General features: G+C 54.0%; 9 protein-coding genes across 10 annotated transcripts in view; 3 read left to right on the top strand and 6 right to left on the bottom strand.

The window, feature by feature from the left end:
* The window catches only part of LOC309577278 (phosphatidylinositol 3,4,5-trisphosphate 5-phosphatase 2-like), a gene marked incomplete at both ends in the record, with an annotated part of 8,043 nt that extends 5,925 nt beyond the window's left edge, over positions 1-2,118 (top strand). The window contains 8 exons of the mRNA XM_082289167.1: positions 33-114; positions 215-304; positions 387-503; positions 587-675; positions 844-931; positions 1,134-1,289; positions 1,405-1,486; positions 1,563-2,118. Of these exons, the coding sequence (XP_082145293.1) occupies positions 33-114; positions 215-304; positions 387-503; positions 587-675; positions 844-931; positions 1,134-1,289; positions 1,405-1,486; positions 1,563-2,118 (1,260 nt within the window). The remainder of the gene's footprint in view (positions 1-32; positions 115-214; positions 305-386; positions 504-586; positions 676-843; positions 932-1,133; positions 1,290-1,404; positions 1,487-1,562) is intronic.
* A 4,734-nt stretch (positions 2,119-6,852) lies between these two features.
* Positions 6,853-7,992, top strand: P2RY4 (pyrimidinergic receptor P2Y4; the record flags this gene model as incomplete). The annotated part of the gene is made up of 1 exon (XM_082289751.1): positions 6,853-7,992. Exon 1 carries the CDS (start codon positions 6,868-6,870, stop codon positions 7,990-7,992), a length of 1,125 nt encoding a protein of 374 aa, XP_082145877.1. The 5' UTR covers positions 6,853-6,867.
* On the bottom strand, positions 7,064-13,564 carry LOC309577611 (diacylglycerol O-acyltransferase 2-like; the record flags this gene model as incomplete). 2 transcript variants are annotated; one of them, XM_082289749.1, is made up of 9 exons in its annotated part: positions 7,064-7,082; positions 9,855-9,969; positions 10,110-10,312; positions 10,404-10,578; positions 11,136-11,340; positions 11,418-11,488; positions 11,735-11,842; positions 11,917-12,045; positions 13,525-13,564. In XM_082289749.1, 9 exons carry the CDS (start codon positions 13,562-13,564, stop codon positions 7,064-7,066), a joined length of 1,065 nt encoding a protein of 354 aa, XP_082145875.1. The 2 variants fall into 2 exon arrangements, with proteins under 2 accessions (XP_082145875.1, XP_082145874.1); XM_082289748.1 differs by lacking the exon at positions 7,064-7,082 and having other exon boundaries at positions 9,815-9,969.
* A 1,298-nt stretch (positions 13,565-14,862) lies between these two features.
* IGBP1 (immunoglobulin binding protein 1) lies at positions 14,863-19,809 on the bottom strand. Its single transcript, XM_082289673.1, has 6 exons — positions 19,616-19,809; positions 18,794-19,093; positions 17,431-17,626; positions 16,471-16,556; positions 15,725-15,828; positions 14,863-15,387 (listed from the first exon to the last, which is right to left on the bottom strand). The coding sequence occupies exons 1-6, from the start codon at positions 19,804-19,806 to the stop codon at positions 15,239-15,241; spliced, it is 1,026 nt and encodes a 341-aa protein (XP_082145799.1). The 5' UTR covers positions 19,807-19,809; the 3' UTR covers positions 14,863-15,238.
* A 4,832-nt stretch (positions 19,810-24,641) lies between these two features.
* On the bottom strand, positions 24,642-27,629 carry LOC309577332 (protein Wnt-11b-like; the record flags this gene model as incomplete). Its single annotated transcript, XM_082289271.1, has 5 exons — positions 24,642-24,816; positions 25,566-25,858; positions 26,566-26,843; positions 27,251-27,471; positions 27,559-27,629. 5 exons carry the CDS (start codon positions 27,627-27,629, stop codon positions 24,642-24,644), a joined length of 1,038 nt encoding a protein of 345 aa, XP_082145397.1.
* A 6,238-nt stretch (positions 27,630-33,867) lies between these two features.
* Positions 33,868-37,840, bottom strand: LOC309577279 (transforming growth factor beta activator LRRC32-like; the record flags this gene model as incomplete). Its single annotated transcript, XM_082289168.1, has 3 exons — positions 33,868-35,811; positions 36,359-36,407; positions 37,776-37,840. The coding sequence occupies 3 exons, from the start codon at positions 37,838-37,840 to the stop codon at positions 33,868-33,870; spliced, it is 2,058 nt and encodes a 685-aa protein (XP_082145294.1).
* A 2,484-nt stretch (positions 37,841-40,324) lies between these two features.
* EDA (ectodysplasin A) lies at positions 40,325-101,653 on the bottom strand (the record flags this gene model as incomplete). The annotated part of the gene is made up of 8 exons (XM_082289430.1): positions 40,325-41,499; positions 42,881-43,005; positions 45,307-45,358; positions 45,461-45,495; positions 46,295-46,474; positions 49,538-49,567; positions 65,760-65,865; positions 101,375-101,653. 8 exons carry the CDS (start codon positions 101,651-101,653, stop codon positions 41,248-41,250), a joined length of 1,059 nt encoding a protein of 352 aa, XP_082145556.1. The 3' UTR covers positions 40,325-41,247.
* A 13,203-nt stretch (positions 101,654-114,856) lies between these two features.
* LOC309577280 (SAP30-binding protein-like) lies at positions 114,857-115,735 on the top strand (the record flags this gene model as incomplete). The annotated part of the gene is made up of 1 exon (XM_082289169.1): positions 114,857-115,735. The coding sequence occupies one exon, from the start codon at positions 114,857-114,859 to the stop codon at positions 115,733-115,735; it is 879 nt and encodes a 292-aa protein (XP_082145295.1).
* A 5,108-nt stretch (positions 115,736-120,843) lies between these two features.
* The window catches only part of NALF2 (NALCN channel auxiliary factor 2), a gene marked incomplete at both ends in the record, with an annotated part of 19,583 nt that continues 414 nt past the window's right edge, over positions 120,844-140,012 (bottom strand). The window contains 3 exons of the mRNA XM_082289235.1: positions 120,844-121,253; positions 121,735-121,906; positions 139,653-140,012. The exon at positions 139,653-140,012 is cut by the window's right edge and continues 414 nt beyond it. Of these exons, the coding sequence (XP_082145361.1) occupies positions 120,844-121,253; positions 121,735-121,906; positions 139,653-140,012 (942 nt within the window). The remainder of the gene's footprint in view (positions 121,254-121,734; positions 121,907-139,652) is intronic.

Consider the following 140,012-nt stretch of genomic DNA (forward strand, 5'->3'; position numbering starts at 1 on the left):
GCCACTGAACCAGCTGCTTTCCCCATTTCCAGGTGCGGATCAATGTCCCCTCGTGGTGTGACCGCATCCTGTGGAAGTCACACCCGGAGACCCACGTGGTCTGCAACTCCTACGGTGAGTGAGACCCCGGGGACAGAGCAGCCAGGGGTAGCTAGTGCTACCCAGGGCCCCGGGGCTTGGGGACTGTCTCCCAGCTGCCCCTCCCACCATCCAGGCTGCACCGATGACATCGTGACCAGTGACCACTCACCTGTCTTTGCCACCTTTGAGGTGGGAGTGACGTCGCAGTTTGTGCCCAAGGAGGGTAAGGGCTGGGGTCTATCACCCCCTGGGCCAAGTCTGGGGTGAGCCCCGGCACGCTCTGACCTGCCAGGACCTGCCTGCAGCTCCCGGCTCCAGCCCCGAGGCGCTGGCCTGCATCGAGTGGGAGAGCATCGAGGTGATCCTGAAAACCACGAGCCGCAGCAAGTGCTACATCGAGTTCCACTCCTACTGCCTGGAGGGTGAGGGGGTGCCTGAGGTGCAGGGGGTGGCTGGGAGGGTGAGCTGGCCTGGCTGGAGCTGTGTCCTCCTCTGTCCCCCACAGAGGTGCAGCGGAGCGGGGAGAACACCTTCCAGAACTGTGACATCCCCGGATTCCTCAAGCTGGGCTGGTCCTCCAAGCATCTGCCTGTGGTGCGCAGCCCTGGAGCATCCTTATCCCTCCTCTTCCCCATCCCTCTCACTGGCTCTGTACCCTGAGCCCCCAGGGGCGCTGGAGCTGTCACCACACCCCAGAGCAGAGCCACCCTATGCCCCCTACCCTGCAGCAGCCTCCCCAGAGCACCCCCTCTCTGTGCACAGCTGAACCCCATCCTGCCCGACCTGGAGTACCTGGGGGACCAGCACCTGCTCCTCAGCATCAAGGGCGTGGAGAGCTGCGAGTCCTACGGTACGTGGGGATGGTGACACTGGGGCCACCATGGTGGCACAGTGGTGCCAAGCACAGCCCCCCAGGTTACAGCCGGCTGAGTGTGAAGTTGGCAGCTGGAGCTTGGCAGGAGGGACCGTGGCACCTACCCCGCTCCGGGTGCTGCTGCACACGGGGGGCTCCCGTGCTCCCCGAGCCCCGGGCGCTGACGCTGTGCCCGCAGGCGAGTGCTGCCTCGCCGTGAGGTCAGCGATCGGCACCACGGCCCAGCAGTTCGAGACGTTCCTGTTCCACCGGGGCGAGGAGACGGGCTCCGTGCGCGGCTGGATGCGGGTCCGGGTCCCCCGGGGCCGCTGCGGCACCCGCGAGAGGCTCTACGGTAACGGCGGCCGCACGCAGCCCCCTCCCGGTGCCCTGGGCTCGGGGACACCCTGGGCCACGTTGTCCTCTGGCCCCCGGCCGTGGGGTGAGGCCAGACCGCCCTGTCTTTGCAGAGTGGATCAGCTTTGAGGAGGAGGATGCTGAGCCGGCGGCAGAGGCCCCGGTGTGCCCCAAGCCACGCCCGCAGCGCCTCAGGTACCCCAGGTGGGCTCAGCCCTGCCGGAGCCCCACAGGGGGGATGCTGAGCCCTTTTCCTCCCCGTGCTTCGCAGGAGCCGCCCCCGCAGCCTCCCGGAGCCGGCCACCGGCTACACCAACCCCGCCTACTTCATCTTCGAGGGGGTCCCCAACGCGTGGCTCCCGGCCCCCGGAGCAGCCCCCAAGAAGCAGGCGGAGGGCTCGGCCGGGGGCCAGCAGAGCCGGAGCCCCACTGGACCGCGGGTCCCGTTGCCCTCAGAGGAGGAACCGTGGGGTGGCCGGCCCCGCTGTGGGCCACCGAGCCCATCCCGTGGGCACCCACTCAGCCCCCCCAGAGTGGGCCACCACAAGAGACCCAAGTCGGCCGTCCTGACAAGGGACACGGCGGGGCTGGGCGACTGCTCGCTGTATGTGGCCACTCACCTGAGCCAGCTGGACCAGGTGTCACCGCACTGCAGGGGGGACAGACACGAGGTCCCACTGCGCCAGACCCACCCCGCCCTGGAGCCGCCGCCGCGGCCCTGCCGGGAAGCGCCGAAGCCCCTGGGGAAGCGGGGAGGGCTGGGTGCTTCGGAGCTGGAGGCTCAGGCTCCTCCTCCCGCCGACCTGCAGCCTGCCAGGATGCAGTGACAGCTGTGCCAGCCCTGAGCACCCTCGTGCCCTCGGCAGCTGCTCCCTCCTGCTCAGCCCTGCTCAGACGGTGTTCCCGGAGGACTTTCCCTTCAGCACAATTCCCGAGGCTGCTGCGCTGGTTCCTTACAGGATTCCCTTTGCTATCACTGTCCAGAATAAAGCGTCAGGGACTTGGGTGCGTGTTTGCACACCTGGTTCTGCGCAAGGGCAAGGAGGGAAAGTGCCGAGGCACGTGAGGGAGCACCGGCTCCCGGTGTCCTGGGTGGTCCAAGGAATTGCCCCCCACCTCCTCCTGTTCCATGGGAACCCTGCACACGGACGCCTCGAGGTTGCCCTTGCCCGTCGCAAAGCTCTCGGTTGTCACCGCCCTTGTCCCCCCCGCTCTGCTCTGCCCGGCACAGGGAGCGGGGTGCTCCCCAAAAACACGGGGACACCCCGACCCGGCAGTGTCCCGGCTGTGAGATACCCGAGGTGGCCCCGATTCTGGGAACACGATGCCCGGGCTGGCCTCAAGGTGGCAGTGGCCACCTTGTCCTCAGGATTGCCCCGCAGGGCTGGGGGCCAGCGGGACAGCGCCGCGGGCTGAGGGACCCAGCGGGGCAGGGGGGCTGCCCTGGGGCGGCCGAGGGGCCACGGGACCCAGGGATGGGGGGCTATGACCCTCGTGGCTGAGGGACCCATGAGTGAGGGGCCGTAGTCCCCATGGGCTGAGGGACACAACCCATGGGTGAGGGACTATGGACCTCGTGGTTGAGTGACCACGGCCCCGTGGGTGGAGAGGAATGTGGTAGCCACGGGCGGGAGAACACGGTGCCCGAGGATGAGGGGCTATGCCCTCGTGGTTGAGGGGCCGTGGTCCTCCTGGGGAAAGGGCTGTGACCCCACGGGAGAGGCCACCATGCTCCATGTCCAGGGGCTGCAGGTGGCCCAAAGCCTGCGAGGGCAACAGAGGGATGGGAGCGCAGTGGGGCTGAGCCCTGCGGCAGCTCCTGCCTCCGCCTCCGCCCGCCTCCAGCCCTGCCTTCCCTGGGCACTTTGCTCCCGGCCGCGGGAAGCAGGCACACTCGGCACGGCAGGGCACGGCCAGGGCCGCCCGCAGCCCCCGCCATGGCCCCGTCCCGCGTGGGGAACAGGCTGTCCCCGTGGGGGCCCCACTCCTGAGAGCCGCCCAGGTCTGCAGGTGAGCCGGGACAGCCCCTGTTTGGTGACAGCCGGGACAGCCCTGCCATGGTCACGCAGTCCCAGCTGGGCTCCGGGGACGAGGGACAGAGGTGGGATCTGCAGGGCTGGATGGGTGCGGGGTGGGGTCAGCCAGTTCTCACCAGCCCTCCGCCACCCTCAAATCCCTCTGTACAGCCTCCTCTCTAACACGCCGCCTCCTTCCTCTGTCACCGAGGGCCTTCATCCTCCCCGGTGTGGCCCCCTCCTCTCCTTCATCCTCCTCTCCATCCCCCAAATCTCTGTTTCTTCATGGGCTGAAGCTGCCCTGGTGCTGCCATGGCTCAGCCTGACACCATGGGCTCCTGCCCATTCCCAGGGGGACAGGGACAGCCCAGCAAGGGTGGAAGGGACCCCTCAACCCCACCCTGCCCAGGGTCACCTCGGGGCAGGGGATGGGGTGGACAGCGAGGGAAATGCCCGACCCTACTGGTGTCCCCGGGGAGGTGTCCCGACAGAGCGTGCCTTGGCTGCTCTTCCAGGCGAAGGGAAGGATTGGAATTAGGTCACATCCCCTTGTGCCGGGGCTTTGGCTGCATCAACCACGTGGTGATTAGGGACAAGGGTCCTTTTGCAGGATGTTTTGCATAATTTCCCCTTGTTTTGCAATTTCCAAGGGCTTAGTCGAGGAGAAAAGCCCTGTTTTTCCCATGCTCCAGCAGCAGCCAGTCCCAGGCTCACCCATCCCTTGGCAGCTGCTCCAAAATCCACTCTCAACTCCCCTCTCCGATCTCCTGCCTGCTGCTCTATGATCCCCAACACCACGATTCCCATCCTGTCCTACCAGCAGGGCTTTGGCTCTGGGACAGAGTCTGCTCTGGTGTTGTTCCACTCATTCATTTTATTGGAGCCTTTCCAACATCTCCATGAATCTCCAGGGCTGGGGGAACCCTTGGATGTCACCAGGACTGGTGCTGCCGGTGGGGCCAAAGGACCGTTCTGGCTGGGCATGTCTGCAGGACCAGGAACTGGGGAAAAGCTGCCATTCCTGTGGCAAGGGCATCACGTGCCCTCAACGTGTGCCCCATGGCTGGCCCCTGCCCCTTCCCACTGGCCCATGGCTACTGCTGTGTTTTCCAGGACCCCTGGCTGCTTCCTGGGGAACACCAGGGGCCAGTCCATAGGCACCATGGGGGGATGTGTCTGTCATGGGCAAGGGATTCCCCAGCATTCCTTGTGGATCCACAAAACGGGCAGAACAGGAGCACCACCTCTTCCTGCAGCACCTTCCATCTCCCTGCTCCAAGTCCTCTTCCTGCAGGACATTCCATCTCTCCAGCTCCACGTCCTTCTCCTGCAGTGCCTTCCATCTCCTGCTCCAACTCTTGGCTCACACCTCGATCCCTCCTCAAAAACCCACGGCCAAGGATAGTTTTGCTTGGAATGTCTGCAAGGAATAGGAATGGGGCTGGTGGTGATGTGTCCTCAGGCTGGACTGATGTGAATCAGTAATTTCAATCACTGATTTTGGTTGTGACTAAGATGAGGAAGCAAGAAACCTGTTGAGATATAACTTGCCAAATGTCATCTTCTTCTGCATTTCTGTTTTTTCGGGGGTTATCCTCAAAGGACTGTGCTTGGGAATGGTTAAATCCCACTGCTGACTGCGCTCAGGCTGTATCAGCTGCCAGAAGCTGGGTGCCTGTGCTCTCCTCTGAGCAGTCCAACACTCCATAGCTGCTCAGGATTTTTCCCTATGCATTTCTCACACTCGATAGTTAATTTTTATTTACTGTCTTCTCCATATCTTACTTGTTTGGTGACCTGTGTCAGGGATACTGATTTTGGATACTGAACCTGCAGCAGCTCCACTCCGGTCAGGCTCAGGGCGTTGTGCTCCCTTGCACTCAGAGGTTGGAAGAGGAAATTGATTCTCCTGGTCCCTCATGTCCTCAGCAGCTTGGGGACATGTGGCTGCTGGGCCAGGACCACCACTGGCACCTCGCTTGCAATCTCAGGTTTTCCTACCGCTTGTTTTCCCTCCTGGCTCTGGGAAAACAAACCAAGTTGTTCCCCACTGTTAATATTTGATCAGGACCTGCCTGTTGCTCTCTGAACTCATCCCTGTGATAACGGCGGGAGCTGTGGTGGGCCAGCAGCCGCAGGGTGTTGGATGTGGGCCTGGAGCTCAGCCCGCAACTCAAACAGAGCCCCGGGAGCGCCGCTGGAGGGGCCCGGCCCCGCTGTCCCATCTGCCTGCTGAGTCATTTATGAGTACCTCTGTCAACCCCGGGTGTCTCTGCAGGCAGGGCGTGGCAGGGATGATCCCACAGATACACCCTGTGGGATGTTCCTGCTGGGAGAAGCCTGCTCATCCTCACGGCAAAGGGAAAGAGGAGGGGGATGATGAGGGAGCCAAGGGATGAAGGAGCCTGAGAGGACATGTCCTTCCACCTTGTAGCACCAGCTCCAGCCAATGTGCATCCCTGAGCCCCGAGTCCTCCTCTGTCCTGGTGCCTGTCACCTCCTGGGTGAGCTCTGAACAAAGGGAGCTAGAAGATGCTGCAGCATTCTCTCCATCAAATATGGTTTTGGCTACACCCTCATCTCCACCAGCAGCACAGCAGCTCCTGCTCTCCGGTTACTCATGCAAGCATCCATCCTCGGTTGGAGGAATCGTTTCACCAGGAATGGTGTAGGGTGTGGTCAAGGCACAGGCAGCCCTCACCAGTCCTTTGCTGGACACCATGGTGGTGGCAGAACCTCCCTTTTCCCTCGAGAGTTCTGAACTTTGACAGCTTGTCCTCATGCCGACTTCCCAGGAGTTCCCAGATCCCAGCCTTTGATCCTAATGCTTGCAGGAGGGAATGTCCTGCCGGCCTTCTGAACTTGCTCTGCCATGAGCTGCGACGTGGCTCCAGCAGCTCCTCTCCACAGGGCTCAGTTCATCCCTTCCCTATGGACAGCACCCGGCGGCCCCTCGCTGTCCAGGGACACTCTCCCAAAGGCTCCTTTAACAGCCCCTGCAGGACTTCTCTGGGTCACAGCATTCCCCCGGACAAGCCTTTCTTCTCCTCCCGCCTTTCTTCTCCCAAGGAGCCCTTCGGGAGCAGCGGCATTGTCAGGATGGTGCCAATTAGGCTGCGGCAGCTTCCAAGAGGCTGCGCTGGCCCCGGCCGGGGGCTGCTGGTGCTCGTCAAGGTCTCATTGTTCGGCAGCCGTGGGGCTGTGCCCGGCGGGGCCGGCGTGGTGCTCTGTCCCCGGCGCGGAGCTGCGTCCCCGGCCCGCTCCCGGCTCCGCGTGGCGCAGCCGCCCCTGCGCCGGCTCAAAGAGGTGATTAACGGGTGATTAATGGGTGTCAGTGCAGGGGCTGCGGAGGGGAGGCTTTGCCGAGAGCCCCCCCGGCTCCCAGCGAGGCCCGAACACGCGAGTTGAGAAAAACCAGAGAACCATCAAAGTGGCCGGAGCTCCTGGAGGGGGAGAAAATCTGGCAGCTTTGGCTCCCTTCCATGCTTCGTGCCTGACAATGGTCAGGATCAGTGACTAGTGTGCTTTTATGAACTGCTCCCTAGGTCTGGCTGGCAGAACATGGCTGCTCCAGTGAGGACGTTCCCAGTTGCCCTGTGGACACCGACGCCGGCTCCCTGGCTGGGAGGGAACACCACGGCGGAGCCTGAGGCAAAGTGTGTCTTCAACGAGGAGTTCAAGTTCATCCTGCTGCCCGTCTCCTACAGCTTCGTCTTCGTGGTGGGGCTGCCCCTCAACTCCTGGGCCCTGTGGATGTTCATCTCCAGGATGAGGCCCTGGAACGCCACCACCACCTACATGGTCAACCTGGCCCTCTCGGACACGCTCTACGTCCTATCCCTGCCCACCCTGGTCTATTATTACGCCGACCGCAACAATTGGCCTTTTGGGACGGGGCTTTGTAAGATCGTGCGATTCCTCTTCTACGCCAACCTCTACAGCAGCATCCTCTTCCTCACCTGCATCAGCGTGCACCGCTACATGGGCATCTGCCACCCCATCCGCTCCCTCAAATGGGTGAAGACCAAGCAGGCCCGCATCATCTGTGTGGCTGCCTGGCTTGTGGTCACCATTTGCCTCATCCCCAACCTCATCTTTGTCACCACCAGCTCCAAGGGCAACATCACCCTGTGCCACGACACCACCAAGCCCGAGGAGTTCGACCACTATGTGCACTACAGCTCCTCCGTCATGGCCCTGCTCTTTGGGGTGCCCTTCCTGATCATCGTCCTGTGCTACTGCCTGATGGCCAAGCGGCTCTGCAAGTCCAACTTCTCCAGCCCCGGCCTCCGGATGCCCTCCTACAAGAGGCGCTCCATCAAGATGATCATCGTGGTGCTCGTCGTCTTCGCCATCTGCTTCGTCCCCTTCCACATCACCCGCACCCTCTACTACACCTCCCGCTACTTCCAGGCCGACTGCCGGACCCTCAACATCATCAACTTCACCTACAAGGTCACGCGGCCCCTGGCCAGCATCAACAGCTGCCTCGACCCCATTCTGTACTTCATGGCCGGGGACAAGTACCGGGGGTGGCTGCGCCGCGGGGCTGCCCAGCGCCTCCGGCCCGTGCCCACCCTGGGCGTGGCCTTGGTGTCACCCTTCACAGACAACATCACGGATGGCAGCCACATCTCCAGTGGCACCCGAGGGACCGGGACCGCACGCAGCGGAGACGGGTGCTGAGGGGATCCTGTAACCTCAGCCCTGGGCTCCAGGAGTTGCAGCCCCTCAGGGCCCCGTGTGGGCACCCCCAGGGCCCCAGACCTGAGCTGCCCCTGCCCAGCCCCTCAGGGCTGAGGGCTGGAGGCCGTGGGCTGGTCCCAGCCCTGCCCCAGGATCCTGTGGGAGGAGGGTGCTGGTGCTGGGCAGGGCAGGAGAGCCACTGGGCACTCATGGGAATGGGAAGAACACTGAGGAGGCTCTTTTGGGGCAGCAGGCTGGTGTTCCATTCCAGGACACTCCTGGGGACACAAGGGGCTGACTAGTCACTAAAGAGAAGGGACACTGGTGCCTCGCTGTGCAGACACAGCTCTTCCAGATGACTCAGTGGTGACACGCAGGGACCAGACTGAACCTGGGGACAGAGCCCATGCTGGGCAGGTTGTCAGAGATGTCCCTGTCACACTGCTGGCCTTGGCAGAGGGGGAGGGACATGGCCTGGAGCACTTGCTGCCCATGACCCCAAATAAAGGCCCTTCCCCTCTCTACACTCAGGCCTGGTTCTCCCTTCAGCACAAGGAAGAGGGACAAGACACTCACCCTCACCCCAGAGAAAATCCACTGGGGCAGGCCCAGAGGGATGAGCCGGAGCTCCTGTGGTTACAGGAAGGTTCTTGGGAATTTCCCTTTATGGGTGTTTGCTCCTCAAATGTTTACCCAGGCCTTTTGTTTGACCAAGTGCCTGCGCAGAGAGGCGCTCTGAGATTGGTATCAGTGCTGTTGACTCTCCCACGCCAGCCTGGCAGGGATGGGACAGGGACAGAGCTGTCCCCACATGGGGAGCCCCAGGAGGGGCTGTCCCCATCACACTCTGCGAGTCCTGCCAGCCTGTGCCTAAGAAAGGGGCACCCAGAGTGTCACTGGGGTGTCACACCCCAGCCACTGCACCAGTCACACACAGCCACATCCCACAAGAGCTGTCCAGGGCAAGGAGAGGGCCCCAGGGATGGCACATCCCAGCCCCACATCCCTGTCCCACCCAGAGAGCCCCTCACTCACCGCTGAGCAGAGAGAGCAGGAGACCTCCCTCCTGAGCCCAGTTCAACCAGTAAGAGCTGCCCCTCACCTCCCATTATATCCAACGTGGCCCAGGTGCACCTGGGAGCTGCTTGGCTGCACCTGAGCGGTGCAAGGGCCCTGCCAAACACTGCCCCAGCTGGAGATAGGACTGCTAGGGAGGGGACACGCTGAGTGACAAGGGCACCCACATGGACAGTGCAGGTGTACGACCACAGCGCTGCCAATCCCAACCTCTGGAACACACACAGGCAGTAGTTGGGATGTTGGAAATCTGTATTGGGTATGGAGATGGCAGGAAAGGCTCATCTAGGGCCACGTGGTCCTGGCTCAAGCCACATCCACAGGTCCCCAAGCCCAGGAGTGTCCCCCTTCCACCCCAGGGTGGGCTGTCCCCCCAGGCTGGTCCCACTCATCATCAGGATGCCACCCCAAAGACCCCACATCAATCCCTGCTCCCATGAGAGCCCCTCCCTCAGCCTGTGGTGACCTGGTTATTCCAGGGGGACTGTGCCCATTGCTGGCCCCAGCCCCACACCAGCCCCTTGCAGGGGACAGCTGTGTCACCCACAGCCCCTCCAAACCCCTTGCAGCAGGGAGCCTTTCCCAATCTCCCCCTCGCTTCCCCTCTCCTCCCACCTCCTGCTCAGGTCGGAGGAGCAGAGGGCCAGAGTGGGGACTGTACCCCGCATGTCCCCCATGCCAGGCTGGCTGAAATTCCCCCTGCAAGAGCCCTCGTGAGCCAGGACGGGGCCGGCGCTGGTGGCACTCAGAGGATGTGCAGCTCGTCTGACTCGGACAGCCCATACTTGGTCTTGTTCTCCTTGAAGAGCTTGAGCAGGGCATGGATGTAGAGCTCGTGGTACCGGTCCACCAGCTCCCGGCTCGGGTTCTCCACCTTGGGCACGGCCACCGGCTCCCCCACTGCTGGCAGGAGACGGGTCAGGATGGTGGCAACACACCCGGGTTGTTGGGGACACAACCCAGGAGATGCCTTCCAGCACCACCCACTGTGGGGTGTCCCCTTACCCCCCACCCTGGGGACCCCCAGCCCCGCTGCTCACCCACTGTGGTGATGGGTCTGGAGAAGGGCAGGAAGCCGTGGGACCGGCTGGAGGTGAGGCCACGGCCGTAGAACAGGCAGGGAGCGAAGCCCATCATCTTCTGGAAGCGCCGCTGGATGCTCCTCATCCAGCTGCCCTCCTCAAAGACCACCTGGCGGAAGAGGTCGTTCTCCCCAAAGGAGAAGGAGGGGACGAGGAAGGCCCTGAGGAGGGGACACGGTGGGTGGTGACGGGGTGCTGGGGACTCCCGGGATCCGCGGGGGTGGCGGTGCCGGTGACCCAGCCGTGACCCACCCGTGCCGCAGGGCCATGCGGACGAAACCCTTGCGATTCTTGAGGATGAGCGTGGTGACGCCGGGCCGGCAGGACAGCGACTCGGCCGCGCCGCCGATGACGATGGCCACGGCGTTACCGGTGCCTTTCTGGGACAGCAGGTACCCGATGGCACGGCGGGTCACCGGGCACAGCCCTGCGGCGGGACGGAGCACTGGGGCTGTGGCACCGCAGTGCCCGGGCACCCGACAGGGACCGCCGAGGGTCCCCCCGAGCGATGGGAGCTGGTGGGAGCAGCGCAAGGACCGTGCAAGGGCTCCTCCTGCTGCGGGCAGGGAGCGGGCAGGGGAGCGCAGGGGGCGGGCGGAGCGGTGAGGGCAGGGTGGGCACAGCGGCGAGGGAGGGCACAGGCGGGGTGGAGGGAGAGGGCAGGGTTTAGGAGGGGTGCAGACAGGGTGTAGGCAAGGTGCAGGCAGGGTGCGAGGTGAAGGTGTCGCTCAGGCACGGTGCAGGCAGAGCACCATCCCTGCCCTGCCTGCTCCCGGGAGCACCATCCCTGCCCTGCCTGCTCCCGGGAGCACCATCCCTGCCCTGCCTGCTCCCAGGAGCACCATCCCTCCCGTATTTCCCTCAGAGGGATCAGCCCCCCGCACCCCCTTGCCCATGGGCACTGCGGGCAGAGCTGGGCAAGAGAGGGGCGGGCAGGGGCTCGAGGCAGCCCCACCCGAGCTGGGCAGGGCAGGCACCGCTCACCCCCACTCATCAGGTACTCCCGAAACACGGGCAGGCGGAAGTTCCCGGCCAGCGTAGTGAGGAAGGAGCGGATGCCCGGGAACAGCTCCTCGAAGCCCGTGGAGCCCGTGATGAAGTTGCAGAAGGCGCCGACGCAGAGGATGCCGTGGGGGTGCGAGCCGATGATGTAGTTGTGGCTGGGGGACAGGTCGTGTGTCTTCACCAGCTGCGGCGACAAAAAGGGTCACGGGGACGTGACGGTGGCACCGCCTTTTGGGTGGTCCCATCCCGTCCCGGCCGTACCTTCACCGGGAAATAATCCCGAAAGTGCTTCCACACGGTCCATCGCCGCAGGCACGGCAGCCTCCTGCCACCTGCGAAGCCGGGAGGGGCCACAGGAGATGACGGCCAGCCCAGCCCAGCCCAGCGGGCAGCAGGATCCCAGGGAAACGCTCCCCGCGGGCCGCTGCATCCCGCTTCCCACCGTGGTGCTGATGATGGGGGAGCGAGGGGAAGGAGCAGGGCGGTGCTCCCCGTTTTCTGGGAGAAACCCGGAGAAAGGGGGACCCCACCCCCATCATGCTGCAAAGCTGGAGGAAGGGGGGACACGGACACTCCACCTTTCTCCGGCGTGTCCCAGTCGAAGATGATCCACGCCAGGTAGAGCACGGGGACGAGCCAGAGGCTGGTGAACAGCAGGTAGATGAGGAGCAGGAGGCTGACGGTCCCTGCGGGAGCCGGGCAGGGGGTGAGCGGGTGTGTGGCCCCCCTGGGACCCCCCCGCAGCCCCCCACTCACTCACCCAGCAGAAGGAAGCTGAGCACCCACTGCAGCACGGCCAGGAGCTGGAGCGCAGAGCGGACGTCGCGCTGCGAGGGCCAGGGCACGGCCAGCAGCGTCCTCAGGGCAGTCTGGATGCTGGCCCGGCTGCCTGCGGAGAGGGGGACACGGCCGCCGCCCAAAACAGCACGGCTCGCACACGGGCGGGGCCACCGGGCTGCCGGCCAGCACCCAGGGGCGCCGGGGGGGAGGTGGGATGGGAAGGATGAGCAGCTAGGTGAGGAGGGATGGGATGTGGGGGGTGGAATGGAAGATGCTCATCCCCAGGGAGCTCTGGACCATTCCAGGAGGTGGCCCTGGGCAATAAAGGCTGTCCCCAGAGCAGGGGACACCTGGGCACCCCCAAACCCAACAGCTCCGTGCACCAGCGGGGCCGAGAGCAGCGGCACATCCCGCTCAATGCCCAGTTCCCCAAGGACAGGACCATTCCCGTGCCGTTCTTGGTGTGTTCAGGGTCCCAGGAGATTTGGGGATTTCTCAGATGGTGCAGCAGGGAGGCACCACCCCCAGCAAGTGCCAAGGCCAGCAGCAAGGCCGAGCCAGGGTGGCCGGGGGTGGCCATCCCACTGTGTCCCCACAGGGACACGCTGCTGGCAGCGCAGCCACTCCGCTCCCCCTGCCACCCCTTCCCTCCAGCCGACCTTGGTGAACCATTAACCTCCCTGGGCTGGGAGCCAGGATCCAAACTCCAGGTACGGCCCTGTCCCTGCTCCCTGAAACGGGCCCGAGGCACCGGCCCTGCCAGCACAGCGCACCTGGCCAAAGGTCCCCCACGCCGAGACCACCCCAGTGTCACAAGAACCTTGTTTTCTTGGGAAAGCAACCCCAAATCCGCATGTTGGCCAGAGAGGTGATCAGGGGGACATGGCAGCAGCCCTGTTCCTGTGGCTCCCCAAGCCAGGGACCCCCGGATCAGAGGAGAACCACCAGCCACTGAATGAGGAAGCTGGTGGAGTTTCAGTTCTTCCCAGCTCAATCCAAACCAGGAATGGGACAAGTGAAATAAATTAAACACTGGAGCCATCTCCGGCCCATGGGGGATTTTTCCAGTGAGGAATTTTTGTTCCTTTCTCCCATGCAGCATGCTGGGCTCTGAAAGATCCCTTCCACTCACCCCACATCCCCCAAATCCCAGCCACCTGCAGAATCCAGTCCCTTCTTTTTCCCAGGGAAGACACAGAGTTCTTCCAGGCAAACTTGTGCCCACCAAACAGTTGCTTTTTAACATCCTTCTCTCAGCTCCTATTCCAAAAGCTACATGGAAGTCCAGAGCACAGACACAGAACACCCCAGGGCTCTGCTGCCGGCCCCATCCACGGCAACAGGAGCCTCTGCAAACCCAACACTTGGAATTTGCAGGAGCATCTTGTGTGAAACGTTCCCAAATGTCATCCGAAATTTCATCCCTGTGGAGCAACTGTGAGTTTTCCTGTGGAGTTATCCCCAAATCGCTCCCAACACCCCCTTTCTCCTCAGCACTCCCAAGCAAGCTGACAGCAGTGACCACCACCAGCTCCCCGCATTGCTGGAGAATCAGGAACCATCCCAACCCGCTATGGGAATCTCTTACCGCTGAGATTCTGGGAGCAGGCTGCGATGATGGTTTTCATGGTGGCAGGAGCGCCGTGGTGCCGTGGCTGGAAAGGTGAGTTGGGCAATCAGAGGGTGCCGGGTTGTGTGTCCAGAGGCTTTAACCAGGTGACCAGAGGAACACCGGCCCTGCTGAGGGGAGGGGACCTGCTCCAGCTGGGATTAGCAGCACGGAGAGGAGCTGGAAGGGTCACACCGAGGGTGAGGCGCTGCTGCCGTGCTGGGTGGTTGCCGCTCCTTGGAAAATCCCGGCTGCCGGTGCTGGCAGGGGTTGAATTCCTCTGGGAACGGTACTGCTGCATTCCCCTGGGAATGGTACCGTCCACGCTGGGGTATGTCACAAACACTGCCGTGTGACAGCCCCAGAGCCACCCAAAAATATCATCCCGAAGCTGCACAGCCACCAGACCATTCCCGCTGCTCCCAGCCCCAGGATGGGCACTCTGCCTCCAGCCCAGGATTGAGGGGAAAATGATGAGAAAGGGAAATAGGAGCAGCAAAGAGTCAGCACTGAGGTGGGGCTTCAGGCCAACAGCCCAAGGAATGGTGAGAATCCACAGGGAGTAAGTCCCTGAAGCTGCTTCTCAAGATCCAGCTCTCCAGAGGTGCTCCCAGGAATTGCTGGCTAGCATCAGTGCAGGAAAGGGATAAACACACCCACAGGGCTGTGGTGGGAAAGTAAGAAACGTTTCCTGGGAGATTTGGAACCCACAAACCCCTCTTGTGAATTGTAGACACTCAGTACCTGGGACTAAAGGACCGTATTCCCTGCAGGCTTCCTGGGCGAGGATCAATTCCGAGGACAGGGATTGCAGCTCTCCTGCAGCCCAGCTGTGCCCAAATCCTGCTAATTGGAAGGAAAACCCCCAAACTGTCACAGAATCCCAGTGTCCCAGGGTAAGGAGGCGCCGTGCAGGTGACACTGCTCCAGGTGACACAAAGCACCAGCCAAGTTTCGTTTTCCATCCCAGTATTTTTACCAGGTTTGGAACAAGTCCGTCCACAGCTACCAGCCCATACTGGGCACTTCCAGAGCTTCCAGCTGTGATTCCTCACCGCCCTGCACACACCTGTCTTGTGCCAGCACCCAGTGACAGATGCATCCTGTACTCCCCCAGTCAGGAATGGTGCCAGAGGGATCCAGAGAGTTTTTCCCCCTTCAGGGGTTGTTCTAGAGGGTTTCAAAGCACATTGACTACTTTGTCTTGGAATATGGCACCATTTGTCCCAGTTCTGTCCCTTGTGGGCTCCATGAGAGAGTCCAGGGTTCACCCTCTGGAAAAGCTCGGGATGAAGAGCAAGGGAATTTCACAACAAGAACGAGGCAGCACAAAGAGAGTTTATTTTGCTTAAAATAGAGAGGAAAAAAAAAATAAATACATCCACCCACAATACAAAGAGCAGTTTCCAAATCCATGGAGCTCCCCTTGGAGGCTGCCTCCACCTGGGAGGGCAGAGGGAGCCTGACCCTTTTGGAGCTGCCCCTCAGAGCTCTGGGGCACCCCCCCAGCATGACCAGTGCCCCCAGTCTGACATGGAATGCGAACCAAAGCAAGGGGTCACATGTCCTCCTGCCATCCTGTCCCCTGCCCATCCAGGCAATTCCTGGATGCTCCACCTATGTACACTGTATTCCCTCCTCCCTCTCCAGGTTGCTCTCCCAGGATCTCCAGGCCCTGCTGGCAGCCAGAGCATCAGCCCATGTTGTGCCTGTTGCCGTAGCCCCGGGGGTGTGTGTCCTTCCAGTCGTCCCAGTCCCGAGCTTTCCGAAGAGCTTCTTCATCATCCTCCTCCTCCTGTGTCTCCTGCTGCTGCTTCTGCAGCTCCTCATCACTTGCACCTGCTGGAGTGGAGGGACAGGGAGGAGATTCAGGTTCCTCAAAGCCCTGCTGGAAGCTGGGCTTGCCAGGCAGCAGGAGTGGGAATCATGGAATGGGCTGGGTCACAGGGGATCTTAAAGCCCATCCAGTGCCACCAGGGACACCTTCCACTATCCCACGTTGTTCCAAGCCCCATCCACCCTGGTCTTGGACAGGCCAAGCACAGTCTAACCCAGTTGTTTTCCTAATAAAGCTTAAATTCTTCCACAGACAGGGGTGTTCCATACCCTGCACACATCCCTGTTTGCCCACCCCCTCAAGAGGCTTCCCAAATCCCCTGTTCCCATCTCTGTTCCATACCTGGAACCCTCTGAGGGGTGGACACAACTCCCTGCCTCTGGCGCTGCTCGTACCAGTCATTCACAGTCATGGAGGGCACCGCGGGATAGCCAGCTCCAAACACCCTGCAGTGGGACAGAACCAGGCAAAACCAGGCAATGGAATCCCCTGGAATGAGCAGGAGCACAGGCACAGGGCTATTCCACGATCCAATCTGTGCTAAGGATATAAGGATGGCACAAGGAGGGCTTGAGGAAGGCTTTGGAGTGACCCAACTGTGGCCTTCCCATGCCTGAGGTAAAGCCAGAGAGGGCCTGGAGTGGTACGACACAGGAATAGCTTCCCACTGACAGGGGGCAGGGTTAGGTGGGATTTTGGGAAGGAATTCTCCCCTCTGAGGGTGGGGAGGCCCTGGCACAGGGTGCCCAGAGAAGCTGTGGCTGCCCCTGGATCCCTGGAAGTGTCCAAGGCCAGGCTGGATGGGGCTTGGAGCTCCTGGAATAGGGGAAGGTGTCCCCAGGACACCCCTGGGAACTGAAGCAGATACATGGAAAGCTCAGGATAAATCATGTCCCAGCCATGACAGGAAACCTGGTTTCTATCCCATTCTGTGCTTCAGGTGCTGAAATTCCTGCATGGATTTCAGGGTGCCACAAACAGAAATGCAGACATGAAGGTACCACCTGGATTTCTGCACTTGATGGAATATTTCAGACTCGACATGAGAGTCCTGCCTCAAAGTGTGGTTGGATAATCCCAATCCATACCTGGCCTGAGCAGCATCCCGGGTGAGGATGAAGGGTTTCAATGGAGGTCTGGCTGGCCGGGAAGGGCCGCGGAAACCTGCTGGAGCCTGGGATGCAAACAACAGTCACCAAGGAATTGTGGGGATGAGAATTCCCCCTCTGCTTCCCACTCCCAAGTCATTAAAGCTCTGGTAGAGGAGAAACACCTCAGCTCTCAGAGCAACACCCCAGGATGGACAATCCAGGCCTGAATTCGGTTTAACTCAGGAATTCCAACTGTGCCTGTAAAGGAATCACTTCCTGTGTCTCTGTGCCACCTGCTGGGGTCAGAGCAGAGCTGCCAGGGCTGAGCTCAGAGCAGAGCACGAAATGTTGTTCATTGCTCCAGTGGAGCATTCCGAGCTCGTCATTCCACGGCATCTCCAGGACACCTCGGAGGAGCTGAGTCCCGCAGTGCCAAAAATGACCCCCCCAAGCAGCCCTGCCAGGGGGCTGTGCCAGCACATCAGGAGCCACTGTTCCCAGCAGACATCCCAGGTCACAGAAATCCTGGACACAACGTTCTGCACAGGGATTGCAGTTCTGTGGGAATGTCATTCCAAAAGGGCTGTAACACCCGGACACGCTGCAGACCAGGAGTGGAGGCTTGACAGAAACCACAAGGGTCTTATTTTAATTCCCCAGTTCAACTGGTCTTCAGAATTAGGGATCTGCAGAACCCAGGAAAAGCCTTTGCACAGCCCAGTTCAGCTCCGATATTCCAAGCTCCAGCATTCCAGAAGGCCAGGACTGTGAGAAACATGTGGCAGCAGAACCCAACCCAAAACTCTGAATTCTGAATGAAGGAAACCCCACCAGCTCATGTTGTGATCGAGCCCAATTCCAGCTGGGAAGTCGCTCCAACTCTGCCACTGAATTCCTCTGGGATTCATCCCATCATGCCCATCCCGCAGCACCCAGATTCCAGGAGAGCTCCCTCACCTGCCTGGCTGCATCCCTGCTCCTCAGGATCACCAGCTCCTGCTCGATGCTCTCAGTCTCCTCCAGGCTGGTGCCGATCCATTTCTGGATCTGCAGGATGTAAAACTTCCGGATCTGATCCTCATCCGCCGTGCCGCTCTCCACGGAGCTGCTCATGGAGGCCAATTTGTTCTCCAGCTCCTTCTTCTGTTTGTATCTGGCTCAAACACAGCAAAATCAGATCATGGAATCATTTTTCTCTGGCCCAGCCCAGCCTTGGAGTCTTTACCACCCTTTCTAAGAGGTTCAACAAAATTTCATGGGAGGTTGTGATGGTTCCTGTTGGAATTTCAGCCTCTCCCGTCTCTTAAAAGCAGCTGTAAAATAACATTAAATTCAGAGGGGCCTCGATGGTTTTATTCTTCTCCCAAACATTGAGGAATCCTTGGAAACTGAAACCTTCCTGGTAAAATTAGGCAAGACTGGAAACATCAGTCTCCTGGAGAAAGCAGGACTGAGAAAAATCAATAGAATGGCTGGTTTGAATTGATTCCATGTCACACAAAGAGAATAAAACACTTTTCCAACTTCTGTCTCAGGTGGTTTTGTGTGTGCAGGTGGTTTTTTTAATATAATTTTGGCTTTTTGACCTATTCAGGAATTAGTTATTAAAGGGGAGAACTCCCTATATAACAAACTTCTAAGCTAAATTTATTTTTACTTTTTCAGGAATTAGTTAGTAAAGGGGAAACTACTCCTGTAGAACACTTCCAAACTAAATCCTTGTGTCCTCCTGCCCTCAGTTATTGTCACCTGGAGAATGAACAATAAGAGCCAAGAACCTCTGGGAGATGAGAGGACAAGGAGCATAAAAGAGTAATTCTAAACAAGAAACCATTCCCAATTAGAATATAAATCGTGTTTTGCTATGTTTTTCTATCCAATTTAAGCAGGTCCAGCCCAGTTTGGACCTCCCAGTGTTGCCACTATGAGCAATTCAGTGGCCAAAATCCCAACCAAAGCACCAAAGGCACCAACCACCTCTTTTTCAAGCTCTAATGAACCCACTGGTAGGAAATTACCGGTTTGGAAGTCTTTATGCTGCCAGCAGTGATTAAATAACTAATGGTAAAATTAATTATTAAAGATTAAAGAGCTAATTATAGGTTTTTGAGCAGGTTTTCCTCAGAGACCAGAAACTGGAGACTCTGTCCCTCTCCAGCCCTACCTATTAAACAATGAGCTGCATCTCTTAAAATAAGCACTTGATGATCAAATTATTCCAATGCCCAGGGAAGCTCTTCCCTGTCCAACCCTGCACTGCCTCAGGCTCCCGCTCCTCCCAGACCCATTCCCAAAGCCCTTCCCACTGCACAGAACCCACCTTTCAATTTTGGCTGTCCTACTCATGGCCATGGCCACCAGGTTGGGCTGGGCAGGGTCCCGGGGGGCCGAGGGGCTCCCGGCTCCCTCCTCGCTGGAGGTGCCGGGGGCCAGCTGGAAAGATCCCAGCCCGTAGTTCCTGCAGAGCCTGAGGAAGCGCAGGAAGTGCTCCCGGGCAGTCTCCAGGTGCTCCCTTCTCCTGCTCAGGTCCACCTGCTTCAGCGTCAGGGCTCCCAGGAGCGCCGGCAGCAGCATAAATTTCAGGTCGGCCGAGGCGATTTCCTCCAGCTCCTCGTTCTCGCTGCGAGAGAGAGACCAGGGAGTCCAGGAAAAGGAATGGAGATGGGAAATAGGTTGGAGTCATCCTGTGAGGGGCGGCTGAGGGAGCTGGGGGAGCAAAGGGGGCTCAGGGGGGACCTTGTGGCTCTGCACAAGTCCCTGACAGGAGGGGGCAGCCGGGGGGATCGGGCTCTGCTCCCAGGGAACAGGGACAGGGGGAGAGGGAACGGCCTCAAGCTGCACCACAGGAGGGTCATGTTGTACAGCAGGAGGAATTTTTGCATGGAAAGGGCAGTCAGGCCTTGGCAGGGGCTGCCCAGGGAGGTTTGGAGTGCCCATCCCTGGGGGCGTCCAAGGAAGGTCTGGAGGTGGCACTCGGTGCTCTGGGCTGGTGAGAAGGTGGGGATCGGCCACAGGTTGGACTCGATGGTTTTGGAGATCTTTTCCAACCTCAGTGATTCTGGGATTCTGTCCCGCTCCCGCCCTACCTCTGCCCTGGCCGGGGACCCTCCCTGTCCCCCTCAGACGCGTCCCCTGCGCTCACCTGAACAGCTCCAGCTGCGCCACCATGGCCGCCGCCCGCTGCAGCGCGTCCAGCCCCTGTCGCACCTTCTCCTGCACGGCCGGGGCTCCCGAGGAGGGCTCGGTGCTGGCCTCCAGCTCGTCCCAGAGCCGCTGTCCCAGCGCCAGCAGCTCCGCCAGCCGGGGGCCGCCCGCGCCCGCCTCCGCCATCATGGGCCGGGAACGGCGCCGCCGCCACTTCCGGCGCGATCCGGAGCGACCGTACCAGCCCCGGCCGCCATCTTGGGGAGGTCACTGCCATAACAACCACATGAGGCGCCATCTTGGGGAGGTCAGTGCTAGAACAACGAGGGGCGCCCTCTTGGGGAGGGCACAGACACAGCCGGGACGCGGGTGCCGCCATGCTGGTGAGGGCAGGCTGAGGGGCAGCCGCCCCGTGGGCGCCGTGTTGGCCCCGCGCTCGCCCCGCGGCCGTGGAGCCCCCCGGGACCCCCGCGGCGGGCGGGCACCGCGGGCAGGCACGGCTCGGCGCGGCCGGGGCCGCTCACAGGCCTCGAGTGCCTCCACTCTTTTCCCTGCCAGGTCCTGCCTGGCGCACGGACTCGCACGGGTCCTGGCAGGGAGCACTGGGATGGAGTCTGGGAAAGTGGGAAAAAATGTGGATAATTAAGATAAATTGGCAGAAAATATTCGTTCTCCTGCTGTACAAAAGGTGTACACAGTGGAGATCCTTGATAGTGCAGTGCTGGATGTCAATAAATATACATTTATTTGTTTAAGCACAGCACCTTCCCATTCTTCTCTATTCTTTCTACAGAACAAGTGGGACATGCGACCTTTCTCCTTTCTTTTTCATCTATTTCGCTCCTAAAATCTCTAAAATTCAACCAGGCATCAGGCAGGTTAGGGTTAAATCTGTGTTTTTGGGAGCAGATTATTTCCCTTAGAAATGCAGGTGATTGACCTGTCTGTGAGCAAAGTATGGATGTAGGAACTACTACTACTGCTTGTTACTGCTGAGTAACTCTAACTCAGCCTCTGAGGATGACTCAGTTTATGATTTATTCTGTTTGTTTTCTTCATGCCTGTGTCAGATTGTGCAATAAATTGTTACTCACAGAGCCCAGGAGCGCTGTGGGTCCTCAAAACCTGTCTGGCCACAGGTCTGGGCTGATGGGAGGATCTCCTGGATATTCCCAGCGGGATGGCAGTCCCAGGGTGCCTCATGGCCACGTCAGTGTCTGCTCTGCAGAGCAGGGAGTCCCAAGGCTCCCTCCTCACCGGAATGGCTGCCCAGCCTGGGAGAAATCAAATCCTTCCCTGTGAGGGTGGGGAGGCCTTGGAATGGAATTCCCAGAGAAGCTGTGGCTGCCTCATCCCTGGGAGTGTCCAAGGCCAGGCTGGACGGGGCTTGGAGCAACCTGGGCTAGTGGAAGGTGTCTCTGCCCATGGCAGGGGGTGGGACAGGATGGGCTCTGAGGTCCCTTCTACCAAACCATCCCAGAATTCCATAATTCCAAGGGACGGAGAGCTGCTTCTCCTCCGCACCCCCTGCAGCCCCTTTCAGAACTGACCTTCCAGCTACACCCAAAATTCCTCAGGCTGCAGCTGGATCCCCCTCGGGTCTTATGGCTCTTACTCACCCCTGTTTGTCCCTGTCCCTCAGCTGAAGATCCCCACACGGACAATCCCTGTTTTTGTTTGTCATCCTTAGAGCACCACAGCACTGCTGAACAGCCCGGGAATAAAGGAGAACAGAGAGGGAAGGGTTTTTCCTTAAATACGGGCGTTTACTCATGTGTGTGTCTTGTGGTGTGATGGTGCACGGACCAACCATCCCAAAGGTCACAGCAACATCCCCCAAATATTCCCAGCAGTGCAGGTTGGATGGGGCTTGGAGCAACCTGGGCTAGTGAAAGGTTCCCTGCTCGTGCCAGGGGGTGGAACTGGATAAGCTTTAAGATCCCTTCAAACCAAACCATTCCAGGATTCCCGGATTCCGTGAGATGCTGATCCACAGCTGAGCCCCTTTCTGGGCTTTCTCCTCCTTCTGGCTCAGCTCTGTGAGCAGCACAAGGGAAAGCAGGTGCAGGTCCTGATCCACATTCCGGTGGGAGCTGCAATCCAGGGCTGTGTGGAAGAGGTATCCCGACATATCCTTGAACACAGAGTCATCCTTCCTCCAAAATATTTAATTACAATCAGTTTGTTGCCCTTGCTCAGGTTACCCTCCTGGAATGAGTTATGCAGTATGAATATTATAATATTCAATTATAATATTATAATAGTCAACGAATAAAGAATTAAAAGGAAAAATAAATAAATCAGTGTTTTAACAGCAAAATCAAAAGAATCCATGAAAAGCACTCGCCTTCCTCCAGACTTTGTTGTTTGCACAAGTTTGACCAGCAACAAATAACCACGTTCACACCAAGGTTACTCCCTTAAAACCCCTGGGACAAACGCAGGGATCATTCCCACCGCATCCACCCTCTGGCTGCCGGTTCCTGGTGGATGCTCCCAGCCCTGCAGATCTCACATCCCTGCTAATTCCAGGTGTGGGCCCGGATCCCAGCTGCTCCCACTGGGAGCGTTGTCACAGAGCTGTCACCCCCTGCCAGCCTGACCCTTTGCACTCTCCAACTAATTCCGGCGCCTTCCCATTTCCCGCAGGATTCCGGCTGCACAGTGACACCTCCAGTCTTTTCCCAGCTCTTCCCCGTCGGGCTTGGAGTCAAGGAGGGAGAGGAGGAGTGGATTCTGCATATTCAGCACTTGACCCTGCCTTTTTCCCAGGCAGAAATTCCAACGGGACCTCTCTAGGAGGGATCCCGACGGCTCCCCTGGGCATTCCTTGCTATTGTGGCTCCTCTCCTCTCCCCCAGGCGCTGCGTGTTTGTAGTTACCAAATGCAAATCACATTTCCCACCCTCCTGGCTGGAGTTCTGCACAAGATCCTTCCCGGTTTATTCTCCTCTCACCAGCTCGTTTTGCAATGCTCGGCGGAGTCCGCAACCCCTGCCGGTGTCACCTCCCTGTGATCTGGGATGCGCTGGGAGGTGGATGGAGGGAAGGCACCGAAGCAATCCTAATTTAGTACCCGCAGCCCTCCGGACACAGAAACTGCGGCTGTTTTGCAGCCTGGCCGCTGCAACTCCTTTTCCTGAGGAATGCCGGGCACTGACCCCTAATTGCATTTTAAAGGGAAAACTCGAGATAGCTTTCGGCCTTGGGCAGCTGCGGTTTTCCAGGCGCTCTGGGAAGGGAGATGGCAGCGGGCAGAGCCAGGCAATGGCACATTAACAACTGATAACGAGGGTTAACTCCCTCCTGGCGCTCCCTGAGCTCGGGCTCAACTTCCAGCCCCTGCATCCTCTCGAGCCACCTCCGACTCCTTCCCTGCTCGCACGGAAACCTGGAGCACATTAAGGGGAGGGGATGTTTTACAAGAAACGCTCATGAATTGATTCCATGACCCAGCAGAGACCATTAAAAATGATGGAATGGATATGGAAATGAGTAATCGCCCAGCTGGGCTCGGGCTGAGCGCGGCCAACTCCAGTCAATGGGAACCAAAAATAAAGCGGAGCTGCTGGAGCTCTCTGGGAGCTGCAGGAATCCACACAAAGATTCCCATCCCACTTACCTGTCCTCCTGGTGCTGTGGAGTCTCTCCAGCACTTGTTTGGCCTCACCCTTCCTCTCCAAAGGCTGCAAAAGCAGGAATCTCATCCCATCCAAGCTCTTGGCCAGATTCCGCCAAGGGAAATGTGGGAGCCCCCATCCCTGACTCCCAACCCCTTGCTGTTCACACACACCCTTGGCTAGTCCAGCCCGCATTCCCAAGGATCAGAAATTAACCCTGGACTGCTGCAGTTTCCAGCACCAGCCCTGAATCCCAGGCAGCCAGTTCCCAGGCAGCTGGAGACCTGAGGCAGCAGGGGATAAAACAGGAGCTGAGGCTGGCAGCGATCTGTAATTAAAGGCAAATCTAGGCCAGTGAGAAGCAGAAAGTTGAAAGTGAGCTGGTCCTCAGATATGTGTAAGGAAACGTATGGACACAGGGATACAGCCTCTCTTTCTCCAGGACCAGCTGGGAAGGAAAGATTGTCCTAGAAAACAAGGCACAGAGAGTTATAACATATTTATAACATATTTATTTAAAATCCCACACCAGAATCCCGCTTACAGGAAGTACAGAGACTAAAGGTTCTTTCTTGCTTCCCCAAGGCCCTGGAGTCGTGTCCCCTCTCCAGGCCAGAATTCCAACACACCTGGCCCTGAGGGGTGGAAGGAGTGGGCTGAAGACCTCAGTGGGCCAGAAGGAGGGGCAGGAAGGACAAGCCATGAGAATTTCACGTACTGAGTGAGTGGGCTCCCACCTCCGACGTGGGGACAGAAGCTACAGTGATGCCATGGCTGGGCTGTCAACACACGGTCAGGTGTGGGTTTGCCAGGCTGCCCAGTTTTGGCAGCCCCCAGGACCTCTCCTGTCCCTGGTGTCTCTGCCATCAACAGAGCAGCACCATCTCCATGCGAATGAGATGCTGCAAAAGGCACTGGAGCAGTGTTTTCCCCTGAGGAGGAACATCCTGGATGAGCCCACAGCAGAATCCTGTTCCCAAAGGAGCTGCCCATGACCCCCTCACCCGAAGCAGCATTCCATCCCTGCAGCCTTGTCCCAGTGGATAACTCCACCCCTCCCATCCATCACTCCTGCCTTTCAGGCCGCTGTCAGAATCCTCCTGCAAAGGGACAATGGCAGCCCAGGGTCCCCGTTCCCCCAGGAGAAAGGGGCCTGTGGAATGATCAATGGCTTCTCCCAGCTGGAGACAGAGGGCTGGCCACTGACCAGCTGCAGGAGGGCAGCTTTGTCCTGCCCTGAGGTCTGGGTTGGAGGGGACCAGAGGCTTCCTAAAATCTCTCAGTCTGAGGTTTTCCACGAGAGACAAGGCTTCCTGCAGAGCCTCCTCCTTGCAGGGGGCATCCCTTGGGATGGGCTCCTGGTGTTCAGCTGTGCCTGGTGGGTGCCAGCATGAGCTCTCCTCCTTATTTGCAGACGTGTCTCTGCAGGCTGCGCCGGCAGCGCCTGCACACCACGGAGCAGCACCAGCGGTAGCGGCAGTGGCAGCGCTCCGTCACCTCCTCCGTGTAGGTGTTGTAGCCACGGCCACAGCACAGCAGGTCACAGCTGTCACTGCCCACGGAGCTCCTGTTGCACGGCCTGGGGAAAGATGTGGCACCTGGGGACCTGCCCTCCCAGGCTCTGGCCTCTCCCAGAGCTGGCGTGCCCAGAGCAGGAGGCAGCAGGGTCATGGAATCATGGAACGGTTGGGTTGCAAGGGACCTTAAAGATCACCCAGTGCCACCCCTGCCATGGGCAGGGACAGTTTTCACTATCCCAGGGTGCTCCAAGACCTGTCCAGTCTGGCCTTGGACATTTCCAGGGATCCAGGGGCAGCCACAGCTTCTCTGGGCACCCTGTGCCAGGGCCTCACAATCCTTACAATTCCACAGGCAGGAATTCCTTCCCAATATCCCATCTAAACCTGTCAGTGGGAAGGCATTCCCTCTTGTCCTGTCCCTCCATCCCTTGTCCCAAGTCCCTCCCCAGCTCTCCTGGAGTCCTTTTAGGCTCTGGAAAGGTCTCTGAGCTCTCCCTGGATCCGTCTCTTCTCTAGGTGAGCACCCCCAGCTCTCCCAGCCTGGCTCCAGAGCAGAGAGGCTCCAGCCCTCGGAGCAGCTCCGTGGTGTCCTCTGGACTTGTTCCAACAAGTCCAGTTTCTGTCTTGTGTTGGGGTCCCCAGACCTGGACCCAGCAGTGCAGGTGGGGTCTCACAAGACAGGGATTCAGAGATTCGGAGATGCAGGGATCTGCTGCAGGCTCACCCCAGCCCATCCACGCCAGCTTCCCAGGCCACTCAAACCCAGCGGTACAGGCACTCCTGGAACAAGAGGCTGGGTTCTTCCTACCTGTCCTGTGTCCCCAGAGAGCCCAGCTGGGGGTTTGGGGTGCAGTAGTCGGGAGAGTTGATGAGATAAACAAGGTCCATCTCTGTCACTGGCCTGGCATCCCCTTCCTTGGGGATCAGCTGCTTCCTGGGCCCCACGAGCCGGTGGGTCACCTTGAGGGCTGCCAGGTACCTGGATTTGAGGTCAGAGGCGATTTCATCCAGATCTGGCAGCCCTTTCCAGCAGGTCTTCACTGAGCAGGAGCCTGAAACCCCGTGGCATTTACACCTGGTATCCAGGGAGTCCCTGAGCACCTGCAGAGCACAGGGAAACAGGTGAGTTTGCCTCTCAAACCCCAGGGACTGACTCCCAAGGACACCCATGGGAAGTTTCAAGGGGTGGAAGAGCTCAGAGCTGAATATAAGGAGGTGATCAGGGGCTCAACCCTGCTTCAATCCCTTCTGATAAGAACCTGATCCTTGGGGAACTTCCTATGGGAGCTGACAGCAGGGTTGGGGGCTTCCCAAGCCTCACCTGGGGAACAGGAGTGGATGGAAGCAAAAAGACTGGATGAACAGGGGAGCCCAGTGGAGAGGGGCAGGAAGAGCCGTGTTTCCAGTGAGAAGGGTGGAAAGAAGCACTGGGAGTACTGGTGTGAGGTGTCAGACAACTGTGAGTACTGGTGTGAAGTGTCAGATGTGCTGGCTGTGGAAAGGGTGTGGGACGTCTGGGGGTGAGCAGCAGTGGGGGGTGTCTGCTGACACACTTTTTAACCATTTAGTTGCCTCCCGATGTTCAGGACATCTCAAAAACCTGGCTGGCATCTGCTGCCTTAAATCAGGGACCTCTGCCCCTGCTGCGAGGGGTGCTGGGCTCCGTCTGTCCCAGGGGGCTCAGCCCCTCTGTGTGACCCACTGCAGAGTCCCGGGGGGCTCATGCACCCCATCCCAGACTACAGCAGCCCTGGTGGGCTCCATATCCCCCACCCCATCCTGCAGAGCCCCGGGGGCCCCGCACCCACCGCCCGTCCCACGGCTCCGTTGTGCCGGTTCACCGCCCTGAGCCCGGGCGTGCCGCCGGTGCCGGCTCCGGCGGAGCCCTCGGTGAAGGCGGCCCCGAGCTGGAGGCCGTGGCTCAGGTTGTCCCCGCAGCCGCCCCAGCGGGAGCCGGGCGCGGGGGGCTCGGAGGGGCCGGGGCCGCAGGAGCACAGCGGGAGCTCTCCGGAGGCGCAGGAGCGGGCGATGCCCTGGGCCACGGCCGCTGCTGCCAGGGCGTGCACGAAGGCGGCTTCCCGGGTTCCTGCGGAGAAAACAGGGGTATTTCCTTCCTCCCCGCCCAGCCAGACTCTTCTCTCACACATCTCACAGTGCGAGGAGTTTCTTTATTTCACCTTGCATCAGGATAAACCCGAAGCCTCCCCATTTTTATATTTTAACCTGTGGCCCCCCTATTGCACTGCCCGTGTCCAGCCTGTATCCCCACCTCTTCCCCCGCTTCTTTCGGAGCCCTGGCAGCTGTTTGAAATAGAAGCTCCCGTCTGTCACCTCCCCCAGATGGAAGTTACGCAGGATTAACACCGCGTAAAGGCAGGGTATTTACTCCAAAACAGAAATCCAAGGCAGAAGCCACCCGGGAACGCGCCGCCAGCCCGGGCTTCCCCCGGGGCAGAGCGGGAGCGGCGGCACGGCCGGAGGAGCATCCCTTACCTGTGAGCAGGTCGCGGCCGAAGCTGGGGGCACGCTGGATGGAGGAGCAGTTCCACCTCATGTCCGCAAAGCTCCGCTGGCACAGGGCCTGCGTCCGGCGGGCGGCCCGGACGATGCTGGGCATCACCTCCAGGTGCCGGCGGCACAGCTGCAGCTGCTCCGGCACCAGCAGCCGGCAGTGCTGGCTCTCGTTCCAGGCCACCCCGCTGCCCGCCAGCCCGCTGTGGGGAGAGCTGGGCGTCACCGAGGGGCCACAGCGCCCCGAGGGACCCGGGGGCAGCCCCAAGGAGGGGGAGATCCCTACTCACAGCCACTGGATGGCTGCGGAGAGGCCCAGCTGGCACAGCAGCGCGGTGGCAGCGGCGGCGGGGCGGCCCATGGCCGGGAATGGGGCTGGGATGGGGACCGGGACAGGGACTGGGAGCAGGGCTGGGGCTGCTCGGCCCCACCACCTCTTTTGTAGCAGCGGTGGCGGCGAGTCCTGCCCCCCGGGGAGGGGAACAAAGGCGGTTTCGGTGCCATTCACAGGGTTAGGGACAAGGAGGGGCTGGAGGGGGGTCCAGCTGTCATTAGCAGTGACCGTCTCCAAACAGCACCTGGGAGGGGGTTGAGGGACCAGCACTGCAGGATGTTCCCCCAGCGCTGCCAAGGCCAGCACTGCTCATGTCCCCAAAGTGCCACATCCCCACGGATTTTAAATCCCTGCTGGGATGTCACTCCACCACTGTCCTGGGCAGCCCTTTCCATGAGAAATTTTCCCTAATATCCAACTAAACTTCCCCTGGCACAGCTCGAGGCCGTGTCCTCCTGTCCTGTCCCTTGCTCCCTGGGAGCAGAGCCCGACCCCCCTGGCTGTGCTCTCCTGTAGGGTCAGCACAGGCCCAAAATTTCTATTTTTTTTTCTTATTTTCTTCACAAAAAGCTTTAAAAAGTACATTTTTCCTTGACCCAGAGGAGTGCACATCCCTGAGCTGGCACAGGCACCAGCCCTGAAGTGCAGGCAGGAGCTGCCCAGGGCGCCACAGCCAGGGCTGGCACGTGCCTGTCACAAGGTGCATTTCTCAGGATCTCTCCCTCCTACAAGTACAAAACCAAAAGTGCCGCCTGATGCCAGTGAGGAACCAGGTAGGCTGGGATTTTCCCAGAGTGGGAGGTGACATTTGACACAAGCCCAGCTGACCTCAGGTCTTGGAAAGGGTCACAGATTGAAACCCACTTTTGAGGCTTTCAATTTCTCCCTGGCTGTGCTACTTCCCCTCTCTCTGGAAAGTGCTTTTCCTTGACAGAACTGAACTGGGAGTTGGTTTTCACCCCTCTGTGACCTCTTACCTTGGCAGGACATGCCTGGATGGTTGATCATTGTCCCCTCGTGACCTTCCTTTGACTTAGGACCGTGTGCACTAAAACCGGCACACAGGGCTTGAGTCGTCCTTCCCAAACTATTCCCTCGGGATGCAAAGGCCACAGCTCATTGTGCTGCAGCAATGGCCCTTGAGGAAGGGTCACAGGTCACTCCCAAATCCTGAGCAGTTACAAGGGGATTGGTTAAAGGGTGGACAGAAAAGGAGGAACACAAGGATAACCCAAGTCTGTATTCCCTAAACACCAAATCCCGTGTTTTGGGGTCTGTCCCTTGTGGTTTCCAGGTAAACGTCTCCTCAGGGCATGGATGGGGTCTCGTTTTGGGACCTGGAGAATCTCCAGGGTGTTGCCAGGACAACCCAGGGGTTGGATGGCAGCTGGGAAGGCACCTGAGTTCCCAGGAGGTTCAGAAGCCATGAGAGTGGTCAGGAAAAGCTGCTGGAGAGCAGGAATGCAGAGAGGAACCACTCCAGGATGGGCTGGCAGGAGGGAATTCCCTTCACAGGTGATGAGAGCTGGGATCAGCACCAGAACAGGGGGGCTTAGTCCCACCCCATCCCTTGCTTTGGGATGGGAGCTCACCCTGGGGACTGGGCAAGGGGAGCAGTGCCAGAACACTGTGGAACTGTGCCCCGATGTCACAGGCTGCCACCTCCCACCAGAGGTGTTTTTACCAATCCCTCTTCACAGGAAAGTTTTGCAATGACTGAGTAGTAGGAAAAACACAAACCCTTCCTTTTAAAGCAAAGCCAGCCCTCCTTTGAACGTCAATTCCTCTTTTTAGATCAATCCTTGGAACAACCGGAGGGTGAGTGCTAAAAATACCCCTTCCTTCCCCTCCCAGGCTGGGCTGGCTCTGTGGGAAGGAGGGAGGCAGGAGGGGATTCCCAGCCCAGGAGAGGCTTCCCTTCCTCAGCTGGGGCTTCACTGGCAGCAGGGAGACCAAAGGAGCCAGGAGAACATTGGGAAAGGTCTCTTCCACCTGCCTGGTGTTGGCCATCCTGGCGACACAGGGAGGGGACAGCTCCAGGAGGGGCTCAAGAGGCAGAGCTGGTGCTGGGTCAGAGCTCCTGGCATGAGGCTTTAGTGGAGGAACAGCAAAGAATTGTCCTGGATGGCCAAAGGTTGGTGTCCCTCACTCCTGGGACTCAGACAGGGGCCAAAGCAAACACCAGTGAGTGGTTTGTGACCCGTGTGAGCACACGGTGTCCCCATGCACTGTCCCAACTCCCCATGGCCTGTGGCTCCCAGGCTCAGACGGGGCTCCAGAGACCTTCCAGGGGTTCCCCTACCACCAAAGTGTCCCTGCAGAACCCGGTGACCTCGGCTCCCCACCCTCACCTACCGACCGACCCCGTGAGGAGCCACATCCTTTGCGTGGAGGCTGTGCCCGTGTGGTGACAGTGACGCAGGGGGTGGTGGCACGTGGTCATGTGGCACTGACGTCCCAGCTCCTGCCACAGCCCAGGGGCTGGGGGTGAGATTCCTGCTGCTGGTGGACACTGGGAGCATCCCGTTCCCTCTGGAGCCTGGGGACAGTGGGACAATCACCCTGGGTGGCAGGAGCCCGTCCTGCCGTGGAGCTCTGCTTTCCTTCAGGGACACCATCCCCTTCCTCTTTCCAGAGCAGAGCACGGGACAGGTACTGGGAACAGGCTGGGGGTGGCAGGGACCTGATCCTGCAGAGCCACCTCCCAGTGTCACCTGTCCCCACAGCCACACAGAGTCCCAAATCTGGGAGCAGAGCCAGCAGATCTGCTCCTGCTGTGAGGATACAACACGAGGTGACACTTGCCTGTGACAGAGCTGCCCGTGCCCCCGGCAGTGTCCCCGTGCAGGCAGCCCAGGCACAGCTGGGAGCGAGGATCCAGCTGCAGAACATGTGGCAGCATCTGTTCCCCCCCAGCCCGGGGAGGTGACACTGCAGGGCTCTGCAAGGCTGGGCGGACCCGGGGGAACACGTTCCCCATCTGCCACAGCCCGAGGCGCCTTGGGATGGAGGTCCCAGCCCGGCCAGAGCCCCTGGAGAGGAGGAAAAGTGTCATGAACGACACGCCCGGCCTTGCCTCCGGGCTGGGAAGAGCTGCCAGGGGAGCTGTGCCAGTCACGGAGTCGCTGTGGCAGGGAGGGATAATGGGAAGCAGCCCTGCGGATGGGAGGGACACAGGGTGGTGTCCTGGAGGTGCCACCAGCCTCCCAAAGCCACAAAGAAAGCGCCACACTCACCAGGAGCAGCCGGAACATGGCACGAGGACGAGCCTTGATGAGATCCAAAGGATTTGGGACTGGGCACTGCATCAATATGGGGGAAAAGAAAAGAAATGGTACCTCCAGCAGCCCTCTGGAAGGGGATGTACCTTCTGCTGGGTGAAAGGAAGCCTTATCTTCCTTATCTTATCAGCATGGGGGAGGTCTGGGTTAATTGAGGCTCTGTCTGAACACAGAGGAGGAGAAAGGGCTCTCCTCTCTCTGCCTTGCTGGGGTGGCCTGAAGAGAGAGATAGGCCAGGCGCTTCCCAGGATATCCTTCAGCTCCTGCAGCACATGAAGCTCTGGATCATGTCCAGGGAGAAAAAAAGAGGAGAAAGGGGAAAAGAAGCACTCTTGTAATTGAAGTGAGTTGAGGGAAGGTAATTTCCGCCCGGGTTAGTGAAACAGCTCGGTGGAAATTTCTGATAAAAATCTATTCTTCTTTGAAAATGCAGATCCAGAGAAATGTGAAGGCTTTCCACTGGAAAGAATGAGTTTTGCTGGATTTCTCAACCAGTTCTCTAGAAAATTTGTCAATGGTCACAACATTTTAATCACTGCTGCTTTTTTTGTCAGACCAAAATTTACACTCCCGCCACCCTCCAGCCTGACATGAAAATGCAACATTTTTGGCATCGCCGCTTTATTTGTTCAAAATTTAATATTCTACAGATCTTCTGCCCTCCTTTTGGATCAAGAAAACACTGGAGATGCCAAGACATGCCTGGGATAGGGAAACCATTTCGCCTAAAGCACGGGAAGCTCCGGATGAGGAGCAGTGCAGAACTCAGCACAGACCCCGGATTTCTCTTGGCCTCGTGCTGGTTCTGGGGACACAAATGTGCTTTCATGCCACCTCGTTGTCCCCTGGGCCAACACAGGCTCACCCCATGCCCTGCTGCTGGCCAAGCTGTTCCTGGGGCTGGGAGAAGGGGACATTGCCCTCGGATTCAATTCTTGGCAAATCCATGCAACCACAACCTGGAATCCCGTTTTTCTTTGAGCTGGGAAAGCACACGGACATCAACAACAGTGATAACCCAACGCCATTGCCCTGGCTCATTTTCCACACCTTCACAGCCCCTCCTTGGCCTGGGAAGCTCCACCTCTTCCCCCCTTACCCTGGGCTTTACACAATCCTTAGGGTTGGAAAAATCCTCTAAGATCGAGTCCAGTTATTTGGGAGCCTTTTCTGTGGGGAGAAATCAGCCCCAGGATTCTCCCCCCTCTATTTTTAGTACGTTTTTCAGCAGATGCTTCAATCCCCAGAGAAACTTCCGGATCAGCAGCTGCTGTCCCCAAGTGCCACTGCCCCGAAGGGGTCAACCCCCGCCAGCTGCTGCTCCGCGGGGACACGACACTGGATAAACACGGCTGGGGACACTCAGGATGCCCGAGGCAGCGCCTGGCACCGAGTGCCGGCAGCACATGGTGTCCCTGAGCACCCGGTGGTACGTGGTGTCCCCGCCCGTCCCCAGCTCCGAGCCTAACGCGAGGAAGATGCCGGTGGGAGCGGCAGCACAAAGGGCAGGACATCTCCTGGTGCCACGAGTGGGAAGCTCGGCCTGGGGAGGGGTTAAACGAGGAGCAGAGGCCACAGAAATGCACCAGAAACACCCAGTGAAGGCACTTTGGGCCCCGAAGTGTCCCTGCAATGTCACCGACTGCTGGGGCAGGAGGCTGGCATGGCATCAGGGATGCGCTGAGCTCACCCACCTGCTGTCCCAGCACTTGGGGGGCACTGGAAAAGCAAATCCCTGCCCCAGGGACAGTCTGAGCTCACCTGGGGACACTGGGACAGCAGGTTCCTGCCCCAGGGAGCTCAGGTGCCACCCGAGGACAGGGGACACAGTGCTGGGGAGAAGCCCCAGGTGGGCACAGCAGCTCCTGGGACACTCCATGCCCAGAGCCCAGCTGGCTGCAGCTCCCCAGGGACGGCAGCTGCGGACAGCACTGGGGACGGAGCCGGCAGGGGTGGAAATGTGGGGGCCACCAAAGTCACCATGGGTCCTGGAGCTGGGTGCCCAGCAAAGGACAGGAAGCTGAAGCCCTGACATATCTGACACCAAAAATGCCCTTTTTGCTTCCCAGTAAAACCATGATAAGCTTGAAAGAAAAAAAAAAGGAAGAAAATGAAGTAATTGGGATTTTAAGTAACTTCCAAACCCTTTTGTTCCCACAGCTCCAACCCACCAGGTGTGTGTGGAGGTGACTGGGCCCAGCTGGGGACTTCCGAGGTGGAACCAAATGGATGTGAAACGCTAAAGAGTTCACTGCAGCCTCAGTTTTATACTTCCTGGAGCTGGCCCAGCCCTTCAGGTGCTCCCACTCTGCCCTGGGAAGCTGGATAGGTCACTCAAGGGACAGATGGACAACACCACACAGTGACAATCCCACTCAACACCTCCTCTTGCTGCCTTCCCGAGCTGGGGTCTGAGCCCCTGGATCATCCCTGGCTTTGGGGGGTGTTCAGAGAGTGCCAAATCCATCCCCCCTCCCTTCCCCAGCACTGTGAGCCACCACCAAGCACCATTCCCATTCCCACTCTCATTCCCATTCCCTGGCTGCTTCTTCCTGGAAAAGGGAATGCTTCAGGAGCAGCAGCAGGGATTTAGTATAGCTATTAAACCTTCTTAAAGGGGCTACTGGGCAAGCTGGGAAACAGCCAGGTGGTCCCAGTGGAGACAATTCCCATCCAGCTGAGCGTGATGTGGAGGAAGGCGGGTGATCAATGCAGCCAGCCCAGGGCTTGGCTTCTTGTGCTGAGTGATGGGAATGTGTGATGGCACCCCAAATCCCATGTTTAATTCCTGGCAGGGATCAGAGGGGATGGGGCAATCTCCCTTCCGGAGAAGGGGAGGTGGCTCAGAGCCCAGCACCCTCCACGCTCCCGCCACTGGGTTCGCAAATCCCGCAGGTACCAGTGAGACCGAAACCACAATAATATTATTAATATTAATATTATTAATAATAATTAGAGTTCTGACCCATGGCTGCAGGTCTGGGCTACACTTTGGTGACGCTGTCAGGTGGCCTCTCCTCGGCTGGCCCCTCTCCTTTGGGATAGGGCTGGGAGACTCCCACCCTGTTGCTCCCGAGTCCTGCACATTCCGGAGCCTTCTGCCCTTTCCTCAGGAGGCAGAAAGCCCAGGCACCGAGGAGGGAAAGGCCCATCAGGGCCACGAGCAGAGCCAGGGAGGCAGTGCCCTTGGGCTGGGGACAGATCCAGTGGGGAGTGCCGGTGATCCTGGCTGAGATATTCCGGCCGTGCTCCTGGAAGGCACAGCGAGCTTGGGGCAGGTCCAGCACGGCCACACTGGCGGCACGGAGCGCGTCCAGCCAGCCCAGCGAGCAGCAGCTCCAGGGGTTCCCCGCCACGGACACGGCCCTCAGGCTGTGGGACCAGCTCCCGAGCTTTCCCAAGGTCTGCAGGTTGTTATCCCGAATGTCCAGGCTCTCCAGTGGGGAGCAGGAAAGCCCCGAGGGCAGCAGGCTCAGGCGGTTGCCCGACAGGTCCAGCACTCGGAGCGTGCCCAGGCAGGGCAGCGCTGCCTGGCTCTCGTCCATCAGGTTGTCCCTCAGAGAGAGCTCCTGCAGGGACAGCTCCAAGCCTCCCAGCGCTCCTGTGGGTATGGACAAGTCCCTGTTTCCTGACAGGTCCAGGGAGTGCAGCAGGGTCCGGTTGAAGGCGTAGGGCTGCAGCCTGGAGATGTTGTTCTTGGACAGGCTCAGGTGCTTCAAGTGAGGCACGTTGTAGAAGGGGGTGCAGGTGTCTCCGGGGGCTGACGTGTGAGAATCCACTCCCAAATCCCTTCCCTGGTCACTCACCTGGCTCTCACAGGGCTGAAGGCTATTGGAGCCCAGATCCATGGATTCCAGGTGAGGCAGGGAATCGAAGAACCAGCGTGGCAGCACACGGAGGGCGTTGCTGTGGAGGTCCAGCGAGCGCACGGACAGCTCCGTGCCATTGGAGACAAGCTCCCTGGCCACATCCCGGAGACAGTTCCTCGCCAGGCTGAGGCTGTGCAGGGTGCCCAGGCTGTGGAAGAAGGAAAATGGGAACAGCTCCAGGCGGTTGTTGCTGAGATCCAGGTCAGCCACGTGTGGCAGAGTGGCTGTGGGATGCACGGTCCTGTTGAACCTCTGCATCTCCTTGTAGAGCAGGACGAAATCCCTGGGATGGGGTGAGCCTGGGAGCAGGGAAGCAATGAGGTTGTTGGAGAGGTTTAAGTGTGTGAGATCATGGGCTTTGGGGAGCTCTGGGAACGAGAGGAGTCTGTTATGGCTCAAGTCGAGCATTCTGAGCAGGTAGGGCTGCGCTCCCTCCTCGGAGGAGAACAGCTCCAGGGCGTTGTGGCTGAGGTTTAAAACTCGCAGCTGCGTGAGGCTGAAGCCAGAGACACAGTGCAGGGAATTCAAAGCCAAGTTCAGCACCTCCAGCTCTTCCAGAGGCTCGAAAGCTCCCTCCTGGATCTCCATGATGTAGTTGTTGCTGAGGTCGAGCTGGCGCAGCCGCGGTGAGCTCCGGAAGGTCCCTGCCAGCAGCTTGGTCATCGTGTTCCCGGAGAGATCCAGCACCCTCAGGCTGGTTAGGTTGCTGATGTACCAGCTGGCCATGTGGCTCTCCAGGTTATTCACAGACAGGTCCAGGACCTCTATATTCCTGAGCAGATGGAAAGCTTCCCCATTAGCCAAGTAATTCCGGTCCAGGTGGTTTGATCCCAGGAGGAGCGAGTGCAGCCGAGGCAGCCGAGCCAGGGCGGTGGCTGACACGGCTTCCAGCTGGTTGAAGCACACATCCAGGTACTCCAGCTGCCCAAATCCTGGCATGGTGCTGCCTGACAGGTTTTGAATGAAGTTGTTGGAGAGTTCAAGGTACTTAATTCCTTGGCCAAGCTCCTTGGGAAACTTCCGTAGGCCAACTCCTTTGCAAGACACCTTCATGGGGCTCTGTGGAGAGACAGGAAAGGTGGGAATGAGGGGGGGCTACAAGCCACAGCTCCAGGTGAGCCAGCAGCTGGCCAAAATGGGCACGAGAAGCGGGAATGAGCACTGCTCCCCCTTCCCAAGCCCAGCTGGTCCAGAGCATCCCTGTTTAGGCAGAGCAAGGGTGCTGTGTGGGCTCCACCTTTCCTCTCGCCCTGGTTTCCTCTGGAGCTGGGAACCTGGATGGGGAGCAGCTGATTTCTTTCTGGGGTGACAGAAACCTGCTGTTCCCCATCCAGGCTCCCAACTGCCTCACCAACATCCACGGGAATCCCTGCACTCCATCCTCTGAGCACCTCAGGCACGGCAGGGACCTGGGAGCATCTGGATGTAGGGGACCACCTCAAAGGAGCTCGAAGGCAGGAAAACAGAGGAAAAGCTGGGAAAGTTAAAGAGATGGAGGCTGGAGGGAGGTGAGAGCCACAGGGAGGAGATCCAGAGGGATGCTGGCAGCCCCAGCCACGCTGCTGGAGCCATCCCAGCCCAGGTGCTCCTTGGAAAACAGCCTTACCTGCTGGCACAGCGTGGGGCTGGGCCTCGCCTCCGGGCTAGCCCCGGCTCTGAGGATGGGCGAGAGCAGCCAGAGCAGGAAACATCCCCGAGCAGCCCAGAGCATGTTGGGCTGCGGGCGCCGCCAGCCCCGTCCCGCTCCTGCGGCGTCGCTGGCAGGCTGGGCAGGAGCCAGGCTCTGTATAAATAGGCTCCAGGATGGGATGGGGGAAGGAGATAAGGCATGTGGGTGTTCGTAGCTACGGAAGTGGGAAAAGAAAGACATCAGCTCGCAGAGGGGGAAAAAACGGCACAAAGCCACAGGGAAGGGAAAGAGAAACGGCGGGATGGGGAGGAGGCAGCTCAGGTGACCGGCCGGACCCGCTGTGACATCAAATGCCAGCAGGCAGAGGTGGCACGTAGGAAAGCTGAGAGGGTTTGGGGGAGTTTCCCTGTGCCAGGGACAGGCTGTGCCAGCTCCCGGGACACCAGGGGCAGCTGGCGAGGGCTCTGCAGCCATCCTGAGCCAGGGACAGCTCCTGGCTGTGGGATCACCTGACTGTCACACCCGGGCGGTGACATTCCCTCCCCATCCCAGCACAGCCCAGCCGAGGGGACTCTACCCCTCTCGGGAAACAACAGCTTCCCAGGGCTCGGCGCCCCTTCCCAGCGGGATGTGCAGAGCTAGAATTCCCCTCCTCCTCCTGCTCCTCTCCCTCCCCAGGGGTCTGCGGTGTGCAAGCGCTGGGCTCCGCGCTGTCACACCCCGTGCCCCACCTGGGCTGCCGGCTCACCTCCTCGCCCAGGGCAGGAACCAGAAGGGAACTGTCCCTGCGGCAGCTCCAGGTGGGATCTGCGCACCCGGAGCTATGCCCCACCCACAGAGACGTTTTTTTTGTGGTGGCATCTCCTGGTCCTTGTGCCGCCTAGTGCTGACACACTGCTTGGGGACACGCCCCTCATGCTTCACGGGGCACTCTCCAAAATGCACAATTTGGGGTTTTTTGGCTCAGTGTGGCCAACTCCATGTGATGGAGCGACTCAGGCTGCTGAGGGGTTGTCCAAGGATGTGAAGTTTCAGCCATGGAGCTCATGCTCTAATCCTGGAGGTGTCTGGCAGGAAAAAAATAATATATAGACATAAAATACATAAATAAATAAATACAGATTATTTATATATATATATATACACACACACAGTTACACATCTGGAATGTTACCCCTCACCCTCTGACAGCTGGCGTGGTGGGGGACACTTTGTCACCTCAGGATGTGGCTCAGCCTCGGGCTGGCCTGGTGTCCCCAGCATCCGGAGCAGGCAGGACAGCGGTGACAGCCCAGGGACAGCGTTTTGGGCTGATGCCCCGCGGTGCCGGGCCGCAGCTGTGCGCACACAGCACATCTGTGCAGATGTGAGCTCCTGCCAGGGAAACACCGACCTCTGGATGACCCCCCGGCCCTCCCGAAAGCGGAACCGGCCCCGGGGGCGCTCCAGCCCCGGCATGTCCGGCCCTGCCACGCCCGGGGAACTCCGGCCTGTCCCCCTGCACCCCAACTGCTGGGCATGGGGCTGCGCGGTGACACAGCCCCTGTCAGCAGCTGAAAGTCCCTGATTTGGATCAGGGACTTCTGCAGAGAATCCCTGGGCATTTGCATCCCGAGGCTGTGAACTCCCTTCGCGGGAGCACCGGGCGTGAATCGGACCCGGCAAACACCGAGAGGCTTTTCTTGGATCACGGTAACGGCAGAGTGAACCACACGGCCTGAACAGGGAGAGATCTGCTCTGAAACCAGCTCTCCTGTGCTTCCTGGCCTTCCTGCCCTCCACGCTGGCTCCCAGGGCTCCAGCAGGATCTGTTGGAGAGATTCCCTGTTCCCCTCGAGGCTTTTGTGGGAGAGGTCTCCAAAGGATGTGAGGAACGAGTAGCAGGACTGAGGTGTGGAGGGAGCAGGGACAGAACCACCCACCCAGGTCACATCCCTACCACGGGTGATGGGCTCCAGCCTGGGTGTTCGGGAGCAGAAGGATACCTGTTTATCCAAGTCCATGGGATCTGCCCTTCCTCCAGTGCATTCTCAGGGCATTGGGAAGGTGACTCCTGACTGTCCCTGATGAGGGGACAGTGCCTCTCCCACCCCTGAAGGATGGAGCTGTCCCCTCACAAAGCACAGCCAATGCTCTGCTGTGCCCATACAGACCTTCCATGGGAGCTCCTGGTGTGGCTGGGAAAGGACATCCCACTGGGAACACTGAGAGCAGGAAAAAGCTGGATTTGCCAAGGCCACCTGCAGCCAGCTTTTCACTGCTCTCCAGCTCCAATTCCATGTCGCCAACTCACACTTCGGTTAGTGTGAGCACCAGAAAAAGCCTGTTAACACATTCCATCAAGGAATTGCTCCCTTCTCCATCCCAAGCATGCACCAGAGGGAATTTCCATGCAGGAATTGCTCTCTCCTGCTCTCCTCCAATATCCTGAGCACACACCAGAGGGGACAGCAACACTCCAGCCTTTTACAGATCCTGCCAGCGGGGGACGAGGAATGCAAACTCCACGTTATTCATGGCTGCCCCCAGCCTTGCTGCTCAGGCCTGTTCTAAAGCGATCCTGTTAACGATTTGCTTCATGTTCTCACTGCACACAGTTGTCCCGCTTCATTCTTGTCACAGGAACATGTCCCTCTTAATCCATTTGAAAGGAAAGAAAACCACAGATCCCAGTGAAGAGCCCCCAAGGCTCTTGCCCGTCCCACATGTCGAGGCTGAAGGGAGGAGAAGCCACTAAAAAGGCAGAGCAGCCCATTTGTCACGCAGTTGTTTCCCGAAGCACACGGCTCCTGTGAATAGCGAGGCCGCGGCCAACGCCGCTGCCCCGAGGAATTTTTGTCTCCCAAGAACTGCAACACTTGGCAAGGGACACCACTCGCTAGGGGTGGAGCCAGGAATGCTCCAGGCAGGGCGGACCCTCCGTGGCCACAGCACAGCGCTGGGACACGTCCCTCCCACACCCTGCAGGTGACCATGAGCCACCTCTGCATGGAGCCATCCCCGAGATTGTGGAATCACACGACTGGGCTGGGAGGGATCTTAGGGATCAAACAGTTCCACCCCCTGCCATGGGCAGGGACACCTCCCACTAGCCCAGGTTGCTCCAAGCTCCATCCAACCTGGCCTTGGACACTTCCAGGGATCCAGGGGCAGCCCCAGCTTCTCTGGGCACCCTGTGCCAGGGCCTCACCACCCTCACAGGGAGGAATTCCTTCCCAGTATCCCATCTAACCCTGCCCTGTGGCAGTGGGAAGCCATTCCCTCTTGTCCTGTCACTCCAGGCCCTTGTCCCAAGTCTCCAGCTCTCTCCAGCTCTCCTGCAGCCCCTTCAGGCACTGAGGTCCCCAAAACCTTCCCTGCTTCTGGCTGAAGGGGCCACTTCGGGACTTGTCCCGTTTCCACACAGGCTGCAACTTCACTCCCCTCCTGAAAGCACAAACAGGCTCTGGAAAGAAACACAGGGAAACAAAACCCAACCAAGCCGAGCAAGTGTGAGCCAAGGGCTGACACAACAGAGCAATTTGTGCCTCTGCCCCAGCTCCAGAGCATCTTATGGCTTTAGGTCTCCCCAGCTGAGGGGAGGTAACGGGACAGAGTTGCTCAAGAAGCCAAAAGAAACAATAGTGTCCCAGCTCCTCTATTAGTCACCAGAAATCGAGTTATGACTAGACTCAGCAGGGCTCAGAGAAAAGAAAAAGTGGTGACTTCATGCTGGACCAGATTTTAAAATCCCATTTTTTTTCCTTTGCTAAAGTCTCCATCACCACTTATTTTAGGTAGGAGGGTGCCAAAAGGAAACGGGTGGGGGGCGGAAGGCTAAAAACCACATCTAAAAGCAGGACAGTTGCTATTAAAACAGAAAAAAAAATTTCCTGTTTGAATATTTTATTCTTAAACATAACAAACTTCCTCCGAGTGTTGTCACAAGTACTTGTGGCTGCTCTACGTGGCCCGGTGAAGCCTGTAGAAATGTGTTCTGGTTTGCAAAATATTAATTAAAAAGAACAAAACAAACCCCCCCCCAAAAAAAAACAAAACAAAAAAACAACCAAAAAACCAAAACCAAAATACCCCCAGCCCAACTCAACTTGCTGTAACAGCAGCAGTACTTGCAGGCAGCCCCTGCTGGGGCAAGGTTACCTCTGGGATAAGGGCAGGAGCTGAAAGGAGCAGAGGCCTGGACCCGGGAATCGGTGTTTTCTTTGGGATTTGGTGGTTTCTGGAATGTGGAGGCAGTTTGCTATCTGCTAAGCCTGCTCTAGTTATTCCTCTTCCTCTCGCACTTCCTGCTTTTGCTTCCAAGCTCTAGGTCGAGGCACTTCTCCTCCTCCTCCTGAGGATGAATGTAAACACCACTGACCCTGTCTCACCCAGCTCCCCTCGCCCCCGGCCCTTCCAGCTCCCCCTGGGAAGGCAGGAAGCCAGAACCCCTTCCTGGCTGTCGTTAGCGTGCACAAGCAGGAGCCTGGCTGGGATTTTGGGACAGGAGTCCGTGTCCTCCCACTCCCGCCTGGGATGCTCTCGCCAGTGCAACATCCGAGCAGAGCCCCCAGCTCTCCCACCAAGCCTCGTGTGAAGGTCACAGAGCAGAGTATCAGTGCAGTAATACTTGAAATACTGAGACAAGGCACACCCAACAGCCTTTCCTCCTCACAACGCTCTCCCCACCAGCGTTTCGGTTTGATCCGAGTCTCCCCGCGAGTCACAGAGGACAGTTGTGCTTCCTGCATTCACATATAGGAATAAATAGCTCTGGATCAGTTTCCTTTATGGCCGGATTACAGAACCCCTGAAATACTGATACGCTTTATGAACAGCAGCACTGTGCAGTTCCGTGGGTATCCTTGGCCACGCCAAGTTCCTCTCTAGGATGCCGGTGCATCTCCCAGGCGGATGGCCCCAAAGAAAGTCGTGTGCTTGCTCATGTTGATGGAGATGTCAGCGTGCACCATCTTCACGGCGATCTTCTGCCTGGCTTTGAGCAGGCACACCCCGGCCGTGTAGCAGGTGTTGAAGTTGGTCTTGCCGGTCTCGATGCTCCGAGTGCATTGCAGAAAGGGCTTCTCGTCCACCACCACCTCGTAGCTGGCGAAATCAGTGAAGTTGATGTAGTAGACCTGATGTGGGGCAGGGAGAAGAAAGGTGTCAGGGATGGGATTGGGGTGTGGGGAGCAAGTGCAGCGTCCTAGGGGTGTGTGCAGCCCCTCCTAGCCCCAACACCTGCACTCACAGGCGACTTGTGCGAGGCAGGAAGAGCCCCAAGCTCACCAGGAACTTCTTTTATTCCGTTTCAGATTGGCCCAAGCATGCAAAATCCCCTGAATCCATGTGCCTAAGGCTGAGCTACCATCCTGCTGACTCCAGGGAAGGGACGCACCTGCACAGAGCCATGCAGGGCTCCCTGTGTGCTACAACAGCTTCTCATCCCACACACAGACAGACACATTCCACTGAAGGCCTCTTGCACTTACCTGGCCAGTCCTGCTTCCTGGTGCCAGGAGCCTTCTTTAGTGGTGACATCAGAACTGCCCTAAGGTGCACTGGGAGCTGCCTCCTGCGTAACTGGACTCGGTGCTTGCACAGGCACGAGCTACTACAGGGAAAAGGCTCTCCCAACCTCCACAGCTTGGAAGGAAATCACCTCACAGCGTTTCTACTGATTGAACTCCCTGATTTCCAAGGCCCTGTAACTCCACTTGTCCTCACTTAACCCTCTCCCACACTCTGATCCCAAAGAACTGCAGGAGGAAGACCTGTCCAAGGAGAAGTCAGTCTCAGGGAGATGCTTCTTCCTGAGAGAGGAAATCCAGCCCTTTTGGAGACAGGAGCTGCCTGAACACTGAATCCCCTTTTTTTTCCTTGGTGGACCACAAATGATGAGGCTTCAGTGGCCCAACACTGTGGCCAGCAATCAGCATCAAGCACTTGGGAAACAGTAATACTTTGGCCCATGTGGAGTTGTATTTTCTGTCCCCATCCCAACTGGACAGGTGTCACCAGTTCCACAGAAGAGCACCTGACACCCATGGCCCACTTCATCCCAGAGCCAGTGCTGGGGTGGAGCTACACGGAGCAGGGTGAGGCAAACGGAGTCACCTGGGCTGGAATCTGGCCAAACCACCTGGGCTGGGAGTCCAGAGTGACACAGCTCCAAAATAACCCCAAATGACCAGCGCTGGGGTCCTTTAAAGCGCTGAGCTCAGCGCCCTGCCTGCAGGGAGGTTCGGAAGGCTCAGGGAATGACCGCACGGATAACTGGGGGGACGAGCCCGGGACTGGCGGCTGTGGGGTGTGCTTTCAGTGACTAATCCCTGGCGGGTGGTGTCCCGGCGGTGACAGGGGTGTGACACTCCTCCCCACACCCATCCTGAAGCGGTTACAGCTCCGCACGAGCTGTTGGCATTTGGTTGTTGTCTGGAGCCCTCTCGTGGTTCATGCAAGGCTTCCACCGGAACACAAGAATAGGAGGAGTTAGCCTAGGACCGTACTCACTTCTACCTGACTATAGATGAAGTATGTGCCGTCCACCAGTACCTCCAGCTCCCCACTGCGGGCATGCAGCTTAAACACCTTGGGGTTCAGAGTGATGCGAGACCAGTCATTGAGGACTCCACCTGAAAGATCTCAGTATGAGAAAACGGCGGTCACTCAGTACCCGTCAGGAGGAACAGCGCAGGAGCAACACAAATACAGTCACAGCACGACAGAGAGCAGGGAAATTGGAGAGGGAATCCCAGGATTGCACGCTAGGGAGTGGGAGCAGGGACTCCTCTCTAGCTCTGAGCACACCACGGCTTGTGGGGTCGCCTGTCCCTCCAACCTTCCGTGTTCTCATCCTCAAACCCTTGTGCAAGGTCTGTTGGGCTCTGCTCATCCCAGGGCTGGACACAGACCTGCCTCCTCCTGACCCTGCAGCCGAGCTTGTTGGATCCCTATTCTCTACTGTGTCCATGGGAATGGTTACCAGGGAACCACCATGGAATGGGTTGGGTTGGAAGGGACCATCAAGATCATCCCGTTCCACCCCCTGCCAGGAGCAGGGACACCTTCCACTATTCCAGGGTGCTCCACGCCCCATCCAACCTGGCCTTGGACACTTCCAGGAATGGGGCAGCCACAGCTTCTCTGGGCAACCTGTGCCAGAGCCTCCCCGTCCTCACAGGGAGGAATTTCTCCCCAACATCCCATCTAAATCCACCCTCTTTCAGCTTAAAGCCATTCCCCCTTCTCCTGTCACTCCAGGCCCCTGTCCCAAGTCCCTCTCCAGCTCTCTTGGAACCCTTTGAGGCACTGGAAGGGGCTCCTTGGAGTCTTCACTTCTCCAGGCACATGGAGAGCAGCTTAGGGCCACACGATTGATTTTAATTCTGGTGTTCCTTGACTTCACCATTCCTGACTTTGTCATTGGGATAATTTTAACAAACCCTTTGCCATTACAACTCCTAAGGTTTTTAAAAACAAAAAGGAAATTGCATCATATCACAACACAGAACCCCTAACTGGGGTCCCTCAACACAGTCAGGGATTTATGGATCCACCACCCAGTCCTCTGGCACCAGGATAACTGGGACAGACCTAGGGACAGACTTTGCTGGGAGCCTCAAACTGAGCCAATCTCTGTAGGTGCCTCAGTTTGTCAAATCCCACTCTCTTCCTCCCAGTCTCCATCTGCCTCTCCTCTCCCTGCCCCCAGCTGGAGCTCGCCAGGCTGGCAGCTGGACAGCATTCCTGGCTCCCAGCTCTGGATTGTTCCCGAGCAGCAGGGAAGGACACTCACAGGGCATTCCCGCTCTTAGAGAGCAGCGTTCCCTCTGGAAACCCTCAGCATTCCCAGTAACGAAGGGATAATTGCTTTCTGAACGTAAGCAAACAGCGTCTTTTCCCTCACATTGTTCCTGGGAATGGGCGGTTTCCTTTTAATTTTGGGGAGCTGTAAGCACACGTCCCTGTCCATGAGAAATTCCAGCTGCCGCTGCTCACGCCTGCCGAGAGGGAAAGCTGCCTTCCCACAGAAGCAGTGGCCAGCCCTCCTCATCCCACGTGTGAGGCAGGAATTCGTGGACAGGGATCCTGCAGCCCCTTCCTGCTGCCCCCACCCTCGGGAGCCGCGTCCCTCCCAGTCTGGGACTGGGGTAAGGATGGATGGATGCGGTTCCTGAGGAGCTGCATATGGGGACTCAGGGAAGGGACAAGGCAGCTCCTCTCCAGCACAGCCAGAGCAGGGAGGCAGGAGGTGATGAATGAGCCCCAGCTGTTGGCAAGGAGAGCAGGAACTTGGGGAGAATTTGGATGAGGATCCGGGAAGGAGGAGGAGGAGAGCGAGGAGCTGCCTGCGATGGGAAGTGGCTCGGCCGGATCTGGGATTCCAGGCTCTTGGTGGGGGCAGAGGTGCTCAGGGGATCCCAGGAAGAGCTGGTGGCTGGACGCCTCTGTGTCCTCACACCACTGGGCCTTCCCTGCCTTAAATTCCCGGGAAACTGGAGGAAAATGGGCAAGTGGGGATGAAACGGGACAAGGATCCACTGAGGGCTTAAAATAGAATGGGGGGAAAAAAGGCCTGGTCATGGAGGGGCTGGGGAGGCACAAGGTGTACCTGGAGGTCAGGGAGAAGGGAGAGTTAGTGGGATGGAATTACTGGGATGTACAGAACAAGAAAAATCTGGGAGATAACAGGAGCTCAGGGGAAATGGGGATGGAGACTCCACACTAGACTCTTCTCAGGGGGTCTGGGCAGGGGTATTGGAAGGCAGGGATGGGCAGGGATCATCTTGGAGCTGTGTCACGGGATGGATTAGGATCCAGGTACGAGGCCATGGGTGCAGGTAAAATCTGGGAGCTGTGTCATGGGATGGACTGGGACCCAGGAATTCTATGGGTGCAGGAGGGGCTCTGCCCAGTACCCACAATTATCAAGAGATCCTTACCATTCTTCACTTGGATTGCTGAGCCTTGGCCTTGGAGATGGACCACAGCTGGCTGCAAGGGAGAGCACAGGGATTGAGGATTAGCGGGAAGCATCGCACCAGTCCACAAAAATCCCCCCCAAAGCTGGGTTTTCCCATGGAAAGATCAACCCACCTGGATGTCTCTGGAGCTGGCCTTGTCTGTGGCACCTGCAAAAGGCAATTCCACATCGTTGAAGAGGAAGGTTGAGTGAAAAATCCCATAAATAAAACTTCTTTTACCCCAAAATAACCCTTAAACCCCCTAACAAATAAATTTTTTTACCCGAAAATAACCCTGAAGCCCCCATAGAAATCACTTTTCTTACCCCATTATAACCATTAAACCTCTGTTTTAAGAGGAGGAGAGGTATGGGGTGCAGGTAATATTAAAATATAAAAAATAGAAATATTAAATATTAAAAAATACTAAAAAACACATAAGGAAGAGAAAGATTCATCCAACATTTCCCTGTTTTATTCCTGGCATTTCTGTCCAACCATCAAAATTCTTCATTATTAACAGGCTTCTACTAGAAGGAAAAATTGCACAACTCATTCCCTGATCCACAGTGGGAATAAAACCTCTTGGCTGCCAGGATGCCAAGTTTCCCTCTGCAGGTCATTCATTGCATCCCCTTCCCTGCAAGCCAAATCCTAATTAAGGAGGAGATGCCTGTGGCAGCACAGCACGGAGCTGAGGGGCTCCTGCTGCTCCTGGCCATTTAGAGCCATGGAATCCCAGAATCCCACAAATCCACGATGGTTTGGGTTAGAAGGGACCTTAAAGCCCATCCAGTTCCACCCTGTGCCAAGGGACACCTTCCACAGGTTGCTCCAAGCCCTGTCCCACATGGCCCAGGACACCCGAGTCCTGCCCCAGGCCGTTGTGCCATCGCATCCGTGACACCTCCGGCATTCCCAGCTCAGCATTCCCAGCCTGGAGCAGAGGGCACGGACGGATCCTTACCTGAGGGGCCCTGCACTCCGGGTGGTCCCTGAGGGCCCGGCGGGCCAGGGGGGCCGGGCGGTCCCATCACGGTTGTGCCTGGAATTCCGGGGATGCCGGGAATGCCGGGGGGACCCTGCGGCCCGGGAGGCCCTGGTGGCCCTTGGGGACCGTTGGGCCCTGGAGGACCAGCCTTTTTACCTGGAAAACACAAGGACAGGCATCACCTGTGGAGCTGCAGGAAATGGGGGATTGGGGATGGGTCACTCCTGGCTGCAGGCAGGGATGAGGAGGAGCCTCAGGACAGCTGGGGTGGGTGTCCCACAGCTCCACACCACCAGGACAATGCTGCCAACAGGGCAGGACTGGGTCACCACCCTGCAGGCTCCTTCCCGTTGGGAATTACATTTAAACGAGGCACCGGGGCTCTCCAGGGCCTCCCAAGGGATGGAAGCTCAGGGGGTCTTTTCCCACAGCTCTGGTCACAGCTCTGGTCACTCTGCTCTCAGCACAGGGTCAGTCCTCAAATCCCATGCCCCGGAGCTGGTCACATCCCTACAGATCTGGGATGATCTCTGGACACGGCCAGGATGCTCCCAGAGCGCGTTCCAATGCACCCAGCCCAGGCTGGAGTGCTACAGTCCAGATGAACCACTCCACAGTTACTCAGATTGCTGGGTTTTGATGGAAAACCGGGATAATCCTTCCTACCTGTTGCACACTAGGATTTAGAGATGATCCCCATGGCTCGGTCTCCCTCCAGAGGGCAGTTCAGAGCTGAGCTCCAGCTCCACTCCAGCATTGCTGGAGGAGCCCCTGTGCTGCTTGTTCCTCAAAATAATTCAGTATTTTGGGCTTTGGATGGAGGGAGGGGCTTGGGAAGGACTAAACCCATCCGGGCAATGGAAGCACTGGAGAACTGTTACAATCATAGAATCCCAGGATGGTTTGGGTTGCAAGGGACCTTAAAGCCCATCCAGCTCCACCCCTGCCATGGGCAGGGACACCTTCCACTATCCCAGGTTGCTCCAAGCCCCTGTCCAACCTGGCCTTGGACACGCCAGGGATGGGGCAGCCACAGTCTCCCTGGAAAACCTGTGCCAGTATTTTACCAGCCCTGTGGTAAAAACCTTCTTCCCTACCATGATCCTCAAACACCTCACATGTCCCAAGGAAGAGAAATGGCACAGCCACATCAGGAGTTGACTCCTACATACACAGAGTGGGATGAAACAAGCTCTGCAGGGAAAGCCTGGTCCCTGCTCTCCTCATTTTCCATGTTCCTGACAAAAATGATGTTCTTTTGATGTAGTTTTTAAAATGCCACTTTGGAACAGCTTTTCTGCCAAGGAGCATAAACGGAGCAAAATCACTTCAATTGCTGCCACAAGGTCCCCAGTAGGACAGAATTAAACTCGTTTTTAGATGACAGCGGCAGTTGGGATATGAAATTATGGTTGTTGGAATAGTTTCTGAGTACATTTATGTACTTGTTTCTCTACTAATATCAATCTTTGTAATGGACAGAAGTGTCAGGAAAAATCCATCTGTTTTAGCACAGGAGTGAGAATCTCTGGATGGCCACTAGCCAGGAGCAAGGGCACAAGGACATTAGGGTGGGACAACTGTGGGCGTAATTGAAATGTGCAGAAAATGAAGTTAAAGCAAGCAGGGGTGAGTAAAGTCACACTGGTGTCCTACAAGAAGTGAGAAAAGGCTTCAGGGGACAAATGTCCACAGCAATATGTCTGTCCAGATCAGCAGCCATGACTTCCAACCTGAGCTGGCCGCAATCCAGCCTTCCTCTAATCCAGTACTCCTCCTCCTCGGGATGATGGCGTGCTTTGGAAATGATCCCCTTGAACTACACCCATTTTCCCTAAATCACACCAAACTCCTCTCACTGACACCCCCCCAATCGAGGCCATCCCAAGGGAGGATTGCAGACAGGGAGCTGGGAGTGCTGCTGCTGTCACTGCAGGCTTCCCTTCCCAAGAGGGATGCACATCACAGCTGGTTTAACTCATCTGCCTCCGAAATCTGCTCTGCTACTCAGGGAGCTGCTGCTTCAGCAGTGACACAACTGCTCATCCCAGCGACACATTTCTGTGCTTTCCCCTCCCTCAAGGCATTTCAACCACTTCTCTGCATTGACAAACCTCACAAGACAAAAAATATTCTATTTATTATCTGACAGCTCCCTTATCAGGTCTCCAAGGAGGGTCCCAGCACCCAAATCCCAGCCTGCCAAGTCTCCGGTGCCCGTACCCACAGGCTCCGAAACTCGGAGCAGGCAGAAGCAGGGAGTTCTCCAAAACCCTCGCTCATCAAACAATGAACTGCAACTCAAAGAATTAAATGTGACAATACCATAAAATTAAGCTACTTTATACAGCTGTATGCAATCCAGCTCCATGAGATCCCCCTGCCCCTCTGGAATTGCTCCGGAGGCTGCAGCCATCAGTTGCTTTTTGTTGGGCTGATTGAAGGCGGGTTGAGCTTTGTTAGGACAAACTTCTCCAACATAAAATTTTACGCTGCTTCTCAGAGCAAATACAAATGAAGTTGCTAAGTGTGGCCTGTTCCCACCTCTCAGCTGTGGCTCTGGAGTTTGCATCCAAGGATTAAAGCCATTTGATGTGCTATTACAGTAGCACGGACACGGAAAACTCGGCTGCTCAGATCCTTGGCTTCACTCAAGCTCCTGGTAGTAAATGTGGGACCCTAAGTGTGGGACCCTAAGTGTTCCCAGCAGTCCTACAGAAACAAGGATGGCATCAGGAACCCCCCAAACAGGGCTGCCTGAACAACCCAAATCCCAGCAATCCTTTGCAAACTGCCTGAGGAACAGCATCAAATCCACAAAACCCTGAGGGCTGAGCAACACCCAGAAGGGGCTCATAAAATGGCAACACAAGGAAAAGTGGGATGCAAAGTGTGTCCACGCCGAGTTTGGTGGGTCTGAAGGAGAATCCAAACTGCAGGTGGGCAGGATTGGGATGAATTTTGTCAGGGCTGGCAAACAGCAACAACTCCTGGTATTTGGCACTGACTCAACTCAACTCTTCAATTGGAGAACCTTCAGGATTACTTCTGTACAACATAATTAACTTCCTTCAGTATTTAGGGAAGTTTTAAGGGGTGCTTATGGGTGTTATTCCAGCCTTTCCTGGAGAGGGAAGCTGCCTTTGGTTTCTCCCTCGTGTTTGCCAAAGAGAATTCACAAAGCACAGAAAGGAAAATTCAGTTAAAACTCAAACTTACCCTTTTTCTTGTTTTTCACTGAACTTGGACCTACAAAGGGGGAAAAAAAAAGAAAATTAGTGAAATTCAGGGATCATTCCATCAGAGAAAATCCCCACTGCCATTTTGTTTTCCAAGTGGACAACGGAGGTACTTGTGACCCATGCAGCAGCACAGGAATGGCCTCAGCTGAGAGCAGTAACCCAAATTTCAGAGCATCACAGAGTGGTTGGGGTTGGAAGAGACCTTTAAAGATCATCTGATCCAACCCCCTGCTGACTCCTTGTGAGCCAAGTTGTTTAAAAATAAGAATAAAACCCTAAAAAACCACAAAAGCAAAGAATTATTCTGAACTGGCTGTTTGAAACAATGGGAACCCAAACCTCCCGAGCACGGAGAGAAAATATTTACAGTGAAGTTGAGAAATGACAGGACTTTGTGAGCAGAGGCTGAAGTGTGAAACATGTTCCACTGCTTCCCCAAGAATTCATCACGAGTGGGAATGAACTGCAAAAATCCCCAAATACTCCCTCGCTATTCATCAGGGAAATCCCTCTAAAACCTGGGGTTTAGCACAGCAATGACTGAAGTCAGCTTTAACTGAGATAAAATTATAACCAATTGAAGATAATGAGGGTGCTTTGAGTCTGAGGGGGTGGGGAAAGGTAAATTCCCAACAGAAGAGCCTTTTTCCCATGCATAATTAGAGGAAAGGACCAGAGAAATTACCCATCAACCTTACTGATTCCTTTCCAACAGGAATATTGATTTTCCTACATTGTGCTGTTGGGTCATGGGAAAATGATGGTGTTACCTATAAAGGACATTATTTCTAAATGGTATTATCTAGAATTTTAGGGAGAAATTCTTGCCTTTGAGGCTCTGGCACAGGGTGCCCAGAGAAGCTGTGGCTGCCCCAACCCTTGAAGTGTCCAAGGCCAGGCTGGATGGGGCTTGGAGCAACCTGGGATAGTGGAAGGTGTCCCTGCCCATGGGGATGAATGAGCTTTAAGGTCCTTCCAACCCAACCCAACCCAGCCCATTCTATGATTCTCTTATCTAAATGACAATTTCTGCTAATTTACTATTTTTAATAATATTTTTATAGTATTTTTTATAGTATTCACAGGTTGGACAGCACGTGGGTTCCTAATGACGCCATCCCCGTATCCCACTAGGAAGCCACACCAGACTGCAAAACCTTTTAGGCTGGGCAACCAGGTTCCTGATTCTGCACTTCTGAGCCCCACCAGTCCTCGCTGTAGCCACCAGCCAGTGAACAACATTAGAAGAAGAAAAAAATCCCATTTAAAGATCCCAGCCCATCCCAACCCAGCAAGACGCGAGCGGCTGTGCCTCGGCAGCCCTCGGAGTCACGAGAGTTTATTTCATGTTCCATAGATCCCACCATTAGCACCAGAACCAGAGTGAAAGTACAAATAGCTGCGGCCAGCCAGACACATTTGGGCTGGCTGGATCCAATTAGCTTCAAAGATGACTGGGAGGAATGAGAACCACATGGGATGTCAATGTTCGCAGTCTATATTACAACACACGCATCTGTTCCAGGCACGGCAGAGAGAGATGTTATGGATCTGCAAGTGGAGCTTTCGACAGACACAAAAATATTCCTGACACGAGGGGGGAAAAAAGCCAGGCTTATTAAGCTTGGGAGCTTCTGAGTCTCTCTGGGGTTTGCATCTGTTCGCCTCCCGAGAGCAGGGGGGGATCGTTTAATTGGACTGCGGAGCTGAAGCTTCTGATACAGCAGAATTTCCCTCGGTTTTGCTCAAAATGGGAAGTTCATGAGCTACTGCTCCATTTAGGCTAAAATGGTAATAAATTACTGAGTCTAAGCTGAGGGCCACCAAAATTTCAGATCAGTATTCCTCTCGGAACTAAAGGTGCTGAGGCACAAGGCTTGAAAACTTGGCTTGATGGATGTTGTCCCAACACTGACGTGCAGAGGAGAAAAATGGTAATTAAAAAATCCTTTCTGCCAGGGTTTTCGGAGGCCACAACCCAATATTTAAACATTAAACTTGTTAAAATATTTTAAAACACTTTTCAAAATATTTACACTTGTTAAATGCAGTGGTTGAACACACAGATAATATCATTATAATATCATGGATGCCCCATCCCTGGAAGTGTCCAAATAGCCAGGTTGGATGGGACTTGGAGCAACCTGGCATAGGGGAAGGTGTCCCTGGCCGTGGCAGAGGAACAAGGTGAGCTTTAAGCTCCTTCCCACCCAATCCAGTCTGGGATTCCATGATATATCTGACCCACTGGTTACCTCTTAACTGATGGTTAAATACCTACAAGTTAAGCAAACCTGAGTCTTTCCTAGACCCTTCTCCCGCACTGCCAATCCCACCTCCCCATCCCATTCCTCCAGTGGAAAGGCTTCAAGACTCAAAGCCTGTTATCCAACCCACGTTTATTTACTGTAGCTTCATGCAGGCCTTGATTCCAAGGATAGTCTCAGAGAAAACTCTGGTTTTTTCCGCTCCAAGATGTGGATCACAGGTGTATCCACCGTGTTCCTCCACTGTACAGGCGTACAAAAAACCAAATTACAGACTATCTTCTGCTGCTCCAGAGTCTGCAGACCTGCCACCTTCATGGAGAAGGAAACTGGTTTGACTTGAAGAATTCCTGACTGATCAATGTATCCCATCCCTGATTTCAGGGACTTTGCCATGCTGCAGTTGAGGATTTATTCCAGTCTTGATGGGATCCGAGAGCAACCCAACCTCTCAGCTGTTCCCTGGCACCTCTTTGCCCTTCTTTACAAGAATAACCTTGAGTGCACCTTTCTGCTCCTCATGCATGCCTTTCCATATCCATCAGGAATGTCCTAGAGATCCAGGTGGTCCTGTCTGCTGGGATTGAATGCGACAGACACCCAAGCACAGTTATTCTTCCCGATTTCTGTCCTTCTTCCCACTAACCCCACCTCTCCCACCCCCTTTCCACATGCTGTCTGCTCTCCTTTGAGGTCAAACCAGGCCCAGACCTTGGGAAGTCCATCCCCTTCTACTTTTCCTATCTTTCAACTGGAATTAAATTTATATTTAAACTCTGATCCCTCCTTGAAGGAGCTGTCAGCTCTGTTCACCCCTTGGTTTAGGGTGAGGGAGGTTGGCTGGAACTGTTAATACAGAAAAGGATTGGGAGAACAGGACAGGCTGGATGGCTTTGAAGGATAATAAGCATGGAATGAGATTCAGTCATACAAAATATACAGTCCTATAAAATATATATACATGGGAAATAATAAAAGTGTTCTGGTGGATGCTGGAGGACACCTGCACATGCTCAGCTGCTGCTCCCCAGCCAGGCAAGGCAGAAACACAACCCTTAAATGGAAATAGCTCTGGAAAACATGGGGAAATCCTGCTGCCACTCAGTGAAGGAGTGACGAAATCCTAGGAGCAGTGAAGTCAATCCTGATCATCTGATACAGAAAGATGAATTGAAATGAGAAGAATTCCACACAAAGGCTCCTGGGAAGGGCAAGAAGTGGCAAGTGAGCTCGCCTTGGTGGCCATCAACACTGGGAAAGGGGGGAGAGCACCACTGGGAAAGGCTAAAGAATGAGAAGACCTGCAGGGCTTCAAGGACAGCACTGGCACATCCAAATTGCTCCCCGAGACCATTGAGCTGGGAATGAGAAGGCTCCCAAGGAGGAGCACAGGGGATCTTCTGGCTCAGAGTGAGCCCTCCTGTGTCACAGGTCACAGCTGGAAAGTCTCACCAAAGTCCATCAGTCCCTTTGGAATGTTGGTTTTGGGATTATTTTTGCCTAACCACCGAAACCATCGCTAGTGAAGCTGCCACTTGAAACATTCCAGATATCTGATCTACTCCTACCATTGATATTCCCTTTCCCTGGATTTCCTGTAGGAAAAGCCCCTGACTCTGCTGCAGTAACTCGGGCCAGCTGAATCCCTCATGAGAGGACAGGATTCCCCCAGGAAAAGTGGGAGCAGGAATGCTGCATGCTGGGCTCTGGACACCCTGGCTGTGAGCAGCGCTCCAGAGCTTGACTCCTCCAAAAGCTGATTTTCCACAGCTGCTGGGAAAATAAAAGGGGAGGACATCAGAGGGAATGTCAAGCCAGCAAGAGTGGTAAACTTGGAGGGAAAGGTACAAGCAGGAAAGATGTCTCTATATGATGACAAAAGACCCCCAACCCAAACAGAGCCACCACAAGTGGAATGCTCCGAACAATTCCAAGCCACTCCAAGGAATTCCAAGTCCCTTCTGGCAGAAGCACTTTGGGTTCAGATGCAAGCATCTCACTTGAAGCTGAGGAAAATATTTGCAAGAGATGAGTTTTTGGTGTGCAAACCCCCAGCTGTGGCCCAGCCAGCAGCAGAAGACATCTCCCCATGCTTCAGGGAGCAGGTTCCAGCCCCAGCTCCTGCAGCCCTACCATCTGCTGGATCACTTCCAAGGCCTTCAGAAAAATCCCAGATGGTGATGCAACTCAAGGATATTACATGTGACATGTTTGCTCTTAGCAAGATTAATAGAGTTGACTTTGCCCCCCCTCCAATCTCTCTTTCTGCACGCTACACACTGCTATGATTTACTATAAATACAGAAATATCCCAAACTTCTTTAGGACATCTGCTGATATAAATAGGATATTAAAAAACCCCTGCCTTCCCTTATTAGCTCTGTGTGTGGATTAACAAGAAATAGTTTAAATTCCTGCCAAACAGTTCCAACTGGTTTTATGGACGGGAACAGATCTTTGTAATTACGCTGATTTTATATCAAACCTACAAAAGGTTGACCATTATAGGAATGAGTCAAACAAAGGATACACCTAAGGAGGTACTGAATGTGCTAGAACTCCCAGCTGCCAAGAGCAGGACAAAGCCATGGAGTGCCACAACCATGTTCTAGCAGCATAATTTGATTCTGGACATAACATTAAGTGATGTCTTCAAGGTGTTTATCCAGTTTGGGAAAGGTACATGGCAGCAGCCACCAGTTTTGGGGTATCCATCCATCCATCCATCCATCCTTCCATCCATCCATCCATCCTTTGGAGACCGTGCCAACCTGTTTTCAGCATGCACTGGGAATTACTGATCCTTCTCCTATTTGCTAGCACTAAGTTACTATGGAATATCCTCAATCTTCTTACCTAAGTATGACTCTGGTTTGGGGACGTTAAGATCAGATAATTCAACTGAGGCACCTCTGTGTTTCTATCTCCACTCTGCCCTGGGAGATGAGAGGATGCAGGTACTGAGGAATTATCCTCATCCCAGGTTACAGATCAGAGACAAAATCCTGATGGTTAATGAGATGTCGGCATCATCCAGAAACACCACATCACTTCTGACTCCTTCATAAAATAAACATTAAATTATTAAGTCACAAAATCATGGAATGGTTTGGGTTGGAAGGGACCTTAAAGCCCATCCCTTTCCACCTCCTGCCATGGGCAGAGACACCTCCCACTAGCCCAGGTGGCTCCAAGCCCGGTCCAACCTGGCCCTGGACACTTCCTAGGATAGGGCAGCCACAGCTTCACTGGGAAATCTATTCCAGCCCCTCACCACCCTCACAGGGAAGAATTCCTTCCATATGTCCAACCTATGTCCCCTCTTCCAGTTTGCACCTGTTTCTCCTTGTCCTGTCACTACAGTTCCCAACAAGGAGTCCCTCTCTGGCTGCCTTGTAGGTTCTTTCAAACACTGGAAGTGGTGGAATGCCCATTCCTGGAGGTGTCCAAGGAAGGCCTGGATGTAGCACTCGGTGCTCCGGGCTGGTGACAAGATGGCATCAGTCACAGCTTGGACTGGATGATCTTGTAGGGCTTTTCCAACCTCAAGGACTTGGGGATAAGGCCTACCCATGAACCAACCCCTCTATCCCTATTTGACCAATATTAAAGGTGGAAAGAGCAGCTCAGGTGTTCTTTGAGATTTCAGGCGATGATGAACCTCCTGCCATCCAGGATGTCAGTTTTCCCAACAAACAAGAAACCTCCAGAACTCGGCTGTTGCCTTTCCAGCACTGGTGCAGTGACATTCACTTCATTCCCATGGGTAGGAGAAATGCAAAGCTTTTCAAATATTTTTAAGTGTGGGGTTATTAATGCCAGATTCCAGTGGATTGGGGAAAGAGGGATGTTAGCTCCCAACACATGCCTAATCTAGAACATGTGGTTTTGGGGGAGGTTTGGAACCAATATGTTTTCAACATTTTCAGGAAATTTGGTCTATCCAGATGAAAGCTTCTTGGACCCTACTGAACTATCAGTCAGTGATACAAACACTGAAACAAGGAATTTTCTCCCTTTTTCCTGAAAAGAAAGTGCTTCTTCACCAACTCCAGACAGAAAGCAACGGGGTTTGAAGAGCAGCTTTGGGATTATAACTCCAGAATATTTAGAAAATAGGATAAATGATGAATCTAAGAAAACATCCCAGAGGTAAATCACATCCTGTGCTACCACGGAATTCTGGTGTGTCTTCCCAGGGTGGTTTTTTGATGCAGAAGGGGAATCTTCTGCTGAGGGTGGAGGAAAGGTGCTTCCCACACTTACAGGAACCCAAGTCAGGGGTGTGACCTAGAAGTAATTTCAATAAATCTGAATATGGGGAAAGTGTTTTGTAAGGGAATGGGGAGGGAATTCATTGCACAAAGTAGGGGAAGGATGAAACACCACTGTGGGATGTGTGAGTCCATAGGGCAGAGCCCAGGGCATTCCAGCTTTCCTCAGCCACCACTTTTCCTTCTCGCCCTGCTTTTGTTTCAATCTTGTTTTAAAACTCCTCAAAATTCACGCACGAACACAGCCACCCTTAATGGTCTTTGCCTGGTGATACATTAAATTGAGATGGTCCACAACAGCACCCCACAAAGCAGCGATCCCTCCCTGTCCTTCATCCAGTGGGATCTTGGTCCCATGCCATTCCCAGAGGGCCATCCCAGCCTGCTCCACCTGCACAACACAAGCCCTGAATTTCAGGAGCCTTTGCTTCATGTCAGCCCATCCCTTTGCACAGTGAGAGGCTGCTGAGTCCCCAGAAATGGCTCGGGGACAGTGACACTTGTGACCCCCGAGCTGGACTGAACTGCTCCAGCCCAAAACCAGTCTCTGCCAGCCCAGGAGATCAAGGACAGTTTGCAGCTCATTTTGGACTCTTCTGAGGCACTCCCTTGGCTCCATCCAATTTTTGAGGCAATTCTTCATCTCTTTGATGGACTTTTCATGTGTCTCCAGGGGAAGTATCCTGCAGCAAGGTCACTCCTGGGGCTGCTTGGCCACAGGGTGTGAGAAGGGCTGGGAATCATCTCTCATGTGGTGGCTTAGGGATGAGAGTGGCCTTTGCTGCCTCCCTGCTCCTCTCCTCACATTCCACCAAAGGACAAACCTCCATCCATGTGTCATCCAGATGAGCAGATGCTGCTCCAGGAGCTCCATGGATCAGTAGCCTGCTCCCTCCCCATTCCTCTGATCCCAAACACCAGCCCCCAGTTCAAGCTCATCGGGCTGAAAACAAACGGAGAGAAGTCACAGCTCATCCCTGGAATCCCTGGAGCGACACGAGATGCCAGAGAGCCGCAATCTCTCTTCTCAAACAGCTTCAGACCACGTAAGCTCTCATCAGGAACAGGTTTTTTTTTGCTGTTGAGAAAGTTTTTTTTCTCCTGCCAGTACTCAGAGATTTTTGCTCAGTTTGACAAAACCCAAGACTCCTCAGGGAATAATTTGGTGAAGCTCCTAAGGACAGTTAAACTCAAATTTACAGATAATGCCAACAGTGGCAGTAGGTTGTGATCTAGTTCATCCTGATCTTTAATCATATTCAAAGGAAAAAAATCTGATCAGACGATCAGAACTGAAGTGTGAACAGGACACAGACCTAAAGGACAACCACTCAACAACCTGATTTTTGCTCCAGGTAAAGGGGACATGGCGAGCAACCCCCAGCTGGAAAGGACAAAAGGAGCAGGATGAATGAGTTGTGCTTGTGCATTCCACAGGTTTTTCCACCTTCAGAAGGATGATGGGGTTCAAAGGGCTGTCCAAAGGGAGGTGAGGTAGAGCCCCACCAGCCCTGTGTGTCTCCTTCCTAAGGGCTTTTTGGCATGAGGAAAACTACAGGTGTAGGGTTGTAGGAGAAGCAGGATGGAACAGCACCCGTCCTTTAGCGGTCTGTCAGCTCTGCTGTTGTCACCTCTGCCACGATGCTGGTCCCATTTAGGAGGAGAGGCTGGATTCAGTCACCTCCTGAGGTTCTCTCCACCCTACAACATCACCTCTGCTCTCCAAAGCCAGACTTTCTCTGCTGAAAATCCCTCCTCACTTCCTTGAGCAAGGCAGACGTGTCCCTGCTCACTGCAAGGGGAATTTCCAAGGCTTTACAGGACACAAGGAACAACCAAGGTGATTTACCTCCTCCATCCCATCCAGATCCACCTTGGGATCAGTGGCAAGGCACCAGGACAGGCTGCTGGTACCAGAAGGCTCTAAAAAACCAGCTCCAGTCTCTGAGTAGGTGCAAGAACACCACAGCACAAATGTGGTCACGAGCAAAGACAAAATCCTGCTCCCAATTAACTCCAGAGCCACTGTTGCTGGCAAAATCCTCTTGCACTGCCTCCTCAAAAACACAAAAGGCCAATCAAACAGAAATCTCCACCCTCCTCAGCTCCGCTCCCACATCATCAGTCCCAGCCAAGTTCCTGGGGTTCACACCAGAACCTGTGGCCATCATATTTCATTTTCCACCCTCTGGCTGGCTCTGGAAGGAGGATGCGATGTGCCTTTTGTTTCCCTTCAGGCATTTCGGTTGGATTCCAAGTGCAGAGCTGACAGACAACATTCCCAGTTCTAATTTGAGGATCCCAAGGCTTTTTTTGGCTGCTGGCTGGAGTCACCAGGCTGATTTTCTATCCACCACTGCACCCTCTTGCTTCCTCTATCAATCCCACATATTTAAATCCAACAATTTGAAGCATAGCGTTACAGCTGTGTTTTTATTTTGTTTGTTTTATTTGGTTGTTGCCTAACACAAAACACTCTGACATTTTCAGTCACATCCCACTAAGATAAACAACGAACATATGTCATGAATTCCAGCAGAAACGATTCCCAAGTGGGGCAGCAGCAAGGTTTGAAGCGGGAGTACGAGAGGCTCTCCCGAATTGTTTGCTGGATGTTTGAAATGAGCTCTTCCCGTGGTTATCCATAAGGAATCGAGGGCAGGTGGGAGGAAACCTCTCTGACTGTCCCACTCCTGCAGAACTTGATATGTTTTTCCTCCTCCCATCCATAATCCTGCCTAATTGGATGGAAAACCTCCATGGCATTGAGCAGCTGCCTGAGAACTGATGGTTTAATTACACAGAAAAATGTGGGATCTGTATCCAAGGATCTACCCATGTGCATCCACACATCTTACAGTGGGATGAACCTAAAAACAGGGAAAGGGGAGGGGAAAAAAAGGGGGAAGAAGGGGGAAAAAGAAGGAAATCCAAGAGAGATCCCACCACTTGTGGGAGGATTTGGATGAATTTGGTAAACGGTAAAAAGAAGGGAAAAAAGTGGGAAAAAAGGAAACCCAGGAGAGACTCTACTGCTCTTGGGAAGCCCAAGTGAAATCCCTGCAGCAGCTGGGACACAGGGAATGCTGCCTGGCTCAGCCAACCCTTGCATTTATCCATTGAAACCAATTAAGGCACTTCCCCAAATCCTGCTGGAATTAGTGGGATCAGATACAACTCCAACAATGTCTCCATGGCCAACAAAGCCCTCATGAAAACATTCAACCTCAGCCTCATTCACAGCTTTTTCCCTAAAGAATTCCTCACCGGAGCTCTGCAGCTCTGGGCCCGTCTTTGGGCTGGTGCAGCTGCTCTGTGACAGCCGAGAGGGCTCCGGTGAGCGGCCAGAGAGGGCACAGTGAGGACAATCACAGCTGCCACCACCAGAGCAGCAGCTCCAGGTTTGGCTGTTCACAGAATCCCAGGATAGCTGGAAGGGACCTCTGGAGATCATCCAGTCCAAGGCAGAGTCACTCCTTGGAGCAGCTGACACAAGAACATGTTCATATGGGTTTGGGATGTCTCAGAGAGGTGGACTCCATACTTTCCCTGGGAAGCTGTTGCAGAGCTCTGCCACTCTCATGGAAAGAAGTTCTTCCTTGTGTTGAGGTGGAACTTCTTGTGTTGTAGTTTATGGCCATTGCCCCTTGTCCTGGAGCCTGGCACCATCCTCTGACACCCCTTGGAGATACATGTATGGATTATGAGATCCCCTCAGCCCTGCCATGACCCCCAGCCAGAAAAACAAGCTTATTCATCCCAAAATCAGCAGAAGAAGGATCCCTGTGGTTGCTGGGGCAGGACCTGAGGGGGGCCTCAGGTGGGGAAGGTGGATCTGATCCAGCTCTGCACCAGTTCCTCCACTTGGAGCGACCAGACAGGCCTGAAGCACGTGCTGAGCCTGCAGAACCTCCCTGGCTGAGGGTTTTTTCATCGAAATCAAAGCTCAGCTGCAAATCCTCCAGCAGGGAGACAATGGAGCCTCTCACGCTGCGGGAAGGGAGCAGCAGCTTCCAGAGGAGTCCGGCATTTCCAGCGCTCGGTGCAGCTCAGCTGCACTCAGGGCTCAGCTGCAGCCACATTCCTGCCCCTCTGGAACATCTGTTCTCCTCTCATTAGTGCTGCCCTGTTTTGTAACACAAGGAACTCTGTGAGATTCCTGAAGCTCAGTGTTTGACCCGGGGCGTTCTGAAAAGCCCCGGGGTCTCAGGAGTGGAATTCAGACGGAATCACCAGTCACTTCCAATAATGTTGCTCGCTGCTCAAAGCACAGCTGGAAAAGGAGCTGAGCTCTGGTCAAGTTTAAGCACAGCCCCTGGGAGCTCAGAATCCACCCACAAGTGCAGTCAGGGCAAGTGTCTGAAAGTGCCATCAAGGTGACAATGACCAGAGAATTCCTTCTCATCCTCAGCAACTCCAAATCTCCCAGTGGCCACCCCACGGCCTCATCCCAGCCAGGGAAGGACAAACACGCCCAGAGCAGCTCCAGGGATGGACCAGATCAGCAGCACCTCATCACAGCTTTGTAAACATCCGAATAATGAAGCAGGGTTCCTTCTGGAACAATCCAGACCCCAACTGGAAGGGCTGCTGAAGAAGCCAGGGGGCAAAGGGAGGTTGTGGATGGGTCAGGACACACCGACCATTATTCCACTGTGAGCTGGGACAATTCCTCACCCTGGACACCACACAACTGGGCTTGTGCCTCTCCCAGCTTTTCCTATTTAACATCCAACTGGGACAGCAACATAGCAGAGCTCAGTGAGGAATTCTGGGCTCCAGCAGTTAGAGAATCACGGAATCATAAAGTGGTTTGGTTGGAAGGGACCTTAAAGCTCATCCTATTCTGCTCCCTGCAATGGGCAGGGACACCTTCCACTATCCCAGGGTGCTCCAAGCTCCATCCAGCCTGGCCTTGGACACCTCCAAGAGCATCCACAGTTTTTCTGGGCAACCTGTGCCAGGGCTGGAACTGACACCTAAACAACACTCTGGGTTTTTAGGGGCAAGACTTTAAACAGATCCCTGTTATCATAAGCCTGGGAATAACACAGAGATAGGGATATGTAAATAAGATGCAGCCTTAATTTCATCACAGTAATAACAAATACTGAGAGCAACATCCCAGGAAAGGGATGAATTTATCCCCAAAGATTAAGACATCACATTATTCCCAATTTCTCCCATTCAGGGGGAAATCACTGAGAAATTCTGGGGGAAATCAGTAAGAACAAGCACTTTGTGGTGAGCCTTTCCTTCTGGGAGCGTCTCCCGTGCTCCAGGATCCAGGAAATGTCCAGTATTTACTGCGTGCTCATCACCATGGTTTCGGAGCACAATAAGGCTCTATCGCCCTGCATCCATCTGTGTTTCTGGGAATGCCGGGGCTTTGGGAATTGCACGGGGCCGACACAAAGGCACCCATTGTTCTGGAGGCAGAGGGACGAACCTGCCCTTTCCACAGGAGAGGAAGCCGGCAGGAAAAGTTGCTATTGTGAGCTGGATATTAAAAAAAAAAACACGGAAAAAAAGTCCTATTGCATCGTCAGTGCTGCCGGGTCGGGAAAGGGGGATGGCTGGGACAGGGCACCTGTGGGACTGGGGGCTGTCCAGGGGGAGCCAGGCACCTCCAGCCAGGCTGGCAGCCCTGTAGCCACTGGCTACACCATCCCAGAAACATCCAAAATCCTCCTAAACCCACCCTGAAAGCCAGGCTGGCATCAGCTACCTGCTAAATCATCCAGAAAACTTCCAAAATCTACCCTAAAACCACCCTAAAACCACTCCAAAAGCCAGGCTCTGGTATGACCTACCTGCTAAACCACCCAGAAACCATCCAAAATCTACCCTAAAACCACTGCAAAACCATTCTAAACCCACCCTAAAACCATCTTAAAACCACACTGAAATCACCCTAAAACCACTGAGCAAGTCCTAAGAGGGTGAAACTGGACCCACGTAGCTGGAGCATCACTTCCAAAGCTCCAGGTAGGAGCAGGGATGGGGAAGAGCTTTCAATTCCCCAGCATTTCATTTTGCTTTCCAGCCAAAGCCATTTGCAGCGCTGCAGTTCTCCAGGACTTTCCTCGGCAGGAAGAACTGCCAAAGTAGTAGGAACCAAATTGTTGTCAGCTTAAGGCCAGCCATCTGCTCAGCCTCTTCCCAGCTGCCATGCTCCCAATCAAAGCCTGGAGAACAACCCCTGATGTTTCTCACCAAGCTCAATATGAAAAAAATCTAGGAAGGAAAAAAAAAACCCAAACCAACAACCCCAAACCCAAAATGCGAAAAAACCCCAGAAATCAGGAAAGCAGCCTGGCAGGGATCTAACTGGGAACAGAGATGAAAGTAGGAGAAAAAGAAACTATTTTATTTGTTTAAAACAATGTTTTTTAAAGAGTCCTACTGACATCTGCTTTGTAAATGCTCTGTCATTATTTCTAACCTCCAGAGCACGGAATTGTCTCTGGAGTTACAACCATGCTACTCCCAGATTTTGGCTTTGTTAGCAAAGAGCCAGCAGCATTTTTACTGGCACTCTGGGAATAGAGATCTAACATTTCATACCCAGTTTATTTAAAAGTGGACTAATTTAACATCCTTGATGGTTCCTTTTAGCACAACTGTTGCTAATTAGCAGCTCCAGAATGATTTGCTCATCTGGGAGCAGCGGCGGTTCCACAGCAGCATAAATACACCAGGGCAAAAGGGAAGGAGGGGGAAAGGAGAAAATAGGGAAGAGGCATTGGAGAGGGGCAGGTTTTAGAGAATTAATGGAAATGAAGTGGCAGGTGGAGATGGGAACACTGAGGAGAAAAGAGGCAGGAAAAATAGAGTGGAAAAGGATAACCCTGGGCCTTGAGAAGCTGGAAAAATTGGTGGCAGGTTTTAAAGCTGTGCAGAAGTCAGGTTTGGTGACATGGACTGGAAACTGGCTTCAAGATGATGATCCCAGGACTGAGACAGGCACCAGCCCCCAGTGATCCCCTGGGATGCCCCAGGGCTGCAGGGATGAGGAGAGGGACCTGGGCCAGGACACGACCTCGGCTGCTTTAAGTGGCCCCAGGGCACCATGGGTGCAGAGCCACAACCCCAAATTAAGCAGAGCCAACCATAAAACATATCAGGGGTCAGAGGGCTGAAACCAGAGTCCTCCAAGGAGGAGCCCCTGAAATTCCAGAGTCATGTGGGGAGTGACAGGATCCAGCTGATGGCTTTGCACACAATTTTCCTTGCATTTTTTAACAACGAGGCACCAAAGCAGCTTTGCTGCTCCCATGTTCCACCCCTGTGGCTCCGTGCTCTGGGCACAGCCAGGGCCTTCACCCTCCCCTGGCTGCACGGAACCAGCTCTGCCCTGTCCCAAACCTGCCTCTTTCACAGCAAAAAGGCTTGAAAGCAAATCCTCCAAAAAGAAAAAGCTTTTGGGAAAGGAACCATGTTCTCCCTGATGTTTATAAATCATCAAAGCCAGCCCCTCGTTGGTACCAGGATGAGCAGGACTGGAAGAGCCAGGAAGGGTCGGAGCAGCCTCCCTCCAATACCAGCCTCCACGCTCGGATCACTTTGGTCTTTCCCTGCATGTGTAAAAGCACTTGAAAGTTCATAAAATTAATTCCAGACAAATATTAGCGAGGCCTCAAGTGGAAAGCACATCTCCTTCCTTCTGGGAATTTATAGTTCAGCCACTTTTATCTTTGGGAGGCTCTTTGGAGATCAAAGATTTGATCAACCTTCCCTTTGCGAAACTCACGAAGAAAATGGTGTTATCAGGACCATGACATGATTTTATTTATTAGTTTAATGATTCATTGCCCTGCTCTGACAGCAAGATTCCTTCACGAAGGTCTAAAACAAACAGCCTGAGTTCCCCAAGGCCGTGGCTCTGTTTGTTTCTCAATTTTATGGTTGTTACAAGGTCAAGCCCCACCCTGACAGCTCCCACTTGTTAAATGAAGCTCTAGAACCACCATGGGCAAACACAGGGCAACCACTTGCCAAAGCCAGAGTAACACAACCTGTCACTCTGGCAGTTTTCCCCATCTCCATCACCTGTGGAGTCAAAATCCCTGATTTTCAAAAAGACACAGGTAAGAGTCACAGGATCAGTGAGGTTGGAAAAGGCATTCCTTGGACACCCCCCAGGATGGGCACTCCAAACCTCCCTGGTCAGCCCCTTCCAGTTCCTGGCCACCCTTTCCATGAAGAAATTCCTCCTGATATCCAACCTGAGCCTCCCCTGGCACAGCCTGGGGCCGTTCCCTCTCATCCTGTCCCTGCTCCCTGGGAGCAGAGCCCGATCCCCCCGGCTGCCCCCTCCTGTCAGGGACTTGTGCAGAGCCACAAGGTCCTCCCTGAGCCTCCTTTGCTCCAGGCTGAGCCCCTTTCCCAGCTCCCTGAGCCACTCCGGGTGCTCCAGCCCCTTCCCCAGCTCCATTCCCTTCCTGGGACTGGATAAGTGGTGGAAGTGCTCTGCATTTCTGGAGTGGCTCAACTCTTGAGCATCCAGGGAACAGCAAGGAAATCCGGGAAAGGACTGCCAGGCATGAAAGGCCAACAATGGGCACAAGGGTGATAAGCAAAACCCTTGTTAGACACCAACCTTGAGCTTCTCTTTCTCTCCTCAGCAGCTCTCTGCACATCTGGCAAGGCAGAGGCAGCCTGAGGGATGAAGTTAATCCCTCCCAACATCTGCCGGCAGCGCTCCGTCGACACCGCTCGCCTCCAGTGGGAACTTGCTACTACACAAGTGACTTGTGAAGACACTGGGATAGATTTCAAGGAGACTGGGAAAAGGACTGGGACGCTGCCTGAGCCATCTGAGCACCAGAGAGACACCGGCTCCAAAATTGATGGCCCACACTGGGCTGGAATCACTCAGGGAGTCTGTACCAAATGCATCAGACTTGTCAGCATTCCAGGCAAGAGGAATCCAGGGAGTTTCACCAAGCTCTTTCTTGGAGCAGCGCCACAGGGAAATGCTTCTCCACTGTGAAACTGCGAAGGTTTCAGGGGAGATGGGAAACTCACGGAGCTGGGCTGGAAAACTAGAATGATAATGGAGTCAGCACTCGGGCTTAGCTGCACACAGACCATGGCTCCATCAGTTCTGTCCTGCTTTCCCTGGCATCCAGTCCTTTCTCCTCTCCTGTAAAAGGGGATCTGTGCTTTCCTGCAGTAGGGAAGCACAGGAGCTCTTCCAGGAGTTCATGCTCCTGTCTTTGTGTCATGACAGTGATGGAAAGCCAGGACTGGAAATCAAATTCCTCACCAAGAAATCAGGAACCTTTCTGCTCTTCTAATCCAAGCTTTGTACAACTTTGCCTTCCCTTCACATGGGCTTTGACACCACCTGAGACTACACAGCAACGCAAAACCCCCTTAGAGCAGTCACCAGTTTGGGATGCAGATGTTCCCAGCTGTTTGTTGGATTGTGAAAAGCTCCTTGATGATTTTAAGCAAAGCCGGGTGTGCAGGACAACAAATAAAGGCAAACAAGTACAAATTAAAGCCTTAAATGATCACAGTTTGAGGAGTCAAGGATGGAATTCCTAAACAGCATTCATTCACACAAGCCCTACAGTTGCAGACATCAGAACTCCTGGAATTCCTCATCTGGGAGGGAATCAAAATCAGGGAGAAGCTGAGCAGGACTCACCGTCGGGCCCTTCGCTGCCTTTACTCCTTTTATTCCGACGGACGCGTCTCCCTTCTTCTCCAACGTGCAGCTTCTCCTCGGGGTGAAAGAAGTTCAGCAAGGCGAGCTGCAAGAAAAGGGACAAGTTTATGCATCTTTGCAAGGCTGGTCTAGCCAGGCTGAGAGATTGGAGCCTAAATGCCAAATCCTTCCCGTCAGGGATAGAGCGGGAGACGCGAGATGGCTGCTCACGGATCTCAGCTCATCCCAAGGAGATGTGTCCCCTCGGAAGCAGTCTGACTTGGGAAAACTCCTCCTGAGGCGTTTCAGCACGGAGAACCCTTCCCCCAGGAACGGGGGACTGCAGGCCAGGGCTGCAGGGAGATCTATGGCTGGAAATAATCAAACACCTCAAAGGCCGATGCGATAATTCCTAATTTTTTTCTGCAAAACTTGCTCAATCCTGGAGCTCTTTCTCCAGCATTACTCACTGCCAGTAAGTTTTTCCTCTCTCAAGCTCTCCTCTGCAAGCCTCATTAGCTACTGAGATTCAAAGGTCTTCAGGGACCTTTAAATCCAACCCAATATGCCACATAAATTAACACTTTAAACCTACAGCAACATTTGTAACACGAGCTTCGCCAAGAGGCAAAAATTTTATGCAGCGACCTCTTATTCAGCAAAAAATTGCTGCTGCCTTAAAAACTCTTTAACAGATCAACATCCCCACCCAGAAACTGGAATTCGGGGTTAGAAACCAGAATCCCAGCTCATCACCAGCGGCGTTTTCCTGTTATTTCCACTTCATAAAAAAGGGAATTCAAAGACCAATTAGGGACCAAACACCTTCTGTGCGTTACTGCATCCAACAGCCAGGGCTGCTCCGACCAGGATGGGGTTTTCTTGCTGAAGGAACCCGATGGTGTTTATTTAAGCTGTAAATACACAGCAAAACCAAACACAGCCCAAGATAAGATCCAGAAGGCTTCAAAAAGCAGCCCCACAGGTTATCGAGCTCATCATTGTTCTGAGAACAAAACCTGGGGCATCAAAAGCATCTTTGAAAGGGCAGAGGAGAACAAACACCTCCCCTGAATTGCCGGGCTCGTTAAGCTTCAGCCCATAAAAGTCCCTATCAAGAGCAATAATCGCTAAAGGCCCTTGGCTTTTCACAAGCCCCAGGGCTCTCACTCCCCTCTCCCTGAGCATTCCCAAGGTATTTCCCAGGCACAGCTCCCCTCCCAACGTCAGCATCCCAGGCCTCCGTTCAGATTTTACATCTGCATTTTACTTTATTCCAACAAGCTCCGGTGCAGTCTCACAAATGGAAACGTTTGGAAACTCTCTGATTTCCCAAAAAGAACCCTCCAAAGCGTTTCTCAGATTCCCAAACTGTTGCTATTTCCTTCTGTCCCTGTGCAGGCGGGTCTGCAAAATTCCTGGGTGTTTGTCATTGCAGTGATGCTGTGGCTGAAAGGAGCCTGAAACCCTGTGGGATGACCTGGGATCAGCTTCCCAAAGTCTCCCTACAAGGCTTTTAAACATCCCTAAAAAAGCAACGATGAGTAAAACATATCTGCCTGAGGGAGACCAGTTACAGGGTTGGATGGAGAGCTGAAGGCTCCCGTTTGCAACAAGGAGAAAAGGGCAAGAACACGGGGTACAGCTCCCTGTGCCCACATTCCCAAAGCTCCCACATCCCATTGCACTGCCCCAGGTGTGGAACACCGGAGCAGGATGCTCCTGCAGGCACCAGCAGCACCTTCTCTGACACACCAGAGCAGAGCAAGGCATGAGAACAAGTGAATTATTCTTTAAACGCCTTATTTAACTCACACTGAAACACTGCAGCACTAACTGAAGGAACAAATTGCTTTATAATTCAGCTGAAAATGTCAATGAAATCCTCAGTGTGGCTTTGGAATGCTGTTATTGCCTGGATTTTCATTGGAGTTTTACAGAACACGGTGAAATAGAGGCTGTTCCTCCAGGCTGAACAACCCCAACTCTGCTGCTCTGCTCCAGGTTTTCATCTGATGTCACTTGTCACTGACCACTCCGAAAAACACTAAATTTTGGCTAAAAGTCATCTGTCCATTAAACTTTGTGTTTCTAGTCAGAAAGAGAAATGACAGTGACGGTGAGTGATTAAAACACAGCTTTTACTTAGGAAATAAACCCATACAAGCAGCTTGTGACACTGTGACCACAGCAGCTGCTGCTTTGGGACAACTCCCATGAAATGGTGTTTTCCGGGAGCAGTGACCCACCAGCACTCCACACTCAACCTGGGAATGGACACAACCGGTGTGAGCAGACAGAGGGGCCTATCCCTAGGGAACACCTTCCAGAGTGCTTTGAATTATGCAAATAATGGCACTGACCCTCCAGTGACTGGCAGGAGGGGTCAGGGGTCTGGCTCGGGATGGAGGGAATGCTCAGATCCCTGGCAAGGTCAGGGGCAGGGAAAGGGTGACCAAGCCTCTTGCAGCCATCCGAGCTCCCGAAGGCCAAGTCCCTCTCTGGGACTCAAGGGCTCCGTTGTTCCAGGGCTGCAGCTGCCCGAGGTCGGGGGATGCTCGGCCGCCGGCTCGCCCATGAAGGGCCCGTCTGTGTCTGGCTGGGAATCATGGCCAGCACCGCTCGGATGCTTTTTCCATTCAGCCCCCACGAGATATCAGTAATACATTGGGAAGAAATTCCTCCCTGTGAGGCCCTGGCACAGGTTGCCCAGAGAAGCTGTGGCTGCCCCTGGATCCCTGGAAGTGTCCAAATAGCCAGGCTGGATGGGCCTTGGAGCAAGCTGGGACAGTGGAAGGTGTCCCTGCTCGTGGCAGGGGGTGGGATGGGATGAGCTTTACACTCCCTTCCCACCCAAACCTCTGCATCAGCCCTGGGCTCATGGGGCACCCTGGCTCTGGCACCTTCTGGGGAATTCTAAAAGGAATTCTTACCTAGTCCATGATTTCACCGAAACTCCTCATCCTCAAAGTCACAGAGAACTGATTCTCTCAGCCTCTGCACTTGTAGAGCTGGAGAATTTTTGAGGAGTCCAGCACATGCAGCTTCTCTTTTGGGAACAGGTATTTTCCCTGCACAGTCTGAACAATCCCCATTTCCCTCCTCCTCCAACCTAAAGCCCTCAAATCACCTTTAATTTTAGAAAACAACGTGGGTTTAATCAAGAGAATCACTATAGGATGCAAAAAGGTCAAAAAGCCAACACGGGAAAAATCCCAGGGGAAGCCATTCCTCAAAATAACCTGGGAAACAATAGCGCAGGCACCGCTCGCCAGAGGGAATCGGATCTGCCTTGGTTTCTCTGGGCAAAATAAAGCAAAACAAAGGCACACAGAGCTGGTTTTCCCTGCAGAACCTGCCTGGGAACATTGGACAAAGCTTCTGGAGGATGGATGCCAAGGGAGCACAGTGGGAACTCCCAAAATAACGGGGCCTGTGGTCACTCAAACTCATTTGTAGGATGGACATTCCACACTCTACGCAAGTAAGGATAAAGAAAGGCATTATCATTTTTCATAAAATAAAATACTATTCGTCCTGTCATTCCAGGCCCTTGCCAAAAGTCTCTTGAAGAGCCACTGGACACCAAGGGAATGTATTTCCAATGGTCAAACAGCTTGAAGTGGAAAAATACAACCCAACTTACACAATGTTGCACAAAAGGTGGATTTTGTCCTTAGGCAAAGTTGGTAGGAGGAACAAGAGTCTCCCTCCTGTAAAACTGGGAAAAACACTCAAACCTTCAGGTGCACGAAGCCTTTTGGGTGAAATGTGAGAAAAACCCCAAAGATTTTCTGCCTCCAACAGCTCCCAATTCCTCCTGACAAAGCAAGTCCAGCCAAAGATCTCATCCAGAAACCCACAGCTCAATGTCTTAAAGCACCTGAGAAAACAAGCATGAATTCACCCACTTGCACGAGTGTTGAACGGGATTTTTAAAGTCAAATTCCCTCTTCCTTTGCAGTTTGGGAGATCATCAGTGCGAGGAGCCTAAGAACCAGCCCAGGCTCTGCTGCAGCATTCTCTGCAAGCAATATTGTTGTTTTTCTGGTGCTCTCAAGTTCAGCCTGTGGTTCAGAGGAGCAGCTACTTGAATATCCAGCCCCATTGTCCTCCAGAACTTCGCCTCTGGTCACACGTGGTGCAAAAAGAAATGATCAAGTAGATAATTAATATTCCACCAGCCCAGAAAGAAGCTCGGGGAGTAGCTTCTCTTTATTGAAAAGAAACCTCATTCAACATATTTTAAGAATTGTTTTTGTCATCGTTTCTTGCTCCTCATAAAAATGCAAGGAGCAAATGAGGGAACAATTCCCATTTCAACGTGACAGAACTTTGACACCGTGCCTTGTCTGCAGGACAAGCCACAGCCCTGCCTGCAAAACTCACGGAATGTGATCAATACCATGACGGGGAGGACCAGAGGTAGAGCAGAGATGGGATAACCTGCACTACCCACCTTCCTCCCCAAACCTGGTATTCCCAGCTGGCTGTGGGAATCCTTTCCAGGGCTCTGGAGCGGGTTCCTCACCATAACAAACCCCTTCCATCAGCTTTTTCTGTGTGAAGCTCCAGTTTGGTCCTCACCTTCAAGGTGCCCAGAACTCCTCTGGTCCCTGTTGCTTCATCCCTCTCATCCTTCCCTCCCAACTCCAGCCACATTCCTGCTCTTCCAGCTGTTCATCCTGAAGCCCAAGATCCCAGAGGCATAATCCTTCACCCTGGAGTTGATAAGAAATCCCAACTCCCCCTCATTCCAATCTGCACTCAAGGATCCTCACCAAGGTTTTCAGACCCAACAGGGACCTTCAAAAGCATTTGCCACCCAAAGCTGTTCTATAATCCAGAAACACCAGTGATGCTAAGGAGCTTATCCAGGCGGGAAGTTTGGCTGGGAGGAGGGATTGAGCTCTGGTCCAGGCAGGAGCTATAACAGCAGAGCCACCTCCATCCCAACACTCACGAGGAGCTTCATAAAAATGACAACCAAGGACTCGAGGGAGTATTCGACCACTAGAAAACAGAAATGACCTTGGTCTTGGAGGTGGACCATGGAATGCCATGGATTGGGGGCACAGCACCTGCCAGCAGGCAGGAACTCCCATCTCACCACATCTACACCCTGAACATGCCACCAGTGCTTTTGGGAACAGGATCTGAGACGCTGCCAATCTGCTGAGCATCCCTGTCCCCAGGTCGAAAGCGTCTCCCAAGGACTGTGCAATCCCACTTTGGAGAAGGCCAGGGAATGACACTCGGGGTCTTCCAAGCACTGCAGTAACAGACTACCACTGGAGACCAATGAAAGAGGAGGGAGCAGGTTTTCCCAAGATTTTATTGGTGTTTTACCTTCATCACCCAGAACAGCCACTGTGTTTTGCAGCACAGAACCCTAAATCCAACTGCCAGTTCTCAGTCCAAGCCAAAGCAATGGACACAGGGAATTAATGGCCATCTGAACAATTAACACACCTTATAAACTTCCCTTCAGAACCAGACCCTTCCCAAAACCTTCCCTTTCCCTTCCTCCTTTCCACGTGGAACAGAGCTTTAAGCAGACCTGCGACAGCAGTGATCACATCCCACAACTCCAAGTCTGAACAGCAATTTCCTCCTTTCCTCTAATCCAAACCTTTCCCAGCTCAAACTCAGCTTAGTTCAATAAGCAACATCCCAGATATTTACATTTCCACCACTGATCCAACTGAACATACCACTTGACTTTTACTTTCAATCAGCTCAGGGAACCTGGAGCAAATGCAGGTACACCTGGAAGGTAAGAACATGGCAGAGGCAGCAAGGGGGTGGATTTGCTTCTCATGGGAGAAGGAAGGTTCTAGCATTCCTTCAGCACAGAGAGAATAACCTATGGAACCCTTAGAAACACTTTCTGTCCTAAACCTCCATAGAAGATTTGCTTCAGCACAAAATGGAACCAGGTCCACAGTCTGAATCCCTGGATTCCACACACCCCACAACCTTCCCTGACTGAAGGAGCACCGCAATTACCAAATTTGACCCCAAACCAGCACCACCTCAAGCCTGGAAGAGCACAATTTGTTTAACAAGGCTGTTTGTCCGTGCACTTGGCTAAGACACCTTTCCCTGGAGCTGCCTTGGGCTGCAGGGGAGCTGGTGGCTCCCACAAGGGCTTTGATGGGGGGACAATGCCACGGAGGTGGACATGGCTCCAGCTGAGCGACAGCTGAGGCTTCCCCTTCCTTACACCTGCTGGCACTGAAGGGAAAGCTCAAACACAACCCAGATGTGAGGAGAACAAGGTCAAAGAGGAGTTTAACACTGCACATGAAGACACCTGCAGTGAATTTTTTACTGGTAGCAGGAGTAAGAGATTCCTGCTGCGGGCTCTGGGTCCGGCACGGCAGAGCCGTGGGAAGTTCCTCGCTGGGAACGGGCTGGTTAAACGCTGAGAAGGATCAATGTCAGCAAGGTAAGGAACTTAAATCAGTTCCTTTTGCCTCCCAAGGAAATCAAATTTAGCTGTGAAGCAGCGCCAGGCAGGGATCTGCTGTCTATTAGCAGGAATTCTCAGTTTTTCACATTTTAATTAGCTTTTGTAGCCCTTTTCAGGCCCATTTTCAGCCAGCTGGGCCACACCCCCCTCCAGATGGAGGTCATGGGTTCTTCTCCTGCATTCCAACAGCAATTCCTTCCTTATATGAGCAGCTATACTCCCAAAATATTCATGCATTTTATAAGACATGGCATACACTTGGGTTGGGGGAACCCAACCCTCAGCAATTCCGTATCAGCCATAGTTCCTCCTCCTCCTTTCTCTTTCTCCAGCTGCACCTTTGCTCTTGCTCCTCATGACCTGGAGCTTCTCCAGCACACCCAGGAGAACATGAGGTCAACAGCACAATCCTCCTCAAAGCCAGAATCCCTCTTAAAAATATTCCCCAAGTCAGGAGCTGCTCCAGCAAAGAGATCCAGGACTCTGCTGCTTCTCTTGGCGCACCTCTGTTCCCTGCAAAATGAAGTCCTGGACTCTTTCCAGCCTAAAACCACCCTGGGGGCTCTTCCTTAGGCGAAAAACTCCTTTTGGTAGGTTTGAAAACATCTTTAGGAATACCTGGAAGGTCCTGATAGCCATAGCAGGAACAATTACCTCAACTGCTTCCACAACCAACGTAACACGGACCATAACAGGCACAGGGACCATTCCCAGAGGATGCTTTGGATCATCTCCACTGAAGGTGCTTCTTTTCCACTCAGCTCCTTCAACTCCCACCAATTCCAATCGTTTCTCATGAGACAGGACACTGAAAACCCAACATCTGGGATGAGCAGCTGATTCAATGAACAGTCCCCTCTTTGAACCCATCTCCAAAGCAGACAAACACTCCAGGTGACCAAGCCACCTCTTCCTGCAGGAGGTGACCAACCACATCCTGCTCTAGAGCCTTCAGCTGGGAATGTGGCTGCAGGACCCAAAGTTATGGCATTTTTCAGTTCTCTGGTATTTTTCCTTTTATCTCCATTCTATATAACCCCATTGCCTGGGGCGGGGCCAGCTGCAGCAAAGAATTGGTTTGGATGCACTCATGGAGATGGATCCATACGGGAGAAAGTTACAGGAGAACGTCTGCCAGACACTGGAACTGATGAACGTCATTCTGCCCCTGCTCTCAGACAGGCCCTCCTGTCTTTTTGTGGGGGGAATCTTCAAAAATCTTCATAAGTTTTAAATCTTTTTGCTGTTCAGATAATCAAGCTGTTTAAGGAGGTATCCAAGGCCAGGTTGGACAGGGCTTGGAGCATCCTGGTCTTGTGAAAGGTGTGCCTGCCATGGAAAGGGGGTGGAATGAGATGAGCTGTGAGGTCCCTTCTAGGCCAAACCATCCCAGGATTCAATAATTCTATGATAAAGTTTTAAAAACATTTTTCCTTGCTCCATAACAAACTCAACACTTCCTGTCCGAGCGCATTTATTCCCCCTTTTAGCACAAGGGCTTTAAAATCTTCTTTTCTCAAGCTGGATGTTAAATTTGGCCTTCAGTGGGGATTAATTTTTATGACATTTTATTGGAAGAAGAAAAATGGAAGGGAAGGAAACAGGATGAGGGAATCAAGTAGTCCAGAATTAAAATGAAAACAAGTCTGCTGAAATTGTAACACCCATGAAATAATGCATCCATGAAATAATGTGGATAAACAGTCCACTGCAGCAACTGGGAAATAATCCAGTTATTACCCAGCCATCCACTTTGAGGGTGAAGCTTTTCATGGCGATTCCCACACCTGCGGGGATGCATGGAACTGTGGTGGGAGACAGGGACTGCCTGGTTAATTCTATACAATAATCTGCTCAAATAAATTATGCTCTGTTGCCTAATTAATCAGATCCCCTGCAATTAACGTCAAGGAGCCAATGACCTCATGCAGACAGGATTAAGAGCTCTGCAAGGCTCCGTTCCGGGCACAGCCACGGGAACAAGTCCCCGCAAGGCAGGGCTGGGTGCGGTGCCAGAGATGCTCCTTCATGCGGGAATTGCAAAACTCCGGATCCTACAGGGACTCCTTGGAAGCAAACGGGACACAGCATGGGAATGGGGGGAAGAGGGAATGTCCCCTCGAGCTCTGGATCCAGGGAGCACCAAGGGACTTCTCAGCACGTGGCACCGCAGAAGCTGCCTCCAGATAAACACCCTGCTTCCCAAAAACTGGATTATAGAAACATGGAATGGTTTGGGCTGAAAGGGACCTTCAAGACCATTTGGCCCAGCCCTCTGCCATGGGCAGGGACACCTTCCACTAGTCCAGGCTGTTCCAAGCCTCATCCAAGCAGGCCTTGAATATTTCCAGGGTTGGGGTATCCACCTCCTCTCCAGGCACCCTGTGTCAGTGGTGGTACAAACCACCCTCATTGAAAAAAAAAACTCAAATTCTGCTGCTGTTTAGTCCCCTCCTGGCCTGGCTTTCCCTGCCTGTGTGAGCTCAGCAGCAGGAATTGTCTCCTCTGGAATTGAGGACACCTGGAGCAGCTCCCACAGCCGTAGCACCCACGCAAACCACCGGCACAAGGAGAAAACAACACCCCAGCACTTCTGGGATGGATCCTTCCAGAAGCAAACCTGTGGCAGCCTGACCCACCTGCCAGCTGTGCCATCTCCTCGGCCTTGGAATGTGCTCTGGGATATGTGGGCAGCTGAAGGACTCAGAGAAGGCACATGGGATCCCTGATGGCTCCGTGGAGCACGCCCAGAGCGGTGCCATGGGATCGACTGTGAGCAGCGGGCTGGCTCTGCCCCACCATTCCCTGTGCACTGGAACAGCACAACCCTGAGCTATGAGGGATGAGCTGGATCAGAATCGCCAGGATGTGCTGTAGAAACTCCGGGAAAGGCGCTGGGAGGAGTTCAGGAATGTGAGCTTTCCACAAGCCGCTATCTCACAGCCGGTCCCAGCACCGTGCGCATCCCCGGCCGCCCCAGGCCCAGCTTTGGGGCTGCCAAACCCAGCTCCACTTGCTGCTGCAAGCACCAGACGGTTCCTAATCAGAACAACATTCTCCACTCCCTCTCCACATGGCAACAGCTCCGTTTTCCATCCAAACAACCCATCCCCAAGCCCCCACGGCCTGGCCAGCGAGCGCGAGCAGCTGGCACAGCACGAGCAAGTGGCTCTTGAAGCTGGGCACAGGAATTCCATTATCTTCCCAGCAACCGAACCTCAACCAGGGCATTCCTGGGTCTCTGGCTGCAGGTGGGAGCCACGGCAGCCCCAGAGCAGAGGCAGAGGTGTGAGTTTGTGCAAGCCAAGCCTTTCTGAGCCGGGCTTTGAAGTGCAGAGCCCGACGCACGTCTTCAAACAGCGCCCGAGGCTGCACAGCAGCATCGGCTCAGCGGCTCCCGCCATGCGCCGCAGCCCGTCCAGATGTTTCCAGCCAGGCAGCCAGGCCAGCTGCTGCACAGCTGCCTCGTGTCAGGCTGGGGCAGCTCTTGGGAGGGAGCAGCGCTGGGGAAGCGCTCGCTCAACATCCCCTATGACATGTTCTGACTTTGCGAGGCTGAAAGCAAAAGGTTTTGTGCTGTCTGAGTTGTTTGTTGAGAGGAGTTTAAGTAAGGAAAGCAGTAAAGGATTTAATATTTCAGCTCCTGGATGCCTCTGCAACAGCTGCTTCTCCATTGTATGGACAAACTGAGGCAGTGGGACGTTAAAAAACAGAAGGTTTAAAAAACTGGAAGGTTTAAAAAAAAAAAAGGAGCCAGAAAAAAAATTTCATGGACAGGTCCATACCCAGCAGCCAAAATGAGGCTCAACTGGCTTGGACTATTTGGAGCTGGCCAGCAGCTTTTGACCCAGGAAAAGAGACAATTCCAGCAGCACAGGACAGGGAATTCAAGACCACAGGATCCCAAACTGGTTTGGGTTGGAGGGAGGCTTAAATGTTCTACCCCTTGCCAAGGGGATATCAGATCAGGTTGCTCCACGCCCCATCCAACCTGGCCTTGGACACTTCCAGGGATGGGACAGCCACAGCTCCTCTGGGCACCCTGTGCCAGGGCCTCCCCACCCTCACAGCCAGAAATTCCTTCCCAATATCCCATCTAACCCTGCCCTCTGACAGTGGGAAGACATTCCTCCTCCTGGTGCTCCAGGCCCCTCTCAAAGTCCCTCTCCAGTGTCCCACAGAATACCAACAACACACCTTGGGGTGACACATGAGCTTGGGGTCTCCAGGGCACTCCACACACTCACCAGTAACAGGAAATGCTGCTCTGGTGAAGGAAAATTAGGAAAACAACCCCCTCCTGCAGCCAGGGACTATTTTCCTACTTCTCTGTGCGAGACGAGCAGTGACATTGCTCGAGGCTCAGCATAAGAAAAAAAAATAAAATACTGTTTACAGACAGAATTTTGCAACTTCTCCAAATGTCATCCTGGGTCATATTTTGCCTGTGATGGGGACACAAAACCTGAGGGAAACTCCAAAGGCTGTGGAGCCCTGGGGTGCTCCCCGCGGCTCCCGCCTGGACACGGACATGGAGAGGCAGCACCACGTGCTGGAGAAGGACCCACAAACCTTCTGAAGGCTTGAAACTGAAGAGGGATGGAAAATGTTTAACTTTTGCCAGGAAAAAGTATCAAATATATCCTCCTAGGATTTTTCAGACAGCTTGGTTTGGGTTTGTTTGTTGGATTATTTTGGGGTTTTTTTCTTAAGTTGAAACTGGTTTCCTAAATCATCCCGGACAGACAAACAACCAGGGACATCACACAAGTCAATACCCAAACAAAGATAAGTCCACTGGTCAGCTTTTGCTACAAATTGAGTGGATTAAACCCTTTATTTTTCAATAATGACCAGCCATGCTGCCTGCAGAGCCCAGGAAGGTCAAGGGCAGGATTTGCCTAAAATCCCATTCCCGAAGAGCAACAACACCAGGGACCAGCTGGAACCACCACTGTGGGATTCCCCTGGGGTGATCAGGTCATGATATTTTATTCCCTGACCCCTGGGATCAGCCAAGCTGGGAAAGGCTCCCACAAACCAGCTCCAAAAGAGAGGGATATTTTACCATAACCTTAAATAAACAAAAGCAGAGGAGAGAGAGGAGATGCTGCCGGGAACTACAAAGGGGAACTGTAAACACAACAGCAGATAAAGCAGATGGATGTTTGAAACAACCATTTGCACTGGAGAAAACACATGGGATCCGTCCCCAAGCCCGCAGGGAATGAATTTACTGCAGCTAGAAACCACGTGCTGCAGTCAAATTTCCATTTATAACCATTACCTGCTAAGCCTGAAAAACCCACAAATAAAATCCAGGGCAGAAGAAATTTGTAACGTTACAACAGGAAAAACCAAATGACTGAGGATCCCGTGTGGAGAGAAGGATACCGGGAATGCTGCTGCAGAGAGCTCGGGGTGCCCAAGGGCAGAAATGCATCTGGTGGTTTTAATTCCCAGAGAGCTCGGACATCCAGCACCCAAAGGAGAGGGAAATGCTTGGTCTGGATCCCATCAGCCTCAATTCTGACTCTCCTTTTGTTTCTCCTGCAGAGAAAACAATTTGATTTTTACAATTAGCCTGGAGAGGTGCAGGGTGGAGGTGGGAAGTGAGTGAGCAGAGCAGGAACCAGCCTCTGGTGAGAGATCTTCTGGAAGTAGCAAAGCACAGAAACTACCAATAAAACAGCCTTATAAAATGGATTATTTGGGAATGACACCACCATTTAACAATGGTATTTTGGTAGCAGCTCCCATTCCCCCAGCAGCACCTTCACCTACAGCTTGTGGCTGAATTTTTACATTTAATTAATTAAAGAGTGGCCAGGGAGGCAGGAGGAGAATGTATTGCTTTGGCCCAGAATCAAATAACAGATGCACACACTGGACTAATAGAGACACACTCGGCACTACTGGAATATGCCAGACTCCCAAAAAAGCCCATTCCCCACTTCTCTTTGCTCTGCCTACACATGGCAGCTCCTCACACAGGGCTGGGATTAAAGGGGGAACATTTCACCAATGCTGGGAAGGGATCCTGAGGTACATGCGTGATCCTAGAGAAATTCAGGGAATTAATGAGCAGCCTCCCCTCATTCCCAGATGCTCCCATATATCACCAGGCACGGACAGCACAAAGTCAGACAACTTTATGCAGCAAGGTCACCTTTCAAAAGGAGAAGCCACCCAAGGCCTCTTTCAACTTTTAGAGTCGAAGAAAAAAAGAGAAAAGGAGAAAGAACATCTAAAAGGAATGAAACCCCAGAAGCACAAGCTGTAACCCCCCCAAATTCACCTCACTGCTGAAAGACAACTCCCCGTGGCCTGAGCGTGCAGAGCTCCCTGCACCTCCTGAACCTGCTTCCTTGTGGGATGCCAAAAGAACTGTCAGTTTTGCATTCCCAGAGGAGAGGAGGGATTTCTGAACCAGCTGTCTGTGTGCAGACACGGCTCCAGCAGCAAGTCCCAACACCTTCCCCTCCGGCCCTGCTTTCTGGCCTCACCCACAGCCGTCAGGGGCTCTTTGTCAGGCCCCGAGTGTTGACAAATGCTATTCTGCACAACTCCCCACAACGGGAAGCAACAAAAGGCTGGGCTATGCTCCTGTGGATTAGCTGCTCTCATCCCTCTAGCTAGGAGCTGTGCCTGTTCTGTGTATTCATGAGGATAATTCCTTAGCCAGGATTAGGCAGAAAACCAAGGGAAAGGTGGCAACAGCCACAACAAACAGCGGCTGCTCATCACTACCCTGCACTCCAGCAGAGGCACGAGGAGACCAAAAGTGGTCTTCGCTCCAAGTACAGCCTCAAGCTGTGCCAGAGGAGGTGCAGGCTGGACATCAGGAGGATTTCTGCACAGAAAGGGTGGCCAGGCCTTGGCAGGAGCTGCCCAGGGAGGTTTGGAGTGCCCATCCTTGGAGGTGTCCAAGGAAGGTCCAGACGTGGCACTCAGAGCTCTGGGCTGGGTGACAAGGTAGTCACAGGTTGGACTGGATGATCTGGGAGAGCTTTTCCAACCTCAGTGATTCTGTGAAATGAAAAAGCAGCACTTACTGCAAGCAGAACACTCCAGGCAGGGAATGTGTAAGCAGGCAGCAGTGGAAGCTGCTCCTCCAACTTTTTCCTTGTTTAGCACCTCCACCATCTCTCCTGAACCCTCAGCTGTGCTGCAGCTAAACCTTCACCCTTGTTCCAGCATCTCCTCTTGACACCAATGCCAGCTCCTATCTTTTAGCAGCAGTTATTCACTGACAAGCAGATTTTGAGACACTTCTCACATGGTAGTGGAGTCTTTCCACCAACAATCAGGGCAGTCAGCTCTTCCCATCACAACCAGACCAGGAAAACTCTGACCCAGGGAAAAGGAAAATGTACTGGCACAACCTGGGTCACAAACTCTCAAAGCCCAGAGCACAAGATCAGAGTCCCCAGAGTGGTTTGGGTTGGAAGGGACCTTAAAGTTCATCAAGTCCCACCCCCTGCCATGGGCAGGGACACCTTCCACTATCCCAGGTTGCTCCAAGCCCTCTCCAACCTGGCCTTGGACACTGCCAGGATGGGGCAGCCACAGCTTCTGTGGCTCTTTGTCCACGGAGATGTCCATGGCCATGGCACCTCCCCTGCAGAGGCAGCTCCCAGCTCATGGGCTAAGGATGGACAGTGCCCCTATCCCAAAACCCCAATATATATATACAATATATACAGAGAAATGTAAATAGAAATGTAAATAGAAACAGCAGCCTCCTTACCAACACTTCCCAAAAACTGGTACAAAACCAGTATAAAACCAATACCCCCCCAGAGCAAGGCTCCGCTTTCCCATCAGCAACACACACACAACCCCCCAACACAAACATAACCAGATCTGAGGCCATCACTCAAGCCTGGCTGATGAATAATGTTGGAAATAATCCCTTTAATAGCAGCTCTGCTCCCCATTTCCCTCCTGTCCCTGCCCAGACACGCTCCCAGGCTGAGCTGCTCTCCCGGGCTCTGATGTGCAGACACAGAATCCTGCACTCACAGGACGGTTTGGGGTGAAAAGGACCCATTTGGGGTCACCTTTGTCATGGGGCACATCACCTGACCAGGGATAGCAAGCCAAAAATTCAGTCTCCATTGCCTAAACCAAAAAAATCTCACTCCAACCCCCCCAAACTCTGATAACATCGTTCCCAATGTGTCATTTCCAAAGAAAAAGAGAAGCCAGGAACTGACAGTAAATACAGGGAGAATCTGTTCTTAAAAAACACTGCTAGAAAAAACAAATTTCAAATTCAAGTCCTGTGCCTCCGACATGTAACAGCAGCTTATCATGTTACCAAAACCCTCTAATTTGAAGTGAAAAAGCCCTCAATCACATAATTATCAAACTGCAGGCATTAAATTCCGTGTCTTCCCTAATTTCACAATTTTCCTTTTGTTAATCGCTGATTAATACCGCAAACCCCAGCAGAGGGCCCTACCTGGCCCTTTACACTACAAAGCAACCGAGAAGAGAGGGGAAAAAGCTTTATTCCTGCTTCAAAATCTCCAGTTTGGGCATGACAAATCCCTCCCAAACTAGCAAAGTTGTGCTGTTAGCAGGTGCTGGCACAGCAAGATGCTTCTTCTTCCCAGTTTATCCCAAAGTCAAACAACTCGTGCTAAATTAATTCTTATTTTCTGTACAGCCAATGCTCAGCACCTGCAGCACCTGGTGGGTGAAGGGCTGGATTTCTCCTGGCAAACCAACCCAAGTAATCAAATAGGGAATAAAAATAATCCTAAACAAGACACAAACCTCATGGATCCTTGAGCTTTTAGAGGTTTAGTCGGGAAAGAGTGAGAAGCAACCAGTGGAGCAATAGGAGGCGGAGGTAAAGACAGAAATGCTTTAGAAGAGAGAATAAACCAACATGGAGAACACTCTGCTGCAGTGATAGGAATTAATTAATTAATTTAAAAAGAAATTGCCCAAGAAAATGTGACTTCCAGCACTCTTCCTCGAGGTGTTGGTGCACGCCAGCTTTATTTCCTTTAAAAGTTGCTTTTAGTTCACTTATCTCAGTTTTTCCATGTCCTCTACACAGGCAGGTCCTTGGTGGTGGTTTTCACCCTGATCCAAGAGGGACTTCAGGAGGAAATCCAGGAGGAAAAGCCACTTTAAGTTTATCGAACTGCCCAGGGGCTGGCAAAGACCTGAAGCTTTCAATCTGTTCCATCACCACCCCAATTTTCATCCTACAAACCTTTGGGACAGAGCTTTTTTGACCTTTCTAAGCTTCAAAACCCAACCTGTTGGGGAACATCCTCTACAGCAACGCCTCAGTGAGGAAATTTTGGACAAATCCCTTGGGATGCAGAGCATGAACCTGTGGATGACCCTCCAAACCCCAACTCCGCACCTCAAAGATCCAGGGAGAGACACAGATGTGTTAAACTCTCAGAGTTTATTTTCTGACCAGAATTCCTGCTGGATCAGCTCCCAGGAACCCACAGGGTGCAAATCCCGGCAGCCCTGATGCCAGGGAACATGTGCTCCCCCCCGCTGACGTCTCCAGCAGCTCAATCCCAGCTCCTGCACCACCCCAAGCCTCGGTCCCAGACGCTACAAATTAGTTCTGACTATACAAATCCCAGCCATAACACCAAACCCCAAATCCCAAACAATAGAAGGGAATCTAAACCTCACCCAGAGACCATTTGCTCACAATATAATTTTTTATAATGTTTGCTGCATAAATCAGAGCAGAAATGGCCTGGGTTTGATGACTTCATTTGGGGGTGGACATGGTGATGCCTCTTTTAGTGCCATAAAAGACTTTCCCAGAGCCACCTTGTGTGCTCTGCACCAGGAGGGGATGTGCTGCCACCAGAGCCCCTGGAAAATGCCTCCAGCCCCTCAGGAACGGCCGGGACACAACACAATTCCCAACCCCTTCACCCACGGGTCAGCCTCAGCTTGACTGTCCAAACTATCATAGAATAATCCTGGAATGGGTTGAGTTGGAAAGGACCTTAAAGCTCATCTCGTTCACACCTCCCACTATCCCAGGTTGCTCCAAAACCTTGTCCAGCCTGCCCTTGAACACTTCCAGGGAACACTCCCATCAATCTGCCTCAATCCCAGCCCCACAGTGCCTCCAAAACAGTTGCCAGAGCATGGAAAAATGGAACAGATGGACAGCGAAGCCACCATCATTCCTGCACGTGTGCTGCTGGCATCGGCTGACGCAGGATTTCGGGACACCTCTCCCACCCAAAACAGTTGAGTTTCCCTTCAGCAGCCTGGTCCAAGTGAAATCCCCGCTTTCCCCTGAGCTGCTCCGGCAGTTTGGGATGCCTTTTTTTCATTAAATCCCTCCTTCCAAGCTGAGAGCTTTTCCTAAATTTAATTTGAGTGAATCACTTTCTTGCCAAAGGAAAAAAACAAATCAAAGGTTTATTCTGATGCTATTGAATTCAATGCCCGCAAATTTAATTTCTATCTGTACTTTTGTTTAAACATTTTATGGTGTTAATTACAACAAACCATGCAAATTAGGCTGCCAGTGGAATAAAAGGCCTGTTCTAACAGATAATAAATAGCTCTCAACCATAAGCTCATTAAGATGCTGTTCAAGTGCGTGCTCCGACTCCCAGGTTGAGATCAAAATCTGCATCCTAAAAACAGGAGGATCTCTGGGGCAGCACAAGCTGCTGGCACAGAATGTTGCATTCTTTCCAAAGGAAGATCCTGGAGCAAGAGGATGGTCTGAAACTCAAACCCTCAGGGTCTGGTTTGGGGCTCCAGCAGAGCTATTTCAGACAGGTACCATGAATCCTACACACTATTCCTGATTATCCATGAGCATCTAAACACCACGCTTGGTGCAAACAAATTATTTTTTTGATTGAATTGTGGACATCCTCCAAGCCCTGCTGCCCTGATCCCCCCCCTCAAATCCATAGGGAAAACCAGCCAAAGTGTCAGACACATTCCTTGCAGTCCCTGCAGGAGAAGCTCAGCACCTTTCTGGTCTTTCACAAGGTCCCACTTTGACCACCCCAAAGGGGGTTGGAGCCCAACATGGAGCAAGGAGATGCAGGAGGGATGGAAAGACCCGAAATGGTTCTGTCTTTACAAAACCTGGGAGAGATTCCATGGACACGGAGTGAAGTTTTCCCTGCCGGCTGCAGGTCAGCCTCAGGATACGCAGGATTTTGAGGACATCTGGTTGATCCTTCCCTTGTGATCCAAGAGCCTGGGAGAGAGGAAGGTTTCCTGCCAACGCACTTGTGGGCCTGATACGCTGCTGACACAGAGCCAGACAGGACTTACCACTTCCAACCAGGAGCAGGTGATGTGCTGACAGGAATCCCAGCAGCCGAGGCAGCCAAGGCTTCACGGGACCCTGGTCTATCCCGGGGCAAAAAGCTCAGCAGCCATGGCACATGGACAGCAGCAGATCCCACAGGGATGTGGGAATATCCTCCCACCCAGGAGCAGCCCAAGGGGCAGCTCCAAGCCCTCACCCTGCAGAGGGATGGCTGCAGCCACAACCCGGGGGGGATGGGGAGATCTGGAAAGGCATGGAAATATGGACAGTGAGCACGAGGAGAAGCTTTTCCTCACAGGGAGTGAGACAGGAATGTGAACATCTCGGTCTGTGCTCTGGACCTCACCACCCTGAACTGGGATCCATCTCCAAACTGGCCAAGCACCAAGATCCTGCCAGTGCTCCCTTCCCTCCTGCCTTCTGGAAGGACGCCAGTCCTAATGCCAGACAGAACTGTCCTCCTGATCCTCGTGAGACGCAGCCTCAGCCTGAGGAACGTCCCTTTACTCTGGGCTCATCCAGGGAGGAGGATGTGGAACGTCTCCATACTGACAGCTCCCAACATTACAGTCCCCATCCCACTTTCTGCTGGAGGCCGGGTGTGTCTGGAGCTCAGCTCAGCAAGGACAAACAGCTTTGATGCTCAGAGTTTGCTCCTACAGGGAATTATCCCCCCTCACTACCTGGGAAATGAAGCCATTAAAAACACCAATCATTAATCCAACAAGTTTATCCTTAACACCACCCCAGGCTGTTCTATGGATTCAAACCATGTCCTACCTAGGAAAAAAGATGGATTTACCACGGAGAGGAGACCACCACTCACAGCCCCTTCAGGCACCACCTCCCTGCTTTCCTCGGCAGAGAAATCCTGGGCAGAGCACCTCCAACCACAGATGTTCCAACCACACATCTGGCACATCAATGGCTTTCCTCGATCCCTCTGCATGGACAGCGACTCCTTGATCTCCTGATTTAATACGGATTTCAAAACAAAGCACAGGCAGGTGTTTCCCTCCACAGTTGGGCTCTTGGCTCTGTTTGAAAGGCCAGAAGAGCTCAGAGAGCTTTAGGCAGAGCTCTGACTGGAGCTGGTGGCTCAGGGCCATGCTCAGGAGATCCAGCTGGAAAATGTTGGCTCAGCCAACTCTGCCACTCTGCCCACGAAAGCTCCTCAGTATCAACATCTTCCCATTTATGAATGGGGTGAAACTCTCCCCAACCCAACCACCTGCTGCTGCTCTTCAGGGCTTTCCTGTGTCCAGAGGAGAAAACGGAGCTGGGGAAGGGGCTGGAGCACCTGAGGGAGCTGGAAAAGGGGCTCAGCCTGGAGCAAAGGAGGCTCAGGGGGCACCTTGTGGCTCTGCACAACTCCCTGACAGGAGGGGGCAGCCGGGGGTATCGGGCTCTGCTCCCAGGGAACAGGGACAGGGAGACACGGAATGGCCTCAGGCTGGGCTACAGAAAGTTCCATTGGATATTCGGGAAAATTTCTCAGGGAAAGGGCTGTCCAGCCCTGGCACAGGGGTGGAGTCTCCAACCCTGGAGAGGTTTAAAAGCCATGTGGATGTGGCACTTGGGGACATGGGCTAGTGGTGGCCTCAGCAGTGCTGGGGAAGGGTTGGACTTGATTCTAGAGGGCTTCTCCAACCTGAATGATCCTGTGATTGTCTGAAACAGAAAATGAGGCCAAATCCAAGGAAAAAGGGGGCTTTGAAGGTGAGCTGGATGCACAGAGCAGCACTGGGCCCTTCTGGGGCCACTCAAAGGTCTGGAGAAGGTTGGGGCAGATCAGGCCAAGGGTGCATGGAGGGGTGAGATGCCTCCAGCTCCCATTCTGGAAACATAAGCCTCATTTATCCTTCTGGGAAAAGTATGGGCAGCCCGAGAGAGGTCTGGTAGGTTGGAGCTACAAAAGAGAATGGCAAAACACAGCCGAGAAGGAATTTTCCATTCAGCATTAATTAGTTTCCATTAACACCCAATTCCACGGCTCACTTTTAGAAGAAAAGCTCTTTTGTTCCACTTCCAAGGGCTGAAAAGGGCAGTGAAGGGCTGAAAATGCTCCTCCCAGAGAAAGAAGAAATATCAGGGTTCATATTCCTGATATTCCTGGGGTTTGAAGATGTAGGGAAGTCACTTAAACGCAGTTTGGTCTCCTCCTGCCAAGTTATTTTGTCATCAATATAGGAAATTCCAGGGAAAAGCAGCAACCCTATGAGCATCCTCAGTACTAAACTCCTTCCGTACTTTAGGATAACTATTTGCAAAGAGTCTTGGAATGGTTTGGGTTGGAAGGGATCTTAAAGCTCATCCAGTTCCACCACTTGTCATGGGCAGGGACACCTTCCATCAGACCAGGTTGCTCCAAGCCCTGTCCAACCTGGCCTGAAACACTTCCAGGGATACAAAAGGAACGTCCCATACTTGGAACAAGGAAGGAAATCCAGTAGGATCAGATTAATAAGGAAATAAACAGAAAGTTGACTCTGCCCATCTTCCCTAAAGACCAGCATTCCAAAAACTGAAAAGAAGCAAATGCTGAGGGTTTCCACGCCTCATTCCAAACCCTTTCATGCTGGATTTGAGAGTTTTTCAGGGATTTCCAGCTATGTGCAGTGCAGGGGATGGGAATCTCCATTTCCAACCGAAGCGGCAGCAGCCGAGCCCGGGCACGAATAAAGAGGAGCAGGGAACGCTCATCCCATTTCCCAGGCAGCTCCCACAGGACAACGCAGCAACACAGAGCTCAGAGCCCCTCGGGTGCCCCCCACGAGCCTGAAGACGACGTGGGGCTGGAAGAGGCAAATCCTCAACCCCTGGGTGCCCCCCCATCCCTCCCTGGGGCTGGAGATGCCCCACGGGGAAGGGGGCTCAGGAGGAACAGGGACATACAAAGAACGGCTCAGGAAGGACAGGGATGTGCAAGGAACGGCCCAGGAAGGACAGGGACACACATGGAAAGTTTCCACATCTGCTCCCACAGCCCAGGCACATCCAGCAGCTCCCACTCCCTCCAAACCCTGGCATGGGGGGCACCCCAATCCCTGGGCACTCCTGGAAAGCCACCAGGCACCACATTCCCTGCTCTGCTCCCTCCAGCTTGGCAGGTTGCACGTATCCCTGTGCTTCTACACAGCTCAAAATCTGCTTTGTTAGGGGTTTGGGGTTGGTGGTTTTTTGGTTTTGAGGGTTTTTTTTAATACTATGTTTAAAGTTGTATATTGTTCCAAGGTTTCCTTGTTTCATGTCATTGTTTGTTACTGTGTTTGAAAGTTGGCACATATTTGTTCAATTAAAGATTTATTTGCACTATTTGTTGAATAAAGATTATTCTTGCTAAAAGCTAAATAAAGTTTCATAAAAACTCACACGTCCCATAAACAAAATACAATGTCCTTTCCAAAAAAGCGTTGCACAAAACATTTCAAAATCACTCAATTCATTAGACAATAAATCCACACACAAAATAACCAGGCCTTGCCAGAATACATCATAAAATCTCATTACAACACTTTCAGGCCGGGGCTTCAAAGCAGGAACACAAAGGCTCCACCAACCCCTCGGCCTTGAAAAATCGCCGGCGGCATGGCCGGAGCGAGTCCCTGGCACCTCCTGAAAGCTTTGGCACCTCCAGCAGCACCCATGGATGCCAAATCCCTGCCTCCCGGCCGCTCCGGGTGGCTCCCGGCCAGCAGGGCCCTGCCCCATCCCATGGCCCCAGCGTGGTCGGAGTGGGGGTCCTGGGCATCACACCCCAGCTCTCCCAAACCACGGGAGCAGATGGAGAGCAGGGCTTCCCAAATTAGCACCACAACAGCCCCTCTCGGCACTAAAGCAACAGAAGGAGTTTCCAAACCTGTGGATCCATCCAGATCCCAGCTGGGATGGTCAATGACCACGTTGGTGACGGTGACAGTTGCGAGGTGAGAAATAAATCCTTGACGTTTGAGATGAGGTTTGGGGCAGAAAGTGCTGTTACAAAGCAGTTAGGGAATTCCAGCCATGGAAAGCATCCCTGGACTCAGAATCGCTTCCAAAGGAAAATGGCAGCCCTGATGGTTTGGTTGGACCTGGCACCATGGCAAAGGCACCAGCAGCACTGGCCTTTGTCACCCCGAGGGCATCTCAGCCTGGCACAGAAGAGGACAGTGGCACTGCAACTGCCACCTGCTCATCACACCAAAACTAGGATCATGGAATATCCTGAGTTGGAAGGGACGCCCATGGATCACCAAGTCCAGCTCCAGGCCCTGCACAGACACCGCAACAATCCCACCCTGTGCATTCCTGGGAACATTGTCCAAATGCTCCTGGAGCTCTGGCAGCCTCAGGGCCGTGCCCATTCCCTGGGAAGTCTGGGCAGTGCCCGACAACCCTCTGGGGAAGAACCATTTCCTAAAATCCAGCCTAAAGCAGTTTCACGTAAACATTCTCTGCCCCCAAACTGAAGCTGTGCCATCACACACAATCCCTGTCCCTGAGCAATCCAGGTCCCAGTGCACAGGAACATCCGGCTGTGAAAAACTGGCATTTCCATTTACAACTCCACATCACCTTGATTCTTTCCCCCAACCAGAATCTGGACTTTGGAGAGGTTTTGGGGTTTGTTTCCCTGGGTTTAAGTGCTGAGGGCTCCCAGAGAGCAATGGCCATGCACCAGCTGCGCTCCCTCCGGCACAAATCCCAAACTTTATGGATGCACTTATCCACTCCCCTCCGAGCAACAGCTGTCCATGTGGATTTGGTTAGTTGGGAGCAGCTACTCCACAGCGGCGCTGGAAGAAGCCCCCTGAGCCCAGAAGCCCTCAGCAAGTCCCAAAGGAAAGGGATGATGGAGCATGAAAGGTGATGGCAGTGCCCCAGCCTGGCCTGGCTGGGTGTGACAGAGCACCCAGGCTCTGCTGAGCAAGGAAAACTCTGGAATAACACTAGGAAGAACCTGCTGAGAGAGAGGGATGAGGCTGTGGAATCGCTTTCCAAGAAAAATGGAAGCGGCGCTGGCTCTGCTGCCAAACAGCGAAGGGGAAATTCAGGAAAGGAGCAGAAAAGGGGGGTGGGACGAGATGATCCTTAAGGCCCCTTTTGACCCAAACCATTCCGTGGTTCCATGATTAACAGAGACCACAGCACGGATGCCCCATCGCCTGAAAACCCAGGACACATTTTCCACCTGGAAAAGCTCCCTGACTTCATCAAAATCAGCTGCCAAAGCTCACGCCACAGGAGGAAGGAGAGGGACAAAGGCAGCCAAAGGACAAAGACCCTTGACATGGGTCTTGGTGAGAAGATCCGAGGCACACAAAGGTTCACAGGGTTAAAACTCTGCTTTTTCCTGCCTTTTCAAGCACATAATCACTTGCTTTAGTTGCTAGAGATGCCTCCCTCCCAGTTCTTGGGGAATATATTGTCTCAGCAGGCAGAGGGGGATGAACTCATCGTGGTTTCCCAATCCTGACCAGGGGCTCTGCGAGCTACTGGCAATACATATAATAAGTTATTATGCAAATAAAAACTGGACCCGGCCAAGGGAAATATGCTGGCTCTTCAAGTCCCATCTGCATCCCAGCAAGGATCTCAATGAACTTTAAAATCCTTATTGTCACCACAATGGGCAATATTATATTCTAGTTTGGATCTGTTCCTTCGGAGCATTAGCTCTCATTTGGAGATATTTTTAGATTTTCCTATCCCACTCCTCATTATGAAACACTGAGCTGCAGATTGATTTATTTCTTAAAAGCAAGTTGCTGTTTTCCCAATAACAGATTTAACAAATTTGTTCCACCTGTTCAGCTATGCTTCCAATGTCTTTTTTGTGGTTTCATTGAAGTTTTTTTTAATCCAAACCTCAAAGCCTCTAAACTCAGCATTAAAAGACAAGCTCAGCATCATCACTACCACTCACAATTCAAATGCTGCTCCAAATTACTGCAAGCTTTCATTTGTAAGTCGATACAGACACCAAGATTATGGAGCTTAATGGCTGTGGGCACAAACACACGCTCTTCCAAGGGCATTCTCCTACTGGAAATCCTGCCTTGGTGGAGCAGGGACTCGCTGCCTCAGCCCCTCCATCCTCCTCCCTCACCCCAGCTGACCCCAGCCCCCGATGGCAAACAGAGCTACTGAAACAGAAATTAAATCATCCTGTATATTAAATAATCCTATATTCACCAGAGCCCCTCCAGTCCAGTGTTTTCCATCATTTTATGGAGGAAGCTGTGGCTGCCCCATGCCTGGAAGGGTCCAAGGCCAGGCTGGAGCAACATGGGATAGTGGAAGGTGTCCCTGCCCATGGGAAGGGGATGCTCCCATCTTGACCCACCCCACTGCTTCTAAGAACAGTTCATTTGCTTGAACAACCTCTTTTTGTGCAGCCTTAATTCACAAGTGACCATGAGAGAAGTCTCAAAAGAATAATTTTTAGCTCTCCCAAACCATTCCTCGGCAAATATTTTAGGAGCAACATTTCAGGGCAGTGATTTCCTGGTGGGTGACGGGAATGCACAGGTGTGCACAAGAGCTGGCCAAAAATTCTGCTTCATTTATTTGCAAACGGTTCCGTTACAGAGATTTCAGGGGGAAAGAAGAAAACAAGGATCCTGCAGGGAATAACCCAAGTTCTTCCAAACAGAGCATGTCAGCACTGTGCAGTGATAGCAGAAACCTGAGAATAATCATGGAATCATTCAGGTTGGAAAAGCCCTCTGAGATCGAGTCCAACCATTCCCCCAGCACTGCCCATGTGCCCAGGTGCCACATCCAGCTGTTAAATCCCGCCAGGGATGGGGACTCCACCACTCCTGTGCCAGGGCTGCACAGCCCTTTCCATGCAAGGTGTCCCTTGAAGCCTCTCGAACAACAAAGCCCAACCCTGCTGATCTTCTGCAGATGCAACAATCTGCACCTCCTGAGCAGCCTGACAGGCTCCCCTTCCCCATGGACAACAACTCTGGCAGATCTTGGCGGAAAAACCCACGAGGGGCCCAAACTCAGCCAGCCCAACGAGCAATTCCTGATCTCCAACACGAGCAGCGCAATTCTCTGGATGTAAAGATAAACCGAGTGACTCTTCATCCTCCTGCAGCTCCAGCTGCCACACACATCTCCACTGGCTCCCAGTCAACAAAGCTCCTTAAATCACTCACCCTGTGGGGTGAAGCCATGGCTACACCAAGCCCAGCTGAACCAACCAACCTAAAAGCCACCACAACAGAAGCTGCCGGGGACACAGGACCAACAGGGCATCGCAGAGAACATGGCCAATCTCTTCCATCTCTAAACCACCATAAATTTTCCCCACAGAAGTTCAAGATCTTCAAACCCAGAGAAGTGGCCTTAAAAAAAACCCCAAACATCCAAGCAATTGCCCTGGGTTTTGTTCCATCTCAGGCGCCCGTCAGGCTGACACGTCCCAACACGAGAACCCAGAGGCCAAAAGGGACACGGGGATATCCAGCTCAGCCACGGCTCCTCCTGCTCTCAGACCTCTCCCCGGAGCACAATTCCCACCACAACCAACCTCTTTATCAGCAGGAACATTTCAGTTGGGTCCCTTTCAGGGTAAGACCAAAAGTAGAGACCAGGGAAGGCAGATTTCTGGAGCAGCAATAATTCCAGCTCTGTTCTGGGGACGGCGGGCATATTTCATGGGAAGATGTCAGCTCCTCACATTTAATGCTGACGCTGTCATTTGCCCTTCAGCGAGAAGAAAGGCATGTAAGCAACACAAACCAAACTGAAATTTCCCCATTGCAAAGCATTCCTGCCAGGAATCACAATCCCAGTGTCATGTTTCTTATGCCCTTCCTTCCACAATAGCCCTTGAAGGCCGCACTTCCAAAGTTTTATTGCTCAGAATTCCACATGCCAGAGTTCACAGAGCATCCTGGACACCCTCTGGACCAGTTTCAGGCCAGTGCCTTTCTGTATCAGAGTGAACTCAAGGGGAGCAGCTGGATCAGGACCAACATTACCACTTTGTTCCTGATGTTTTGTGTCTAAGTGCCCCCGTGTCTCACAAATGTGGTTTTCCTTCATTCTCCAAACACACACAACAACCAGGACAGAGGGGCTGGTGGATGAACACGGGACACAACACCCTCACAGAGACATTTATTCCCATTTAATTCCCCTTTATTACCATTTAATAATACTTCAGACCAATTCCAGCCCCAGCACAAGGGGAAGCGCAGCTGGGGTGGGGGCTGAGATGACTTTTGGGGTCCCAGGCTGCCCTTCCCACAGTCAATTTTTACTGCCCAACCCAAATGTTCTCCTTTAGTTGTTTCTAACCTACCTCTTCACCAGCCTCTAAGAGCCTCACAGAAGTTAAAAGTTAAAACCCTTCCAACACTAGTGTTTTTAAAACTCTGATTCAGGCACTATCTCACCACACTTGGCTTCGCTCCAATTAACCCCTAAATGCCAAGGAGTCAAACAAAAAGCAAAAATCATTTATCTCCAAGCTGCATCTGCTGACAAACCCCGAAGTGGGGTTTTTGTTGCTATTGTTCTCCAGGTTTGGGCTTTTTGAGCACTTCATGATAAGAAAATTGTTCGGTAAATATGTCAGGAGCCCTTCCCTGTCAGCCGTCATGGCCTCAGGGTGTGATTGCTGTTCACAGACATCAAAATTTTTGCTATTTGCCAGATTTCAGAGAGCAAACTTGGATCCCCTGGGAGATACCTGGCGCTGCTCGTGTGCACCAGCAGCAGGAATTTTTAACTCCTTCAGTACCTGATGCACTTGAAGCCACACGGGATCTTCACAGGGATCTGACTGAAGGGTGGCTGCTCCAACCACCCCATGAACCCTCGTTAGCAGAATTATCATTTATAAATTGGGTTTCAGCATCTTCAGAGATGGGAAAAAAAGTTTTGAGTCAGAAGGACCCAAGAGAGAAGCTCATGGTCAGCAAGGTGGGCGAACACCAGTCCAGGGGTCTCTGGGAATCTTCCCCTGAACCCATCTGCACAAATCCAGGCTCAGAAAGCCTTTTTTAGAAACAAGCTCTTAAATATTCCAGCCAAAATCCCCCTGGTCCAACATTTAGGTACCAGACGAGAAGAACTTGAGTTATTCCCAGCTTTAACGTGACACCCAGCCCTCACCTCAGCAACGGGATTGCAGAGGGACCCCACAGCCCCCGTGTGAGGTGCTGCTGTCTGGAATGGGGTGAGGATGGAGGGAAGGGGATGAAAGCATCGCTGGGAACCCCAAATTCCAGATCACTTCCAAACAGCCCAGTTATTCCGAAAAGCAGGAGAAAAGCTGCCCAGCAGCGTAGGGAGGAAAGAGTTGACAGCTCCTTGCTACATCCAGCGTCATTTTCCTTGGCAAATCCAGGCTGTTGTTGGAAACGTGCGCCAGACGCCGGGATCGGAGCTGAGCCTGCAGGAGCAGTGCTTGGGATTTAACACTTGAAGACCTCAGCTTCCCAGAGCTCGTCCTGCAGCTCCATCCCAGCCAGGACTCGGACACAGCACATCTGGAGCTGCCCAAGCCTCGCAGCCGCACAGGGGAGTGTGAACGACCTGCCGAGCACCTGTGTTTGAAGTGAAACCCTGCTTTTATTAGGAATGTACTGGCTCCCAGCATTCCTGGCATTGGCACAGGGATTCTCCTTCTCCTCTGCTGCTGGTGCTGAGCCCAAAATAAGAACCAGCCCCTGGAGACACGCGGGAGATGCACCAGACCGAGTCTGCAGTGCTGGATTCCATAGAGGGGATCCAGGGATTACATCAGACAGCATTCCTGCGGGTGCTGAGCATGGAGGCTCTCCCATCTCCTAAGCAAAACCCACCCTGCCAGCAAAAGGTTGGGTTTTTCTCTTGGTTTCAGCATCTCACCACACACAGAGGCCAAGCTCAGCTGAGCCAGGATTAGTGCTGAGCTCCCAAGGCTCAGATGAAGCTTTCAGTTCAAGGACTTTTCCTGCACACATTCCCATCCCAGAGAATGAACCCCAGGATGGACGGGGTGAGAAGGGACCTTAAAGCCCCTCCCATCCCACCACCTGCCATGGGCAGGGACACCTTCCACCAGCCCAGAGTGTTCCAAGACCCTTCCAACCTGGCTTTGGACACTTCCAGGAACGGAAAAGCCACAGAACCCATGCCAGGGCCTCATCACCCTCAGAGGGAAGGATTCCTTCCCAATATCCAATCTAATTCAACCCTCTTAGTTTAAACCCGTCACCCCTTGTCCTTTCACCACCAGGTCCTGCACAGCCCAGGAATCCGTGCAGGAGCCGTGTTCTGAGCCAGAAAAACTCCTGTCAACAACATAAGAAAACCCCAACTTGGCAGTAAAGATAATGCCCAAAAGAAGATTTAATAATCCTTTAAAACTGACAATTAACAGCTTTGAACTTTGCCTTCCTGCCCCCCCAGAAGAAAAACCTCCTTTTGACCTTAAAAATCTGCCAGAATTTACACTGACAGCACACAGAGGTAATTCCTGGTGGCTTCCCTTGCCCTTGGATGGGATCTCCCCTCTTCCCAGCAAGAGTTAACGCCCCAGACAGACGGAGCAAGCACCAACAAGCCCATCCACAGCCCCAAGGCAGCCAGCTACTCATTGAGTCCATTATCACTCCAAAGATACAAACAGCTGCAGTAGAAAACCCAACTCTTTCCTTCATCCTGCTCTCTAAATGCACCTCATCAGCTGCCCATCCAGCGATTCCTTGTTTGATCCCATTTTCCCGCCATAGGTTACATTTTATGGGAAAACGTGAGAATTCAAGTTTTCCAGGCAGAGCCTTCCTGCAGCCACAGGAACAGCAGCAACTGCAGTGAAAAATTAAAATAAACCCCTCATTTTTGAGTCTGAACTGTTCCATCCTCTTGGGCTGGCAACAGTTCCAGCTGCCAGCTTTAAATGCCTTATCCTATTTTCTTATCCCATGGGAAAATTAGAATAAAGTGCTGGTTAAGGGTAGCTCAGCAACTTGTTTGCAAAGTTGAAGGAAATAATTGCTCCAAAATGATTTCCTGGATTAATTTCACAGAGCCCAGCACGTGGAGAGGACTGGAAGAATCACAGAGGTCTGTTTAGGCCATTAGTGCCTGCCCCACATCCCTGGCCCCACACTTCCCTGGGAAACCCGGGGAAAGCCACTGCTGCCTCATGGATCAGAAAACATAAGAAAGAATTCAAATATTTAGTTATTTTTAGAAAATATAAATATTATCATCAAATAAGAATGAGATTAAAAAATTGGTATTTGATTTTTTTTTTTCCTGGACAGGGCACTCAGATCTTCTCAACTCTCTGGGAAGGAATGCCAGCATTATCCAATTAGAATAACAAATGGAAAAGGGAGAAGAGACAACAGGGAAGATGCCCTGAGAAGCTGTGGTTGCCCCATCCTTGGAAGTGTCCAGGCCACGCTGGAACAACCTGGGATAGTGGAAGGTGTCCCTGCCCATGGGCAGGGGATGGAATGGGATGAGCTTTAAGGTCCTTTCCCACCCAAACCACGCTGGGATTCCGGGATTAAGCAGCACAATGGGGTCTGTGCAGGACAACCCGACACAGCAGCTCCCCAACCCTCCCACCTGCAGGTAATTTACAACCACAAAGCCTGTACCTACTCCCAGGTGGATTTTACTTCCAGTGCCAGCTCGTGGAACACCGTCCCTGTCTCCCCCCTCCGAGTGCTTTGTGCCTGGGGAGCGGCTGAAAGCCCAGAGGTGACAGGAATTGCAAAGAGCGATTAAAGGACAAAGGCGACACTCAGGGACAGCACCCCGCTGGCCCGGCACGGGATTTAACCCTGGTGTCACACAGGGATGCGATTTAACCCCTGGGACACCAGGAGGGGAGCCAGGAGGGGTCTGAGCTCCCAAGGGCCAAGCCAGAGGCAGCTCTGGCAGGAGGCGACTCTTCCCCAGCCCTCTCCTCCTCCTCCCTCCTGGGAGCATCCAGCAGCTCCCAGCCATTGTGGCCATGCCCTGCCACAGCAGCAGTGACCTCAGCCCCGTGCAGCACAAAGAACCCCTTGCACTCTCCACCACGGCAAAGCCACATCCACAAAGTCACTGCCACAAAGCCACCGAGCAAGCGGCTCCCACCACGGCAAAGCCACAGAACATGGACCCTCTCCATGGACATAAACCCGCACACGATGGACGTGGACCCTCACATCATGGAGCACAGACCATCCTCACAAACCCTCCCCACGGACATGGACCCTCACACCATGGAACACAGACCATCCCCACAAACCCTCCCCACGGACATGGACCCTCACACCAGGCACACAGACCCTCACCACACGATGCCACCTCATCTCACGCAATGCCTGTGGCTGCAAAGCCACACATCTCAACCCCACACTGTGCAATGAACCCCGAACCTGACGGGATCCTTCCAATTCAGCAGATCCTGGGATTCTACTGCAAGAGCCATCCCCAAGGAGCGCATCTCAGCTCCATCCCCAGAGCTGAGGTGCGGCCAGGCAGGAGGATGCCGGCAATTCCATTTGGAAGACGTTACAGGGCTGGCACCCCATCAGTGGGGTCCTGCATCATTAGGACTTTGCACTTACAACAGCGTTTCATTTGGGCTTAGGGAAAGAGCTCGTTTCCATCCACACCCATCTGGGAGTGATTATTCCCGCTGTAGTAGCATCCAGGCCCGACTGGCATCGGCACCATTAGCACACAAACCCAGAGTTTAACGAGAGAGTGCTTACCACTGCAACCGCCCCATAAAGGCGCTTAACCACGGCAAAAGTGCAGCCAAATCTCCCACTTAACCACGGCAAAAGTGCAGCCAAATCTCCCACTTAACCACGGTAAAACTGCAGCCAAATCTCCCACTTAACCACGGTAAAAATCGCATCCAAACCTCCCTGTAATTCCACGTTCGTGCACAATGGATCCTGACAGATTACACCTCTTCAGAGACACACTTCCCACTTACTCACTGCACGGAGTTTACTCAGTGCTTCGCATCCCCCAAACCCCCCACGGACCGGTACCTTCTGCAGCCAGACACCTCTAAAAATAACAACCTCCCCAAGTGTTGAAAGATATTAAAATATAAAGCCATTAACATATAATAAGACTGGAATGAGAGCTCCGCATGCTCTGAAGCTCTCAGGGTTTGGCTTCCAGTCAAGAAAAATATATTGGATTAGTCTGAGAGCAAAATTAGGGTGGTGTGCAGTTTAATTAGCATTACAAGACACTACATGTGTATGGGAGAGCAGGGAAGATTTATGTTATTATGTGGTAAGAAAAATAATGTTAAAAGGTTAAAATAATATGGGGTTGATACAGCACTATTTACTCTGGGGTTAAGGGGAAGATAACTTTGCAATGCCACTGAATGCCGTTAAAAACCCAGGTTTGAGGGTTCGCCAGGGAACTCATCGAAAAATTGTGGAAAAACCCTGCAATTTGCTCACGGATCAGTCAAACACTTACTCTGGCAACAACATTCTCCATCAAGGAACTCAGTAAGTGCTGATAAAACATCCTGGTCCTCACATAAAGTCACAGTTTTTATCCTTCATGGAATGAGCAGAAAATAGAAATAAAGGAACGCCAGCTCAGCTGTGGAGGAGACTGGGGAGCAGAAGGAAAGGCACCCTTGCAGCACCATAAATCTGGGAATAAGGACTTTGGGAAAGTCCTGATTGAGTTGAAGATGCCCCTGCCCGTGGCAGAGGGTTTGGACTCGATAGCCTTGAGAGGTCGCCTCCAACCCAAACCCTTCTGTGATTCCTCAGCTCCCAAGGACCAGCTGGGCTGTTCCCACACAGCCAAAGGTTTCTCCTCAAACCAGGAATTCACCCCACAGGACACGCAGGGATGCACCTCCAGCCATCGGGAAGAGCTCCCGTTGTATTTAATTTCCCAAGGGATGCAGCACATCCCACAGCCACTGCCACGCTCCTGCCACTCTGCAGCATCTCAACAGGAGGAGTTCTGGACTGAAGCCAAATTTTGCATGGAATATTCATAGGCACAGCAGCAGCAATACGAGAATTTGAGTTGTGAATGAAGGTAACCATAGCCTGACATTTGCCACAGAGCTCTGCCGGCTCCCTTTATTGCCCTCTGAGAGCTTCCTCCAGCTACAAGCACGGCCACAAAGTGGAATTTGAGAGAAAACCCACCATGAGGCACAGCCCTAATCACCATCTTTCCTCTGCACACACCCAGCCTTTCCCTAACCCGGGATCAGAGCCCCTGAAATCCCAACACATGGGCCCTGAACAGGGATTTAAAGGTCTGAGCCCACAGGACCCTGTGCTGAGGCTGCTCCTGGAGAAGCCTTTCCAGCACGAGATCTGCTCAAAGCTTTCAGCACGTTGGGCAGGTTTCAGCTGGGATACAGGAACCAGACACAGGGATGAGGACGCATGGATGAGCTCCAGGTATGCTCAGGGCGGGAGAAGCCTCTGAAGCAGCTTTAACACTTTTAGAGCCTTTGTGCCAATCACACCAAGTGCTGTCTCCTATTCTGGAGCCAGAATTGACAAAAAAGGGCAAAATAACTACAGTTTCACAGTGGTGAGCGAAAAGAAAGGAAGAAATTCCCCCCTGTGAGGGCAGTGAGGCCCTGGAACAGGGTGCCCAGAGAAGCTGTGGCTGCCCCAGGATCCCTGGAAGTGTCCAAGGCCAGGCTGGATGGGGCTTGGAGCAAACTGGGCTAGTGGGAGGTGTCCCTGCCCATGGCAGGGGGTGGCACTGGATGGGCTTTGAGATCCCTTTGAACCCAAACCATTCTGAGATTCCATGAAGGCAATGCCCAGGTCAGGAATGCCGATGTGGGCACTGCTCCAAAGTGGGAACATCCCTTGTTAAAACGGTGCAAAGTGGAGACTGAGAACAGACACCTTGGCACCGGGAAGGTGAAATGCCAGCAAGCAAATTGCTGCTCAGCACATTTTTTTGGATGACTCAGCAGCTCCTCTCCCTCCCCCCACCAGCTGCAAGTGCCTCCACAATTAGTTTGACAAAACAGACGGCATTTGATCCAATTCCCAGGCTTTGGCAGTTTTTATCCCCATCTTGGGACACTCTCAGGGCACTCACTTCACCCAGCATTGGCCAAAACCCAAGTTTTGGTAGAAATGTGGCACGACATGGATTTAGTTGGAAAAAAGCATGGGAATGATGCTCTGCACAGCTCAAATATAGCAAGGATGATTGGATGATTTTTTGACAGCAAAACACGATTTAATTTAGGCCCAAACCCCTCTAAAGGGACACAGTGTCCTGATGTGGATCTCTGCGAGCAGAGCCCGCCTGACAGAATCCCTCTCCCATCCCACAGCACACCCATCCGGAGGAATTATTTGGATTTTATACCACCAGCCAAGGCTCCACCACTCCCCAAACCCTCTCTCACACCTCCGAGCCACTGAAGAGTCAACGAATTAAAGCAGCTCTAACAAACTCCTCATCTCGCAGCCAACGTGGTGATGCAACACCCGGCGGGTTCTGGGACAAAGACGTGGAACTACAATGCCTCAACCTCTGCCATGAAAATCTGCCCTTCTATCCCAAATGAGTTACATATTTGGATACCCTGTGAGATAGGGAAGCGGGGCGTTATCGAGCTGCCAAATCTCACTCCTGTCATGAGGTCATTTCTGGCACGCAGCCAGGTGAGGTTTCAGCCAAAATCTCAGCACTGACCATCGCTCCCCATCCTTTCCCCTGCACTCCTCTTCCTCCTGCCTCAGGTCAGGAAGGTGGGGGGGGGGGGGGGGAACAAAATAATTTAAAAATAAAGAAAAATGGGTCAGGAAGAGGAGTACCTTTTGGGTTTAAATCAGTTTGTACAATCACAACACACAGTCAGCACTCGGCCTCTTCACCGAGGACACCTCAGCAGCTGAAGGACTTTTGAGGGCCCACATGACAATGGCCATTGGGACGTCGGGTCCCCCTCAAATGAACCCTGGCTCTGACCATGGTCCCCAGGAGAGAAATGTCATTGATCACATCTCTTGAATTAATTATTTAGTAATTTTGGCCTAATTTATGCAACCATCACATGTATGGGATCACACTTTGGGTTTATCAGCAGTGCAGTTTAGAAAAGCTGCCAGGAACCCCACTCGTACCCCAAAGCTTGATGATAACTTGCTAAATAAAGCTGTTTGCAAAGCCCTCGTTTCACTGCTTTAATCACTGAAGGGATGCACCCACAGCACCCCAGGACACCCGAAGTGCTTGTTTTAGCTGCACATCGACTCAAGGCAGAAAATCAGCGAGAAACGGGTGAGCAGCACCACTAAAAATCCCATTAATCACACGTTGTCACAGCAGCCGTTCCCAACCAGAGTGGCTCGGGACGCTCAGCCTTCCTTCCCCATGTCCCTACTACCAACAAACTCTCTCTCCAATCCAACTGCTTCAATGTGCCCCAAAGAATATTTCATCTCAAGCCTGACAGGCCAGATGTAGAATAAAGAAATAAATAATTAGCGTTACCTTATCTGGAGTCCGTCAGCTGCAGCGAGCGACGCTTGGAGCTCCGTCCGCATCCAGAGACAAATTATCTAACGCTGTAATTTATGAACGCCTCAAGTATTTGCCCTGGTATTTCATTATACACTCGCTGGAAAGAAGAGCTCGAAAGCCTAAACAGATCCAGCACGATAACATGAAAGGCACTCCAGCTGCGCGCTATTCCAAGACAACCCAGGAATCCCAGCACGACATCAAACTGCTCCGGCTCCCTCTGTGTTGACACGGCTCGAGGGGCAGCGAGGGGAGAGCGCAGAGCGATGACCCGGGAGCTCGGCTTCCCTCCGGTTCAACGCTGAACTTGGATTTATGATGGGAAGCTGCGGGATCCAGGCAGCGAAGGAAGCGCAAGCCCGGCTTTCCCGGGGGCAGCCGAGGCCGGCGCAGCGGAACGGCTCCCGCTGCCAAGTGGGAGGAAGAGTTCCAAACTCGCCGCTTTATCAAAGCTATTTTTGTCCTTCCCCCCACACACTGATAACCAGAGAGGCGAGGACCGCTGGGGTGCCGAGGCAGGGCTTGGCATCTCCCCCGAAACCCCGCTGCGACTCTGCGGCAAAGCCACCCGGCACCTTGGGGGAGCGGGCCATCCGCTCGGGAGGCTCGGAGGGGAGGAAACTCCTTCCTCCAGCTTATCCTGCTCGCAGCGAGGTTTCGTGCCTGGAAAAAATGAGCTAAGTTTGCGAGCGGAGGCCCCAGCTCCGCTCCGGCTCTCCCAGAGGCTCTCGAGACAGGCGACCCCCCCAGGGGCTGGGGACACCGGCGGGGACAACTGGGAGGCTGCTGCCCACCTGTCCTGCACAGGATGAGGAGCTGCTGCGGGGGGGACACTGAGGCATCACCCAAAAGATGTACCTGGGTTGGGGGAGAGTTGAAATCACGAACCCAGCGCAGGAGGAGGAAGGGAGGGGAGCGAGCGGAGGCCGTGCGGGACCGGGACCCAGCGCCCACGGCGGGTGCGGGGCCGAGCCGTGCGGGGCTCCCCGGCCGCAGCACCCCGCGCCCTGGGGGTCCCCGCAAAAGCCGGGGCAGAGCCGCTACCCCCGGCCGAGGCTGGGCTGTCGGGACACACGGCGGGCCTGTCGCGATAGGGAGACGGCGGGCAGCAGGTGGAGCGCAGGCTGCCCCGCAGCCCGTCACCCCCAGCCCCGGCGAACTCCCCCCACCCTTCACCCCCGCACCGCGAGCTCGGGGCTCTCCCCCTTTTTCCACTAAACACCCCCGAGGGGCCGTTCCGAAGCGTCCCGGGGCGCGACACCCGAGCGCGGGGATGGAGCCAGGGGATGGCCCCGAGCAGCGCAGAGCCCCCGCGGTCCCCCCGCCCCCGGCCGGACCCACCTGCTGGCGCCGCTCCGCGCCCTCGGCCGCGCGCTGCGGGCGGCCCCCGGCCGGGGCTCCGGGCGCTGCCGCCGTCCCGTCCCGGCGCGGCGGGGCCGCGGGCTGCGGGCCGCGGTCGCGGCGGAGCTCGGAGCGCAGCTCCAGGTAACAGCCCAGCGTCAGGACGTGCAGCGCCAGCGACAGCGCGAAGAAGCCGAGGAAGAGCCGCCAGCTGCCGCCGCCACCGCCGCAGGCGCAGCCGCGGGGAGCCGGCGCCGCCGCCCTGCGCTCCGCGCCCATGGTGCGCTCGGGCGGAGCGGCGCGGAGCGGCCCCAGCGCTGCTGCTCCCGGGGCGCGCCGGGCACCGCGGGCTGCGCGGCCGGGCCGCCAGCGCCCCGCCAGGGGGCGGGGCCGGGCCGCGAACGGGGCGGGGCCTGGCGGGAGAGGGGCGGGGCTCGGCCGCGGCAGCGCCGCCTCAGCGTCCGGCCGGGGGCGGGGCCCGGAGCGGGCAGGGGCGGGGGCTGGGCAGCGGCAGCGACGCCGCGGGGCCGGGTTATGTAAAGGAGGGGCGGGGTCACCCTGGCCCGGAGCCACGCCCCGCTGCGTGTCCTGCGATCCCGATCCCGATCCCTGTCCCTGTCACCCTGGTGATGGGTGGGCCCGTGCTCAGTGCGGTGCAGGAGGGCCCCGTCCCGATTCCGACTCAGGTCCCAGTCCCGGTCCTGATCGCAGTCCCTGTCCCGGCCCACATCCCCTTCCCGATCCCAATCCCGGTGCGGATGGACCCGATCCCGGTCCCGGTGACCGCAGTCTCGCCAGTCTCTGTGTCTGCAGCCAGCGGAGGATGCCAAACGCCACCGACCCCGGGCACGGGCAGCGCTGTCTCCGCTCTGCCGGGGACACGGCCGAGCACGCTGTGCCCAGGGGTCTGCCGTGTTTTGGGGCGGTTGTCGCTGTCTTCTCCAGCTTTTTAAAGATTCATTCTCAGTGCTGGAAAATAATGGAAGGTGGAAAACAGCCTGGGAAAGAGTGAACCAGAGAGAGGAGTGGGTTTGGAGAGGGAACCGTAGAATCACACCTGGCTTGGTTTGGAAGGACCTTAAAACTCATCAAAAGGAGTCGGCAAAGCCTGTGCTGGTTCTATTCCCGGTCAGTGGATTTAATTGATAGCGAGAGGGATAATGAGACGAGTAAGGTACTGCGTGATGCTCACAGGCCGCCAGGAAATCTGAACTCAGAAATTAGAAATTATCTGAACAAACTCGAGAGGTGGCCTGAAGAGAAGTCAAAGGAAAGAAAGGATTAAATAAAAGGTGTTAATGGCAGCAGAGGAGGTGGCGCTGCAGAGGAGGATTCCAGCTGCTTTTGGAGGATCAGATAATGCAGAGCAGCTCAGCAGCGCCGGGAGACATCAGAGCCATCCCCAGATCTCCGGGAACGGCCCAGCACCAAGGACTGTCGCCAGTACATCCCTGGGATGGGCTCCTGGTGAGCTCCCCTGGGTGGGCTCCGAGAGCTGGGTGGTCCCATGCCAGGTCTGTGGTCCCAGACCCTGGGGGCAGAGTGAGTTTCCCACAAGGCTGTCCCTTCCAGGAGAAACCCTTCCAAGTCCTGGAACACATTGTCTGGGAATTCGTGGGGTCTTCATCCTACCGATCACAGCCATAAAGGATCCCGTGGTGGCCTTGTCCTGCCTTTGGGGAGGAGGACAACCTCTTCCAGCCCTTCCTGGCCTTGTTCTCCTCCAGTAGGGCTTTTTCCTATAAGTCCTGTGTCATAGACATGGAATTCCATGAGAGTCTCTGTTTTCATTTAAGAAAGAAATGTTTCCCTAATATTTGGGAAGAACAAAACTGGAAGCATTGAGCACTGCCAACCCCAACAACTGAGGAGCAAAAAACGAATAAACACAAATGAACCCTCTGTTCAAAACCCTGCAATTATTTTAGGAACATTCATAATTATTTGAGTGCTTAGGGTTGTTACTGGTTTTCATAGAATCACAGAATATCCTGAGTTGGAAGGAACGTGCAAGAATCATCAAATCTTACTCTTGCACCACCAAAATCCTGGTTTTCAAGATGAAAATCCCAACCCCAATCCTACATGGACCTACCCACACTCCTCGTCCCATTTTCCAGTCATTTATGTTACTTTGAAGGTGAATTTTAGTGGTCAGGTCAACCTGGGGCTGGGTCAGAGAGAAGATGTGAGCTCTGCATTCCTGCCTGGATCTCATCGGGGACTTAGGCCAAATCCTCAAATTGAGGGATTTCTGCCTCCTAGAGCAGATCAGCATCCCACTAATTAAAAAGGAATCCCATGTGATGATGGAATTAATACGTAATTAATGAGTGGGAAGTGGGATCCCCATACCTGGACCAGTCAAGCCCCACAGCCCATGGTTGCTGTTTCTCCAGGGTTTTATTTTAATTCCTCTTGTTCCGAGCATTCCTCCCCTTCTTCTGCCATCCCTGAAAAACTTCATTACGTGGATGAAGAACCTCACACGTTTAAGTTGTTTTCCATATCCCGCCCATGCTCCAATGGTCCTGGTCCAGGAGAAGCAGGAGCCAGAGGGTGGGGAAGGTGCAGAAGGGGCAGGGATTCCTGGTGCTCTGGATGGGAAAATAAAGAGCAGTTGAGAGGGTCCTGGGGAGGGTGGGCAGAGGCTGCAGAGGAGGGGAACACACAGAGGACGTGTCTGGAATGACTTTTTCTCTTGATTCCCAAAGTTGCTGGGCTTTTTCCAGCATCGCCTTCTCATCCCAGCAGGATTTAACCACAGGTGGGAGGAAACTGCTGCAGCTTAGGAGATCTCCCTTCCCTTTGGAATGGGTACAACTCTCTGCACAGCACAGGGCACTCCACGGCAGCTCTGAGTGCCCCTCTCCATGTGAATTCCACAGATCAGGGAATCTTCGTGTGATGTAAAGCAGCTTTGAGCCCACTCCCCATTTACATTTTGGCAGCAGCTGCAATTCCTGCAGCGGCTGCAGAGTCAAGTTTAACATGTGTGACCTAAAAGCTTTGGAATTCCTGACTTTCTTTTGAGGAAAGCCATCCCTTGCTCTCTCAGTGATGTTCTCAACAACATGAGTACAATAAAGTCTCCTAAAACCTGAAATCCTGGCGCTCCAACAGCACATCCACGGGTGTTTACAAGCCCTTAGGAAGGAGAATCCTGCTTTATAGAGCCTCCATCCAGCGCTGCAATCTCAATTCCTCTTCCTCAGTGAGATCCAAGATGTACCATACAATCTGCTTTGCTTTAGGCTGTTTTTTCAGTAACTGTGAGCTCTGTCCATGCAGGAAAGGTAATTATTTGTGTCCAGCTGCTTCCAAAGGGGCAGGGATTGAGCAATATGCTCATCTTGTAAGAGCAAGATGTACTAAGGAATCACATTCATGGCTTTTTTCCTAGCTCTGCCAGGGTCTCTTCCAAAACTTCCCCTCTCAGGCCATCAGTGTCTCTCTGATCATTCATCCGTCCCTCTCATCTCACTCCGTGAATTCTCACAATTAACATTTAGTTGCCCAGAGAAGTTGTGGCTGCCCCTGGATCCCTGGCAGTGTCCAAGGCCAGGCTGGACGGGGCTTGGAGCAACCTGGGCTAGTGGAAGGTGTCCCTGCCCATGGCAGGGGTGGCACTGGATGGGCTTTTCACAACAACAACAAAAAAAAGCTGTATTGGCTCTTGCTGGGCTCATTTTCACATTTCTCCCTGCACTGCTGATTTTTAAGGAGCAGCAGCACTTTGACAGCTCATTTTCCTGCGTGGACCAGCCTTTGCTCTGTTTTGAAGGAAGATGAGGCCTGGCAGCCCCACGATTCCATCCCGGAGCACGCGGGAGGAGGTTTGGCCGAGGAGGCCGAGCTCAGCCTAAACACAACTTCTTGCAGAGGGGGTAAGGAAGATGCTGCTCTTGGTTCTGTTGTATGTTTATTTATATGTTATTTGGTGATAATGAGAACCAAATGTTTGGGATCTATTCAGTTCTTAAACTTTTATAGACTCATTGTCTTGATTCTCAACTGTGCAGCCGTCTCCGAGCCCCTGCCTCCCCCGGAATCATGGAAGTGCCGTCGGTGACCAGGCTCAGCTGTGCTCTTACTCATCCTGGCTGGAACAATGATATTCCACACCATGTTATTCAACCTCCCCGGTGCCTCCTGGCCCCCTCATCCCGACCCCTCGGCTCCCACATCCCGGGTCAGTGCCGGAGCCGGCCAAGGCATTGTCCTGGGGGTGCCACTTTCGGGCTGCGCTGGTGCCAGGGAAAGAGGATACGATCTGTGCCTCGAGGAGCAGACGTGATACATGAAAGATGCTCTGCCAGAGAGCCCAGAGCCTGCTCTGCCCCTCGGATCACTCACCAAAAGGCAGGGAAAAGGAGGAGGAGGAGGGAAAGGAGGGAGCTGCACCCTAACGCGGAGCCTGACCAGGGACCACGGGGAGGGGGCTCCTCTCCCTGCCCCTTGGCAGGGGTTTCTCCCGGCTCCAGCATTCCTGGTGCCATGGTCTTGTTGAGTCCTGGGTTGGACTCAACGATCTCAGAGGTCTTTTCCGACTTAATTGATTCTGTGCTTTTCCAGGCCTGTTTGCCCGGGCGCACAGCTCTGGATTTGGGGCTCCCTGGGAAAAAGGTGCCATCCCACAGAGCCCACCCTGTCCAGGTGGGACACCCCTGAGCAGACCCCTCCCCACCTAAACCAGTGCCTGCTCTCGCAGCACAAGGGTTTGCAGCAGCTTTGCCACACTCTGAGAGCCCTTTCCAGTGCCTAAAGGGGCTCCAGGAGAGCTGGAAAGGGGCTTTGGACAAGGGATGGAGTGACAGGACACAGGGAATGGCTTCCTGCTGCCAGAAGTACATGGGATTAGCACCATATTGCGGGCACAGGAAACTGGAACCCCAATGTCACCGCTTGTGTCTTCTCCAGGCAGGGGGAGTTCTGGCAGGAGAGCTCCTGGGAATCCCCTGCCCCGGGTTTGTGGCCCACTGTGCCCATTTCAGCCTCTTTGGATTTTACTTCTCTCTCCTTAGAGATGTAAGTTCCATGGATAATGATTTGAGCCTAAAGGTGTAATTTTTGCATTAAGAGAGACAAATATAAAGTGACCAAAATCCTTTCCAGAGGGAACACGGCCACAGTTCCAGCCCCAGCATGGAATCCCAGGATGGTTTGGGTGGGAAGGGACCTTAAAGCTCATCCCACTCCCTTCCATGGCCAGGGACACCTTCCACTAGCCCGGGTTGCTCCAAGCCCCATCCAACCTGGCCTTGGACACTTCCAGGGATCCAGGGGCAGCCACAGCTTCTCTGGGCACCCTGTGCCAGGGAAGAATTTATTCCCAAAATTATATCTAACTCAGCCCTCTGTCAGGTTGAAGCCATTCCCTCTTTTCCTGTCACTCCAGGCCCTTTTCCAAAGCTCAGCTCTGGTCTAAACTCAAACTTTAAAGCATTTTCGGTGAGGCAGGGTGAGACCAGCGTAAAGAACTGAAGCCCTGGCTTTAAAAAGGGTAAATCCAAGGAATTCATATCAAAGCAGGAACAGTCATAAGGAGAACATATGGAAGTGTCTTTTTCTGCTCACAGTGATTGGAAACTGCATGCCCAGGCCCTGATCCAGCTACAGGACCCCACATCCGGGGCTTAGTTTCCAGGTGACCCGGGATTTCAGCGATTTCCAGCCTTGGGATTGTTAATGTGAGATGACAGCAATAACCAGGGAAGGAAAACCCCACGTGTTTGTTCTCCGCAGCGTGCCAGCACTTGTGGATTTAAGTGAGGAGAAAGATCACAAGGCTCAGGCAGAATATCCTCCAGAACACAGCCCTAAAGCAGCAATTTCCTCTGCGGAGCCCATGTGAGATCAAGGCAGGATAAAGCAGTCCATGTGAGCCTGGCTGAGGGGATTTGGGAAGGGGCAGGAGCCATTTGTTGGGGATGGAATAGTAAAGATTAAATTGGGTGTTACAGAGGGACCTTTCCAGAGGGAACAGCTCCATTTGCCTTCACCTCTCCTCCATGAGAAGACTCCTGGCTTTGGGAATGCAGCATTCCTAAGCTAAACCTGCTGATAGGAACATGTGCGTTTCATCTCGGAATGAATAAAAAAATGATTGAAAAAATAGCAAACCCTGTAATTTTGGTGAGGAATAATTCCCGGGCGATTGGAGGCAACGCACTCTGGGATGGAAGGGCCGGTTCCTCTGGATCAATGGGATGGAAACATCTGCTTTATCTCACTGAGATCTGGAGAGGTAAGAGCTGACAGTTCTTTGTGGGAATCTTTGCTATCTCATTGTATATCTAAATTACATTTATTGATGTCCAACGTTGATGTTTCGGGAAATTCTCGTGGATCTCACAACCTTCTGTTTCAAATTCACAGTCTTCCACCACTCAAACTATTATTATTTTTACCAGTCCCAAGGGTGTGCTGGAGTCTCTTTGGTACAAATTAGAGAGGCTTTTATGAAAAACTCACAGTTTATGGAACAGAGGTTCCCGTTGGCTTCCTGACCCCGAGGTAGTGACAGCTCCCACCGGAGCCTCGCCCACAGTGGGGGTTTTAGCACCGTTCCCAACACGGCTCGAGAGCTGACACGGGGTGAGGAACAGCAGTAATTTCCCCCAAGAGGGACCAAAAAAGCCAAATGTTGACAAGTTTATGAGTACAAACATGTCAGGGGATCTCCTGGCAGCGAGGCTTTACTCCAAGCCCATGCTGGGTTTACCTGGGGCTGGTTTTCCACCTGGGCTGGGCTCCCAGCTGTGGGAGAAGGGATTTGGAGGAGACAGAACCCATTCTGCAAGGAACAAGAGTGGGGTAGAAATGACCCAAAGATCCCAACCTAAATAATTCTATTTAAAAAACCCCAAAATCAACGAGTTTTGGAGAAAAGATCAAGCAACACAGCTGAGGGACAGAAGAGGGTGGTGGGAAGATGCTGAGACTGGAGGAAGAAGAGGCACAGAATCCCAGGACTTCCTGAACGGGAAGGGACCCACACGGATCACCCAGCCCAAGCCCTGGCCCTGCACAGACACCCCAGCAATCCCACCCTGTGCATCCCTGGGAGCGGTGTCCAAGTGCTCCTGGAGCTCTGGCAGCCTCAGGGCTCCCTCAGTGACCATTCCCTGGGGAGCCTGGGCAGTGCCCGACACCCTCTGGGGGAAGAACCTTTACCTAAAATCCAACCTAACCCTCCTGTAGAGCTCCAGCCATTCCCTGGGTTCTGTTCCAGGTCACAGAGAGCAGAGATTGGAGCTGAGTGTGAGCCCTTGGTAAGAATTCCTTGGAAAAGGTGACAGTTCAAGTGTGAAGGGTAAGCAGGAAACCCGAGGGAGGTGAAGACAGCAAACCCAACCCTCCCCAGCTCTTTCCCTTCAAGAGCTTCACTTCACTGCAATTAAAGCTGAATTAATAAAGACACGGATTTTTCCGTGGAGAAAACACATTGGTGAAACCTTGGTCTTCCTCAGGTACCAAAACAGATCCAAGGCTGTGATCCAAAGGAGAAACCAGGAAAAGCAGAGCAAGGGAGAAAGAAACCAGCCAGCAAAACCCATCTGGCCCACAGCATCCATGGAAATCCACACAAACCCACCTTCCACAGCCCCTCCAGGCTCTGCTGGGGCAAAGGGGGCTAGAATGAAAAATTAATTGTAAGCTCTTACTTAACACAGATCTTGAGACAAAAAGAAGAGAACAAAGGAGTCCTCCAGGCAAAAAATGTGGAAAATGACGATCATTAATAACGTCAACTCCTCACTCCAGGATTTTCATCAGTTGGCTGAGGTGGCATCACATTGTCAAGTCACAAAAGCCATAAACACACCCAAAAAAACCTGTTTGATCCCAGAAAAATAAATGCAGAACTCACCAACATGAGGAGCTCCAGCTGGAGTGTATCCAGAATGTCCAGACTTGGAAAGGCCTAGAATCACCCTGGAGCTTCCTGGTAGGTGGAAAACACCCTGAAACTGCCTTCCTGAGAGGAGGAATCCTCTCTTCAGGATTCTCATCTCCCATGGTCAAGCGTTGGTGTGAAAAAGAAGGATCTCAAGCAGATTTTAAGAGTCATGTTTCTGGATTTCCATGAATCCCAAGTTCTCCCCTGCTCAGGGAGGATGGAGAAGCTTCAGGGGGTCTGAAATTGTTCAGAAATACACGTTTGAAAATGATCCTTTTCCTTTTTGATAACCCAGAAAGCAGGAGCTGGTGTGCCTTCTATTAAACTATAAATAAAGACATATAAAAGGAAATCCTAATCCACATCCAGAAGGGCTGAGCTTCGAAATCTAGACCCCACCCAGGATTTCAGCATCTGGAGAGTCCCATCTCGCACCTCAAAACATTCCCAGGCCTGGGCTTTGATTTGGTTCTGCAGCCCTTTGTGCTGTTTTCTCAGGGGTGCAGCATTTTCCAGGCTCTTTCCAGCAGAAATCTTTCCATGCTGCCCATTGCAGTTTTTATGGAGTCACGAGGCAAATTTACAGCTGAGAAACTTCTCCCTGGCTCCGCTGCGTCCCAGCTTTGATGTGCACAGCCCTATAGCCACGAAAATTCACATCCACTTAACTCAAATCCCTGCTAAGCAAATCCTCGGGAATCAGCACGTTCCTGGGTGGATTTGCAGCTGCTGCAGCAGTTTGGGCACCACGTGGCCACCAAAACCCTTCCCTGGGAGCTCAGGAGTGGCATCACTGCTCCCCAGGCAGGTTGGTGGGAAAGAGAGATGGCACCAGGATTGCCGGGACACGTCCTGCCAGCAGCATTCCCAAAGGAAAAGATCCCAAATGCTCTCCTGAAAAGGCCAATGCTGCATCCCAACACTGGCTACCAGCCCAGGCCCTTGCAGGACACTTCTGTGTAGTTCCTAAAGCCCAGCTGGGCCCCAGGGCTCTCAGATTGGGGCAGTTTAGGGCACACCCAGGAGGAACCTCTCTGGAATTGGGAATCGCCTGGGCTGCTGTAATTGCCTGCAGCAGGACAACCTGGGCCACCCGAGGCTGGCTGGGGACAGGCTCCAGTGGGTGCTTTCCTGTCTGGGGAGCCAAACACCTCTTCCATCCTCTCTGGGCACCCTGTGCCAGGGCCTCCCCACCCTCACAGCCAGAAATTCCTTCCCAATATCCCATCTAACCCTGCCCTCTGCCAGTGGGAAGCCATTCCCCACGTCCTGTCCCTCCATCCCTCATCCCAAGCTCCTCTCCAGGTCTCCTGAAACCCCTTTAGGCACTGGAAGGGGCTCTGAGGTCTCCCTGGAGCCTTCTTCTCTCCAGGTGAACACCCCCAGCTCTCCCAGCCTGGCTGCAGAGGAACTCCAGCCCTCGGAGCAGCTCCGTGGCCTCCTCAGGACTCACTCCAGCAGCTCCAGGTCCTTCTGATTTTGGGGTTCCAGAGTTGGAGGCGGTTCCGCAGGTGGGGTCTCACCTGAGCAGGGCAGAGGGACAGAATCCCCCCTTCCTGCTGCCCACGCTGGGGAGGTGCAGCCCCCTCATTATCCATCCCCAGCCCCCCTCACTGTGACCCACCAGCCCCCCAAATTCCCCCTCCAGCATCCCCCACTCTGTGCCCTGGTTCTCCAGCACAGCTGGTGCCTCCCCCATTTGCCTCCTGCCTCAATCTGCTTTTTAAAAACATTTATTTCCATCCCCATCCAATTTCTTCCCCTTTTCCTGGTCTTCTTTCCAAACAGAGGGTTTCCAGCTTGGAATGGGGATGGCCACAGTGTAACTCCAGAGTTTTATCCCGTGGCCTTTCCCAGCCTGGCACGCAGCGCTCAATTTGGAGCGCGGTGTCCTCGCTCTGTTCCATGCCGAGCTCTGTTGTCCAGAGGAATTAATTCCAGATCATGCGTGGGTGTGGACTTCAGCTGGGCAAAATTTGGATACCCTGGTTGAGTCATTATTGTCTGATGAATCTCTTGGTGACAGCCTTCGCCCCTATTGTTCTGAGGTGAGCCCCGTGGCAAGAAATGTGAAGGCAAGAAACAAAAGAATATAAAGAAAGGTTACGAAATCAAATTCAGTTAAGGCAGGGTTATTGTCCCTCCATCCCGCCTCTCTGGCCTCCAGTTGGGATTGGATTTGGCAGGAAAACAACCCCCACGGGACAGCGGCGGGGTTTAGGGCAGGTTCTGAGGGGAGCCCGTCCCCGTGGGACCCTGGTGGCCCCAATGACACAGCAGAGACAGGGAGGAGGAGTTATCATCAATTTTTAACATTTTATTTCTTTACTGGGTTAAACAAGGAGCAGAGAAAACCTCGGCCCCAAAATACAACAGAACTGAAAGCATTACAGGTACAGAGACTATTGAACACAGAGAGTAGTAGGATAATATTTTAATACAACTGAATTATAGCATGGGATTGTGTTTTTGTTGGGTTTTTTTCTGTTTGTTTTTTGTCAAACCAGTTTGGAAAATAAATGTAATAGGAACTAGTGCAAAAAAGTTCTAAACATGAAGCACAGTGTATAAAATGGCATAAGAAAACTGTCCCCTCGAGGACACAGTCACTTTCTTATGACAGAAGGGAGAAACAGAAGGGGGGTGGGAACAGAGGGAGGGTCTGGGAGGCGGAGGAGGAAAAGCTGGAAAGAAAGAGAAACTGGGCCGGGGGCTTAGAAAGGATACTTTGACTTCAGCAATGTTGGTTTGTGTTTCACCACCACGCACTGGAAAAGGACCTCGTTGGGGCTGGGCCGAGCTCTGTCACCACCCACATGGCACAAGCACTTGAGAAGGGTTTGGGCACCACCGGCCTGGGCTCTGCAGGGGTCGGGTCCCCACAGATCCCCCTGAGGCTCTGGGACACCCAGCCCAGGGCAGGGAGCCCCAGCTTGGACACGCTCCAGAGGGAGAAGGGCATGGGGGGCTGGGGTCTCCTCCTCTCCCTTCCCACACCCCTCCTGAACGCAGCACTGGCTCCCTCAAGGACCAGCACGTGGAATTTGTTCCCAATTCCCACCCCCGTGCTCGGACAGGAGCGTCTCCCTTTTGAAGGCATCCTGAGGCTGTGTCCAACAGGAGGCTTGGAGGAGCTGGATTCAGGTGGGGTTGGAAAAGAAAACCAAGCCAAACCTCCATCAGAGGGATGGCTGGGGATCCCCAGGAATTCCTCCCAGGCAGCAGCGTCTCAGGTTCCCATAGGGAAGGTGTCCCTGCATTCCCAAGGTGTTATCCCGGCCTGCTCAGCCAGGCTTTGCTCCAGCCTCCACGGAGCCACCCAGCCTCCTGCCCTGGAGAAACTGGCTGGATGCTATTTTAAGCAGAGCTGGTTGGAATTCCTTACAAATTGCTATTCTCTCCCAATCCGCTGCTGCCCGTTCCAACTGTGCGAGCAGAAAAAGTGTGATTGATTTTTTTTTTTTTTTTTGCTTCATTTTTTTTCTGGAAAATTAAAGGTTTTGTGGGAAAGGGCTGTTCTGGATACATTTCTCAATTTGCAAAAATAAAAAAAGGAAAAAAATTGGTCATAATGATCAATCTGGCTTGTTTTGACAAGTTTCAAAATTTAAAAAAATCACTGTCTGGCTCTTTTTGTCTTTTTGTTTTGCAACTCAGGCATGTCCAGTTCCCAAATACGTTTAAAAATGGTAAAACCAACCCCAAATTTCATAAGCCAAACCTAATTCTTGGGGTTTTTTTGTTGAGTTTCAGTTTACAACAAGCGGAGTTGTCGGCTTTCTGGGCTGAAAAAGGATCATCCCGAAAGGCTAAAAAGGCTGGAGACTGCTCCTCGCCTTGCCTGGAACACAAGTCTTGGAGACATGGAGCAGGAAAGGGTGGAGGGACTGGGCTCAGGAACTCACCCATCTCCTGCCCAGGCCATTGAGGGAGGCTGAGAGCTTTGCTAAAACCCCAACAACTTCTAAAATTAATTATTCCTTAGTTTTTAATGATCCTCAATTAAAAACGGTCCATCCTCCACCAGTGCATTCCCTCTGCTCCCTTCCTCCTTCCTCACAGCAACATGCAGGTCTGGGAGGTCACCCAAAGAGCCACCTGGACCAAGGACACCCAAAAAGAGCTGCTAAAATCCTTCCGTTCCCAGAATAAAATGGACTCATGGTGGGAGCTGTGCCGCTCCAGGGCTGCGGTGATCCAGGAGCTCCGAGCAGGCTCCTTCTGTGGGAGAAGAGATGATTTTGGGGTTGTGTGATGGTGGCACCTCCAGCTGGGATGCCACGAGCTGACTTTTGGGCTGAAGGAGATCCTCAACATCCAACCTGAACACCAAACATGGCCCTCCCCAACTTTTCCAGCATAATTTAAGAGAGGTTTAACCCCCAGGGAGGGGAGGCCCCAGGGAAGCACAAAAAGCTGACACACAGAACTCCCCGCCTGTCTTGGGTTGTAAGAGGTAACCAAAAGACAGGCGGGGCAATGTTCTTTATCTTCTCAGTGAGTCAGCCCTGGTTACACCCTCTGGGGAAGCAGCAGCCACTCCGTGGGGGGCTACCTCTGCTCATGGGCTATCGGGCTCTCACGGGATGGCTCAAAGAATTACATCAGCCCATCGTGGGATGGATGCTCCGTCCAGGGGGAGGAACCGAACATTCCTACCTGGATATAATCTGAGGCTTGGAACACCACAGCAGCACTACTGCTGCATTCCCAGAGGACAAGAGCTCCATAACCACCACTGGACCTCCAGAGAAGGACCAGGTCTTTCTACAGGATCAGCGCTGTGACAGAACCGCATCCATCACTCCAACAGGACTGCAGCCACCATTTAATCGGGCTGCTACCAGCACCCTGCCCGACAGGGTGTCAGGCTGTACTCTGTCAGTGTTTCTGTATGTCCTGCGTTGCAGTGTATTCTGTTACTATCCCCATCAGCCATTGAAATCAGGTGGGGCAGTGTTTCCTTGCCTCCTCCCCCCAGACTATCTTTCTGTTAATGGCCCATCATTGTCCTGCCGCATGACTCCCAGATAACTCCCTCTGGACCATCTTCTGTTAATGAGCCCAATCAACACCTGGCCTCATGACTCATTACCCCATTGTGAGATGCTCCACCCAGAGGGAGGAACCAAGCATCCCATCGTGGATATAATCTGAGGCTGAACACCAGAGACTAGGCCTTTCCACTGGATTTCCAGAGGACAGGAGCTACACAGCCACCACTGGACCTTCTGAGGAAGAGCAGACCCTTTTCTACAGGATCAACACTTCAGGAGGACTGCAGCCACCATTCTACCAGACTGCTACAACAGGGACTCAGGTTGTATCTTGACTCTGTCAATTTGAACCAGTGTTTTCTTTTATTTTTTCCTTTTCTTTAATTTCCCCATTAAATTCTTATTCTGACTTGGTGCCCCCCACTGGTTTGTTTTCAAACTAGTACACTGTACTACAGCCTTTATTTTAATTTTCCTATTAAATTGTAGTTCTGACTTGGAATCTCTCGCTGGTTTGCTTTCAAACTAGGACATTTTTGGCACCCAAGCGGGGTACTCCTGGTAGTGTGGCCGAGGTGGAAGATGGCGAAGCACAGCGTTCTTTCCTTGCTGAGCGTTTACGCCGAGGAGTCAGACCTGGAGTCGGACAGTGAGGCCGGCATGGCGGGGAGCGATGGGGAAGTGCCCACAGGAGAGAAAGGAGGCCTGGTCTCAGCTGGGTATGGAGCAGACGACTCTACCTGCCTGGATGGGGATGAGGAAGGGTACAAAGAGGAGGATGATGAGAACAACAGGCAGTCAGAACATGATGATTCAGAGACTGAAAAACCTGAGTCTGGTGACCTAAAGAAATTCCCAGAAGTGGAGGAAAGAGATCCTCAGGAGCTGGTTGTTTATTTTTCAGAGGGAGTGCAGAACATGTCTCTAGATGAGATCAAAATCGGTCCTGAGCCTCCTGGCAGATGTTCTAACCAACTGCAGGATAAAATTCAAAAGCTGTATGAGATGAAAATGAAGGAGGGCATGGACATGAACTACATGATCCAGAGGAAAAAGGAATTTTGCAACCCCAGACTCTATGAAAAGCTGATCCAGTTTTGTTCCATTGATGAAATCGGTACAAACTACCCGAAGGACATGTTTGATCCTCACGGCTGGTCAGAGGATTCGTATTATGAGGCACTAGCTAAAGCTCAGGAGATTGAGATGGACAAATTGGTGAAGGCCAAGAGAGAACATGCAAAGACTGAATTTGTGACTGGCACTAAAAAGGGTACAACAAGAAGCGCTGCTTCCACAACCACCACAACATCCAGCACCACTGTGGGAAAACAAGAGGAGCCCAGAAGAAGAGTGATATGTGCCGAGGAAGGATCTCACAGAATGACTCACAGAACACATCATCTCATTGTGAGATGCCCCGTCCAGGGGGAGGAACCGAACATTCCTACCTGGATATAATCTGAGGCTTGGAACACCACAGCAGCACTACTGCTGCATTCCCAGAGGACAAGAGCTCCATAACCACCACTGGACCTCCAGAGAAGGACCAGGTCTTTCTACAGGATCAGCGCTGTGACAGAACCACATCCATCACTCCAACAGGACTGCAGCCACCATTTAATCGGGCTGCTACCAGCACCCTGCCCGACAGGGTGTCAGGCTGTACTCTGTCAGTGTTTCTGTACTACTCCCTTTATTTTAATTTTCCTATTAAATTGTAGTTCTGACTTGGAATCTCCTGCTGGTTTGCTTTCAAACTAGTACACTGCCCCATTGCTTTTTGGCAGAATCCAGGAATGTTTCTGTCCTGACTGTCTCCACCAATCCCTAAAGGTATTCCTTTCCCTGGCAGCAGCAGGAATGGGATTCGGATGAATCACAAGAGGAGGGTAACCTGGGCTATGGGACCTCACTCCCTTTGGCTCTGTGGAAATCATGGAATCCCAGGATGGTTTGGGTTGGAAGAGACCTTCAAGATCATCCAGTGCCACCCCCTTCCATAGGCAGGGACACTCCACTATCCCAGGTTGCTCCAAGCCCCATCCAACCTAGCCTTGGACACTCCCAGGGATGGGGCAGCCACAGGGTTTCCAAGCAACCTCAACAACCCACCCCAAACCTCCATGCTCGGTGCCACCAGAGACCAGGAGGCACCTGCAGAGCTCAGCATGGGGACGCTCCACAGCCTGGCCCCAAAAGATCCTGCCCAGAAGCAGCAGATATCTGGGATTTTCCCTTTATTCCCTTCCTCCAGGCGGCAGCCGAGCATCTTCCAGCCCAGCCTGCGGCCCTGAGTGGCAGTGAATGAACTGCCCTGACATCTCCTCTTGAAGCAAAGCAAAATGTGTTGAAGAAAAACCAGTTCCAGATGTTTTCTCAGTGTTGCCAAGTTACTCAACATGTTCTGCTTTAGTTGTCGATGCTTTCAAAGCGATTTCCCTAACTCCGAGCACGAATGGTGAGGGCTCTCCCTGGGAATCTTCTGCCTGGGGCTACCATGGATCTGTATTTTCATAAGAAAAAGACTCAACTAATGATTAATGTTCCCCAGAGGAAGCGGGGCCTTTCTTTGGGATTTTTCTTCAGTTATTTTTAATTAATTTGTACAACTGGCAGCTACATGAAAGTGCAAAACCCGGGAATAACGCTGGACCCAGCTCCCTTTGCTCCTTCTCTCTCCCCACACCTGGAGCTTGTGGAGACAACATCATCCCTCACCTCTCTGGGGATGAGAAACCCCCCCACCAGGGAGGAATCACTGCTTCCCACTGGGAAGTTTCTCTGAGCAAAGAGAAGTTTGTCCACTGAAGGAAAAGCTGAGTTTTACATATTAATCCCAACACGGGGCACCTTCTTTAGGGAGAAGAGAGATCATTGGACGAGAAGGACAAAGCCCCTTGCGTGTAAGTTCCTGGTAGGATAAATCATTTAGAGCTCGTGGTTTCCAAGGTGGCTTTGGGAATGTGGAAAGCATTAGGGATTCCAAAGGGCCCCTGCTCTGGTGGACACAGGGCTTAGGGTGAAGCATCCGTGGATGCACAGGGCAAGGAAGTCCCTTCCCTTCTTATCCAGGCACATTCCCTCCTTTTCCAGGCATATTCCCTCCGTGTTGTAATAAAAATAATGCCAGTGGTGTTAAGTGAGACAATGTCACTGTCTGCTTCTCGGGCTGTTCTCTTGGAGAGCAAAGCCAGAGTGCTTGGGGCTGGAGGATTAGGAGGTTGTAATGTCAGACCAAAGGCAGGAATTTTATCCGACGGGCTCCTGATGATGGACTGCTCCATACATCGCTTCCAGCTGCTCCTGCCCTGGGAACAGCCTTGTCTGGATCTGTTTAAGGAGATTGGCAAAGTGTTGAATGCAGCATATGGTGCCCTAAAACCACAGAACTTATTGACAGCAGCCCAGACTCGCTAAAGAAAAGATCTTCCAAAGCCTCGCTCTGGGAAGACTCAGCACTTTCCTCCCACTTGCAGCAGGTAAATCCCATCCTGTGCTCCCAGAGCGGATCCGCATCCTGTGTGCTCCCTCTGGCATCTCGTCCTCCTGGGAACACCCCTCAGGCGACATGGCCTGGAAAATGCATGGATCTCCTGCCCTGGGGGCTTCCTCGCTCCTGGTGAATGGAGCTCAAACCTCCCCAGTAGCCACTGCAACCACCCCAGTTCTGAACTGACTCCACTTCCCGATCCACTGGGATGCAGCACACGCTCCTGGCCTCCCGAGGGAAGCCTCCAGCTGGTGTTAGGGAAGGTGAAACCATTTCTCACAGCTCCCAGGTTCTCCCAGCAAATCCCTGCCAGCACCCCCTGAAGATGTCTTGGGCTGTTGGACCTCACTCCTGCAACTCTGCGGAAATCATGGAATCATGGAATGGTTTGGGTTGAAGGGATCTTAAAGCCCATTCTGTTCCACCCTCTGCCATGGGCAGGGACACCTCCCACTGTCCCAGGCTGCTCCAAGCCCCGTCCAACCTGGCCTTGGACACTTCCACAGCTTCTCTGGGAATCCCGCATCACCCATCACCACCCCCAAGCTTGGCCTGACACTCCATCACCAGCAGATACAAGGGCCTTGGGGCGGGGAGAAGGACACACATCCCACAGGATGGTTCCGGATCTGGATCTGGACGAGGTGCAGGGACTGAGGCCGGGCCACGCCGTGCCCACCAGGGCTGCTCAGTGTCACACGGCACAATGAACAGGGCCAGTGACTCAGGGCCACTTGCTGACGCACCACACTGGGCTATTCTTCTCTCTCCCGATGAGTCGCTCCAAGATTGGACACAGCCTATCTCCGAGAGAGGCGCCTGGAATTAGCTTAACTCTTGGCAGTACAGGAGAAATCTAATTTCCTTTGGGATCCAGCTGTCTGGAGGCTGTGCTCCCTCCCCTGGCCTGCCTGGGAGCTTTTGCTCCTTGTCAGAGCAGCTCCACAACCCACTGCTCACAGAAAACCAAGGAACTGGATCCCGGTTTGCAGAACTGCTCCATGTCCAACTGCTCTGATTGGTGTAAACTAGGCTGAAATTATGTGGATGTCATGAAGAACAGTCAAATGAGGGACATCCTACTTTTTTGGGTGTTCAGCAAGGGAATCTGCTTGGGAAACACTCTCCATCTTCCATGAGCACCACCTCTCCCACCCCAAAAACATGGGACAATGGGATCACAGGCCTTGTCTCTGCAGGACTTTGGGAACAGGCAACTGGTGGTGTGTAAACATCACCCCAAAGCTCTGAGATTCAAGTCAAAGCAGGAATCAAACATTCAGCTGCTTCTCAGAGCCTCTTTGGTCTGGAAATGGGCTGGAAACGTCAGGAAACCTGTGCTTCCCACGAGATGCCCGGTACTTCCTTCTTCCAGCCAGGCAGGAAGTAGCTTTGCTCATGGGGCTCTGCTCACAGGGCTCTGCTTGGTTTTGCTTCACCTCAACAGACTAGAAACCATAAAACTCCTACAGGTCATCAACTCTGGGACTTCTTGGACCCTCACAGGGATCTGGGATCAATTTGGGATGCAGCAGGACATTCCTCCTGCTCCATCCCTGTCTCCTGCAGTGACCCATGCAGGGCTCTGCTGTAGGTTCCTGTCAAGAGCCAGCCTGGAAACAGAGGGACCGTCCCAGCCCCTCTGGGAGCAGGGGGTGGGTTCACACCCAGCTCCTGACCTCGTGCCAGAACACCCCCTCTTCCTTCCCTGCCCACACCCAGGACAAATTCCAGCCCCTGGTGCCTGGCCCGGAGGCACCACCTCGCAGTGTCCATGCTGGGAAACAGTTCTGGAGGGGGGGGTGGAGAATTGGGAGTTTCCTAGGAAATGACCTGGGGATCAGATCCTAGGGATCTGATGTTTGTTTGGGGCTGAATCCCTGGATGTGCTGAGCTCAGGTTAAAAACCACCCCAAGTGAGCCGAATGAGGCTGCACCAGCCAGCACCTTGCCCGGCCAAGTCCAGCTGGGCTCCCAGAAATTTCCGGATCTGGGAGCATCCATGGATTGAAACTATTCACAAAAATGCTCCTCCCTAGCTGGGCTTTATTAGTGCCTCTTTGTGTGGGAGACTCTCCCTCCAAGCCAGATTTCTCCAGCCCGTTTGCCCAGTCCTCCTGCCATCCAGTCAATGATTTGTAGCTGGGAAGCATGGAAGGATGCCTCTGGGATTTCCTGCATCCAACTGTTGCCACGTGGGATCCCTCTCCCTCACAGCCTGTGTGCCGCTGGAGTCACATCTCCCCAGCTCCTCACCGAGACAAGTCCCACCAGCCAGGAAGGACAACAGAAAAGGTTACACCAAATCATCAGGACACTTGGCAAAGTGGGATGTGGGAATGCTGGGAACATCCCTCCTGCTCCATTCCTCCTCCCTTTCCACCTCCTCACATAAAGGAGCAGGAAAGGCCAGGCTGGAGGAGCAGCCGGGATGCGATGAGACCAACCCCGAGCGGTACCACAGTGCAGTGTCACAGCGTCCCACTCCTGTCCCCAAGCGCCATCAGCGAGGCAGTGCCGCGCTGAGGACACTGTGCCCCACCGGGGTGGTTCTGCCCCGAGCTGGTGGCTTTTCCCGGGGACAGGAGTGGGCCAGGCTGTGCCGGGAGGTGCTGCCCCTCCGCCTGCTCCCTCAGGATTCACAGACCCAGGAGAAAAGGAACGAGGGCTGGGCCGACCGTCAAACCTCGGCACGGCACGGGCAGGGGAGGCGCGGGCGCCCAAGGCACTCGCGGCAGCGGCCAGGGGACACTCGGCAGTCCCATGGGGACACCCCTCGATTCCAAGGGACCCCTCCCCTCGGTCCCCCCACCCCCGTGCCGTTCCTGCCCGCCCGGCGCCTGCGGGGCCGGGAATGCTGCCCCTGCCGGAACCCTTCTGGCGCCGGGTCCCGCAGCCCTGTGCGCGTTTGAGACTCTTCACCACGGGGATGCCCCGCGCGAGCAGCTCTTGGGGGATGTGCGGGGGTGCGTGTGCGCCACCCCCAATCCCGTGCCTCCCATTGGAGGAATAGCATGTGCCCCCCTTATGGAAAAAGATCTGGCGTTCTCCTTGGAGGTCGGCTCTGCCCTCTGCGTCACTCGTCCCGTGCCACGCTCTCCTCCAGGGCGGGCGGGGCCTCCAGGCCGAGCCCCCCGGCGCCGCCGTGCACGCTCGAGAAGGACACCATGGTGTGGAGGAGCATCAGGACCAGCACGCACAGTCTGATCCTGCTGCTGCCGAGGCGAGACCCCGCGGAGACCGGCAGCAAGGACGGGGAGCGGGGCTGGTGGTACTGGTGGTACTGGTGGTGGTGGTGGTGGTAGAGGTGGTAGTGGTTCTGCCGCTGGTGATGGAGGTGGGGGTCGTGGCGGTGGAAATGGAGCGACTCTGACGCCGTGGATTTGGGGGATGTGTCCTCGTTGCTGTCTGGGGGGTGCTCGCAGGAGTCCCATTGCACTTCGCAGCACTTGGCCTCCTCGTCGGGCAGCTGGTTCTCCAGCAGCCCTGCGGGAAGGAAGGAAGCAGGAGGAGGGGTCAGCGCAACACTGAGGATGAGGCTGCGGAGGGAGTGAGCCCTGGTGCGTGCCAGCTGTGGGATGGGCACATCTGAGAAGCAGGACACGCAGACACCCCCTGGGACTGGCCCCCAGCATGTCTGTGAGCCTGCACACACCAGCAAGGTGAGCTCAGGGCTCCCCAAATCCTGCTCAGAGAGCTTCAATATCCCCACCCTGCTTTAATCCATCACCTGCAGCTCCTTCCACGCTTTAGCTTTCAGAGGTAGGACTTTCACCTCCTGTGCTGAGATGTTGCAGTGGCCCCATTAACCCCTTATCCTGCACCACGTTTTGGCATCAGGCAATGCTTCCACACTGCCCCTCCTCCCACTCCGCCCCACAAGCCTTCCAAACGCAGGAAGTGGCTTGGAAATTCCCCAGGGCTCACCATCACCCCCCGTGCCCAGTGTGAGCCCGGCCCTCCTTACCCGTACAGATGAAGCCAGGCAAACCTCCATAGATCAGCTCGTCATTGTCCGGTAACACGAAGGGGCACCTGGTCTGCACCTCCAGGCAGTATTGCTTGCATGGGATCCGCTGCCGGCACTGCTGCTGGGTCACGTTGAAGTACTCGGAGCACAGCCACGCCTTGTAGACAGCCTGGGGGAAATCATGGAGAGGGACATGTCACTTCCCAAGTACTGGGATAGCTGGAGTGTAAAAGGGGAAGGGAGAGCTCCCAGCTCTCGTGGGAAATGTGTGTCGGGGTCACTTGTTGAACAGTGATGGATTCAAACAAGCCACTGGAGTGTCACAATGGTGGAACACGTCTATCCAGCTAAATCCACCATAAAAATAAAGCTAAATAACCACATGGAATCATGTCCCCTACAGAGAGGCACCGTGACAGATCCTGCCAACATCAGCGACCCAAGAGCTCAGTCTGTCACATAAAAATTCAAACGTTCTTGGGATGTCCTCATCCCCAAAACACCCCAGTGCTCCCCAGGGCAGGGGAAGGACTCATGTCTCCTCTGAAGTGCCTTGGTCCCCACCAGCTCTGGATGTGCGACATGGGACAGCGAAAGAGATGGTCCTTACTGGAAATTTCCTGCTGGAAAAGCTGATGGACAGAAGCAGATGGGATGCAGCACACGTAGCAGCTGCACGTCAGGCTTGTCCCTCTCTGCCACCAAGTAACACTTTCCTCACCTTCCCCACCTGGTCCTGGGAGAGATTCCCGATTCCCTAACATCTGCAACTTCTGCTGTGCCATTTCTTTTGGCTCAAAGGGAAAACTTTTTCATTTCCCATGGACGTTCTGGCACTGGCATGTACCAAACAGCGGTACAGGTGCCTCCATGTGCTCTGTTCACCTTCCTGATGCTTCCAGCTGTGCTTGGCAACATTTCCAGAAGGAAGAGCACCCTGGGGCTTCAGCTGTGACTGCAAGGCTGTGCCACATTCCCTGCCTCTCCAGCCTGTCCAGAACTGGGTTTCCCTCTTCCCTTCCAGCCTCCATGTGCTAGTGCCCGTTGCAGACAGCCGGGCATAGCCCAGACGGCCTCAGTTACAACCATATTCCCAAATTTCCCTCATCTCCCCAGCAAGAGGCATGGGGGAAGTTGTTTGTCTCCACTGGCTGTAGCAGAGAGGGAGGGAGAACTCCATTTCTCCTGGAGTGCATCATCCATCAGGCTGCAAAAAACCCGTGGCACTTCCAGCTCATCCATGAACTCCTGTGGGCACAAGTGACAGCACCACGGTCATTCCACGACCACATCCAGCCTCCTTTGAAACCAGCTAGAAAGGGCTCCCTGTGATTCAAAGGGAATGAGTTTCCCTCTTCGGCATGCTTGGAGAAACCCCATGCTCCTCCTTCCAGCTGCACTTTCATTTTCTGGAGGCTTTAAACCCATCACTTCTTTGTTTCCCCGTGTTTTCCACAGATCCTTATCATCATTTGTTTGGCACACGGTGCTGTCTCAGGATTACAGCTGGTTGGGAAATTCTTGGCAAGTTATTTTAGTTTGGGGTTTTTTTCCCTGGAAAATGCCAAATCATGAAACCCAGAATTTTCACAGCAGTGTGTTAGCTTTGGTGAAACTTCCATCCCAAAAAGTTTAATGGGCACCAGAACACAATTTTCAGAGTGAACATTTTGGAGCAGTCCCCAGTACCGTGGCCAGGCCTTTCCCCTGGGAGGTGGGAATGCAGGTGCTTGTTCTCCCTGTCCTGTTGGATGTTAATTACTGAGACACAGTGGAACAGCTCCAGAGGAGGGAATGACTCTGCAAACAGAGTGTGAGGACACAAGCAGGAGGGTTTTGAGGCCTGTATCTGCATCCTTGAACACATCAACCCTGGAAGTGTCCGGGGCCAGGCTGGATGGGGCTTGGTGCACCCTGGGATACTGGAAGGTGTCCCTGCCTGTGGCAAGGGGTGGGACGGGATGGGTTTTAAGGTCCCTTCCAACCCAAACCATTCCATGACTCCATGATCTGCCTGAGCTGATTCCCTAGAGCTGAGGAGGAAGAGGCCGTGCTCCAGATGGGCCACAACCCACACTGCAACACGTGCCCTCCCTGATGGCCTCTGCTCCCTTGGGGACAGTGTCAGGAGCAAGGGGACACGGGAACAGCAAGGAGGACACAGCAGGACCCCTCAGTGGGTGGCGCATGGCCCTCTGCAAGCCCTGTAAGCTCTTCTCCATTGGGAAAGCAGGACCTGTCATTGCTGGAACCTCAACAGGATGTAAAGGAGGGTTAGAGAGCTAAGGGGACAGTGACACTTTACACTGATGGGACACAGCACCAGGGGGTGTAAAATGGGCTCCAAAGCACCCACTGACTGCCCAGGATTTATCCAGACAGGACACATCCTTATTCCAATCTGAGGACTCGACAAGTCCTTGCCTGGACACAACGCTGTTGTTTCCACATGCTCCAGACACACTCCAGCGTAATCTGGAGCAAAACAGAGAGGGGCCTTGTTAATTACCTTAATTATTTGGGCTGCCTTTAGAGCAACAAGGAGAGGGTGTCCTGAGAACACCCCGACCCTCGGAGCATCCGGCAGCGAGGGGCTGGAGCAGCTGCTCCTTCCCCTGGTGACCATTCAGGATTTTGGACAGCTGGTGTGGAGACTTGCTTGAATTTGAACTGGCTAAAGTTGGGCAGGATGAATTCCCCCCAAAGCCATGAAGTTTTCAGGATTAAAAGCCAGATGGATTAACTAAACCACAAGCAGCCTGTAGTTTAAAGGGGAATTATGACACACAAGGAGCTGGATGGGCATCACTGGTGTGCCCGGCCCCATCTGGGACGGACACCCTGAATCCATCCCTCCAGCTCAGCCTCTTTTCCAGCCCTCATCTGCCTTAGGATAAACATCTCCATCAGTGGGACTTCCTCGTGTTTCCCAAGGAGGTTGTTTCACAGCACTTATCTTGCTGCCTACAAGTTTTCCTTCATACTTGACCTACATTTTTCCATCCAAAAGTTCACTCCCTTCAATCATTCCCTCCACCATTCCCTCTCCCTGCTCCGTGTTTACACATCTCTAATATTTGCAGATGTCTCACGCTCCCCCTTTAGTCACAACTCAGGCAAGCTCGGCTGATTTACTCGCTCCCATCTCCTGCCAGCCTTCTTCCCAGCTCTGACCCTCTCCCACGCTGCTTCCCAGATCCCAGTCACATCCCAGCTCCCACGTGGGCTCACGTGCAGCTCGGCATGGAGGGTACACTGGGTGCTCCAGCAGAGGATTGTGGGCGTCACATCAGCTGTCTCAGCTCCAGATTTGTGTGGAAAAGGCAGCCGGAACAGGACATTTCCCAGAGCTTTGTAGGAAGCTGCTCAGGCTCATCCCATTCTCCCATGGAAACACAGCTGGCACAAGCAGGCTCTGCATGGATCCACAGGTTTTCCCCCTAAAATGTTTGTGCTGATTCCCATCAGGGAATCAGGCAGAGGGTTGGGGTCACAGACATGGGACATTCCATGAATTTAATGAAAACATGGAAGGAGAGACTGCAAGGAGCTGGTGATACCACTGGGGAGGGCAGAGTTGGAGCACTCATCCAGAACCTGAACCAGGATTCCCTGGGTGCCTTCTGCTTTTCCTTCCCTTTCCAGGGCACCTGTCTTCCCTGAGGGAAGCACTGATCCCAGCCAGTCCTTGCCATTCCCTTGCTGCAGATCCTCCAGGTGCTGCAGCAGGATTTCCTGCAGCTCTGCAGGATGGAAACTGCCTGTGTGTACTCAAAACCAGAGACATCCAAGATCTGCTGGTCCAACAGGGCTCTCCCACTCAACCGGGATCAGGCTGAGACACAGGTGAATCTCCAGGAGATCCCAGCATCTTCTCCTCAAGCATCCACAGAGATCCATGTCACAGGCAAGGAACAAATTCCCTGGGATGCTCAAGGTTTGGTATCTCCAAGCTTATCCCACACAATCTCCTTTGTTCTGCTGTCAAAAAGGACATGTGGGAATTTAGGACAGGAAGAAATTTATTCCCTGCTTAGATCAACTAGGAAAGCTCCCTGGTTTCCATCCTTGCCCTCTCTGGATTCTTCAGGAAGCGGGTTGGGCTGCAATCAGTGTTCCTGCCATTCTGGTCTGCCTTTTGGCAGATCTCCAGCCTGGCCAAGTAAATATAAGTGACCTGAACTCCAAATAGCTCCAGTTTGGTGCCCTCTTCCTGCATTTTTAGCTCAGAGGACTGGCTGTATGACTCCAAGAAAGCACACGGAATTTGGCTGGCTAGGAAAAGAGCCAACTTCAGACACCCAATTTATATGGAAGGAGGAGGACAGCCTATCGGAATTTTGCAGGTGGGATGAAATACCTCATCAAAAAAGACATTTAAAAAAACCCAAATGAATTGGATTTCCAATAGTGAATTAAGCTCCCTGTCTGCTCACACTTCCAGCAGGATCTGGAAGCAGCAGCCAGAGGTACAGCGCTTTCACAGGGAATTCTGTGCCAAATGGGAGTTCTTCCCTGCCTGCACTACTCCCTCTGTCTCCTGTCAGTACCAGGACAGCATTCCCCACCAAACAGCTTTTCCAAAGTCTTCCTGTTTCTTTAGGATTTCTGCACAAATTCGGCCACTTCAAGGCCAGGCCAGTTGCTGGCAGGATGCTGGAAACACTGGCACCGCCTGTGGAACCATCCCAGCTACATTTTGGGAGAACCGAGGAGCAGGAATGGAGCAGCATTGTCGGGATACACCACCACTGCAGAGCATGCAGGGCTTGGGATAGTCTGGATGCCCACTGGGAACGCCAGCTGTAATTAACACAATAAACTGTTGTTTTCCCATCTGAACAGGAATCAATGCTCGGGAAGTTTCCCCAAGGAAAATCCTGCTAATGGCACAAATGTAACAAACCCTTCTCCTTAATTAGAGGCAGGGGTTGGGACAGCATCCCCAGCCCAAAATCCACTTCTCTGGAAGGGGGAGATGCAGACTGAAATGGGAGGATAATGAGGGCAGAAAGGGAAATAGGGAGTTTTTCCCTACAAAGTAACTCCCAGAAGGAGAACTGGGAGTGTGCTTGGACCAGAGGTGAGGGTCAGTCTGGAAGCTGGACTCTGCCATCATGACTCTCCTCCTTTCCCTCTTCTCACTGGGTGCACCCAGCTCCCAGCAGGGATGGGAGGAGAAATCCCTGCCTGTCCCCCAGCCTGGAGCAGCCCACTCCCCTCCCAGAGCAGTTCCTGGGACTCACAATTCCATCCTGGCCTGAGAGGAGCATCTGGAGTGGCTGTGCCTCGTTAATCTCGGACACAGGGAAATGAGCACTGCTAATGAGCCGCTCGGGCAGCTCTCCAAGCTCTGGCACATCAGGATGCAGCGCGGGAAGCAGGACAGGCTCGGGGGGAGAGAAGAGCCCCCTTGGATGGCAGAGGATTAAGGGAATGCTGAGGTCCAGGGCCAGCCAGGAGGAGTCACAAACACATGTGCAATGTCCAACTACCACTGTATTCAATTAACTGGGACAGTAACAATGTGGAGCTTTAAACCAGCTTTCTTAAGGCTTTTTAAAAAATTCTCCTTGCTATGGGCTGTTCCAACATCATCTCTGGAACAGCCAATTTTTGGTTTCTTTGATAGTTCTAGAGTTGTTATCCCTGCCTTGACACATTCACATGCTCTGGGTTAGGACAGGGGGGAGAAAAACACCAACCCAACCCTAAACTCCCAACAGCTGGGCAGGATTATGGGGTTTGCATTGTTTTTCCTTCATTTTTAATATAAAGTTGCCTTTTGCCTGGCAATGACAGCGCTGGAGCTGCAGCTCCTCCGTTTCCCAACCAGGGGAGCCTCTGCCCATTGTACCCAGCTCCAGAGGGCACGGAGCGGCGGCTGCGGTGGGCACTGGGACGGGGCTGCCAGCAGGAATGCCTGGGCCATGGATGGGGATAGGGACGGATGCACGCCGGCTGCAGGGAATGGCACTGGTGGGAATCCTGACCAGAGCGGGTGTTCCTCAAACACCACTGGAAACTCCACATGGAGCTGCTGGGCTGGCTGGCACGTGCCCATTCCAGGCTCTCCACTGTCCTGCAGCCTGCTTCTCTCCAGGGTTGGTTTTCCCAGAAGTTCCCCCCCAGCCATCCCATCCATGACACCCGCCTGCATCCCGCTTGTTGTGTGCTGTTCTGGACGCAGGGGGGTCCGGATCCACTGACCAGGCTCATCCTCAGGGATGGTTCTGGGTAGTGGAACATCCCCTGTGCTCCCAAACTGTGGCTTCCCACCCACATCCTGCAGGATCAGAACATATCCCTTGACCTCAGTGATGAAGTCACTCCCAAATTACCGGGAAGAAAATTGTCAGAGCTACTTACTCACCACTCAGTCACCTCATGAAGCAGCTGATAAAGCTTAAAACTTTTTAAAAATAAAGCATTTTAGCTTTAATTCCCAGATCCTGGATTAAAGAGACTGTCTGAATGCTCCTTATTTTAGAGGGAAAAGGCCCAAATTTCCTCCTCCAAGCCACTCAAACCCAGTCTGAGACAACAACGCCCCAAGTGCTCATTGTTCAAAACGAAGAGAAAACAGCTTTAAAGTGTGACCCTCACACACCTGACACACTCAACACCCAGGTAACAGCTGTCACACTATGTCATGATATCAGGCAGCTCTACACGTGCCTTGGGAAGAACTGGAGTGGGAAAGGATGGGAGAACCAGCACCCCAACCTGTCTCTGCAACCACATGCACACCGCCAGCACCCACAGGTGATGGGCCAGGGGGAGGCAGTGCCAGCTCCCAGCTCCGGGTAGGAGGTGGCAGTGCCAGCTCCCAGCCCTGGGAATGCTCTCAGGGGACAGACACCACAGTCACAGTCACCTCCTGGCTTTGCTCATCTGCTCATGGCAGCGAGGGCTGCTGTGTGCAGAGCCCAGGGAAAAGCCTGGTCTCATCCCAGCAGATGCCACATTCCCCTTGGAACAAACCCGGGAGGGAAGAGCCTGTGCTCGTGGCTGTACCAAAGCAGGAAGCATTCCCTGGAAGAGCAGAGCTTGTGGACTTGCTTTGGACACCTCTGGCAGCTCCTGTGCTGAGGGGCAGAGCACGTGGCATCCCAACATGGCCGTGTGCCTGTGCCTATTGATTAATCACAGTAATTAATGGCACAGCTGGATGAACAGGAAGGCAGTGACCACTGCCAGGCCCTCCTGCTTTCCACAGCCACTGCCTGTCTCCATGCATGTCACAGGTCCATGTCCCTGCCCAGCAGTATCTACAGCCCTTTGCCTCCCACCACAACTCCCACTTTTCCCAGTGCAGGTTGGGATCTGGCCTGTCCAGCCACCCAGCCCTGCCCGACCACTCCTACAGCCCCCAGCCCACTGCAGGAGGCTCTTGATCCCCGATCACTGCTAGAAAACATCCCAATTCCCATGGAATATTTCCATTTCATTATCAGATTCCACCTCAGGGTAGATGCATCCTCTCTCAAAGGGGGGTGAGCACAGGGTGACGGTGCTTTGCTCACAGATGTGAGCTCTCATCCCAGCATTCCCGATGTCAGTCTCCTGTTCAGTCCCCCCTCCTCACATCCTGGGTGTGTCCCCTTTACAGGCAGTGCCTGGGACACGGTGGCCCAGCCATGGTGGGCTGCCCGTAGGCACTGCTGCCAGACCCCAGGCACAGACAGTCCCTGTCCCAGGATCCCAGCCCGGGAGCACGGCGAGGCCAGAGGGACTAGCATTCCCAGGCTGCTGTTAATCCAGGTTGCCACTCTGTGCTCCCCTTTCTAGAAGGGGTCTTGGCTGGGCTTTAGAGAGAAGAGCAGCTGGTCAGGAAGGCAAGGCCAGATGGAGTGTGGAGGTTTGTGTGGGAAAGGGGTGGACACCAGGAGACAGAGACAAACAGCTGGTGGCCAGGGAGAGAGCAGCTCTCCTTGGCATCTGGAGGGCTCTGGCCTTGTGACAACACATGGCCATGCCCCAGGGGGGAAGGAGGGAGATCAGGCCTGCAGTTCCAGGGCCTTGCCACACTCTGAGGAAAGAACTTCCTCCCAATATCCCATCTAACCCTGTCCTTTGGCAGTGGGAAGCCATTCCCCACGTCCTGTCCCTCCAGGCCCTTGTCCAAAGTCCCTCTTCCAGCTCTCCTGGATCCCTTTTAGGCACTGGAAAGGGCTCTAAGGTCTCCCTGGAGCCTTCTCTTCTCCAGGTGAACAGCCCCAGCTCTCCCAGCCTGGCTCCAGAGGGGCTCCAGCCCTCGGAGCAGCTCCGTGGCGTCCTCAGGACTTGCTCCAGCGGCTCCAGCCTGGACAATCCCTCACCTGCCAGCCCCCAGTGAGGCTGCAGTGACCAGTGCGTCAGTTAGCAGCCCATCCTACCAGCCCAATTAGTTAAAAAAGTAATTAAAGACCTCTGCAAAACTGAAGCTGAACACGATGGAGTTGGGGACAGAGGGAAAGTGAGGTCCCTGCAATCTGTTAGGATAGCTTGAGGAATTCACTCCCATTAGATCCTGCTGCAGCAGGATTCAAAAGTGGATTAAACATTTATACAGCTAATGAGAACATCCTGTTACATTAGATAGGATATAAAAAAATAAAGGCGAGACACTTCAGTGCCACGAGCCATAAATTACCCACCAGTGATGGGGGCGAGGGAGAAGTTTCTTTGCTCATCCCCCTTCCAAGGAAGTGGTGAGGTTGGAGAACTGTACTCAGGATGGTGTGAGTGTCCAGCCCAGCAAGGGCTTGTCACAGCAGAGCTGTCTTGCATCCAGTGCCTATGGAAGGGCCCAATCCTGCACTCTGCCAGGAGGCCCTTGCACAGCATCCCATGAGGTCCCACTTGGCACAAGTGGGAATGGGACAGGGTGTAAGGCAGCAGGAGGAACCTGGTCCCTCATGTCATCCTTGTGCACCCCACGGAGAGGGGCGAGCAGCAGGATCTGGCCCATCCCAGCTCCCTCATGGCACAAGTAGAGGGGAGACAGAAGCATCCTGCCTCCTGGGCACCTTCCATGGTCACAGGGAAGTGCACAGTTTTCCATGCTCACGCTGGGCCTTACAGCCACATCAGCTTGTGCCCACAGGTCCCTTGAATGCAGGAAAAGATGATTTTGAGATGCTTATCAGCACTCCTGGCAGCTCCTACTGCTGGAGACACACAACAGGCCATGGCTCATGTCAGACCAGAAAGCCACAACCTCTGGTTTTCTATCCCTGGCTCAACACCACTTGCAGAGATCTCCCGCTCCCTTCTAGAGGAGGAAAGCCCCAGGATAACTCTCAGTCTCTGTGGTGAGCAGCAGGCAGGCGCTCCCAGTTGGCATCACTCCTCAGGCAGCCAATCCCAAGGGATGCGCTACTGCAGGGAAGCCCCATTCCTGCTGTGTTGGGGTCCCTCCCCTGCCATGTAGCCCTGGCAGAGGGGCCCTGGGGGGGAGGCACGGGGTCTCCCTGCCCCTGGTCAGCCTCGTTCCCCATTGGTTGGTTTGGGTTCCCTGATAACGCCAAGGACCCTGGGGTCCCGTGACTGCGGGGTTCCTGAGCAGAGCCCCGGCCATGCGGCTGGAGAAATGAACATCTCTGAAACATCTACCACGAATCTGTCCATATATACTTCGCTTCCATGGGACTCCTGGTTTGAAATATGCTTGTTGCAGTAATCCCCGCTGCAACAAACTGGTGGAGGAATGCGAGCAAGATACCGATCCCTGAGGAAATTTGTGAGTAAAAAAACCACTCTAGACCTCTCTTCTCATCTTGGTTTGGATATTCTCTCTGGACTATGGAAGAATCGTGGGAAATGGGGCTCTCTGAGCCACAGAAAGAAATGTACCTGGAAGTTAAAGGAATCCTTGAACAACAAAACAAAAAAGTAATGGAACCAGGAGTCCCATGGAAGCTAAGTATATATGGACAGATTCGTGGTAGATGTTTCAGAGATGTTTATTTCTCCAGCCGCATGGCCGGGGCTCTGCTCAGGAACCCCGCAGTCACGGGACCCCAGGGTCCTTGGCGTTATCAGGGAACCCAAACCAACCAATGGGGAATGAGGCTGACCAGGGGCAGGGAGACCCCGTGCCTCCCCCCCAGGGCCCCTCTGCCAGGGCTCCATGGCAGGGGAGGGACCCCAACACTGCTGCTCTCCCCTGGAGCAAGCCCAGGACAGCCTGGGGCTCTCCCTCTCCCTGTCCCTCTCCCTCATTATGCTCTGTGGAGTAGAAGTGCTTCCCCTGCATTCCCATGAGCAAGAGAGCCGTCCCAGGACCATGCTCCGAGTCAGGTTGGCATCCCAGAACCCCTGGTGCTTCCTGACAGTCTCATTTGAATGGGAGAGCAAGGAATGACGACAAACAAACAACACGGCACGGCAGGAAAACACTGCTCCTGCACACACAGGCAGAGACTCCTGTGGACTCCTCCTCTCCACATCCAGCTCCATGGAAAATGACATGGAAGACAACCAGCTCCGAGGAAGAAGACACTGAACACCAAGAGCAGGTCAGAAAGATGCCCAGGTCTGAAGAGGGTTGAACTCATTACATTAAAGACAGAAACACAGCTCCTGCTCTGCCAGCACTGTTCAGTCCTTCCCAAACTGCGCCTGTTCAGAAAATTCCAAGAAAGTTCCACTTTCCTCCTCTTCCTCTGTTAACCACCAGCAGTAGGGAACGCTTGGGTGCCTGCGGGCACAGGGTGGTCCACGCTCCCCGGTCGGGGCAAACCCAGGAGCTGGCACACCCCTCACCAGGAAAACCCCCATCCCAGCCACTTCCAGGCCACCTCTCCAGCTCTACCTTCGCTCTCCCGTCCATCTGCAGCCTCCACCCACCAGCAGCGCTGCAGAGCTGCCGTGCAGCGATAAGATTCCAGCCGAGACGCCAAACACGTGTATCTTTTACTCCTGAGAGGATGAGCAGGGCAGGTGGCATTTCCTTCTCCAGCCAGGACCAGGAACACCGGGATGCTGGCGCAGGCAGGGCTCTGGAAAACCAACTCCTTGCCAGGTGAGGCCATTTCATGCTGCTTTTTTAACGAAGTGGCCACATTGGCAGCATCTGGGGGACTCCTCCTGTGACACCCCAGGAGCATGGCTGGGAGAGAGGCCCCAGGGAAAAGCCAGGAGCTGGGAAGAGGAGTGAGACTGAAGCAGCCGAGCCATCCCAGGCAGGCAGCTGCTGGCTCTGCCTGCGGGAATGGGGCTGGAGCAGCGTGGACAGATGGCTACTTCTTGCCCAGGCAGCCTCTGTGTCTCATTCACAGATCTGCTGTCCCTGAGTCATTGCCCTTCAAAGGACAGCAGAGCCGAGCTCCTGCGTGGAGCCAGGCATGAGTCGCATCCTAATGGCATCCCGGTGACAGCGGGAATAGCCCCCGGCAGCCAAGTACATCCTGCCTCTGCTGCCTGCCTGCCTGCCTCCCACCCTGGAGGGCAGCTCTGGAGCCCGAAGCAGAGAAAAAGCCTGTGGGACATCCCTAGGGACAGGCCTGGGGCCCTGGGATGTTTTGAGCCCTCTCTGTGTGTGATCCTCGGCACTGCCAGGTGCTGGGGTCAGGCCAGGCCATGTGTGATCCCCGCTGGGCACAAACTGGCTCCTTTCCGGATGGAAAAGAATCCTGCCCTCAGGCAGGGACCAGGAGAAGCCCATTGTGAGGGCAGGTCCAGCTGGGTTCAAGCAGACACGCTGTGCATCCTCTCCCACTTCCTGGTGCTGGTGTGGGGGGGTGCTGCCTCCTCTCCCTGGGATGCGCGTGGGGCTGGAAGTCACCATGGCACTGGCACATCCCTTTGTCCACGGGGAGCACGAATCACTGCCTGGTAGGAATAGCAGTGTGGCAAGACAACCCTGATCTGGACCACCACAGGCAGCCTGTGACAATGGATGTGCACAGCAAGGGGGCTGGGGGTTGTACTGTTTTCCCAGTGCCCACATTTTGCCGCTATCACCGCACGCGCTGCTGAGCTCCCGACTCCCAGAGCCTTCCCGCGCCCCACAGAGCAGCCAGATACTTTCCATCTCCAGCTGCTGAGGTGGCATCTCTGAGGAGCTCGTTCCACCCTGCTGGTGAAGTCCCCGTGCCCAGGGATGGGCACACATGGAGAAGAACCTGGGCTTGCATCCGGCACTGACGGCAGCAGGCACAGCTGGCAGCACACGGAGCAGGAACCAGCGCCGGAGCCTGCGGCACTTGGAGCTCTGCTGGTGACAGTTTGATGGAGACAGATCTCACCCTCCCTCGCTGTCCCTGCACCACTTGCTGATCTGCCTGTTGCTCCAGGGAGACCTGCTGCTGCCTTGGGGAACTTGTGGGTTTTCCCTGCAGCACCACTGACAGACACGGGTGAGGACGGGCAGACAACAAGGACTGACAGACAACCAGTGCAAAGGAGGCAGCTGAACACCGCCCAAATCCCCCATAAATCACTCCCATTCGCACCCTTTGCTTCACTCCACAGCACCTGTGTGGGTCCGGCCTCTAGCCCATCACACACTCCCAGGCAGCTTGAGATGTCTCAACCCCAAGTTAAACTCAGGACTGTCCAAGCACCATCTGAGCATCCCCATTCCCTCCTGGCTTGCAGCCCTCCCAAAAGACCCAGGTACCACTGGTGCATTCCTGACACCTCTACACCTTTTTTTCCACAGGGAAAACTCCTTCCATCAGTTCAGTTTTCGTTTCTCCTCTTTTCCAAGCCTTGATCTCAGTTTTCAAGCATCGAGGAAGTAGCAGACACAAGGCACTGGAACCGGGCTGTGCCAGAGGCTGCAGCCACAGCACCTGCACACCAAACCCACCACAGTCCTTTGGCCCAAATTCTTTATACAACTGAATCACATCTTCGCACAGGGCTGCAAAAAATTCCCTTTGCTCCCACGGAATGGGTGGGGAACACGGAGCCGCACACTTGGCTAAGCTCGTGCATGTGCTCCTGCTCAAGCTGCCAAATGACTGCGCTGATCTGCTGGAATTACTTTGGAATTCACACTGGAACCTTTCTTCACCTCATGAAACGCCTCACTGGCCAGGCTGGTTCTGGAGGAGAAGCTCTGGAGCTGACACGATGTGTGGGAGCAGCTCCTCCCCTCCCAGGTGCTGCTGTTCCTGGTGCACCAAATGCTCAGAGGGGACCAGGTCCCGGGTGCAGCTTTGAAGTCACCCATGCACAGATTCTCTGGAAGGCTCATTGCTAAAGCAACTCTCTCAAAAAAGCACAAGGTTTTGGTGAAACCATTTTTGCTGTGGTTCTCAAGGGACCTTCCCTCTGTGCAAGGAGCCATCCAGGCTCAGAGCAGGAGTGCACCAGGTTGAGCAGCATTTTGGATAAGCCAAGCCCAAATAAACTCGACTTGAGCTACTTTTGTGAAGGTAAAACGCTGCTTTGGTTCCCCCAAGAGGCATCCCTGGCACTGGGATAACCCCAAGACATGGTGTTCCCAAAGCTCCTGGCCCCAGTAGGCTTTGATTTCCAGAGGATGCTCCACAGGGAGGGATGCTCTGTAGGGATGCTGATTGCTGATGCTATTCCCAGTTAAACAAGAGCCAGAAAACAGGACCCCAGAGGGTACTGAACCTGGGCACTGGGGATTTTCTCCCTGTTCCACGTGGGCTATGCCAGGGGTGATGCCAGAGCAGGAACAGCCTCCATTTCTCACCACATCACTGTGCACCTGCGGCACAGAAACACCAGCAAAGCCTTGGGAGCGAAATCCTGCCCTGCCAGAGGTAGCAGGAAAACCAGAGGTGCAGAACCAGATCCCACAGCCACGGGCCCATGTGCAGAGAAACCTGATAATCTAATCACATCTGAGATGCTACAGGTCCTGTCCAGCCTGTCAGGCCCCCTCCTGCCTGTCAGCCCTTCTCTCTCCACAGCTTTGTTTCTCCAAGCCTAATGACTCCTTAATTCTGCGGGCTTTGTCCCATAGATCTTGATTTGCCCCGGGGCCGGTGGGAGGGGGCACTTTTGGGAGCTGTTGGGGCGGGAGCCAGCACGCAGAGCTCGGCCTTGGCACGAGCAAAGCTCTCATCTGGCATCTGAGCCAGAGCAACACTGCTCTTTTCCTGTTTGGAAAGATGGGAAAAAGGCACAAACCAGCCCTAAGCATCCCTCAGGGCATTGCTTTGGAGGGACTGCGATTTCCTCCTGCACTAAGTCCTGCAAAGCCTGGGTTGACAGTTTGAATGCTGCTGCTGTCCCACATTTCCTGATGGCTGTTCGAGTCCAATATCCATGTCCCCAGGTCATGACCCCCTCAAACCCCTTTGGAGGACGCTCCAAAGTGTCCCCACAACTGCTCAGTGCACCAAGTTCATTGTGCCTTGCAGTGACAAAGGGTACAAGTCACACAGGAACAGGTGAGATGGAGGTGGCTGGCAGCTGCTCCCAACTCAGTTAATGACTTTTCCCTCTTATGCTCAGAAAAACACAGGCGTTCTCCACCTTTTCTCCACATCATCCCTACCTAGCACCATAACACACCAGCTGGCAGGCAGATCCTCACAGCAAGAGGTGAAATGTGTTTGAGAAGATGGACCTTGTTTGAGACCTTGTGGACCCACTTCCCTCTCTCCCTCCTGTCCCACAGGATGCCAGAGCCCCTGTCCATGAGGGTCCCTGTGGGAGCCAGACCCCCAAAATCCCACCAAATGGGAAATGCAAACAATAAACCCCAGAAGTGCATCTTCATGGTTCACTGTCTCTCAGCCACAGGGGATTTCTGGGGTTAGCTGCAAGAGTAACCAGTAGAACATTTCCAGGGAGTTATTTGGAAGCTGACGGGAATAACAACATATGCAGAAGGTGGGATCTGCCCAGGAATGATCCCCAAGCAGAGAATAAAAAGGAAGAGTATTACAGCACTGAGTAATCTCAGCATCTGAATTACACACGGACCCCACCATTTCATGGGATTTCTATCTCCCAGGGAGACTTTGGTCCAATCTTCCCCAGCCTCCAGGCACAGACAGATCCAGGTTTGGGATGCTTAGAATGCTGCTTTCCCTCCTGGCAGCACCTGCCTTTCCCCCCCAAACATGAGCACAGCTCTCAGGATGATTTATTAACAAGGAATTATGTGTCTCCTGAATCCAATCCACAACACTCACACACTTCCAAATTTTTAGCTCGGGGTCAAACCTGCTGCTGAGGAAGGAACTGGCAGCTCTGGCTGGGATTTGGTGTTGCTGTTTTTTGAAATCAGATGGAATAAAGAGCCAAAATCACCGGAGTGGTTGGGCTGCCACAGAGCTCCCTGTGAGCTGTCTATTGAGCCACACTTCTTAGGGACTAAATTCCAGAGGGATCCGTGGCTCTGCAGAGGGAAGCTGTGTGCAGGTGAGCTGGAGCTGCTGTGCTTCCCCATCTTCAATTTTCCAGCTGCTGTTATGGAATGGCAGGGATGCGAATGGGAAGCAGCACTAATTCTCCATGCACAGCCCTGCTCCCATGGTCCCGTGTCCCAGAATTATCCTTTAAATCCTGTTTCTCCAGCTCCAGAGTTCCTGCAGCCAGAATCCTGCTGTGAGGGCTCTGCAGGAGCTCTTACACTGGCCAAGCTGCACATTCCAGTCTGTTTTCCTCCACTCTTCTCCTATTTTCCTGTTATTTGCTCTCAGATGTTATCACCATCGAGCAGTAGCTCTGCCATTCCTCACAAACAGGTATTATCCAGGATCTGGACAGGAATTACAAACTCACACTGCTTCAAAAATCCTGCCAGCCACATTTTTCCAGGGCAATGAGTAACTGCAGTCCCTGCTCAGGTCCAGAGGACTCGAAATCAGGCCAAAAACTCGCTCGTCACCACAATGCTGGAGGGGTCTGGCACTAGTCTCAATTCACAGATGGGGAACAGCCACTGAGAGGAAAAAGCTGAGTCTCATGGATGTGAAAGGCTGGAGTAAGGCACCTAAATATGGAGTGAATGGCCTTGAATTAAGCAGCCTGATTTTCAGGAGTGACCAAAAGGATGGGAGCTGTGAGGGCTCTGGTGGGAGCAGCAGACTCGGGCACTCCCACGGGAACTTCCCCACGGGTGGCCCAGAGGAGTGTGCACAGGTTGTCCCTGCTGCTCGTGCCTCCTGTTGCTTCCCAAGTGCTGCCTGTGGAATGCAAGGCTGGAGCTCACAGATGCTCTAGGGATGCACTGACACAACACGGAACCAGATCAGAGGGACGAGTCCTGCCACTGCCTCCAGTTCTGCATCTCCCAAGCACATTTCCTGCTCTCCCATCAAGGATGTTAAACCCAGGCACACTTAATGGAGACTCATCGAAGCACAGCTCTGTTTCTACATACTGTGGAGTCCCAATGTAATGATTATTTTCTCACCTCTTTCACTTTTCTCTCTGGGTGTCCCAGTAGAGATGGAAGCTAAGCTTGAAGCTGGAATGTCTGTGCTCCACCAGACACAGCACAGGGAGACCCTGATCCTGCTGGGCCCCTGGGAGCAGGAGCAGCACAATGGACAGCACCGAACTCCCTGCAGAAGAGGAGCAGCGGGACCAAACTACTCGGAGCAGGCTGAATACTACGTCCCTTGGAAACCACAGGGGGAATTTGGGCAAGCAGATTGTAATTACCTGGCTTGGCCGGGGCCCAGAATGCCAGCACAAGCTACTGCTCAAATCCAGCTCCTCACAAAAGCGACCCTTGTAGTGGCCAGGATCTCACCAATGTGCCCTTGGTGTAAGACACCACCTCAGTGTCCCAGAGCTGCTCTTGCTGCTGCTTCTGCACTTTCCCAGGGCAAGAACATCACTCCAAGAGCTGCCCTGCAACTCCAGGTGTCCCTCAAAACTCCTGTCCCAGAAGAGGAGCAGTCAACCCAGTCATACTACCAGGGAGGAAGCTCTGCCACCATCCCTGTGGGGACACTGCTGTCACACACCTCAAGACACAGCTCCAAGAAAGAGAAGCAGGTTTAGCTATGGAGACCATTGCACTTCCCAGAAGTGACGTCTGGAGGGAGCGTGCACAGGTGAGCCAGGCAGCTCAGAGCAGGTGGAAGCTGGAGGCACCACAGGCTTGTAAGAACGGAGCATCCAGCAGAACCACACTGGGGGCTCCAATGGAGATCTGACCACAACTCTCATTTGGGAGAGGAGACGGCTTCATGCTGAGGCTCAATCCCATTGATGCTGGGAGGGGCAACCAACCCATGGGCTTTCAGAACATGGACTGTGCCCTGGGGCTAGGGACAGCTGACACTGGGGGGAACACGAAGCTGGGAGGCACATCCCAGCATGCCTGCACCAGCTCCCTGGGCAGAAAGGGTGGAAGAGCTGGAAAAGGGCTCCTGTGTATAGGGAAGGGGCCCTGGCACCATGGTTCATCTCAGGTCACTGCTGGTCTAATGACAGCCAGGCAGAACCCTGGGCTGTCCGAGGAACAGCAGCAGGTCTGAGGCAGAGGTGAGGGGCCCCACACCTGTCCCAGCTCAGTCCCTGTGTGCACAGGGGTGCACATGGAAAGGGGTGTGGGTGAGGCTGGTAGGGATTGGGATGTTGGGAATGAAGTGCTTGGATTGAGATGGCATGTCAGGATTGCGGTGTCAGGATTGAGTGCTGGGAGTGGGATGTCATGAGCTGGGCGCTCAGATTGAGGTGTTGGGAGCAGGGTGTTGAGAATGGAGTGCTGGGAGTGGGATGTCGGGAGCTGCCTCTGTGTGCACAGGTGTGAAGGGATGTGGGAGCGCTCATTCAAGCCAAGTCCTGCCGTGCCTTCTCTGTCCCACCACCCGGTCCCAGCCTTCCCAAGGGCTCCAGACTTGTCACACCACCACTGCCAGGAGAGGTTTGGGGAGCAGAGGGAGACCTCAGCCTGTGGGTAGGCGTGGGAGCAGGGAGACCGCGGTACCCCCACGCTACCAAGCCCCGTGGCCCAGCTCACCCCAGATGCCCCCTCGTACCTTGCAGTCCGTCAGGCAGGATCTGACCGAGTACTCTTCCGATTGCAAGTACTTCTCCAGCAAGAGGTCGAACTCCTCGTATTTTTCCTGAGCGTGTTGGTCCAGCCGCTGGTACGCCTGGACGCAGCTGCTACAGGCCTCCCCGCCCAGCGCCCCGGCCGCCGCCACCACCAGGTCCACCATCAGGTTGTCCAGGCTGCAGTCCAGGCCGTCGGGGCCGGCCATCTCCCGCAGCAGGTCCCAGATCGTGTAAGTATCACAAAAGGAGAGGTTGAAGTTCCTGAAGTAAGCCTGCAGGAAGGTCCTTTTGGAGGAGGGCGAGGCGAAGAAGGGCGCGGCGGCGGCGGCGGCGGCGACGGG

The sequence above is a fragment of the Coloeus monedula genome (genome assembly GCF_965178545.1).
Source record: "Coloeus monedula genome assembly, chromosome: 12".
NCBI lineage: Eukaryota > Metazoa > Chordata > Aves > Passeriformes > Corvidae > Coloeus > Coloeus monedula.

Coding starts and splice junctions, on each gene's coding strand:
- IGBP1 (XM_082289673.1), bottom strand. CDS start 19,806: ATGATGGCGGAGGCGGGCGCGGGCGGCCCCCGGCTGGCGGAGCTGCTG. Junction 17,627..18,793: donor AGGACAGCCAAAATTGAAAG/GTGGGTTCTGTG, acceptor TGTTTGAGCCAG/ATACAAACAGAAGAAGGAGC. Junction 16,557..17,430: donor GCAGGGATGCAGCCAGGCAG/GTGAGGGAGCTC, acceptor TTTGCATCCCAG/GCTCCAGCAGGTTTCCGCGG.